The sequence below is a fragment of the Budorcas taxicolor genome, chromosome 13 (assembly GCF_023091745.1).
Source record: "Budorcas taxicolor isolate Tak-1 chromosome 13, Takin1.1, whole genome shotgun sequence".
Taxonomy (NCBI): Eukaryota; Metazoa; Chordata; class Mammalia; order Artiodactyla; family Bovidae; genus Budorcas; species Budorcas taxicolor.
In genome coordinates this window covers 72,446,091-72,569,469 of record NC_068922.1, presented here as the reverse complement: position 1 = coordinate 72,569,469, position 123,379 = coordinate 72,446,091, and the positions used below count along the sequence as shown (strand labels likewise).

The 123,379-nt window shown below is 47.3% G+C and overlaps 2 protein-coding genes across 3 annotated transcripts; both read left to right on the top strand.

Moving 5' to 3' along the window:
• Positions 1–30,500: 30,500 nt before the first annotated feature.
• OSER1 (oxidative stress responsive serine rich 1) lies at positions 30,501–40,747 on the top strand. Of its 2 annotated transcripts, XM_052650783.1 has the most exons (4): positions 30,501–30,659; positions 34,337–34,453; positions 37,316–37,429; positions 39,531–40,747. In XM_052650783.1, the coding sequence occupies exons 2-4, from the start codon at positions 34,377–34,379 to the stop codon at positions 40,213–40,215; spliced, it is 876 nt and encodes a 291-aa protein (XP_052506743.1). In that variant the 5' UTR covers positions 30,501–30,659; positions 34,337–34,376; the 3' UTR covers positions 40,216–40,747. The 2 variants fall into 2 exon arrangements, with proteins under 2 accessions (XP_052506743.1, XP_052506744.1); XM_052650784.1 differs by lacking the exon at positions 30,501–30,659 and having other exon boundaries at positions 34,362–34,497.
• An 8,651-nt stretch (positions 40,748–49,398) lies between these two features.
• JPH2 (junctophilin 2) lies at positions 49,399–122,822 on the top strand. The gene is given in 7 exon segments (XM_052650547.1): positions 49,399–50,249; positions 76,579–77,359; positions 116,470–116,588; positions 117,728–117,813; positions 117,815–118,456; positions 119,150–119,243; positions 121,037–122,822. Coding segments are annotated over 6 exon segments (2,088 nt in total). The 5' UTR covers positions 49,399–49,870; the 3' UTR covers positions 119,231–119,243; positions 121,037–122,822.
• Positions 122,823–123,379: the final 557 nt, after the last annotated feature.

Sequence of the window (123,379 nt, the reverse complement as noted above, 5' to 3'; positions counted from 1 at the left end):
ATAAACAGAGGGGGAAACTGAGGCACAGAGGGTCTAGGTGACCTTGGGCAAGGTCACCTAGCTAGTAAGCGGTGGAGCTGAGATCCAAACCCAGGCTTAGTACCTCCAGAGTCTCTGATTTTAGCTATAAGGTCATTATGTGACATTAATATAAAGGACAGCAGAACAAGCATTTATCAACCCAAGTAACATGCATCATCTCATTTCATCTGCACAGTAATCATTTTTCCCAGGTAAGGGAGGTGAGGCTCAGAAGCATCGAGTCACTGGTCCAAGGTCACATCTTCACTCCAGAAGACTGAAGCATAACTAGAGGAGCCCTGTATTGGCTTTGCTGTCACACGATTTACCCTAAACATTCATGGGTGTGTGCATACTAAGTTGCTTCAGTCGTGTCCAACTGTGTGACCCCATGGATGGTAGCCCATGGCTCTTCTGTCCATGGAATTCTCCAGGCAAGAATACTGGAGTAGGTTACCATGCCCTCCTCCAGGGGATCTTCCTGACCTGCACTTGAACCCACATCTCTTACATCTTCAGCATTGGCAGGCGGGTTCTTTACCACTAGTACCACCTGGGCTTCCCTGGTGGCTCAGTGGTTAAAGCATCTGCCTGGAATGCGGGAGACCCTGGGTCGGGAAGATCCCCTGGAGGAGGGCATGGTAACCCACTCCAGTACTCTTGCCTGGAGAATCCCATGGAGGGAGAAGCCTGGTAGGCTACAGTCCATGGGGTTGCAAAGAGTCGGACATGACTGAGCGACTTCACTCACTCACTCACCACCTGAGAGGCCCCAAATTCATGGAACTTTACATAAAGTTCCCTAATATATTCTTGCTTGCCTTGCTATATTTTATTTATCATTGACCAAATAGATGCAAATAGAAGCACTAGCTTCTCAGTTTGCCCTCTACTGCCCACCCCAGGTCAAGCTACCAAGGGCCCTTGAGCCCATCACCCCCCCAGATCAATTAGCATATCTCTCGTGGAACCAGTGTCCTTTCTTCTACCAGATAACAACAGTTCTGTGGTCCAAGAGTTCCCTTTTTGTGTTGGTTGCCAGGAACCTTGAAACCATGTCCTAGTCGCCACATCAACCTCCCCGGTTCAGCAAAATCTCTCTCTCTCTCTTTAAAAAATGTAATTAATCTATTTATTTTTGGCTGTGTGGGGTCCTTGTTTCTGCTCTTGGGATTTCTCTAGTTGTGGCAAGTTGGGGCTAACTCTCTAGTTGTGATGCTAGGACTTTTCATTGTGGTGGCTTCTCTTGTTGCTGAAGATGGGCTCTAGAGTGTACAGGCTTCAGTCATTGTAGTATGCAGGCTTAGCTGCCCCAAGTAGACATGTGAAATCTTCCCGGATCAGAGATCAAACACTTGTCCTCTTCTTTGGCAGGTGGATCCTTAACCACTGGCTAACTAGAGAAGTTCAGCAAATTTTCTTTTTATGAAAGTTTTATTTCTTCCTCAAAATGTCTTGTTCACAGTTTAATTTTACAAAGGACATGATGTGTCTTGGAAAATTCAAAAATCTATGAATACAGGAGAGTAAGACCTTAGGAATTTGATCAGTGTGGGAAATCTGGGCCCCTATCTGTATCTTTGACCTGAATGCATACAGAGAGCCTGACTCAGAGCAGTCACATTGAAATTTGTATTATTTATCTCAACAAACATTAATATCAATCATGTACTCATTATGTGCAAAGCACTTTTTGAGGCAAAGTAGTAAGACAGGCACTGGTTTGTTGTTTGCATTTTTCACTTAGCAATACATCTTGGAAAGAGTTTCCTACCAGCACAGGTATAACCCATACTTTATAACAGTCCACGCTGTGTGGATGCAACATAAATGGATGAATATACACTCTGTCTCCAGTCTTTTGTTATAAAAACAATGCCGCAGTAAATATCCTTATTCATATAAACTTATGCACGTGTTTGAAGATAATCTATATGATAAATTTTAGAATTGGAATTGTTGGATCAAAAGTATATCTTTGCCAAAGTTCCCTCTGAAGAGGCTGTACCCGTTTATGCATGTGTGCTAAACTGCTTCAGTCTCTTTGCAACCTCATGAACTGTAGCCCACCAGGCTCCTCTGTCCATGGGATTCTCCAGGCAAGAACACTGGAGTGGGCTGCCATTCCCTTCTCCAGGGGATCTTCCTGACCCAGGAATGGAACCCTCGTCTACTGCATTGCAGGCAGATTCTTTATTGTTTGAGCCATTAGGGAAGCCCATACCAATTTATACTCCCCCACTAATGATCTATGAAACTGCCCATTTCTCTACACCCTTGACAGCACAGCATACTTTTAAACTTTTTTTCTGTTTTCTATGGGTGAAAATGATATCTTGTAGTTTTTATTTGCTTTTCTTTTTTGACTTTTATTATAAAAAATTCTAACATATGAAACAACAAAGAAAATATTTCAATGAACATCCATGAATCAATCACTAAGACAGAATCATTGTTAAAATTTTACAACATTTGTTTAATTGGGTGGGGGGGGATGCAGTGAGGACTTGAAGTATTTTGAAATAAATTATATGATCTTTTGAAATAAATTGTATGATCTTTTGAAGTAAATTATATAATATTTCACTCATTAAATATTTCAGCATTACTTTGTATCTAACCTAGGTCATTTTTAAACATCATTTTCACATTTAAAAAGTTAAAAATAAGATCCTAATATCTAGCTTAGACAGTAAGTCCCTTACATATGAATGAGTTCCATTCCAAGAGCATGTTCATAGATCTAGTTTGTAAGTCTAACAAAGTTAGCCTAGGTACTCTGTTAACACAATCGGGCTGTATACTACTACACTGTAACAGGTTTATAGTATCTTTCACATATAAATAACATATAAACAAACAAAAAATGAAGAAAGTATTTTTAATCTTACAGTACAGTGCCTTGAAGAGTCGTAGTACAGTACTGTAGTACAGTACAGCATCTGGCATATGGGGCTGGCATCGAGGGTATGGGCAAGAGGCGTTACTGACCAGAGGAGAGAAAGGAGGTGGGAGATGGTAGAGCTGAAGGATCAAAACCATAGGGGACAGAGGGCAAGCTGCAGTTTCACTCAGGCCTGAGGTCAGTGACACAGGTTCTGGTTCTTCGCTGGGTTCAATTCTATCTACCTTTTTGAAAAAAGGACCCAGTGATGTCTGGGTAGTAGCTCTCTTTTTCTCATCAGAGATGACATGGTAGCACCGGATTGTGTTGTGAACAGCGGCTGCAACCTTCATGTCCCATTCTACATTCAGGTCCTATACCTCAAAAACTAACAATGCCTCCTCGAATAAAGAAAGCCCTCTTGCCACTTCCTGCATGGTGGATCTCTTTGACTCTTCAGGGACTTCTTCCTCTTGTCTCTCTGCATCCTTTCTTCAGGCCTCCAGTTCCATCAGGTCTTCAAGGGTAAGTTCCTCCTGTTGCACGGCAACGGGTTCAGTGCAGCTGTCCTCTTGCAAATGTCGTTTGAAATAAAGATACTGTACTACTGCACTCTACAATACTGTACAGTATATGCAAAAGCACAACCACTTGCAGAAGATTTACACGTGTGACAGTGTACACCAGACATATGAACTAGCTACCGTGATTGGACATGTCAATGCATGTTCAAATAAACATTGAAGGTTCACAGCTTGAAAGTTCGAATGTAGGGGACTCACTGTATTTGAATTTCTCCAGCTGAACCAGAATGTCTTTATAGCTGCTTTCAATCAAGGATCATGCAAAACAAGTTCTGTTCTAATTCTGTTACATCTCTTAAGTCTCTGAATCTAGAAGGGTTCTCACCCCTCTCCTCCAACATTGACTCGTGAAGAGCCTGGACGGGTTGTCTTGTACAATGTCCCACTTTGGGATTTGCCTAATTGCAGGATCCTTTAACTTGTGGTGCGACCCCACTTGCCCTGCCCCCTGTATTTCTTTAAACTAGTGAGCGAGTGAGTGAGTGAAGTCGCTCAGTCGTGTCCGACTCTTTGCGACCCCATGGACTGTAGCCTACCAAGCTTCTCCCTCCATGGGATTCTCCAGGCAAGAGTACTGGAGTGGGTTGCCATTTCCTTCTCCAGGGATCTTCCCGACCCAGGGATCGAACCTGGGTCTCCTGCATTCCAGGCAGACGCTTTAACTTCTGAGCCACCAGGGAAGCCCTTTAAACTAGTACTTAGGTCTAAAGGATAGATTAGACTCAGGTTAAACATTTTGACATCAAGAATTTAATCAACACGTCATGGGTGTTGCTGTTTGCTTCATCCTGTTTCACACCAGGAGGTCCATGATGTCTTGCTGTCCCATTATTAATGATGCCAAGTCTGATTCCAGGGTAAGGTGGTGATCATGTCTCTCCCCAAATGTCTATTTTTCTTCTTCCATCAGAATCTGGGGTATTCAGTTTCTCATCCATGGATGGTCCTTGACTGAGTCAATAATTGGAGGTTGAACCATGATTTTCTAATTTTGTCCTTTCAGTAGCATTTCTCAGCTGGCATTCTTCATTTGAATATCATTAATTATGAGTGGAGTTGACCATCCTCTCAAGTGTTTAAAAGCCATTTAGATTTCTCTCCCAGTGAATTACCTGTGTTTCCATGGGGACCTGGGCAATTATGGCACAGCATGATGACGGCTATGACCGAGATAGGAACATGGGGTTCAGATAAAGCTGGGAAGGGACCATGGGTCTGCCCCACCTAGATGCCGGACATGCCAGGGAAGGCTCTCAGGAGATGGAGGCTCCTGATATGGGTTCCTCCAAAGCAGACCTTGAGACAAGAATTGAAGGAGAAGCAATTGATTTGGGAAATGAAGGAAATCCTGGAGGCAAGGGGTGGGGGCAATGAGACAGGAAAAGCAGTCAAAGAAGGCGTGTTATCAAGCAAGTTAGTACGTGAATGTCTAGAGCTTAGTTTCCATGGGGAAATTCTAAGGCCATTGTAAAGTACCTTGGCATTATCTGCTAAAAGAAGAGAACTCTTGTAATTGTACACCAAGTCCAGTTCGTCATTGCTTAAACGTTTGTCCTTGGGGGAGTGTTAATTTCCCAGCATTTCAGACCTGCCTTGAAGTTGGCAGAGTGGGTTCTAGTGACCGCAAAAGCCCTCAGGCAACAAATGTCGGTGCTGCTAGCTGGGGTCAGCCAGCATGCACCGAAATGGTAAAAGTGAAGACATTAGGGCACCACCAGCATCTGCAGGGATCTCTAAGCAGAGACTTTAAGGATGCAGAGACATGAGCCTGTTGAAGAGAAGATGGGGAAAGGGATGCATGCTCCAGGCAGAAAGAGCAGCAGGTGCCAGAGCCCAGAGGTGAGAGTTAGGTGAGCCTGAGGGACCAGTGGACTTTCCTGTGGCTGGGGGCAGAGGTGAGAGGTGAGGCCATGTCAGACCTGTTCAGCCACCTTTAGGACCTGTCACCTCATGCCGTGGGCACTGGGGAGTCACTGGAGAGTTGGTTTTTACATTTATTTTTGGCTGCTCTGGGTTTCTGTTGCTGCACACAGGCTTCCTCTAGTTGGAGAGAGCAGGGCTGCTCTCTAGCTGCAGTTTGCTTCCCCCTGCGGTGACTTCGCTTGTTGGCAGAGCACAGGCTCCAGGGCCTGCAGGCCTTCCGTCGTTGTGGCACGTGGGCTCCAGAGCCCAGCTCAGTAGTTGCTGCACACGGGCTTATCTGCCTCATGGCATGTGGGATCTTCCCAGACCAGGGACTGAGCCCAAGTCTCCTGCATTGGCAGGTGGATTCTTAACCACTGGACCACCGGGGAAGCCCACCTGGAGAGTTGTAAGCAGGGAAGTAACATCGGTTTGGGTACCAGAAACGTGGAAAAGCTAAAAATGTGCATACTGTCATGCCAATGGATTAATTCACATTGGAGGCAAGATGTTCCTTCCTCACTAGTGATGGGACTCCTGTCCTTCTCCCATGACAACTAGGGATGGACTGGGCTTGAATGTGAGCTCAGGGCACAGTGAGATGGAGAGTCTTAGGGAAACATTTCCCTTGGCCCCACTACTGGCAGATTTTAATGTATAATATATGCTTTTGTACTAACAGCTCTGAGGGTTTCCCATGTGCCAGACATTGTGCTAAGCACTGTGCAGTCACTGTCTCAGTTGAGGTGACATTTTTATCATTCTGATAACACAGATGAGGAAACTGATGCTTAGGTGGATGGAGTTATTATTAGGTCAAAGCCCGAAGCAAACAAACACCCAAGTCCATAGAAAATGGAACTATGATTGTCTAGACAATTGAGGGTTAAATATATGAGTAAATCCTTACAAGGGGACAATTTGTATTCATTATATGAGGAAGGTTACAATTAACAATGAGTTACAATGATATGTTACTATAAATTTTCTATTTATCTTAGATTACTATAAATGTAAAAAGAAAAGAAAAAGCAGGTTACCAAAAAAGTAAGTGGAATTCAGTTTTAATTTTAAAAATATATGAATCATGGAAGGATAGTCAATAAAAGTGGTTTTGTGGTTAGACTGGGGTGGGTGGAGACAGAGGTGAGAGGAAATGATGAGTGATTTTTTTTCCTTCTTAATTGGATTTGCTGGTTTCCCTACCATTATTGTCTGAATTTTGCATCCCCACAAAATTCATATGTTGAAGCCCTAAGCCCCAGTGTGCCCGTATTTGGAGGTGGGGTCTTTATGGAAATAATCAAGATACCTAATAGGATTGGTGTCTTTTAAGAGGAAGAAACACCAGATCTCTCTCTCTCTCCTCTTTCGAGCACCATGGAAAGGCCATCTGGGGACACAGTGAGGAAGTGACCTTCGACAAGCCACAAGAGAGATCTCCCAGAAACCAACCCTGGCAGGACTTTGATCTTGGACTTTCAGCTCCCAGAACTGTGAGAAAGTACATTTCTGTTTTTTAAGCCACCAATTTGTGATGCTTTGTTAAGGCAGTCAGAGCAGATTAATACACCTACAACAGAAACGCATAATTTAAATATTTTCAAAAGAATTCAAAGTTGATTTTTTAAAAAAAGATACTGCTGGATTTCCCTTTACTCATGGAAGCAAAGCTGGTTTTGGTTCCCACACTACAGGCTTCAAAGAGGGAGGAATAAGCATGGTCTGTGTCTGACTCTTTGCACCCCTATGGACTGTAGCCTGCCAGGCTCCTCTGTCCATGTGATTTTTCTGGCAAAAATACTGGAGTGAGTTGGCATTTCATACTCCAGAGGATCCTGCCCACCCAGGGACCGAACCCAGGGATCAAACCTGCGTCTCCTGCATTGGCAGTCGGAGTCTGTACCACTGAGCCATCTGGAAGCCGCTCTGTGTCCTGTAGCCAGACCCTTTACAGAAATCCCACAAGAAGAGTACTAATGTCCACACTTGACAGAGGGGGAAACAGGCTCAGCAAATATGAAATGCCTGATCTCACATCACTATCTAGGGACCAGCCGAGCTCATGCTGGGCTCCAGGTCTACCTGATCCCCAGATACACCTGAGTTCTCCTCTCCTCCTACCACTGTCTGCATGGAGCAGGTGCTGAAATGGTCACAGACATGGGTGGAGTGGAGGTGGCCGACATCCTTCGGCCAGTAAGCAAAGCATCAGTCAGGAGATTTTCCTTCCAAGTTCTCGGCAGGATGAATGGTTCTCCTGAAAGTTATTAATAGACGTCACCTGAAGGAATTCACTGGGAAAAATCCTAACAGCAAATGCATCTAATGGCTACGTTTATTACATCAGGAGCCGCTGACTCGGGAAGCTACAGGGATCAGAGAAATGCCATAAATGCTGTAAATATGAGGTTAACCAGGTATGAACCCACAGGGCGGGGTGGAGGCTGTGGCAAGTCATAGACCACAAATCCCACCCTATGGGGCCAGATGCTTCCTATACTTGCTTTACGGGAATGCAAACCCGGTTGCCAGTTATTCTGGGTTTTCAAGAACTTGGAAATTCAGAGGTTTGTGGGAAAATTGTTCAATTAAATTTTTTTTTGTAGATTAAAAAAAAGCCACAGGGCAAGCATAGCAAAACGACTTGTGAGTCAGAGGTAAACTCTCTTGCAGTTAGTTTGAAGCCTCTATTTTTGATAATTTAATTTTTGCCACAATCCTGGAGGCAGTGTGTTAGTTAATGTAGCACTGCTGCTGCTGCTAAGTCGCTTCAGCCGTGTCCGACTCTGTGCGACCCCATAGACGGTAGCCCACTAGGCTCCTCTGTCTCTGGGATTCTCCAGGCAAGAATCCTGGAGTGGGTTACCATTTCCTTCTCCAATGCATGAAAGTGAAAAGCGAAAGTGAAGTCGCTCAGTCGTGCCCGACTCTTCGCGACCCCATGGACTGCAGCCCACCAGGCTCCTCCATCCATGGGCTTTTCCAGGCAAGAGTACTGGAGTGGGGGGCCACTGCCTTCTCCAATGTAGCACTAGCCAATGTAACAGCTAAACTGCCAAGTCATAGTGACTTTACGCAGTTGAAGTTTGTTTTTCACTCATATTGGTCCAGTTAACAGCAGGTGAGGAGAGAGGCAGGGCATGCAGTCAATCTGCCTTGTGGCTTCAAAGATCACCCAGGCATTGGCATCCAATGGGCACTGATCACTGACGGGCAGATAGTGAAGAGAGAACACTGAAGACCAGATGAGCGCTCCTTACTCTGCGCACCTTCTGTTGGACAGAACGCTGTGGCCACCTCGCTTAAACACAGACCAGAGTTGGGTATGTAAGTCCCTGGCCTGCGGCAGCCGCTTTCCAACAACTCTAGGCTGCAGACTCATCCACAGATCTTATCTATCCCTGCCTCAGGCAGTTATCATCTCTGGTTTATCAGTGGAGATCCAAATCCCAGAGAGGCAAATTGACCCATGAGAAGTCACATAGCCAGGAGCACTGTCTTTCTGACCCCAACCGAGGGATCATTTTTCCATTTTCAGTTCAGTTCGGTTCAGTTCAGTTGCTCAGTCATGTCCAGCTCTTTGTGACCCCATGAAACACAGCACGCCAGGCCTCCCTGTCCATCACCAACTCCCGGAATTCACACAAACTCATGTCCATCGAGTCGGTGATGCCATCCAGCCATCTCATCCTCTGTCACCCCTTCTCCTCCTGCCCCCAATCCCTCCCAACATCAGAGTCTTTTCCAATGAGTCAACTCTTCACATGAGGTGGCCAAAGTACTGGAGTTTCAGCTTTAGCATCATTTCTTCCAAAGAACACCCAGGGCTGATCTCATTTAGAATGGACTGGTTGGATCTCCTTGCAGTCCAAGGGACTCTCAAGAGTCTTCTCCAACACCGCAGTTCAAACACATCAATTCTTCAGTCCTCAGCTTTCTTCACATTCCAACTCTCGCATCCATACATGACCACTGGAAAAACCACCTTTGTTGGCAAAGTAATGTCTCTTGCTTTTCAATATGCTATCTAGGTTGGTCATAAATTTCCTTCCAAGGAGTAAGTGTCTTTTAATTTCCTGGCTGCAACCACCATCTGCAGTGATTTTGGAGCCCCCCAAAATAAAGTCTGACACTGTTTCCACTGTTTCCCCATCTATTTCCCATGAAGTGATGGGACCAGATACCATGATCTTCGTTTTCTGAATGTTGAGCTTTAAGCCAACTTTTTCGCTCTCCTCTTTCACTTTCATCAAGAGGCTTTTTAGCTCCTCTTCACTTTCTGCCATAAGGGTGGTGTCATCTGCATATCTGAGGTTATTGATCTTTCTCCCAGCAATCTTGATTCCAGCTTGTGTTTCTTCCAGCCCAGCATTTCTCATGATGTACTCTGCATATAAGTCAAATAAGCAGGGTGACAATATACAGCCTTGACATGCTCCTTTTCCTATTTGGAACCAGTCTGTTGTTCCATGTCCAGGTCTAACTGTTGCTTCCTGACCTGCATATAGGTTTCTCAAGAGGCAGGTCAGGTGGTCTGGTATTCCCATCTCTCTCAGAATTTTCCACAGTTTATTGTGATCCACATAGTCAAAGGCTTTGGTATAGTCAATAAAGCAGAAATAGATGTTTTTCTGGAACTCTCTTGCTTTTTCTATCTTAATCATTCCCAAACTTGCCATCTTGTGAGCAGATACAGATTGTTAATATACAGATTCCTAGCCCTCATCCCAGACCCTGAACTGAATGTTTCGGGGGCGAATGTGGTAACCTGTACTTTCACTGAGAATCCCAGGATGCACCCTGGAATTGCCTGGGGAACTTTGTGAAATGCTAATCTCTGGGTTCTAAGACCTAGAAATTCTCATTCAGTTGGTCCATAGGGAGGGTCCCTGACATGGGCCTGTTGTCAAGCTCTCAGGTGACTGTGATGTGCAGCCAAGACTCAGAAACACTGCCTCTGGTCCCCAATCTAATGGGGCTGAGGGAGATTTACAAACTAAAGCAGCAAGAGAGAGGAAGGAAGGAAGGGAAAAAATGAGGGAGGAAGAAAGGGAGGGATATCAGGTGATTCTCAATCTTCAGAATCAGCATTAAAAAAAACAGCAACAACAACTTCTGGCCACACCGCATGTGAGATCTTAGTTCCCCAAACAGGGGATCGAACCCATGCCCTGAGGTGGAAACATGGAGTCTTAACCACTGGACCACCAGGGAAGTCCCAGAATCAGCATTTTTAAAAAAACTCTTCAAATGATTCTAACATGCAATCCATGTTGAGACCTACTGAATAAATGGACCAGAAGATTCTGGTTCAGTAGGTTTGGGGTGAGCCAAACTTTCCGTATTTTTAAAGTGGAGACTGTGATTCCACTGCCCTACGGCTTTGCTACTCGAAGTCTGAGCTGAAGTATCAGTGCATCACTGGGAACTTGTAAGCAGACTCTCAGGCCCTACCCTCGACCTGCTAAATTGAAACCCATGGTTCAACAAGACCCCGAGGAGGTGAGCACATACATGAACGGGGGAGGCACTGCTCTCAGGCTCACGAGCTTTTTTCCGGGAGGACAGCAGTTTAGTCCTTCAATCAGGGCCGGTCCAGCTTCTCTCCCATCTCCACTCACTCCCTTTTGAGGCTGCAGAACCTTTTCTAGTGTTACCAGCATAGTCTCTCCTCAAAAGGTAGACTATTCTCGAAGGTCTGGGCCTTGCTGCCCCCATACCATGGCCATCTGTTCGTGTGGATACTTTGTTAGAAGGTCTGGACATGCGCACTGGTTGATGACTCAAGAGGGGGCTTGCAGGTCCCTCCTGCCAGGGCAAGACGTCACAGACGTGAGACATTGACTTGAGGACCAGATCGTGGTTGCTTCACAGGAAGATCTCTTTATGGACTCCCCTGGTCGTCCAGGGGCTGAGTCCATATTTCCAATGCAGGAAGCCTGAAGTTCGATCCCTGGTCAGGGAACTAGACCCCACCTGCCAAAACTAATAGTTCATATGCCACGGCTAAAGATCCTGAGTGCTGAAACTAAGACCTGGTGCATATAAATTAATTAAATAAATATTTTTTAGAAAGAGGAAGATGATCTCTTTAGATCTGCAGGTTGGAGCAGGCAGACTTGTTTTGTAAGGTTCTGGGGCCAATCAGAGGAAGTCATAGGGATGGAGGTAATAGAGTTCAATAGAAGGAAAAGTTTCAAACGAGCAAGAAGGGACTGAGTCAGGCGGAGAGAGCTTCTTGTTCCTGGAAGTTGAATGGCCTTCATTCAGAGGCATCTGGATGCAACTTCTGGATTGGATTTGAGCTCGGGGGAGACCCCTGCTTGAGGCTGAAACATATAATGCCCCGGAAGGCGGGGAGGCTTGGTCAGGAAGTGAGAAGACTAAGATAATTCAGCTGTGCCCGTCAATCATGAAGGCCGTTTGGCTAAATACAAACGATTGTTGGTGCATGAAATAATTTCCCTGTGGGTCTCCACTAGTTTGAAAGCTCAGTGAGGACAGTGGCTGGGCTGCTGGTGGAGTCCACGGCACCTGACATAGAGTCTGGCATGCGAGAGCATCTGCTCCAGTAAATGTTTGTTGATATAAATGTAAATGGCTGAAAGTGAAAAGTGAAAATGTTAAAATGGCTGAAAATAAGATTTAATCTTTTCTGTCTGCGAATGGTAATTTTTGTGCACTCCTTTTGTGTCCTTTAAAGCATTTTTTGTCAGGTGTTCAGATTGAGTTTTTCTTGTTTTCTCATTAAGTTCTAATTTTTTTTTCATCTAGCCTCTTTCTACATGGTATTCACTGTAACGGTAAAACAACTGAAATATCCTAAATTGCCCATGAGAGGGAGTTTGCTAAATCATTGATGGGGGGCAGGGATTGGGGAAGGAACTTCCTTATTGGTCCCAGGGTTAAAACTCCACATTGCTAATGCAGGGGGGTCTTGGGATTGATCCCTGGTCAGAGAACTAGATCCCATATACCGAAAGTAAATATCTGGCATGCTACAAAGAAGATTGAAGATCTCACATGCTGCAACTAAGACCCAGCACAGCTAAATAAATAAATATTAAGAAATATATATTCCTGAACTCTCTTCCCCCAAAGGCTATTCACCAATACACATTAAAAGCTTCCTAGCTAGAAGGATCCCAACAAGACGTCAACAGCATGGTCTCTGGATGTATGGTAGTATGTTCCCTAGGAATTCTGTATATGCTAGTTTTTGGTTGGCTCTATCTTCTGACTTTTTCTCTTCTGAGCATCTATTACTTTTGAGTAGGAAAAAATAGCCAACAGGAGCTGGACCTGTTCTAAACTTGTTTTTCAACCTCTTATTTATTTAGCCAGCTTTATCTAATTGACTGTATATTGTCACCTTGCTTATTTAACTTATATGCAGAGTACATCGTGAGCAATGCTGAACTGGATGAAGCACAAGCCGAAATCAAGATTGCCGGGAGAAAGATCAATAACCTCAGATATGCAGATGACACCACCCTTATGGCAGGAAGCAAACAAGAACTAAAGAACCTCTTGATGAAAGTAAAAGAGGAGAGTGAAAAAGTTGGCTTAAAGCTCAACATTCAGAAAACGAAGATCATGGCATCTGGTCCCACTACTTCATGAAAATAGATGGGGAAACAGTGGAAACAGTGACAGACTTTATTTTTTGGACTCCAAAATCACTGCAGATGGTGACTGCAGCCGTGAAATTAAAACATGCTTGCTCCTTGGGAGAAAAGCTATGACCAACCTAGACAGCATATTAAAAAGCAGAGACATTACTTTGCCAACAAAGGTCCGTCTAGTCAAAGCTATGGTTTTTCCAGTGTCATGTGTGGATGTGAGAGTTGGACTGTGAAGAAGGCTGAGCGCTGAAGAACTGATGCTTTTGAATTGTGGTGTTGGAGAAGACTCTTGCGAGTCCCTTGGACTGCAAGGAGATCCAACCAGTCCATCCTAAGGGAAATCAGTCCTGAATATTCATTGGAAGCTGAAACTCCAATACTTTGGCCACTTGGTGCGAAGAACTGACTCATTTGAAAAGACCCTGATGCTGGGAAAGATTGAAGGCAGGGGGAAGCCTGGCATGGTGCAGTATATGGGGTCCCAAAGAGTCTGACACGACTGAGTGACTGAACTGAACTGATCTAATTGACAATGTTTTTATTTGTGAAAATTGCACATTGGAAAAAATAAAAAAGTTAACGTTACCAATAACCAATGAGCAAGGAAGCTGATAGCCAAAGAAGTAAAGGGCTTTCTGTGTCCCAGAGAAACAGCCCGTCAGGGGCAGAATGCAGGCCCTGCCTTGCTGATGGGCACCCTTTCCCTCACCGTGCTCCTTTCCCTGTCCTCTGGGAGCCTCTGACAGCGCTCTCTCTCCTCTTGTCTTCCTCCTTCTCTCTTTCATTAAGTCACAATTCAGGGGTGCTTCAGACATCCATCATCCATGGCTTCACAGGCTGGCCGTTCTGCTGTGCGGGGTCTGTGTGGATTCCAGAGGCCAGACAGTCATTAGCCCAGGCAGCCTCTTTCATCTGCCCTTTGCTGTGCTGTGCCTAGTCGCTCAGTCGTGTCCGACTCTTTGTGACCCCATGGACTGTAGCCTGCCAGGCTCCTCTGTCCATGGGGATTCTCTAGGCGAGAATACTGTAATGGGTTGCCATGCTTTCCTCCAGGGGATCTTCCCAACCCAGGGACTGAACCGAGGTCCCCCACATAGCAGGCAAATTCTTTACCATCTGAGCCACTAGGGAAGCCCAAGAATACTTGGAATAAGTTGCCTATCCCTTCTCCGGGGCATCTCCCCAACCCAGAAATTGAACCAGGTTTCCTGCATTGCAGGCAGACTCTTCACCAGCCGAGCTACCGGGGAAGCCCTCATCTGCCCTTACTTCGTGTAAAACCACAGCGGGCTGCAGAGCAAATGCACCGAACTGCTGACGGAAGTCCTGCCCACCCACCCAGCCCCAGGACAGGAGCTGTCTGCCCACTTCATAAAGCTTTTTAAAAAGGTGTTTATTTTGGCCACTGTGCACAGCATGCAGGATCTCAGTTCCCAGACGAGGGATGGAACTGGAGCCCCTGCATGGGAAGCCAGATTCCTAACCACTGGACCACCTGTCTGCCCATGTTGAAAGTCTGCTTTTGGGAGGTCTGCGAAGGCTGAAGGCAGGCCTATGTATTTCTGCCATCTGGGACGTTACCTGGGAGGATCCAGGTAATACTGATAAGTCCTCCACAGGCCCTTCCTCTAGGCTGGCTGTGGCTTGCTCTGAGCCAAGTAAAAGGAGTGGGGCTCTTCTGTAAGTGTCCTTGGCATTTTGGGTTGGGCTTGGGTTGGGCTTGGGATGGGGCTCTAGCCCTTTTTTTATTTGGATAAGGCCCAGTGGAGGTCAAAGCTAGTCAAAGCTATGATTTTTCCAGTAGTCATGTATGGATGTGAGAGTAGGACCGTAAGGAGATCAAATCAGTCAATCCTAAAGGAGATCAACCCTGAATATTCATTGGAAGGACTGATACTGAAGCAGAAGGTCCAATACCTGATGTGAAGAGCTAACTTACTGGAAAAGACCCTGATGCTGGGAAAGATTGAAGGCAAAAGGAAAAGGGGGTGACAGAGGATGAGATAGTTAGATAGCATCACTGATTCAATGGACATGAGTTTGAGCAAATCTATGCCAAGTCTATGCCCCAACCAGTAACATTGAAGAAGCTGAAGTTGAACGGTTTTATGAAGACCTACAAGACCTTTTAGAACTAACACCCAAAAAAGATGTCCTTTTCATTATAGGGGACTGGAATGCAAAAGTAGGAAGTCAAGAAACACCTGGAGTAACAGGCAAATTTGGCCTTGGAATGCAGAATGAAGCAGGGCAAAGACTAATAGAGTTTTGCCAAGAAAATGCACTGGTCATAGCAAACACCCTCTTCCAACAACACAAGAGAAGACTCTACACATGGACATCACCAGATGGTCAACACTGAAATCAGATTGATTATATTCTTTGCAGCCAAAGATGGAGAAGCTCAACAAAACAAAACCAGGAAAGTCAACAAAAACAAGACCAGGAGCTGACTGTGGCTCAGATCATGAACTCCTTATTGCCAAATTCAGACTGAAATTGAAGAAAGTAGGGAAAACCACTAGACCATTCAGGTATGACCTAAGTCAAATCCCTTATGATTATACAGTGGAAGTGAGAAATAGATTTAAGGACCTAGATCTGAGAGATAGAGTGCCTGATGAACTATGGAATGAAGTTCGTGACATTGTACAGGAGACAGGGATCAAGACCATCCCCATGGAAAAGAAATGCAAAAAAGCAAAATGGCTGTCTGGGGAGGCCTTACAAATAGCTGTGAAAAGAAGAGAGGTGAAAAGCAAAGGAGAAAAGGAAAGATATAAGCATCTGAATGCAGAGTTCCAAAGAATAGCAAGAAGAGATAAGAAAGCCTTCTTCAGCGATCAGTGCAAAGAAATAGAGGAAAACAACAGAATGGGAAAGACTAGAGATTTCTTCAAGAAAATTAGAGACACCAAGGGAACATTTCATGCAAAGATGGGCTTGATAAAGGAGAGAAATGGTATGGACTTAAAAGAAGCAGAAGATATTAAGAAGAGGTGGCAAGAATACATAAAACTGTACAAAAAAGATCTTCACGACCCAGATAATCATGATGATGTGATCACTAATCTAGAGCCAGACATCTTGGAAAGTGAAGTCAAGTGGGCCTTAGAAAGCATCACTATGAACAAAGCTAGTGGAGGTGATGGAATTCCAGTTGAGCTGTTTTAAATCCTGAAAGATGATGCTGCGAAAGTGCTGCACTCAATATGCCAGCAACTTGGGAAAACTCAGCAGTGGCCACAGGACTGGAAAATGTCAGTTTTCATTCCAATCCCAAAGAAAGGCAATGCCAAAGAATGCTCAAACTACTGCACAGTTGCACTCATCTCACACGCTAATAAAGTAACACTCAAAATTCTCCAAGCCAGGCTTCAGCAATACGTGAACCGTGAACTCCCTGATGTTCAAGCTGGTTTTAGAAAAGGCAGAGGAACCAGGGATCAAATTGCCAACATCCGCTGGATCATGGAAAAAGCAAGAGAGTTCCAGAAAAACATCTATTTCTGCTTTGTTGACTATGCCAAAGCATTTGACTGTGTGGATCACAATAAACTGTGGAAAATTCTGAAAGAGATGGGAATACCAGACCACCTGACCTGCCTCTTGAGAAATCTGTATGCAGGTCAGGAAGCAACAGTTAGAACTGGACATGGAACAACAGACTGGTTCCAAATAGGAAAAGGAGTGCGTCAAGGCTGTATATTGTCACCCTGCTTATTTGACTTATATGCAGAGTACATCATGAGAAACGCTGGACTGGAAGAAACACAAGCTGGAATCAAGATTGCCAGGAGAAAGATCAATAACCTCAGATATGCAGATGACACCACCCTTATGGCAGAAAGTGAAGAGGAGCTAAAAAGCCTCTTGATGAAAGTGAAAGAGGAGAGCGAAAAAGTTGGCTTAAAGCTCAACATTCAGAAAACGAAGATCATGGTATCTGGTCCCATCACTTCATGGGAAATAGATGGGGAAACAGTGGAATCAGTGTCAGACTTTATTTTTGGGGCTCCAAAATCACTGCAGATGGTGACTGCAGCCATGAAATTAAAAGACGCTTACTCCTTGGAAGGAAAGTTATGTCCAACCTAGATAGGATATTCAAAAGCAGAGACATTACTTTGCCGACTAAGGTCCGTCTAGTCAAGGCTATGGTTTTTCCAGTAGTCATGTATGGATGTGAGAGTTGGACTGTGAAGAAGGCTGAGCGCTGAAAAATTGATGCTTTTGAACTGTGGTGTTGGAGAAGACTCTTGCGAGTCCCTTGGACTGCAAGGAGATCCAACCAGCCCATTCTGAAGGAGATCAACCCTGGGATTACTTTGGAAGGAATGATGCTAAAGCTGAAACTCCAGTACTTTGGCCACCTCATGTGAAGAGTTGACTCATTGGAAAAGACTCTGATGCTGGGAGGGATTGGGGGCAGGAGGAGAAGGGGACGACAGAGGATGAGATGACTGGATGGCATCACCAACTCGATGGACATGAGTCTGAGTGAACTTCAGGTGATGGTGTGAACAGGGAGGCCTGGCGTGCTGCGATTCATGGGGTCACGAAGAGTCGGACACGACTGAGCGACTGAACTGAACTGAACTGAACTGGGAGTTAGTGAAGGACAGGGAAGCCTAGTGTGCTGCAGCCCATGGGATCACAAATAGTCAGATATTACCTAGCAACTGGAAAACAACGACAGTGGAGGGAACGTGAGAGTGTCCCTGCTGCACCAGAGCCCATGCCAGCAGCCCCAGGCTCTGCAGAAGCCCAGTAAAGGCTGACCATGCTGCCTGGGAGATACATGAGTGAGTGGATCTCAGGTTTCACAGCTGAGAAAGGAGCCTGAGGATTTTTTTTTCTTTGTCCTGGCTTCTGGGCAGACGAGTGCATGGCAGGTGTTCCGGGGGCCCTAAGGTCAGCCTGGGATACATTTTGTCCTGGAGCCCTGGTCTGTGATGAGGCATGTCTCTGGGCTAAAATGATTCTTGGAGGCGGCTCCTGGGCCTGGGTGACTGCTGGGAGAAGGTGCTTTGGAAGAGCAATCAAGAAATTCTGAACGCAGAGGATGGAGGACTTGAACCTGAAATACTGGCAGCTTTTCTGTTCTGAGCATCTATTACTTTTGAATAAGAAAAACTAACCAATAGGCACTGGACCTGTTCTAAACTCGATTTTCAGTTTCTCATTTGTTTTAGCCTGCTTTATCTAATTGACCATGTTTTTATTTGAGAAAATTGTACCCATGGGAAAATGGACCAGGCAGGAAGCAAGTTAACACAGACATACAAACCCTATCTAGGGTTTGTGGGACACCTCAGTTAATTTATTAACGTTATAAAAGGTAATGTATGCGGAAGCACCTTGGGCAGGAAACCATCTCCCACCAACTCAGAGAAACGTGTTAAATAAAAGTGACCTTATAAAAGGAAGGGCAGCCACAACAGGCAGACACACTCATCTCACTGATGGAGAGGGTGTAGGGAGGTGGGCCTGTGTGTGTAAATGGGCGATAACCTTTCATTCAGGCAACTTATCAGTGTGTTACTGGAGACTTTAAACAGTTCATACCTTCTCACACAAGTGTTCCAGGTATAAAATTCTACTGTAAACAAATAATCATTCTTACATACTTATACACACACACACGTTTTTATGTGCATGCATGGGTGTGTGCCAAGTTTCTTCAGTCGTGACCAACTCTGTGCAGCCCTGTGGACTGTAGCCCACTGGGCTCCTCTGTCCATAGGATTCTCCAGGCAAGAATATTGGAGTGGGGTGCCATGCCCTCATCCAGGGGATCTTCCCAACCCAGGGACTGAACCCATGACTCTTATGTCTCCTGCAGTGCCATCTGGGAAGCTGTGTGTGTGTGTGTGTGTGTATGTTAGTAGCTCAGTCGTATCCGACTGTGCAACTGCATGGACCGTAGCCCACCAGGCTCCTCCATCCATGGAATTCTCCAGGCAAGAATACTGGAGAGGGTTGCCATTTCCTTTTCCAGGGGATCTTCCCAAAACAGGGATTGAACCCAGGTCTCCTGCATTGCAGGCAGACTCTACCATCTGAGTTACCAGGGAAGCCCCCTTTTATGTGTACATGCACACAAACAAGGGTTTTTCAGCTCAAAGTTCTTCTCATTTTTATTGTTGTTTTTATCGAAGTATAATATACATTAAAAAATGCACATGTCCTAAGAGTACAGTTTGATGAATTTTCACAACTAGGAGGACCCATGGACCCAGCACCCAGATCGAGAAACTGTATGTTATGAGCATCCCAGACAGCCCCTCTGCTCCACTCTTCCAATCACTTCTGCCCCCAACCCCCACCATGTAACCTTGACCCTGACTTTATTTTTCTGACTTTTGAGAGCATTGATTAGTTCTATTTTTTTTGCATTTTATATAAATGGAATATAAATAGTATGTGCTCTTTTTCAGAGTTCTTTGTTATGAAAACTCACACACATACAACTCACACATACAACTGTCCAAAAAATAAAGCAATGGTTAACTACACAAGAAATTATATTTAAGTAATGGACTAGAATTCAGTCATTAAAATTATGTTTTTGGGGATTATTTTGTGCCTTGGAAGATGCTTCCAATAGTTAACAGGAAAAAAAAGCAGAATATAAAACTGTATATAAGTTTATCGGCAATTAAAATATATATACTACTACTAATAATAATACCACCAGCTGACACTTGTTGGACACTCCCCAGGAACCAGGCAGTGTCCTATTACATCACTCACTCTGTTATCTCCAAGCCCTCTGAGGTGGAGCCGCTATCATTTGCCCCATTTTTCAGAGCAGTAAATGGAGGTACCAGGCTTGGGCAGCATGCCAAGGCCACACAGAGGGGTGGATGTGGTGAAGTCAGACTTCTAACAGGCCAGCCTGGCTCTTAGGCACGTCACAACGCTACGACAAAATGCAGACGGGGGTCATCCCTGGGTGCTGGCACTGGGGGAGAAAGTCTGCCGACAGCCACAGAGCCTCCCAGAGCGTCTCTCCTCAGAACCCAAATCCTGTGCAGAGGGGCACGGGGAGAGGGTGTCGCAAATGCATGGCATCTGATGACCGTGCCCTAGAGAGGCTGACTGCAAATTCCTGGCACCTGGGAAAGGCTCTGTCCCCAGCCTGATGAGGTTTGGCCGATTCAGCGTTTTCTTCTGTTGAGTGAGCTGACCACCTTGCAGTCAATTCCTTTTCCACTCAAGCAAATCAGAGTGGATTCCTCTATGCTCTGACACAGGTTCATCGGGGGGCAGGTGAAGGGGAGGTAAGAAGCGTGGTGCGGGGAGGCCCCGGCATGGCAAAAGGGCGGAAGAGGAGCCTGGGGAGGAGACAGAACAGGAGAAGCAGCGAGGATGGCCCTGGGTGCAGGGACCGTGGAAGCTGGGAGGGGAGCGAGTTAAGGAGGCCACGTCCAGTGCCGGATGGTGCACAGAACTCGAGCAACGTTGAGAACTGCGAAAGGGGCCGCTGGATTCAGCAGCAAGGAAGCCTCTCCTGCCCTTGGCCACAAGCACTTCAGTGCGGATGGAAGTCTGGTTGAAGAATGAGAATCAAAGAGGATGAGACATTGACTGTAGTTCTAAAGGGGAGATAAGGACAGGTGTTTAAGGGAAATCCAGGTAGAAAGGGGCTTTGTGGGTTTGGGTTTTGTGGGTTGTTTTTGTTTTCTTTTTTTTTTTAATATGGGAGAAGACACATGGTGCGTTTACACGTACAGAAAAAATACTGTGAGTTTCCCGAGAAGGTACGAGAGGCTGGCACCAAAGTGACACTATGCTGTGGGCTGGTCTCGGAGGGAAGACCCTCTGAGGAGGAGGAAGGGGAAGAGAATGGCTGCAGAGACAGACAAAGACGAAAGGATGAAGGACAAGATCTCCAGTGGCGTCTGAGGACACACCAAAACAAAAGGTGCACTTGTTTTTGTGTGAAACCTTTCCCTTTTCCCTCAAGCAGAATAAGATGCTCATGAATTATAGGTAAATGTCAACACTTGAGAGGGCAGACTGGGTTAGAGCACAGGCAGGGCAAGGAAAGAATTCTCAGGAGTCAAGGCTGAGCCAGGAAACCTTGACACAGCAGCTCAAATGTATCAACAGAGTAAGCTGAAGACTCTTTATCGAGACACAGCTTCACTCAAATTAAAAACAAAAACAAAAAAAAACCCCTGCCATTGTGAGGTTGGTAGCTAAGTATGAGAGCCTCGAGGCTTTAGCTCAACAGCTTCAGAGCAGGACTTTTTAAATCTGCTGCTCTTGTTTTGCGTAGGTAAGACAGGGACAGGATTAAAAATCCAGAACACAAGGTCCAAGCGAAGAAGTCTGGCTGCCCCCACCCCACCCTTCTCTGACCTGCTTCTCTTGCTGTCCTGAACGTATTTTCACTCTTTATTTAGACATGCGTAACACAAATAAATATTCTTAGCTTGCATCTTTTTCCCTTCCTTCCTCCCTCTTTCTCCATTTCTTTTTTTCCTTTCCTTCCTTCCTTCCTTTCCCTTTTTCTTTTTACTGCCTGTATCTGAGGGCTCTCCTAAGTCCACAGAGAGCTTCCCATTTCCAGCTACCTACACTCCTGCACGCGGCTGCACCACAGTTTGGGTGTCTAGTCTGTACAGATGGACACCTGGGTTGTTTCCATACTTTTGCTCTTACAACCAATGTAACCTTTACACAAGTCATCACATGGACGTACAGATGTCATCTGCAGGGTGGGGTTGCTAAACTTGTCACTTTAATACTGTCATCATGCAATCCCTCCAGCAATATCTGAGAGAGCCTGTTGCTTACTGACCCCGTGGCCTACCTCCAACCCCACCCGATGTGCAGTCAAACTTTGGGATCGCTGCCAACCAGAGGTTAAAATTGGTGTCTCTGTGCACTTTTAATAAGCATTCATCTTTTGCAAATTAAAACTGAGCATCTTTTGATTTTTGTCATTTGAATTTCTTTTTCTGTGACCTATCTGTTTTCATCCTTGGCTCCTTTTCTCCGTTTTGCTGCTGCAGAAGTTCTTAACCAGGGGTCTTTGTCAGAGGGTCTTGTGACTCAGATAAGGTTAAGAACTAAGGGATAAAAAGAACAGTCACCCTAATCCAATACATATCTTGTGTTAAACATAAGAGGATTTTTTTAAGTCTTAAAAACATTTATTGAAATTTAATACATATACAGAAAAATATAAACTGAACACACTCCTATAATCGACATGAGATCAAGAAACGGAATTACCAGCACACCAGGAAATAAGTAATCTTTCTCAATAAATAATCCCTGTGGTCCTCACCATTTATAGACTCTTTTTTTCTGTAGTTTCATTGCTTGATTCTATTTCTTGACCATAATACATTCCTGATGTCATCATTGAGTTTCCATGACAAAGCTGAACGAAATTTGAGCAAGAAGGCAAGTGATTCACAACTCTCAGTCTTCAACAGCTTTGAAAACCCACCCTTCAGTTCAGTTCAGTTGCTCAGTCGTGTCCGACTCTTTGTGACCCCATGAATCACAGCATGCCAGGCCTCCCTGTTCTCACCATCTCCCGGAGTTCACTCAGACTCACGTCCATCGAATCCGTGATGCCATCCAGCCATCTCATCCTCTGTTGTCCCCTTCTCCTCCTGCCCCCAATCCCTCCCAGCATCAGAGTCTTTTCCAATGAGTCAACTCTTCGCATGAGGTGGCCAAAGTACTGGAGTTTCAGCTGTAGCATCATTCCTTCCAAAGAAATCCCAGGGTTGATCTCCTTCAGAATGGACTGGTTGGATCTCCTTGCAGTCCAAGGGATTCTCAAGAGTCTTCTCTGTAAAACCTCTGTAAAAATGTTTTATCACAATTTTACAGAAGGGATGATCTTCGGGCTCCCCCTGCTGGTGACCGGTTCAATTCAGTTCAGTTCAGTTCAGTTCAGTCGCTCAGTCGTGTCCGACTCCTCGCGACCATGAATCACAGCATGCCAGGCCTCCCTGTCCATCACCAACTCCCAGAGTTCACCCAAACTCATGTGCATTGAGTCGGTGATGCCATCCAGCCATCTCATCCTCTGTCGTCCCCTTCTCCTCCTGCCCCCAATCCCTCCCAGCATCAGGGTCTTTTCCAATGAGTCAGCTCTTCGCATGAGGTGGCCAAAGTATTGGAGTTTCAGCTTCAGCATCAGTCCTTCCAGTGAACACCCAGGACTGGTCTCCTTTAGGATGGACTGGTTGGATCTCCTTGCAGTCCAAGGGACTCTCAAGAGTCTTCTCCAACACCACAGTTCAAAAGCATCAATTCTTCAGCGCTCAGCTTTCTTCACAGTCCAACTCTCACATCCATACATGACCACTGGAAAAACCATAGCTTTGACTAGACAGACCTTTGTTGGCAAAGTAATATCTTTGCTTTTGAATATGCTATCTAGGTTGGTCATAACTTTCCTTCCAAGGAGTAAGCATCTTTTAATTTCATGGCTGCAATCACCATCTGCAGTGATTTTGGAGCCCCCCAAAATAAAGTTTGACACTTTATCCACTGTTTCCGCATCTATTTCCCATGAAGTGATGGGACCAGATGCCATGATCTTCGTTTTCTGAATGTTGAGCTTTAAGTCAACTTTTTCACTCTCCTCTTTCACTTTCATCAAGAGGCTTTTTAGTTCCTCTTCACTTTCTGCCATAAAGGTGGTGTCATCTGCATAACTGAGGTTATTGATATTTCTCCCAGCAATCTTGATTCCACCTTGTGCTTCTTTCAGCCCATGATGTACTCTGCATATAAGTTAAATAAGCAGGGTGACAATATACAGCCTTGATGTACTCCTTTTCCTATTTGGAACCAGTCTGTTGTTCCATGTCCACTTCTAACTGTTGCTTCCTGACCTGCATATAGGTTTCTCAAGTGGCAGGTCAGGTGGTCTGGTATTCCCATCTCTTTCAGAATTTCCCACAGTTTATTGTGATCCACACAGTCAAAGGCTTTGGTATAGTCAATAAAGCAGAAATAGATGTTTTTCTGGAACTCTCTTGCTTTTTCGAAGATCCAGCTGGTGACCAGTAGTTACCAGGAAAACCTTCCCATCTCCTCTCCAGGCTCTTGAGGATGGAGTTCGGGACTCAAGTCACTGTAGACTTACTGTGAACCAGTGCACAGGGGTGTCAAGTACAAATTGCCACTTACCTCTACAAGGATTAAATCTGCTGCTGATTTTCAACACTCCCTGAAAGGAGTTCAGGATGGAGAGCAGAAATGAGGCACTCTTCTCTAGGAAAAACTGGCAGAACAGGTCTTCAGATAGTTGGACACTTTGAGGAGCCCACTTTATGAGCCCAATTCCTGTATCTCTTCAAATCTAGAATAGTACTAAAATCCTTCATGGTGACAACTACTCCTCATGATTAGCAGAATTTCTCAAAAAGTATGCGCTCGATTGCACGTATACCAAAATCACATATATACTAACCTTCCCCTTGCCTCTTTGAGCCCTTTCTCAGAGCTGTCTGAAATGCTGTCTCCTGGGCTGCAGTCCTCATTTTGCTCCAAATAAAACTTAACTCACAGCTCTCCTGTTGTGCATTTTCTAAGTCAGCAGAGGGATGCAGTGAGGTCACTTAGCAAGGCAACCAGAAGTCCCCTTTCCCTTCCTGTTCCCTCAGTCAACATCTGAGGAAGGCAACTATCAACTAATGGACTATAACAGCTTTGGGGGCTAAGAATAGAATGACAGGAAAGCACAGTTAATCTTTGCTTCCCCACCTCTTGCTTCAGCTCAGTTCAGTTCAGTCGCTCAGTCGTGTCCGACTCTTTGTGACCCCATGAACTGCAGCACGCCAGGCCTCCTTGTCCATCACCAACTCCTGGAGTCCACCCAAACCCATGTCCATTGAGTCGATGATGCCATCCAACCATCTCATCCTCTGTTGCCCCCTTCTCCTCCTGTCCTCAATCTTTCCCAGCATCAGGGTCTTTTTCAATGAGTCAGCTCTTTGCATCAGGTGGCCAAAGTATCGGAGTTTCAGCTTCAACATGGACACCCAGGACTGATCTCCCTTAGGATGGACTGGTTGGATCTCCTTGCAGTCCAAGGGACGCTCAAGAGTCTTCTCCAACACCACAGTTCAAAAGCATCAATTCTTCGGTGCTCAGCTTTCTTTATAGTTCAACTCTCACATCCATACATGACCACTGGAAAAACCATAGCCTTGACTAGATGGACCTTAGTCAGCAAAGTAATGTCTCTGCTTTTGAATATGCTATCTAGGTTGCTCATAATTTTCCTTCCAAGGAGTAAGCGTCTTCTAATTTCATGGCTGCAGTCACCATCTGGAGTGATTTTGGAGCCCCAAAAAATAAAGTCTGACACTGCTTCCACTGTTTCCCCATCTATCTGCTATGAAGTGATGGGACCAGATGCCATGATCTTCGTTTTCTGAATGTTGAGCTTGAAGACAACTTTTCCACTCTCCTCTTTCACTTTCATCAAGAGGCTTTTTAGTTCTTCTTCACTTTCTGCCATAAGAGTGGTGTTATCTGCATATCTGAGGTTATTGATATTTCTCCCAGCAATCTTGATTCCAGCTTGTGCTTCCTCCAGCCCAGCACTCTCAAGATGTACTCTACATATAAGTTAAATAAGCAGGGTGACCTCTTGCCTATTCTTCCCCAAACAAGGGACTGTTGTGAAGCGCCCTGCTGACTAATATTAACTTGTCAAAGGAGCCAACAGCCCCAGTTACAGGTCTCAAAAGGCAGCAGGCAAATAATTATTTACTGAGCAAGATGATGGACTGATCAATTGGCAGGCTCTCACGCAGTAGATTCTGTAGCATACTCTGTGCCAGGTACCCTGGTCACATGAGGCAATCCCACTGACGATGGGGAAGCGTTGAGGGTTAGGGGAGGAGCACTGGGTATAGGGACATTTAACCCATGCACCTGCAGGGGAAATAGAGGCTGTGGGGGGTGGGGTGGGGAATGTGGGAAAGCTGGAGGAGGAAATATGCTTTTTGGTCTCTGGAAGCTTAGAATCTAGTTAGAGACACAAGAAATGTATGAATAAAAGGCTAAAAAAAACTAACTTGAGGTGGTGCCTGGAGTTGAGAAATGTCACTTGGGACTCCAGGCACCTAATTTTGGAGCCCTGGAGATGGAGAGGGGCCCTGGGCTGACAAAGCTGAGAGGGGGTAGACAGAAGAGCTGGAAGCCCTTCAGTTGCTGTGAAGAACCAAAAAAAAAAAAAAAAAAGTCCAGGAAGTCAACAGGCCACTAAATGGGATCTCAGGGAAGAAAGAGCTGGGAGGGTCATCACCACCCAGGATGTCCTTAGGGCTGTGGGTCCAAGAACTTTGCCATGTCAGGGGCCCCAGAGCTGAACAAATTCAAGGACATGGACTCAACGAATATTGGCTGGTGACCTAGAGATCTGATGCCAGTTTATTCATGTACAAAGGAAAGATACCTTCCCCACAACTGGAATGCTTACTGCTTGCCTCCCAGGGTTCCCCCTACCTTTTAAAAAAAATATATGGCTATGAATGGCAACCCACTCCAGTGTTCTTGCCTGGAGAATCCCATGGACAAGGGAGCCTGGTGGGCTGCAGTCCATGGGTCACAAGAGTAGGACATGACTTAAGTGTCTAAACCACCACCACCATGAAATCTTAGCCAGAAACTCCAAGTAACCCCATGCCCCACTTGTTTCGTTCCTCCTGATAGTTCCCACCTCTCCAGTGAGGGGTGGGGGAGTGGGCTTGCCCTCCCTATGGCTCCACTGGCCACCTGCGTGCTGACTCCACAATCTCTTTCCAGTCCAAATCTCTCACTTGAACTTCAGACCCGTTTCTCTTTCTGTTCCTTGGACACCTCCATGTGGCTGCCCCTAAAATCTCTGAAGGTCAATGTGTCTAAACTGAGCTCATCATTTAGAAGTATTCTATCACAGGAAGGCACAGAGCATGTGAGAGCAGACTCTAGCCTGAGCACCTCCATTCAAATTCCAAATCCACCACTCACCAGCTATGTGACCTCAGGCACACAAGTTACTTAGCTTCTCTTGGCTTGTTTCCTCATCTGGAAAATGAAGATAAGGATAATCACATGGGACCATTGTGAGAAATTAAAATAAGTCTTTTGACACATAGGAAAAGCTAAACAAGTATTAGCTTTTATTGTGATCTTCCACTTAACTGTGGTTCTTCATCTGTCCTCTGTCAACTGGATTCGACAGTGACATTAGAAACAGGCAACAGGAACTTGCCAGGCAGTACAGTGGTTAAGACATCACACTTCCAATGCAGAGATGAGGGGATGTGGACTTGATCCCTGGTCACAGAACTAAGATCCCACATTCTATGCTGTGTGGTGTGGCCAAAAAAAAAAAAGAAAAAAAAGAGAGAGAGAAATAGGCAACAATACCCATTCAGTCGCTCAAACTAGAAAGCAAATTATTGTTGACGTCCTCTCCCTGCCCCTACTATTCACACACAACTTCTCTGATTTTTTGAAAATCAAAAGCTTTGATTTTAAAATTAAAAAAATTTTATTTTAAATCAAAAGTTATCTTCCTATATAAATTATTTCTGCAGTATAATTTGATGGAGTTAAGTCTCCTCTATTCAATCACTTTCCTGGAGAAGGAAATGGCAACCCACTCTATATACATGTCAGGATAATCCCATGGACAGAGGAGCCTGGTTGGCTAGAGTCCATGTGGTTGCAAAGAGTTGGACACACTGAGCAACTGAGCACACACGCATGCATTCAAGCACTTATAAGATTCATGTAACAAGGAAATACACTGTTGAAGGAATTTTACAGCTACCTTAGCTTTCTGATGGGCTTGCCTAGTGGCTCAAACAGTGAAGAATCTGCCCACAATGCAGGAGACATGGGTTCAATCCCTGGGTTGAGAAGATGCCCTGGAGAAGGAAATGGCTACCCACCCCAGTACTCTTGCCTGAAGAATTCCATGGACAGAGGAGCCAGGCACGATACACAGTCCATGGGGTTGCAGAGTTGGACACGACTGAGTGAATAACTTTCATTTCATAGATTCTGGTTAGACGGCATTACTATGTGCGTTAATACCAAGTCAATTTCCTGAACAGAAAGTCTCCACATAAGTTCAGGGCCTTCTCTATGGCTAGAAAGATCCTGTGTTGCTGATGTAAGCAGCACACTGGGATTCTGGTTCCCTCAGGTCACGTGGCTTGTGGCTTCTCCCTCATTCTAAGTCAGGAGGTACCAGTGAGTCAGGCCTGTATCTAATGATGTGAAGTTTCAGGAGACATCAATGAGGTATGAGTTAACAGACTTTATTTCCTAGAGGCTCTCATCTTTCGAATACTCCCCAAGAAGTGAGCTACGTTCTCAGAAAGCATCCAACTTTATGATGGAGACATGCTTACCTAAAACGAAGCATTTAAAACCATTTTTGTTTTAGTATTTTAATGCCATATGGGTATAAATAAGGTAAAATGAAGAATTCATCAAAACTGTATGGAGCACCTAGTAACCTCCAGGATCTGTCTTAGGCTTTGGGAATTCAACTCATCTAGATACAGTCCTTGCCCTCAAGAATGTGTGGTTTTATCTGAAGCAGTATTTTCAAACAGCTTAAGAACACATCTTTGGTCATGATGAAATTCACTTGGGAAATTCACTGAGGGAAAAAAATGCATCGTATTTTCCTGTTTCTTTTTTTTTAAAATAATTTTGGCCACGTGAGGCAACTAGAGGGATTACAGTTTCCTGACCAAGGACTAATCCCTAGCCATAGCAGTGAAAGTGCCAAATCCCAACCACTAGACCACCAGGGGGAGAAGGCAATGGCACCCCACTCCAGTACTCTTGCCTGGCGAATCCCATGGACGGAGAAGCCTGGTGGGCTGCCGTCTATGGGGTCACATAGAATCGGACACGACTGAAGCGACTTAGCAGCAGCAGCAGCAGCCCACCAGGAATACTTTCCTGTTTCTTACTCTTTTCTAAGAGATGTTGAGAGATGGGCAGCAATGGATGGCCAGGCTTCTGAGACTGTTTCAATCCTTATTTTGTCACTTTCTAGCACTGTATGACACAGGACAATGGGTGACAGAACAAGTTATCTGAGTCCCAGTTATCCTCTCTGTAAAATGTGCAAAAACCACAGGAATATTAAATGTGCAAACATGTGCATGGCTGTTGCATAGTGGAGGACAACCATTATTAGCATTATTAGGCTTGATGTTGGAAGTTCGCAATTAACAGGTTTTTTTCATCCGCTGTCAGTTACTGAGCCTCTCCTGCTAACAAGGAGATTTAGAATGTTTTACCCAGAGCCCATGGCATGCTTTAACAACCATGTCCAGTGACCTGTACATGGGTCAGGCCTTCCAAGATCTAGCTGTAGGTAGGTTAAATATACATTTTCAGCAGCCTATCTAGCTAGGTGATTATAGCTAAGGTCCTGGGGAGTGGGAGGGTCCTGTTTTGGTTCCGGTGACAACTTCACTTAAAGGCTGGGCCAGGACCAACTTTAGCCCATTCTATTGAGGAAAGCCATCTTTTCCCATACAGCCCTGATAGCTGATCTGAGGGCTGCAGACGGGAGCTTGGGTGCGGTGAGTGAGGAGAGAGGTACAGCGAACTCCGCAGAACCACTCCTCTTGTTGGAGGGAGTGGCAGCTGAAGGGAAGCCCACTCCTTCTCAGCCTGTCATGAGTCATACAAATAGACAAGATACCTAAAAACACCTACTTAGGTGACCTGCTCAAACCTTTTCGCAAAATTGAGTGTGCATGTGCGTCTCCCTGTCGAGATGGCCTACAGTTCTCCCCAGATTCTCAAAGGAGTCCACGCCTGGGAAAAAAAAACAACGAGATTCGCTGAAATAGTCCGAAAGGAGAAACTGAGGCCCAGAGACGAAAAAGCGAGTTGCCTCAAGTCAAACAACAGGGATATACTAAAGGCATTTCAGTTCCGATTCCGGTGTCACGTTCACGGTTCTGACCGTGTCGAATACCTCCTTGATTTCTCTGCAGCCCTGGAAGATCCTTGGGAGGGGAGGGCTCTCGCGGGAGCTCTGGAGATGTCGCAGCAAGTCCAATTCGGGCGTCGAGGGGACTCTCGCCAATCGCTCAGACGGGGTCCATTGCCGTGAAGATTCCCCCATCATGGCCTCACCCCGAGGAATCCCGCAGCCTTGTCAATTCCAGGTACAGCACCAAACACCAGGAGACCCGCAGAAGTGGAGGCGGCTGGCTGGTGAAGCACGCCCACTCACTCACCTGACCAAGGAGAAGAAGCGGGCAAGCCCCAAAATCCCATCCCCGGCGAACCCTTCGCGGAGGGAGGAGCCAGTGAAGAGAATAACAGGAAATGACGTCAGGCGCACGTGTTTCGCGAGGGGCTGGAGCCAGGCTTTTGAGACGCGCGGCCACGGCCTCGCGCCTGCGCAGCCGCTGCCCTCCCGCGTCGCCAAGTCCTCAAGATGGGAGGAGAATGAGAAGGGGGCGGGGCGCGTGCCTGGGTGACGCAGGCGCAGTGCGACTTCGGAGGCGCTGGTCGTCCCTCCGCGGGTTTGGATCCGGGTCAGTCAGGCGCTGTGATCGTGGAGAGCCGTTCTAAACTGACCGAACTGGCTTACCGGAGCGTCCCTGCTGTGAGCAGGTGAGTACCCTGACGTGACGCGGACGCGCCGCGTCACCGCGTCTGGGCCTCCTGGCCCGGCCTGGCCACCGGCGGCTTCCTCTGGCCCTCCCGCCTCACGTCGAGCCGCGTCGCCCGCCGGCGCTGGCCGCCTGGGCCGGGCCGTCCGGGCCGGGCCTGCGCCTTTCCGCGCCCCCTCGGCCACTGCGGCCTGGCCCTGCCAGAGGCTCTTCTCTCTCGCCCCTTCCCGCCTCCGCGGCCCCCGCGCCGTGCCTCCGCCCTCTCCCTCCCGTCCGCAGCTTCCCCTTTTCGTCCTCCTCGGCCGCCCTTTGCCCCTTCCCGCCCTTTCCCGCTGGTTCTCGAGCCCCAGTCTCGTTGGCTGCCTCTTCGGCTCTGTTCCCGCCTCCTTCTGGATCCCTCACTCCTTTGGCCCGACGCAGGCCTCTCATCCTGGCCGGGGGAGTATTCTTAAGGGGAAACTTTGCAGCGGGAGAGCCCGGGCGGATTCGGGCGCCGGACACATCCCCACTTCCCGAACCCCCCCAGGCCCTGAGCTTTCCCCACCCGATCGTGTTTAACCACGACCGACCCAGTTTCTGCGTGAAAAGAATTAACATTGTGTTGTATCTGGCACCGAGGGTGTAGAAGTTGAGTGGGTAGAGAGACGTGAACGTGTTTTGTCTCCGGGGCCGATTGTTGCAACTTCGTCTTGTTTGCGTCCTCCAGAGTTGCTGGACAGGATTTTCTTTTCCCGGACTCCATGCTTCCTGCTGGGCTGGGAAATTTTCTAAAAGCTTTATTTAACATTGTGATGACACGCTTACGCGCGGATCCTTTATTGATCGTTCTCAGGTCTTTTCAGGGTCCGGGAAATTTGGACCTAGGCTTGTGGTTGTTAAGTGGGCTTGGTTAAAATTGCAAGATATAAATAATATTGTGAGACTTACTCTTCGTTTAAAGTCAGAGAAAAGTCAGGAATTTGCCCTTTTGATGGAGGACCTTAGAAGAATTTTGTGGTTTTGTTTTGTTTTGTTTTGTTTTTTGAAAGGTTAAGGGAAACTCCAGATCCCCGTGTGATTTGACTCAAAGTAACTTTAAAAGTTTGACCTTTGCGAGGATTGTTCAATTTCAAGAAGATAGTGCAGTAAGAATCGGCAAGAACGTCTCCCACAAACTTAATGAAGATAAATCAAGTGTCAGATCCCCGGAGTTGGTTGTGCAGCTCTTGATTTGAGTGAATGGGAAGAGGGAGGAGCATGGTAAAGCCTTATAAAGTTACAAACACGCTACTATTTAGCTGTTAAGGTCATACCTGAGATTCACCTTTGCTCTGGGTTAATTTAACTGAGGGAAAAGATGAGTAATCAAAATGCTCGAAGTCTGAAAATAGTTTAGATGGAACTTTATTCCTAGAGTTTTAGTTGGTAGCCAGTCTTATTCTGGTCTGTTTTGGTTTGTAAATGATGGATCTTTTAGTGTGTCAGTAAGAATGTTAGTGGAGTTTGTATTAACATCTGGAGGTCATTTACAGTATGTTAAATTAGCCCTGTATAATTAAAAGTTCTATTTATCTGAGTGCAAAACATCTTAGCACAGTGTTAGGGTAGGAATGGGGTTCATAGACTGGGTTCACACTTATATGCCTAAGCATCCAGACTAGTGCTAAAAGCACATTGTAGGGATTCTGTCAATATTTGTGTAAGGAATGGATTTCTGCCTGTAGAATTCAGCAGTGCATATGTAGATGTGATGTGTGCTGATTTCTAGAGAGGCGGGAAGAGAGATTGTGTGGGGTCCAGAGGAGTGGGGAGACTGGCTCAGATGATGTTCCTCTGTGAGGGCCAGCGTTTGACTGGTCATTAAGTAATTGAGGAAAACTAATAAAAACTTTATTTTAGTTCTGCCAGCAGGAGGAATTTGTTTACAGCCTACGGATAGCACCGTTTTAGATGCTGTGGAGCTTCAAAAATAAGAGAATATCTGATCTTTGGTCACCCCTCTCCCCAGGTATAAATATACATATATATATATGATATCTGGGAGAGGATCCTCCTGTAAATCTAGAACTGAATTAGTAGCTGGTGAAATACGGAATTGATACCGTTTCTTCACAGTGACGTACTCGTTAAATAAACCAGCAAAATATATGTGGGGAGTGTATTTCAATATTTTGTTTTAAGAAGTTGAGGTGAAAACTGGATAAATTCTTTTGAGACTGTTTTCAGTGTTCTCAGAGAAGTCTGCCTAAAATACCTTCTACACATAAATAAAACTATTGATTCCTTGCTTCCTAATTCTGTCTCTGGTACTGCGTAGTTACATTATCAAACATATTATGACACTCTGACCTTTAGAATATTAGAGGTCTCACAATAACATCAAACCCACCCCTGAGAAATGAGCAGATATAGAATCAAAGAGGCTCCAAGGATCCAGGCACTGTTCACTGGGAGAGTGCCCAAGGCGGGGTGGGGGTGGGGGGTGGGGTAGCGGGGTAGAAATAGAGAAGGTGAAGTGAATGCTTTAAAAATTCCTCATTTTATTATTTTTTTGTTTTACTTTTTTCTTTCTGATTTCCAGTAATACGTTTATAGAAACTTTTTTCATTCTGGATTTGGTATCAGGAAATTTTTTACCCTAAAAGTAAAAAAAATGGAGCGATTAGAGTCACTGAATTGATTAACTTCTCTATTGTATCTCTTGTTGTTTTGGTTGGTCTGCCCCCCCCCCCTTTTGGTTTAAATATAAAAATCAGGGTAGGGGAAATGGAGAACTTTGGTTAATCAAGCTAGTTGATTAGGTAGAGATCATTTAAAGGTGTATCTGTAGAACAATTTCAGGTTTTTCCTTTACTTCCTCTTTAGCTACATTTAAGATTTTGAGTTACAAGTATAGTTCATCTATCTTTGTGAGAAAGTATTAGAAGCTAAAGAAAGCAAAGGTGTCAACCTTATAGATAGTGTGTGGAGTAGTCAGTATCATTGAAACATGTTTGTAATCCTGCCTTGACAGTGGTAACAGCGTGATATCTATCTGTGTGATTATTAATACGAGTATAAATATTGATATCTGCGTCAGGATTGCTTTAGAGAAACACTGTCATGTGTCATGTAGTTGTTATTATCTGAAATATTTAGCATTAGATGAGACAAATACCCAACAGCGGGTTTTTTTGTTGTTTAAAAATTTTTGCTGAAGTATATATAGTTGATTTACAATATTAGTTTCAAGTACACAGGAAAGTGAATGTTTGCATATACATATATACACTTTTTAAGAGTAGCGTTTTAAAGATCAGAGTCTTGGAGGCTAAGCTTTTCCCTTTTATTTCCAATGCAATGATCATTTTTTCTGTAGGTTTCTAGACTTCTACAACTGGAGGGATTTCCCTTCCTGTCAAAAAGTATACTGAAACACAGATTTTAGGTAATGTGATCTAATTTCCAAAACTGTGAAACAGGATGTTGGGATCAAGTATTTGGACGGTTTAAATACCATCATAATAAAAACATGTTTTCTGTATAATTTCATTTGTCTCCTCTTAAGAAATAATACCTGCGGTTTCCTAATCATTGAAACTTCCTTTTAGAAATAGAAATTTGCACTTTATCCCACTAAGAAGCAATGGTAGGATCAGGAATACAGATTTTAACCTGTTTTCACTTTGCTCATTTAATTTTTCTTCTTTTTTTTTTTAGTATTAACCGGAACATCCATAGTAGTGTAAAAAGTTTCACAATGAAATCGGAAGCCAAGGATGGAGAGGAGGAGAGTCTACAAACTGCTTTCAAGAAACTAAGAGTGGATGCATCAGGGTAATTAAATATGAAGTATATTATTGGGGAATTGTTTACTAGATGTAAGTAGACATTTCCTCAAGGGAGCTCTTTCTATTCTAAAGTTTCTTTTTATTTGTAGGAAGTATAAATGTTAATAGTGTGATATTTTACCAAATTCTGTATAACATTGTTATAAAAGAAGCTCTTCTGTTAAATTTTGAGAAGTAGCTGCTCATTTGTATTCCAAGGTTGGGAATTAACTTTGGTAGAGTACCGCTTTCCCTGTCCCCTGCCTCTTTTTAATCACACATTAGCAGTCAGTGTCCCATCAGAGAATTCCTCCTACACCTCTAGGGAATCACAGTATTTTTCACTGAAAGTGAGTTGGTTCAATAGGAATCTCTGCAGACATTGTGAATTTCATGGGCTCTGATCGCTGAGCCTATCACTATGGAAACCTCTATTCATTAGGGTTCTGTCACTGAGATCAATAGTCTTGGACCCTTTGGCCAAACTAATTAGAGCACCTGCAGACCAGCTGCTGTCTGAATGTTAATATTTCACCCTTTGCAAAATGTTCTATGCAGGACTCTTTTCATCCCCATTCTTTGCCTCAGGCCAGAAGATAATCTTAAATTTTAATGGATATAACAATATTTCATTTCATGAACGGAAACCCAACACTCAGCAAGGAGCAATAATGACTGTTAAAATTTTTCACTCATTTTACTGTGCCCTCAATACTGACTGAAGTACTTTGTACATACCATCTAATCCTCACTACCAACTCAGAATATAGACAGCACAGAGTCTACTATATAGTTTACCGAGGAGCTACAGATGAATTGTCTTGTAAAAGGTCACATTGGTTAGACGTGGTAGAGCCGGAATCTGAACCCAGATAATTTTTCCCCAGAACCTCTGCTCTTAACCATTCCTTTTTATGGTACCTTGAAGACAACATGAAGAAACACATTTAGTACCTGGTGCATAGTAAAATTAAATAGATGTTAGTTGTTACAGCTGCCTGCCTATTGCTAATACTGTTTTTGGCCTACCAAATGAGAAAATTTATACTCATAGATTTGCACAGTAGCTGTTACAGGTGCTGACATTGTTTCCATGATACAGCAAATAAGTATCTTCTCCTAGTGATTTTGCCAATATGGTCATCTTGCCATTAGAATTGATTAGTACTTGCTATTTTGGGAAGCAGAAACAAAGCAGAGAAACACATAGTTCCAGACTCTAGTCATAGTGTAATTTTCTGTGATTTCTGGTATAGACATGCAATTTTTTAATCAGGAAAATACTTACAAATGCACGGGTATATGTAAATCCCTTAGTGTATAAATTTACTTAACTCTTGATACACAGACTTCTTTCCTGGTATTTTTGTTGGAACTTAAAATTAAGCTATTTCTGTGCCCCTAAAAATTACTTGGAACATAAAATCTTTCAAAATACTCTACAGTTTATGGTCCGGTATTATGTATTTGTAGCTTGCAGTCTACTGTGTGTAAAATTGTAAAGAGACGGAGCAGTGGAGAACATTTCAGAAAACCAAGTAAGAGTACAGGAGTGAGTCATTACTGTGACTAAGCAGGATAAGACTTGTGTAGTGTATCATACAATTCTAGGTGGTGGTTTCGAATCGTTGCTGATTTACAAATGGAACATGTGAGGTAGTGACTCATAAACTAACCAAGCCTTGCCAAGGAATTTAGCATGATCCTGTTGAACGGGTTTTGGTTCCTAATGGTATTTGTTTTATCAGGACAGACTATATATTTAATTGCAAAACATGATAGTTCTTTTTTTCAGACTATATATGTATATAGCATAATACATGCTTATTTATAAATCATAAAATGGATACAAAAGTAAAAATCACAACTTACCATTACCATTGTTAGTATCTAAATCATCTGTAATATCACTGTTTTTACACAGTTGAAATCATAATATATGTACAGGTATTCATCCATGCTGTTTTCCCTTAATATTATAAGCATTCTCCCATGTCATTAAAAGTTCTTTGTACACTTAATTTTTAATAAATTCCTAATATCCCATTGTGTACCGAACAACACTAATTTTATACAGTATGGTATTTTCTGTTATTCGACATTTAGTTATTGCCAGCTTTTAAGTTATATTTCAGTGAGTGGGCATCTTGTCACTTACTAGACTGTCTCTTTCTATAGGTTAGTACAGTGCTGCAGCGTGTATAGTAGGAGCCCTGTGTACGTGCGTGTGTGTATATTGAAAAGGTCCAGAAGAATTTGATGTTAAATGTGAATGTTGACCTCTGGATTGTGAAATTAGAGTTGATTCTTTTCTCTTCTAAATTTTTTCATCTTCTTTACTGAGAACCCACGTTACTTGTGTAGTTTTAAACTGCAGAGATTTAACTGAGTAATATTTCAGGTTTATTGGTTGTAAAAATCAGAATATTTTGTGTAAGTTATATACTATTTGAAAAAGGATTCATTTAGCTTGAGTCTCCCAAAGTTAGATTGAGTCTCCTGAAGTTCATCCTCCTGCACTTGGTTTCCACAGTTCTGGTTTGCCCACATAAAATAAGTGCTCAGTGCCATTAGCACTCTCCCTGGACATAAGGCCTGATCTGCCCCAGATAAACAGTCTATTTTTATCACACTGCTGGTTATACTTAAGAATCATTCTTTAGCTTACGTTTTGGAACTGTGAGCTCTTAGGGATCCTCCAAGTTTGGTTTTGGAGGACAGTTTACAGTAAAAGCTGAGCAATTCTTGAGAAAAGCAAACTGAAAAGGCAATAAAGGTATTGACACAAGTTGCATTTGGGTTGGTGAGAGCAGTGTGTTCTTGCATGGTTTTCTAAGCAGGAAACTCGAAACTCTGTTCTTGTCTTCAGGTCCATAGTATCTCTGTCTGTTGGAGAAGGCACAAGTGTCAGAGCGTCAGTCAGAGCAGCAGCAGAGGATACCAAACCTAAGACCGCATGTGCATCTAAAGACAGTTGGCATGGGTAAGAACTTCTCACTGCAGGTGGTTTTTATCCCAACACCTCAACGTATTACTGGATTTTCTTTCCTGAGAATTCAAAAGAGAATGTCTAATGATACAGAGCCCAGGACGCACCAGTGAAAGAGGAGCCTTTCTTGTGAATTTGCTGAGACTTGCTGTCTGGCCTGGTTCGTTGTCAGTTTTTATGAATGTTCTATGTGTGTTTGAGAAGAATGGCTCTCCTCTGATCATTCTTAGGTTTTATAAATGTCCATTAAAGTAAGCTTTTAAATGTCTTATTTATAGGATCTTTTTTCAAATAATTTTGTTGTTGTTAGCTTGGGCTATTAATAATTGAGGGGTTTGTTGAAGTCTCCCCCAGTGGAGTACATTTGTTTATTTTCTCTGTAAGTTCTATATTTTTGCTTTATCGTTTTGAAGCTGTTTTGTTTATAGTCTAGGTTCATGCCAGTTTAGAATGTTTTCTTCCTGATAAATTGAGACTTTTGCTGTATTTAGTGACCTTCTTAATCCCCTATAATGGCTTTGTCATAAAGTCTGTTTTGTCTGGAATTAATAAAACTAATACAGTTGTCTTTTAGTATTTGCCTAGTGTATCTTTTTCTATTATATTTTCAACTATTTTGTGTTTCAGAATTTTTGGTGTGTCTGATATAAATATGTATGGCTTATTTCATTTTACTCAGTCAGTCTTTTTTTTAAACTTACATTTATTTTGATTATTGATATATTTGGATTTGTTCTGCTTTTTCATGCTGTTTGTCCTGCTTTTCCTTTTTTATTTCTTTCATTCCCACCTTCCCTTTCCTCCCCATTTAAAAAATTGTTTGGAATATGTTTGTTTTTCTCCATACCAGTTTTCCTTTCATTGGTTTGGAAATTCCATACCTTGTTTCTCTTCGCCTTCCTCCTCAGAACTGGTTTGCTCCAATCTCCTTCCACGATGTGATGGCCCGTCCTTCAGTTCTGTCACTTATTTTTTGTCTTACCAGTTCAGTTTTATTGACCCTACGTCATTTTATGTAAATTAGAGGGTATGTGTTTAGATTCGTCTCATGTATGCTTTCTTTACTCTCACCATTGTAGCATCAGAGCTTCCATCTAGGGTCACTCTCTTCCTAAAGAAGTCTGTTATGTGGTTTAAAAGCGGGGGGTGGTGGGGGGAGGCTCTCTGTTAGTTGTCCATATAGAATGTTTCTCTGAAAATGTCTTTATTTCATCCTTTTTCTTGAAAGGTATACCTGATTTAGTAGACCTGAAATCATGGTCCTAGTTAACAGTTATTTTCTTTTAGCACTTGAAGGTATTGTCTTCTGGCTTCCATGTTGTTGAAAAGCCTACTTTCAGACTTAATTTTTCTTCTTTCGGCAATAATCCATCTAGTCTCTAGCTGCTTTTAAGATGTTCCTGTTGTTTTTGGTATTCTCCAAGTAGTTGTCCTGCTTGTTTGCTGGTTTGTAGATTCTCTGTATCAATTCAGAAAATTGCTCGGCCATTATCTCTTTGAAATTTGCTTGGCAATTTTGAACCTTTTTCTCTTCGCACAATTCTTATTAAAGAGTTTTTATAAAAATTACATACTGTGCCTGATAATTCCCACTATCTGAAAACTTGAGAGTGTCTAAATCTATTTTTCAGCTGTTTCCAGTGATAGAAATGAATTCTTAATCTGTCATTCTGTTGAACGAGTGACTATTTATAGCATTAGCACCCCCCGCGGTGATACTGAAACTGCCTTGTTCAGAGCATGGAGCCCAGCATTGAGGTTTTTCTAAGTTGTCTGTGCAGGGTGCTTCCCCAAACCACTGGTCAGAAGTTCCTAAGCCAACAGTTGGGACAGGGCGGACAGGTCTACTGCACCAAATGTTTGGTCTGAGAAACATGACTTAAAACAACCTTTAACCTCTCCTGTAGTAAGGCGGTGTTGGAGTTTTTGAGATGCACAGACTCAGGCAGCTTGACAGTGGAGGTGGGCACACGTCTTTGGGGAGAACTTACTTCCACTCATTCACCAGAGAGGTGGCAATTTCCCAACCATTTTAAAAGATCTCTTTAGAAGAACTCTGTATCCCAACATCCTCTTGTGTGTTTTTTCCTCTTAGGTCTACAAGGAAATCTTCACGAGGAGCAGTGAGAACCCAGCGTCGCCGCCGTTCCAAGTCTCCTGTCCTTCATCCTCCAAAGTTCATACATTGCAGTACAATAGCTTCTTCCAGCAGCCAGCTCAAGCACAAAAGCCAGACTGACTCCCCTGATGGCAGCAGTGGGCTGGGAATTTCAACCCCTAAAGAGTTCAATGCAGGAGAATGCTCATCTTCTCTCGATACTAATCACACAGGGGCGGTTGCTGAGCCTTTGAGAACTTCGGTTCCAAGGCTCCCATCAGAGAGTAAGGAGGAAGATTCCTCTGATGCTCCCCAAGTCTCCCAAGCAAGTCTCCAGGCCAGTGATCTCTCTGACTTTCAATCGGTCTCCAAGCTAAACCTGGGCAAGCCATGTGCATGCATAGGCAAGGAGTGCCAGTGTAAGAGGTGGCATGACATGGAGGTATATTCCTTTTCAGGCCTGCAGAATGTCCCTCCCTTGGCCCCAGAACGAAGATCCACACTTGAGGACTACTCTCAGTCGCTTCACACGAGAACTCTGTCTGGCTCTCCCCGTTCCTGTTCTGAGCAGGCTCGCGTCTACGTGGATGACGTGACCATTGAGGACCTGTCGGGCTACATGGAATATTACTTGTATATCCCCAAGAAAATGTCCCACATGGCAGAAATGATGTACACCTGAGAGCAAGAAGCTCCTTGCTATGCTTTAACCAATGAAGGGTTGTCAGAGAGTTAGTTAACAGCAGACCTTGCAGCTACTTTGTGTGAGAAGACATCTCCTTCTGCTCACTGTGCTTGCAATAAAAACTTTTCTTGGCATCTCAGTCAGTTAATGTTCGTTCTTTAAACTTAACTTTCTGAGTTCTTACATACCCACCAAGGTGAGCAGATCATTTAGAAATGTCCCTGGGGGATGAACAAATGGTCATTGCTTGACTGGTAGGAGCGGGTTTATGGTGAAAGCCTTTGAAAAAACTGCATTTTTCAGATGTGTGTTAAGATTTGGGTGCCAAGGAAGATGAAATGTGGTTTTATAACTGGACCGAACGTTTGTCATGCTGTAGTTGCCAGCCCAGCGGTATTGGAAGTTACATGACAGGTTTAAACCATCTCTGATTTACGTAAGATTTATTGTGTCTTTAAAGGTTTGCTATGTTACTGTTAAGCCAGAGATCTAAGGTTTAGATTCAATATAAATAAACTGGCTGGCCTGCCCTGTATTGTTTGAGAGAATCATTAACCATCACCAAGCAAACCCCTGCTGGTGCTCTTCGCCTGAGACACGTCACATAAGGTTTCTTACGTGAGAAGCAGCTTGGAGTGGGCTGCTTCGTTGCGGGAAAGGGGTGTGATGTTGGACACTGCCGTGTATCTGCTCCATCTCTGGCATTCTGGTATATATGGCATGTTCGGTCACTTGCAGTGTAGATCTCATACCTCAGTTTCAAATGTTCTGAATAGATAATATCTCTTTCTACTGCCCTCCCACCCCAGCAGGCCCCAAAGATAATTTTACCCATGCTGTGTCCTGTAATAAAGGCCAACCAGGCCACAGCTCCCTCCAAAGTTTCATACAAAAGTCTGTCCACAGTTTCCACTGGAGGAAGAACCCTCTCTTTTCCGGGTGGTTCCAAAGTGAATTTGACATGCTGCCATATAAGGCAAGAATACTGGTTTGCCATTCTCTTCTCTAATTGGATCTATCCAATGAATATAGTATTCATTGGAAGGACTGATGCTGAAGCTGAAACTCCAATACTTTGGCTACCTGATAACAAAAAACTGACTCATTGGAAAAGACCCTGATGCTGGGAAAGATCAAAGGCAGGAGGAGAGAAGGGGACAACAGGATGACATGGTTGGATGGCATCACCAACTCGATGGACATAGTTTGAGCAAGCCCCAGGAGCTGGTGATGGGACAGGGAAGCCTGGCGTGCTGCAGTCCACGGGGTCGCAAACAGTTGGAGACGACTGAGCGACTGAACTGAACTGAACCTAGGCCGCTAGCGCTTACGGTTATAAAGGCACCTATGGCCCCTCCCCCACCCACTCCCTAAGTTACATAGCTAGTGTTTTGCTTTTCCTTTTTTACTAGAAAGAAGAGCAAATTGAGCTGAACATGTTACTTGAATTAAAATAATTCCTAAGTCTGTTAAGTCTTTAAGGTTTTAGTTTGCTTTTCAAAGCAGCAGTCCAATTATTAACTCAATTCTGTATATTAACAGAACAGTCACAGGAGAAGGGTAAGTGATGCCCGCTTTTTACTCAGAGTTGTTAGGAGGAGCGTCAGAACTGAAAAGGACCAAGTTCCAATGGCTGAGTAACCTGTTGGAGAAATCCACACTTGGACAAAAGCTTGGGAACTCTGGATTTGCAGGAATGAGTTGTAAGATTTACATCTTAGTCAGAATCTTCCTTTAAACCTGAATCTTGGAAGTCCAAGATCACGCCACCAAACCCAGTTGGGCCAGCTTTAATATGTGTCCCTAATTGGAACAGTCGACCATTTGTGAGTCCAACTTGTGGGACCAATGTTTGTCAGATGCATCCTGGAAAACAGATTCAAATTGTGGTTTGAGGGATTTTTACTCTGATGTTTTGAAAAGTAGCATCCTGACGTGTAACTTCATTGAACATTCATTCAACAAATCTTCACTAAGTGCTGTCAACACAGTCATGCTATACCAGATGCTGGGAATAGGGCATCATCATATCCTTGGAGAAAATGCTATGGAGAGAGGAGGATTAGGAGACAGCAAGGGCTAGGGCAGGGGGAGGAATTGCTGTTTCATTTGTAGTCAGAGAAGTTTCTGTGAGGAGGTGGCATTTGAGCTGAGACCTGAAGATAACGAGAGTGAGCCATGTGGATATTTGGGGGAAGAGCATTCCTGGCAGCATTCCTTGAAGCAGGCGAGGTCACAGAAGCATGGGTCACGGGCAGATCCTGGAGACCCTCCTGGGCCGTTTTAAAGGCGTTGGTTTGTGAGGAGACAGGGAGCCTTTGAGGGGGTCTGGAGGACAGGAGAGACATCAGACTTGTCTTTTATAAAGAGCACTGGCTGCTCTGTAGACTAAGAGGGGAGCTAGGCAAAGGGAAAGGAAGGAGGCAGTCAGGAGGCTACTGCAGTGAATCAGACAACGGTTTCAAGTGGCTCAGACCCTTAGCAGTGCAGGAGAGGAGACCTAGAATTATTCTGAAGGTCGAGCTAAAGGGATTTGCTGATGGATATAAGGTGTGATGGATTTAAGGATATGGGCTTCTCAGGGGGTGCTCGTGGTAAAGAGTGAGTGAGTGAAAGTCGCTCAGTCATGTCCGGCTCTTTGCGACCCCCTAGTCTGTAGCCCGCCAGGCTCCTCTGTCCACGGGGGTTCTGCAGGCAAGAACACTGGAGTGGGTTGCCGTTGCCTTCTCCAGGGGGATCTTCCTAACCCAGAATCTAACTCAGGTCTCCCGCATTGCAGGCGGATCCTTTACCATCTGAGCCACCAGGGAAGTTCAGTGGTAAGAAACCCACCTGCCAGTGCAGGAGACATAAGAGACATGGGTTTGATCCCTAAGTCAGGAAGATCCCCTGGAGGAGGGCATGGCAAGCCATTCCAGTATTCTTGTCTGGAGAGTTCCATGGACAGAAGCGCCTGGCAGACTTCAGTCCATAGGGCTTCAATGAGTCAGACATGACTGAAGCAATTTAGCATGTGTGCACATAAGGTGTGAGAGAAGGATTGAAATTAAGTTTGATTCCCAAGGTTTAATACAGTGGGAGTTGGCTGGAGGAGCAAATTTGGGAGGAGACTTTGGGAGTTTGGTTTTGATATCATGTAGAGATGCTGAGTCGGTGGTTGGATATGCAACTGAAGATCAGGAGCAGGACAGGCTGGAGATCCAAAGTTAGGAGCCATCAGGGTGTGGGTGTTACTGAAAACTCTGCTGCCAAAGGAGATCACCTAGAGAGTAAATGTAGATACTCGGTAAGAGGACCAAGCTCTGTGTCATTTTCAAAGTCTAGAGCTCCGGGCAATGAGGAGGAACCTGCAGAAGACTCGTGTGGGAGCAGCCAATGAGGCAGGACAGAACCGAGAGACAAGCCTTAGGAGTAGAGTGAAAAAGCATCTCAAGACGGGAGTTGTCAGCTGCCAAATAGGAAGGAAAGATGAGGGCACGTAGTTTGTGAGGGTGCTGGGCACAGAAAGATGAGCTGAAGTGCCAGGCAGGCACTTCGGAGGTATTCAGGCTTTTTTTTTTTTTTTTGAAAGGAAGATAATCTTTGCTTCAGACAGCTCATAGGTGGGGGAAGGAGTCAGCGTGAGCGTGTCGGAAGGCATATAACCCAGCCAGGTAACTTGTCTGGGGAGGTGAGGCTTCTTTAACTAAGTCTTCGGTGCTGAGAAGGAACGTGAGCCCCGAGTAGATTTCTGTGTGCGTTCCTCTCTGTTCTGGATTTTCAGTCCCTTCCTCCCCTGCCTCACTTGGAAGCAGTCACTCTAGAGATTGAAGAGACAAGGGAAGCAAGTGACTGCACCTTCTGACCGAAGAACAACACTGTGGAGTGAGAAAAACCTGCGAAAAAGAGAGAATGGGATAGCTACCTTTAGAAGCAATTTAAAATTCGTTCCAAGTTTCAAATGTAGAACTTGGTTTTTCTAAGAAAAATTTGTTGTAATGCACATGTGGCCACAAGGGGTCTCCCTTTCCCTGAAAGTCACTGGTTTAAAGGGCGAGGCAAAGAAGTGATGGCTGGTCAGGTAAGGCCGGTACCAAATTTGGCAAAAAAATTGACCGAAACTTCTGGCTGTGCTGCACGGCCTGTGGGATCTTAGTTTCCCGACCAGGGATTGATCTCGTGCCCGCTACGTTGGAAGCGCAGCATCTTAACTACTGGACCGCCAGAGAAATCCTCACTTAAACTGTCAAGAAATCATTGTCCCTTTGCCAATAATCTAACTTATCAGTTTGAAAAGGGGAAAATCACAGGGTAATGTTGAGTAAATACACATTGGGAAGAGTAAGGAGTGCTTCAGTGTTAAGGTACTTAATATTTAAGGGGTGATTCTTCCCTTAGGCTTCCCTGGTGGTTCAGAGGTTAAAGCATCTGGCTGCAATGCGAGAAACCCAGGTTCGATCCCCAGGTCAGGAAGATCCCCTGGAGAAGGAAATGGCAACCCACTCCAGTACTCTTGCTTGGAGAATCCCATGGAGGGAGGAGCCTGGTGGGCTACAGTCCATGGGGTCACAAAGAGTCGGACATGACTGAGCGACTTCACTTTCACTTTCTTCCCTTTGGTAATAATTTTATTAAGCATGATAGTGTGAAAAGCAACTTATTTTTTTAAATTTATTTTATTTTATTCAAGTATAGCTGATTTACAACACTGTTAATTTCTGCCATACAGCGCAGTGATTCAGTTATACGTACACATGCATTCTTTTTCATATTCTTTTCCATTATGGTCCACCACAGAATATTGAATATAGTTCCCTGTGCTACAGTAGGACCTTGTTGTTTATCCAATCTATATATAATAGTTTGCATCTGCTAATCTCAAACTCCCACCACATCCTTCCCTCATCCTGCCTGCTACCTTGACAACCATGAGTTTATTCTCTATGTCCATGAGTCTGTTTCTGTTTCGTAGATAACTTTATTTTTTGTCATATTTTAGATTCCACACATAAATGATATCATATGGTATTTGTCTCTCTCTTTCTGACTTACTTCAGCTCAGTTCAGTACAGTTCAGTCGCTCAGTTGTGTCCAGCTCTTTGCGACATCGTGAATCGTAGCATGCCAGGCCTCCCTGTCCATCACCAACTCCCGGAGTTCACTCAAACTCATGTCTATCGAATCGGTGATGCCATCCAGCCATCTCATCCTCTGTCGTCCCCTTCTCCTCCTGCCCCCAATCCCTCCCAGCATCAGGGTCTTTTCCAGTGAGTCAACTCTTTGCATTAGGTGGCCAAAGTATTGGAGTTTCAGCTTTAGCATTAGTCCTTCCAATGAACACTCAGGACTGATCTCCTTTAGAAAGGACTGGTTGGATCTCCTTGCAGTCCAAGGGACTCTCAAGAGTCTTCTCCAACACCACAGTTCAAAAGCATCAATCCTTCGGCGCTCAGCTTTCCTCACAGTCCAACTCTCACATCTATACATGACTACTGGAAAAACCATAGCTTTGACTAGACGGACCTTTGTTGGCAAAGTAATGTCTCTGATTTTGAATACGCTTTCTAGGTTGGTCATAACTTTCCTTCCAAGGAGTAAGTGTCTTTTAATTTCCTGGCTGCAATCACCATCTACAGTGATTTTGGAGCCCCCCAAAATAAAGTCTGACCCTGTTTCCACTGTTTCCCCATCTATTTCCCATGAAGTGATGGGACCAGATGCCACTTACTAAGTGATAATTTCTAGGTTCATCAATGTTGCCTCAAATGACATTTCATTCTTTTTATGGCTGAGTAGTAGTCCCTCGTCGGAGAAGGCAATGGCACCCCACTCCAGTACTCTTGCCTGGAAAATCCTATGGATGGAGGAGCCTGGTTGGCCGCAGTCCATGGGGTCGCTGAGTCAGATATGACTGAGCGAGTTCACTTTCACTGTTCGCTTTCATGCATTGGAGAAGGAAATGGCACCCCACTCCGATACTCTTGCCTGGAGAATCTCAGGGACAGGGGAGCCTGGTGGGCTGCCATCTATGGGGCCACACAGAGTTGGACACGACTGCAGTGACTCAGCAGCAGCAGCAGCAGTGTTCCCTCATGCGTATGTACCTCATCTTCTTGATCCATTCACTTGTCAATGGACATTTAGGTTGTGAAAAGCAATCTATCGTGTGAGGATAATATTAATAATAGCAAACATTTATTAGGTATTTAGTGTCTTCTGAGCCATTTTACAGGCTTCCCCAGGTGGCGCTAGTGGTTAAGAACATGCTTGCCAGTGCATGTAGAGGTAACAGACCCAATGCAGACTTCCCTCGGTTGAGAAGATCCCCTGGAGGAGGACATGGCAACCCGCTCCAGTGTTCTTGCCTGGAGAATCCCATGGACAGAGGAGGCTGGTGGGCTATTGTCCATAGGGTCACAAAGAGTCAGGCATGACTGAAGTGACTTAGCATGCATGCACAAGTGTTTTTACACCATTAGCTCACTTAATCCTCATCCAGCCATATAAAGTAGATACTATTATCCTTGAAACTGACAATTCTTGGGAGGGATATTCAAGAGGGAGGGGACATATGTATACCTATGGCTGACCCACATTGATATTTGGCAGAAAACAAAAAAACTTTGTAAATTATCCTTCAATTAAAAAATAAATAAATTAGAAAAAAAAACCCTAAGAATCCTTTGAGATAGGTGCTTTTACAGACAAAGAATTTGTGACTTAGAGAAATTAACAATTAGTCTAAAGCCACACAGTTTGTGAGGGCCAGAACTAGGATCTGAACACAAATCTAATTCCATAACTATCTACCCTACACAGTGAAGGCATGGATCTGTACATTATTAAGAAACTGTTTCTTAATTTGAAAACCTACAGTAGTTCTTTACTGGGAATGAGTCAGATTTGTCCAAGGAGATTTTAAAAAGGATGCAAGTGCTGGAGCCTCCTCCCAGGACAATCTGGTAGGTTGGGGAGGGGGTGGGATTCCGGAATCTGTTCCCATTTTTAAGTTCCACAGGTGACTTTTACGTGTACTAGCCGTTGGGAGGAACCACCGTAGGGAGGCGTATGGATGAACAGTTGCTACACTTGGAACAGCTCGCTAGGACACAGCAGCCAGCCGCCCAGCCTTAGGACAGGATTATGCCGATTTGCCGGGCATTTAAACTACAAAGGGTATTGAACTCAGAGTCCTCTGGCTTCCAGTTGGAGATGCTCTTTCCTGTCCCCTGGAGAGCAGAGGTGGAAAGAAATGCGTGGTTTTCCAGGGTTGGTCAGAAGTGGCAACAGCAGAGTTCTATAGGGGCAGCACTGAGATGGCCTCAGCAGTGAACTGGGCGACCAGGCTGTCAGGCAACCTGCGGGGCAGGGGGCTGGGGTGAGTCAAAACCCAGACGAGACAGTCTTTATCTGCTGCTTTTTGCTGCGTGTCTGCTTGGCAAAGAGCTCTGGGGCTGGGTGTTTCTATCTGGGGGTAAAATGTGGGCAGAGAAGGGTTCTTCAAGGCAGGGGACTGTGAAGAAGAAAGGAACCAAGTGGTAATAAGAACCAGGATCAGCTAAGGGTGAAGGGAGAGAGGCTTGTCTATCCATTTCTTAAACAAGGACACATCTTTGGTGGTGACTTGAAGTGGCTTAAGTCATCATGGGTTTCAGAGCATGACAGATTCGTTTGAAGTCAGATAATAATAGTTGAATGTTCTCAAGTGCCTTCTGGGCTTTTTTTTTTTTGGTGATTTCTATCCTCCTCACTGCCACACACACCCCCCCCAACACACACACAGACACACACACGGACACACACACACACACACACACACGCTTGCACAGCTTCCTGTGCTTGCTGGCTCCTCTCTTTCACAGAATTACTGTGCTCCTATTAACCCTGGGTTCAGTTGGGATTTCCATTTTTAAAAATAAAACCCTAAATCTGTTATTTGTTTATTAGTTTTGGCTGCACCGGGTCTTCGTCGCCGCCCGAGGGCTTTTCTCTAGTTGCGGTGAGCGGGCTTCTCATTGCGGTGGCTTCTCTTGTTGCGCAGCACCGGCTCCAGGCGCTCAGGCTCAGTAGCTGTGGCGCACGGGCTTAGCTGCTCCAGGGTATGTAGGATCTTCCAGAACCAGGGATCAAACCTGTGTCTCCTGCACTGGCAGGCGGATTCTTAACCACTGGACCACCAGGGAAGTCTGAAATTTCCACCCCTAGGTCTTGGCCACCGCCTCTCATCATGGAGATTTATTTGTCCCTTTTCCTGGAGTTCGGTGGGAACCTGAGGGCTGGTCAGTCTCTTTGCTGTTGACCTTGCCCTGGGAGCTTTCTGAAATCTGGCCTCCCAGGCTCTTAGGAGAGCACAGCAAAAGAGAGCTTGGAAAGAGAATTTAAAAAAACAAAAAACATGATCCTTGAGTATTTCTAAGACGATCTCCTGGCGGTACAGGAGATCGTCTTGGAACCAGAGAGCAGAGGGTGGGCTCCTTGCCCTTGAGAAGAGAGAAAGGGAGTGATCCAGATGATGCTTCTTGCACGGGGCTCTTCCCGGGGTTTTCCCAGGGTGCGGGGGCGGGGCGGGAATTGGGTTGTGTCAGACTTAGATTCACTTTATCTAACCGCACTGTTTCTAGAACTTCACCTTTCTTCCCGAGTTTCCTCCTCCGCTTTCAAAAGCATATGTGACCCCATGCCCATTCCTTTCTCTTTAAGTCACCAGATTCCTTTATGGGGTTGGCAGCGATGCTCTGATAGCCCCGGGTCCTGTCGGGGCATATGAGTGGCGCGAGTGCTGAGGTTCGCCAGCTTCTACACTCAGGGGGATTTCAAAGTGTTTCAGGACTGGGTCTTCCTCTCCCCTCCCTGCCGGACACTCAAGGGACCCGGGAGGTGGAAGGGAGCTCTTCTTTACCCAAGAGAAGAAAAGCCGCCTACCGCCTGCCCCGACTACCCACACTTGCTCTCAGCTTCCCTTCCTCATCCCTCCAGCCACTCCCCGAGTCTGAAGCACTAGCCCAGTTTGAAACACCCCTCCCGCTTTGAAGGAGGCTGGGCCGGCCGGGGGGTTATTTTGGGAGCAGCCTCTGAGATCCAATGGCCTTGTTAGGGCAACACTGACCTTTCCATCCCAGGAGGAGGGTAGGATTGGAGGGGGGCGGGGCAGGGCGCGGAATCACAGCCCGGCACACCCGGGGGGGGGGGGGGGCGGGTGGAGGAGAAGGGGGCCAGCCGGCTGCCGGGAATTCAGCCTCTGAGCTGGGGGCTGTCACCGAGGAAAAGTTCTCCTTTTTGAAGACAGACTGGGGACCCCTCCACCCCACCCCTCCCATTGCACTTCTTAAAGGGATCACAGCACTTTTTCCTTTGACTCCATGGAAGCCAGGTTGGGGACACTCTGTGGAAACTTCGAACCTTTCCTTCCCACTTCCTCCTCGGTTGGCAGCCTTCCTCTGGCCGACTGAGTGGGGGCCTCCCAGGCATGGCACTGACCGCCCGACTCAGTGCTGACTTGGCTCCTAGGTTCCTGCAGCCTCGGGTGGCATCTCGCTTCCCTCCTCCCGAGGCGCGGTGAGTCAGGGGGGCGCCCAGCCCTGAGCTGCTTGGAGAGAGTTGCTGGCACCCCCTCTCCCCATCACCTTCTCCCCCAAAGCTGGAGAACGGTGAAGAGGTCGGGGGCTACGATGAGATGAGCGGGGGTCGCTTTGACTTTGATGATGGTGGGGCGTACTGTGGGGGCTGGGAGGGGGGCAAGGCCCACGGGCACGGCCTGTGCACGGGCCCCAAGGGCCAGGGGGAATACTCGGGCTCCTGGAACTTTGGCTTTGAAGTGGCGGGTGTCTACACCTGGCCCAGCGGAAACACCTTCGAGGGATACTGGAGCCAGGGCAAACGGCACGGGCTGGGCATAGAGACCAAGGGACGCTGGCTCTACAAGGGCGAGTGGACACACGGCTTCAAGGGCCGCTACGGGACCCGGCAGAGCAGCAGCAGTGGTGCCAAGTATGAGGGCACTTGGAACAACGGCCTGCAGGACGGCTATGGCACCGAGACCTACGCGGATGGAGGTGAGCCCGGCCTGCAGCCTGCAGACCTGGGGAGGGGCCAGATGGGGTGAGGAAGGTGGTGGAGGGTGGGGCAGGAGGGGCCAGGATATGATTTGCTGTGTGGCATCGGGCAAGCAGCTCCACCTCTCTCTGCATCCATTTCATTGTCAGGAAAAGTGAGGTCAATAACGGAGCTGCCGAGAGAATTGGCAGACATGCTTGGTACAAGGCCTGTCATAAAAACACACATTCAAGACACATTCAATAAGACACCACTGCCACTGTGGCAGGCTAGGTGTACAGAGAGCTCTGGAATATACTCCAGAAGATCTGGTGTCTAATGTCAATTTTGCCATGAAAATTATTTTCAGCCAGTAGATCATGAAGTGTTCATTCATTCATTCATCTATCCACCCCCCATCCACTCATCCATTTACCCATCCATCCATCCACCCACTCATCCATCCATCCACCCACTCATCCATCCATCCATCTATCCATCCGTCCATCCATCCACTCATCTATCCATCCATCCACTCATCCATCCATCCATCTATCCACCCAAGCATACTTTCGTTCAGTGAATATTTCTGTAGTACCACTTATTCACCAGGCATTGTAAAAAGGGTTAGAGGTAGAGAGAAATAGGATAGAGTCCATGGGTTCAAAGATATGCTTGCAGACAAACAATTATATACAAGTATTTACAGTGTGCTGTGGCGGAAAAGGAAAGTTAGGTCTGAGGAGGTCAGGGGAGGCTTTAGAGGAGGTGGCATCGGAACTGCATCTTGATGGGAAGATTGTTTTTGTGAGGCTTGTAGACAGTGGTCTCAGGTATAGGGTGGGCTTCTGACTGGGTTACCTACTGCTGGCTATCTGGTGAGGGCTCAACCTCCAGCACACCTGGATGTTAACAGGTTGTTAACAGTTTTCGTGGCACAATGGCTGGCTGGAATTGGACTAAATCTGGCTCCACATTTTCTAATTTGGTAACCTTGAGCTGTTTGCAGAACCTCTGCAATTCAGTGCAGCTCAGGTGTTTATACTAGTCACTGCGCAGAGCACTGGGGATGAGCAGAGAGCAAACCTCACATGTTCCAGTTACCAAGTGGAGTTAGTCCCTGCAGGCTTGCTGGGCATCAGTGAACCAGGCAAAGTGATGCAAATATGCATGTGCAGAAAGTCCCTTCCCTTCCCTACCGTATTGCTCCTCCCCACACAGTGTGTGTGTGTGTGTGTGTGTGTGTGTGTGTGTGTGAGCATGGATGTGAGTCACAGGGATACAGCATTATTTCTGGGAAACTACAGGCTGATGTCCCAATATGTCTAAAACAGGGAAAACCCATTCATTCCTTCATAGAGCACAAGTGATGTGTCAGGCACCCTCCCAAAGCAAGTCCCAGGGTCCGAGGCAGTGAGCAAGCAAAGTCCTCAGGAAGCTCCCTGTCTAGTGAAGAAAACAGAAATAAACAGGAAAACAAACACAGATGCAATTTCCAAAAGTTACCTGTGTTACAGAAAAACTAGCAGAGAGGGAAGAGGGTAATTTTTTTTTTGGAGGGCGGGTGTCTGAGTACTCAAGTGGGGAGGATGGGAGAAGGAAGGAAGAGCCCAGGCAGAGGGAATGGCGATTGCAGAGGCTCTGAGATGGGACTGGGCTTGGCACGTATGTATGTACCTACGAGGAACAGCAAGAACACCTGGGGGCAGGGAGGAGTGGGAGAGGCGTGAACGAGGAGTGGGAGAGGCGTGAACGAGGGGTGCAGGCTGGGCTGCCGGGGCTGCCGCTGGAGATGTGGGCATGGGCTAGGACATGAAGGTTTGCAGCGCCCTGGGTTTTAGCCTAGGCATATCCAGGAGCCCTTCAGGCCAGGTCATTGCGAGGTCTGCCCCTCTGGTTTGTCAGAAGCCCAGATTCTCCTCTCGGATGAGACAGCCCCACATCCAGGGGGTCTGGAAACCTCAGAGATCCTCTCCCCCAAGCACAACCCTCCAAAATTAGATGTGGCCACTGCTTCGGAAAATCTCTTTAATCAACCTGTCATCAGTTTTCCCAGGGGTTGTTAAGGACCTGCCCTTTGCCCCATCCTGGGTAGCACTGAGGGGAATGTGGACAAATAAGATCCTGGGATTAGGGACGGCTGGGAGCCGGGCAGCCTTGGATCACCACTCTGCCCCTATCGTATTCTCTTGTCTCTTGGAGCTTCAGTTTCCTCATCCCTAAAATGAATTTATACTAACCTCTCTTAAGCTTTCTCATGGGATGAATGTGCAGTTGCCATTATTACTATTAACTATCACTAATTCATTCAGTAAATATTTATTGAGTGACTATTAGGAAGCCAGCACTGGGTGGATGGGGTGGGGGATGGGGAGAGTGTAGAACTGAACAGGATGGGAGAGGTCACCCTGACTTCCAGGGAATGTAACAAAAAATTGTATTGGGTGCCAAGCAGGGATATGCTGGGGGCTAAGTGAGCAAGAAGCGGGTGGCTAACCAGACTGAGGCAATCAGGGAGGCTTCCTGGAGGAAGTGACAAGTGGGGCTCTGAAGTACAGAGTGAGCCAGGTGACAACCTGGAGGATGCTTGCTCCAGGTGGTGAGAACAGTGTACAAAGACTGAAGTCCAAAGCTTGCTGTCCAGCGGAGATCAAGCTGAGATTTGCGTCTTATTCTGTTTTGAGAAGCCTTGATCCAAGTGATAACACATCTGCTTTCCTCCATTCCCTGGCTTACCTTGCAGTCTGATGTTACAGGTTTCTGCCTGCTCCAAACCAAAGAATAGCTTTCCAAACTGGAGGTGTCGACCCATTGGCCAAATCAACTTAGTGGGTCATGACTTCCATTTTGAAAGAAATAAAGAATAGAACAGAACAGAATAGAAAATATCAGAGTGTTTCATAGAGAATGAGATTAAAGTATTGATTCCTGAAATGTTTGTTCAGTTGGAAATTATATATCTATATTTTGTGTATCGAAACATCTGTTTATGTGTATATCATGATTCAGATGTATTTTTTGTTGCAGATCACGGTCAAAAAATAGGAATATTACTGTTGTAAAGTGACTTGACCTGACATCTTCATGGCTGCCCCAGTCATTCCTAAACCCACAGACCTTCCCTCTCCCCCTCTGCTTGTCGCTTTGGCTGGAAGTTCCAATTCTCTGGTCGGAAGGGGAAGATAGTCCACGCGGAGGAGTCTTCCAAACCCTGCCCTAAGCCTCCTGGCACCCCTCCCCCATCTATAGCCCCACATTCCTCCGCTGGCCATATATAGCAAAGCTAAAAATAGCTAGTGACTTAAAGCCCAAAACCAGCACACCCAGCCCTTAAGTAGTAATCCACAGCTGCATGGCTGCCTGGCGGTTCCCACCCGAGACCCAGAGACTAGAACGGCCACTAGTGATCTTGGTTTTCCTCTGATCTTGACCTGGGCCTGAGCCTAGGATTCCAAGGCCCACGAATGGCCTGAAACTGCAGGACTCTCTGTGTTTTTCTGGGAGGTATTTCCTGCAAGAGCCATCAAATTCTATAAGGAATCTGGTGCTCAAATAAATTCCAGGACCATGGATCTAATTCAATAATCCCCTCCCCAAAATGTGCAGCAGGAAAAAGCAAGCCCAAGGTTGACTTATTTTCCCCCTAAAGCTAATAATAGTTAACATTTTTGGAGTATGAACGATGTGCTTGGTGCTGATCTGGGCACATGGCAAGCATTGTGTTACTTAAGCTTTCACTCTAACCCTTACCGGGAAGTACTATTATTACCCCTATTTTATCGATAAGGACACTGAGATCGACAGTCCTCTAACTGGTAAGAGGCCGAGATGGAATTTGATCATCATAAGTGACAATTAAATATTTTATACTATAAATCAGCATTTTAATAAATGATAAACAACTACACAAAATAATCAAGACTGGCTACATACTTTAGGGACACGGTGCAGAACAAAAATGCGGGGCCCCTTCTTCAAAATTAAGAATTTCAAGATGGTGACATCAGAGCCTTAAACCAAATTCAGGGCCCTTCTGAGCTCAGAGTCTTGTGTGACTGTACAGGTTGAATGCCCATGAAGTTGGCCGTATCAAGACCAAATAGTAACAACTGTCTTCCCCACCATTTGTTGAATCTTCACCAGTTTTTATTTTTTGGCTCCACTGGATCTTAGTTGTGGCACTCGGGCTGAGTTGCCCCAAGGCTTGTGGATTCGTAGTTCCCCAACCAGGGGTAGAACCTGCGTCTCCTGCATTGGGAGGTGGATTCGTAACCACTGGACCACCAGGAAAGTCCCGAATCTTTATTAGTTTTTACCAGACTCTGTGACAGTAGTAATAACCATCTCTACCATTTACGGAGTCTTTACTAGTCTTTATCAGACTCTGTGCTAAGAATCATACATGCATTATATTATTGAGGCTTCTTAATTCTCTCTTCTACTACACTAGTGACTTTCAAATTTTTATGATTATAATCCACTTTAACATATGTATTTTCTATTATAGTTCCATGCATACAGATAAAAATGTAAAACTGCAACAAGTCATTGTGAAGTAATATTTCTCTCCCTATATGCTATGCTTGCTGTTTTCTTTTATGTGATCTCATTGATAGAATTGGGCTTCCCTGGTGACTCAGGTGGTAAAGAATCTGCCTGCGGATTCCTGGGTTCGAATCCCTGGGTTGGGAAGATCCCCTGGAGAAGGGAAAGGGTACCCACTTCAATACTCTGGCCTGGAGAATTCCATGGACTGTATAGTCCATGGGGTCACAAAGAGGTGGACACGACTGAGCAAATTTCAAGTGATAGAATTGTTATTTTCTCTTTCTGAGAGAATTAAATGAAGTATTGTTATACATTAAATACTTAGAATTAGGCATGTGGTTAGTGCTTTATTATTATTATTATTACATGCTGAAGTGATGGTATTTTTATGTGTAAGTATGACAACTGGGTCAAAAATGGAACCTTCTATGCTCTGGGTACAGCTTTCTTTGTTTTTCCCAACACTGATGGCTTCAGCTCATTTTAGCCTAACTGAACATGGGAGTTCAATGAATTTTCCAAGCTAGAGCCCTAAGTAGCTCAGCTGGTAAAGAAACCTCCTGCAATGCGGGAAACCTAGCTTCGATCCCTGGGGGGAGAAGATCCCCTGGAGGAGGGCATGCAACCCACTGCAGTATTCCTGCCTGTAGAATCCCCATGGACAGAGCAACCTGGTGGGTTACAGTCCACGGGGCACAGAGTCAGACACGGCTGAATGACTAAGCACAGCACAGAGCCCTGAATAATATCTGCTGTCACGTGACCTGGGTCTGTGCCGTGTATTCCCTGAAGAAACTTAACTTTCATATTTCTTTCTATATTCGCTCCCCAAAGGAATATCATTTCTGTTGATTTATGTGTCTGTCTTTGTGCCAAAATCATGATGTCTTGGTTACTGGAACTTTAAAATAAGTTTTTATTTATTTATGTTGTAAATTTTTATTGGGGTATAGTTGATTTACAATGTTGTGTTAATTTCAGGTGTACAGCAAAGTGAATCTGTTATACACCCACTCTCTTCTAGATTCTTTTCCCACACAGGCATTACAGAGTACTGAGCAGAGTTCCCTGTGCGATGCAGTAGGTCTTTCTTAGTTATCTGTTTTATATACAGTAGTGTGTTTGTGTCAATCCCAATCTTCCATAAAACAAGTTTTTCAATCAGAGTAAATCCTCCAACTTTTCTTGTTCAAGACTTTTCAGGTTATTCTAGATTATTTCCATTTCTGTATACATTATAAAATCAGCTTGTCAATTTCTACCAAAAAGGCCTGATGGAAATTTGATTGAAAACACATTTGATGGATCGTGAGGAAGTATATTCAGCACAACTTCACAAGAACCAAAGGCAGTTTGGAAAGAAGTGATTATGTTAACTCTTCACTAGAGAATTTGAGAGACTCATCCATACAGATCTGTGCAAACTGTCGATCTTGTTGCTTTTTTTAAAAAATATTTAATGTATTATTTTTGGCTATGCTGGGTTTTCGTTGCTGCGCATAGGCTTTCTCTAGTTGTGGCAAGTGGCGGCTACTCTTCGTTGCAGTGCCCTGGATTCTCAGGGCTTCTCATTGTGGTGGCTTCTCTTGCTGCATAGCACGGGCTTTGACGTGCAGGCTTCAGTAGTTGCAGCTCATGAGCCCTAAAGCATTGGCTCAGTAGTTGTGGCACCTGGGCTTAGATACTCCAAGGCAGCCGGGATCTTTCTGGACCAGGGATCACACCTGTGTTCCCTGCATTGGCAGGCAGACTCGTAACCGCTGGATCACCAGGGAAGTCTTCTGTTGCTTTTAAATTCTTTTTTTCTATTTTTTGGATCCTAGTTAGTTTTCTAACAATTGGATGCATTGTTCATACTGATGCATTCATTACATTCCTTTTACTCTGTCAGTTCAGTTCAGTTTATTCCCTCAGTCGTGTCTGAGTCTTTGCGACCCTGTGGACTGCAGCACGCCAGGCCTCCCTGTCCATCACCAGCTCCTGGAGTTTACTCAAACTCATGTCCGTTGAGTTGGTGATGCCATCCAACCATCTCATCCTCTGTCGGCCCCTTCTCCTCCCACCTTCAATCTTTACCAGCATCAGGGTGTTTGCAAATGAGTCAGCTCTTCGTATCAGGTGGCCAAAGTATTGGAATTTCAGCTTCAACATCAGTCCTTCCAATGAACACCCAGGACTGATCTCTTTTAGGATGGACTGGTTGGATCTCCTTGCAGTCCAAGGGACTCTCGAGAGTTATTATGAGTAAAATAGTTAAAGAAAAATGCATTTGATTTTTACATCAATTTGGAGGGAATGGACATCTAAACAGCAGTGAGCCTTCCAATCCATGGACATGGTATATATCCTTTCTTACTTACATCTTCTTTAATTTCACTCAGCAATGTTTTAGCATTTTCAGTGTCTTGCACTTTTTTAAAAAGTAATATTAACAAGTATTTTATTTCTTATGATATTATAAATGGCATTTAAAATTTCCTTTTTCCTATTGTTCATTGCTAGGTTATAGACATATAGTTATTTTTGTACATTAGCCTTCAGTCCTTTTATGTTACTAAATTAATTTCTTAGTTTTGGTGGGGTTTTTTTGGGCGGGGGTTTCTTCAGGTTTAAAAGGAACGTCTTTTAGTTTAAAAATTCTTGATCACTATTAAAGCTTAAGTGTAGAAGGCCTAAGAGAATCTAATGGGACTAAAGACATGTGTTACTTAAGCACTTGGGGCTTCAAGTGGCCAGATCTGAGTCCAAGTCCAGGTGGAGCCACCTCTTCATTTTACAAACATGGGCATATCATGTGGCCTCTTTTATCTTCCATTTCCTTTTTTTCCACTAAGGCTGTCAAAATCTCCCTCAAAATATGACTGAAACAATGAAATGAGATAATCCATGAAAAGGGCTTAGCCTGATGCCTGGCTCAGAGGAATGGCTGAAATGTACACCTTCTTTTCCGTGTTTTCTTCGCAGACCAAAGGGCGAACTAATTCAGGATGGTCTGAACCACAGCTGCCTCTGTTTGGGGAAAAATATTTCAGTACAAAACCTAGCTTTTGATTTGGGAGCACTTAAGAAGCCAAGCATTTGATTTGCTTAGTACTGTGTTGGGTCCTGCCAGTGCAGGCGGAAGCCACGTCAGGTGGATTCCATTGCAAATATAGAATCAGCATAATTGAACCTCATCTTGAAAATCTCACATCCCAGTTCATGGCCAGGGGTCAGCATGACAGGCAGCTGGGCTGCTGTGAAGGCAGCTTCTTGGCATTTATCTGGGCCCCCAGGGGAGCAGAGTGGACCCTGAGTAAGACAGGGAAGTGGACGTCATTCGTCCTCCTCTCTGCGGCTTTGTTCTCTGGGATGCATGTGTCCAGCTGGCCAAATCTCCCCAGACGTGCCCCTGTCCAAGGCCAGGCCCTTGGCATTCATCAACCTGGCATGTTTCCAGCGCCTGCTAATTCCATGTCCCCAGCAGCTGTTCCCTGGACCAGCCCTGGGTGCCGCACCTTTGTGGGGAATGTCCAGTCTCATTTTCTAAGGGCCCTGGTTGAGGGCAGAGTGTGGGGTGAGGGAGACAGGCTTGCTTCCTGCCCTAGACCTAGTTCTCTCCTATCCCTTCCCAAGCTGGAGCCCCAGAGTAGGTGGGTGTTAGGTCTGGTCATGACTGATTCCCCTACTTACTCCTGCATAGCTGAGAGTCGAAGGGCCCAGACTTGCCTGGCAGAATCCGCAGGGCGACCCAGGGACATAGGAACTCCAGAAGCCCCTCCCCTCTGGCAAGGAGTGAGCACCTCGTGCCTGGAAGCATTCAAGCATGTGCTGTGCTGCTGACCACTGTTTGAACTGTGTACAATGGGGGCGACACCCCAAGGCCGGAAGGTGGCCCAGTTCTGTGTTTCATGCACCATGCTTTTCTTCCTTTTATTTATAATACAACTTGAATCCTTTATGTATATCATCTTAACAAAGTGATCAAATTTCACATTGCTGATGACAGGACAACTTGGCAACAGGGGCCCTTGGTGGGATGTACAGAGAAGGCTGTCACTTCCCCTGTGTAATATTCCTGTGGGACAAGTGTGGAGAGAGGGCTGTTCATGCAGAGCCTAGGAGGCCGTGGTAAGAATCTGGCTGTGATCCTGAGGAAAATGGGGGCTATAAAAGTGACACGGTTTGGGATGGACTGGTACACACTGCTATATTTAAAATAGATAACCAGTAAGGTCTTACTGTATAGCAGAGAGAACTCTGCTTAATGTTATGTGGCAGCCTGGATGGGAGAAGAGTTTGGGGTAGAAGGGATAATTGTACATGTATGGCCAAGTCCTTCTGCTGTCCACTGAAAACTATCAGCACATGCTTAATTGGCTATGCTCCAATATAATATAAAAAGTTAAAAAAAATTTTTTTTTAAGTAATATGAGGGAATTTCCTGGTGGTCTAAAGGTTAGGACTCTGCAATTCCACTGCAGGGGGCACTGGTTCCATCTCTGATCAGGGAACTAACATTCCTGCATGCCTCATGACCAAAAAATAAAAAAAAGACTTGCTCTGACTTTGTTTAAATGCCCTTGTTTAAAGGGATTGCTTTGTGTTGGGAGACTGGGGGAGGAGACGGTGCAGAAAGGTGGAAGCGTGGAAATCGGTTAGAATCAGTTATTGCAATGATACAGCTCAGAAGCCACGACGCTTTGGATCAGCCTCCTGGGGCAGCAGAGGTGGGGAAAAGTGGTTGAACTCCATGTCCATTTTGAAGGTGGAGCCGATAGATTGGCCTCATGGGTTGCAGAGCAGGTGTGTGGAGAGAAAGAGGAGTCAGGGAAGGTTTCAAGGCCTGAACTGCAAAGGATGGCGTTGCCCTGAGCTGGGATGAGGATTCAAAGAGGTAAGATCAGGAGCTCAGTGTTGGATACTGAGGGTGAGGGATGCCTGTTACACAAGCCACGTGGACGTAAGGGTTGTGCGTAGGCCTGCACACAGACAGGGGCCTCGGAGCAGCCAGTGGGGCGTCTGAACCCAGACCCTATCCCCTTGATCCCTTTGCGCCCCCCACCCTCAATTATTCCTGGCTTCCTAGGCCTTCAGCATGGCCGAACTGACCCAGGACCTGGCAAAGTTGCTTTCCCCCAGGCTCCAGGATTGTCAGCATCCAGGCAATGTCACTCGATTAATCCCCTGCCTCCAATGCAAGCTAGGAGAGCAGCCTCTATGTGTGTGTGGGGGGTGGAACCCTGCAGGCTACCGGGGCTTGTTATATACCCACTGCAAACCAACCCCGATCCCAGGAGCTGGTCGCCCATGCTGTCAGCCCCTCCACTTTGGGTGCCCTGGTGGTAATCCTGGAAAGTGAAAGACCGCGGAGCTTTGATGGGAGGGAGCATTTGGGGGCCATGGGAAGAGACATTGGTGCCACCTTGCAGGCGAGCCAGAGAGCAAGGCCTTGGAATGGTTACAGCAAAAACAGAATGTCGTCTATACAGTCACCCAAAGGGACTGTTCAGTGAATCCATGAGACCACGCCAGGAAGGACTAAAACCGTTAAAATGACAGAGGTCCAGGGGTTAAGACTCCATGCGTCCACTGCAGGGGGTATAGGTTGGATCCCTGGTCCAGGGAACACAATCCCGCATGCCAAGTGGTGTAACCCTCTGAAACAAATAGAAGTGAAACTATACTTCAATAAAAACATTTTTTTTTTCAGAGAGAGGGGAGGAAAAAAGAGACAGATTCACCTATACTCATACAGAAAGGAATCTAAAGCGTTTTAATCAAACAAGAGCAACTGGACGAATATTTATTGAGTGCCTACTGTATGAGGGGCCGTGTTCTCATTGAGAGGGAGAGTGATAGTGTGGGGAACAGTTAATCTCTTAGTCCACTTGTGCTATGCACAGGCTTGTAAATAAGCAGAAGAAATCCTGGAAGGACCAAAATTGTTAACAGTGATTACTCCTAGGGAGACAGTACAGAGTTTTTTTTTTAATAATTAAAGAATACATATTTATCTATTTGGCTGTGCCAGGTCTTAGTTGCAGCATTTGAGATCTAGTTCCCTGACCAGGGATCAAACCTGGACCCTCTACATTGCGAGTGCAGAGTCTTAGCCACTGGACCACTGGGGAAATCCCAGTACACGATTTTTTAGTTTAAACACTCCTCGATTGTTTGAATTTTATGCAGTGAGCCTGTGCAACTTTGTGACTTTTTCAGAAGTGCCTTCCCTTAAACAGATGAACAACACTTATGTGCCGACATGCTAAGAAGCCTTCAGGTACAAAAAGACTTTGGGAGCTCTAAGCAGAGCCCCCCCGAATCTAGGCTCAGATCCTAGATAGTTTCCCTTTGTTCCACCCCACTCTGGGGTAGGCTGCTCTTCAAGGCAAGGCAGGAGTGAAAGGGCAAGCCAGGCAGGTGATCTGTTCTTTAGTCCCAGCTGAGCCACTGCCTGGCTGTGTGACCTTGGGCAGGTCCCTCTACCTCCCTGTGCCTGAGTTTCCTCTCCTGTATAATGAGGGGCTGAACCACACTTACTCCTAGAGGTAAGTCAATGTCTCTTATGTGCAGCATCAGCTACTTGACTGTGGCTGCTTGGAGACGCAGTGAAGGGAGCTGCATGGCCGTGTTAGGAGTCAGCGTCATGATCGATTAGCAGCGTCTGCTGTGGACACAGGATGGGTGGGAAAGAGGTAGCCCACATGATAGGTGACTTGTTGCCTTGGACTAGATGCTCTTCAAGGTCCACTCAAGCTGTGCCCTTTTTGGAGCTGAAATAATGCCACTTACCCCTGCATTGAGGTCATGTATGCCCACACTCTGCATGCGCAGATAGCAGGAATACGACTGTTAGTAGTGGCTACAGGGCTGCCACTGGCTCCTACTGATGCGTGACAGCCATTGTTAAGTTTTCAGGAATGTTGCAAACTGGCTGTTCAACTGTTGGTAGCTTGATTGGCCATGGGCAGGAATATTTAGATGATAGAAATTAGTCAACACTGGGAATGAGGGTAGGGCTTCCCAGGTGGAGCTAGCAGTAAAGAAACTGCCTGGCAGTGCAGGAGACGTAAAAGATGCAGGTTCGATCCCTGGGTTGGGAAGATGGAGCCTGGTGGGCTACAGTCCATAGGGTTGCAAAGAGTTGGACATGACTAAAGTGACTTAGCATGCATGCACACACGTGAATCAGAGTTGTTTTTCCATGGAGCTGTTTTACCAGCATGCCATGAACACTGTACTAATTAATATGAAATGCCCTTGTCTCCTTCTCACCCAGATTTAGGTGACCAACCCTCCTGATCTGCCTGGGAACTGTCCTGTCCTGGCTTTAGTACTGAAAGTAATAAAGTTTCTTGGGAAGCTTCTCAATCTCAGGCAAATGGGGAAGACTGGTCACCCTGAAATCTTTTCCTAAAAAGTGAAGGGAGCCAATGTTTGTTGAGAGACTGAGGTCTCCCCTAGATAACTCACACTTTTACTCACAGCAACCCTGAAAAGAAGCTGGCTCTGCCCTTGCTGGGTGGAGATACGTTCAAAGAGAACTTGTCCAAGGCCAAGTACTCATGCACTCAACTGACAGTATCTGCTGAATGCCTTCTATGGGCCAGTCATCACACTGAAGGTTGGAGATGCTGTGATGAGCAAGGCAGTCTTGGTCCCTGCCCTCAGAGCATACATTCTAACAGCAGAGACCAGCATCAGACAGTTATTTAATTACAACATGGTATTTATAATTTGAAGGGTAAGAAGAAAGGTTTATGAGCTGATGATGGGTGAACCTAATCTGGTTGGGTAATCAGAGAAGGCTTCCTGGAGGAAGTGATATCAGCCTTGAGGCTAAGATCTGAAGGATGAGTGACCGGAGGACCACACTGCTGTGCCAGGCCAAAGGAATATCGAGGACTTCCCTGGTGGTCCAGCGGTTAAGAATCCACCTGCCAATGCAGGGGACACGGGTTTGACTCCTGGTCTGGGAAGATTCCATGTGCCCTGGGGCAGCTAAGCCCAAGAGCCAAAACTACCAGGGCCCACGCTCTAGAGCCTGCATGCTACAGCTATTAAAGCCCATGTGCCCAGAGCAGCCACTGCAAGGAGAAGGCTGCACACCGCAACTGGAGAATGGCGGCCCCTGCCGCAACTAGAGAAAGCCCACACAACAGCAAAGACCCAGCTCAGCCAAAAAGGAATGCTGTTTTTATAAGAAAAGGAATATTGAGTGTAAAGTTTGGAGGTGGGAGCAGAGCATTTGTGTTCAAGAAAAGTGGGAGCACAGAGACTCAGAGGAAGAATGGTGTATATGAGACAAGGGTTGGCAGGACCCAGGCCATGAGGGTTTCCAGGGTCACAACGAGAAGTTTGAATTTCATTCTTACAGGGGAGGCTGTGGGACACCATCAGACATCCCTCAGGACCAGGGCTCTTATTCCCCTATTTGCCAGGAGTGTGGGTTGCTGATGGCTCATAGCTGGACACTGCCTTCTGTCAAAAGGCCTCCCTCTGGGGGTGACCCATAGTTAATGAGTTGATGCCAGAGTACAAAGCCTCCTTGTTTCAATTTCAAACTACTCTGAAGGGTCATACCAGCTCCAGTGACCCCATGGGATCTGTTCAGCTTCTTCCACTTATGGAAACCTGCTTCCTTCCTTACAGGTGTTTGTCCTGAGAGTCCCCCTCCCGCCAAAATCACCCACATGCAGTCTCAGCCTCAGAATCTGTTTCCTAGGGGACAATCCTTCCTCAAGGCACTGGGAAGCTGTCACAAACCAGGTTTTATGTGATCAGATCTGCATCTTAGAAGGGAGAGGACTCTGGTGGCAGCGAAGGGTGGATTGAAGTGGGTATCCAGGGAGGCAGAGACTAGGGAAGATGCTATTGTCTCTCCGGGAGAACTGGTGCAGCCAGACTAGGTGGATGGGGTGGAGATGAAGAGAAGGGTGTTTTGGGGTATTAAAGAAAGATTCAGCGTCAGGTTTGATTCTGAAGCCCAAGCAATTTCCATTATTCTTTGCTGCCCCTAGAGATGCCTCAGGCTTGCTTGACTTGCTCTCGCTGGGACACAGGGTCCGTGGTCATTACCAAGGTGGGTTAGAACTAAGCTGGGATGGGTCCCCTCTACTCAAGAGCATCTATGTGGGTGTCCATGGTGTGGGCACGTGTGTTCACCATAATGTGCATACCTGGTTTACCTGGTCTGATTTGGGGGTGCTTGGACAGGAGCTATGACCATTGGACTCCCTGGTCCTCACTCCCCTACCTGTCATGTACACGCATGCCAAGTTGCTTTAGTTGTGTCCGATTCTTTGCAACCCTAGGGACTGTAGACCCCTAGGCTCCTCTGTCCATGGAATTTCCCAGGCAAAAATACTGGAGTGGGTTGCCATTTCCTACTCCAGGGGATATTCACGACTCAGGGATTGAACCCGCATCTCTTATGTCTCCTGCATTGGCAGGCGGGTTCTTTACCACTTGCACCATCTGGGAAGCTGCAAGAGTTGTCTTCCTTTGAGCCTTAAGAAGAACTTGGTGTGTGTGTGCCAAGTCGCTTCCGTCATGTCTGACCCCGGTCTGGATCTGTTGATGAGGCTTCCACGGTCCTGCCCAAAGATCTTGAGCTAACTCCTAAATAGAGGACCTGGGGAAAAGGATCAGGGAAGGCTGTTGGACAAAACAGACAAGATATTGACAAGATAGCAGCTCTTAGTGGTATGAAGTGATGAGTGTTTGGAGGAAGGAGGTGGCCTGGGTAGTTTTCTGAAGCAGGTGGCTTTGAAAGTGGGCTTTAGTGGATTTTGGAAGACAAAACCGAGAAAGTGAGCTGGGACCAGGTCATGCAGACACTGGACTGTCAGTTGAGGACTTCCACGGACAGTGGGGACCCCCGGAGAGGAGCCTGTCCTGATTCCTTCCTCTCCATCTCTCCTCAGTCCATTAGGGACACTGACATTTGGATCTCAGACAGTTTCCTAGAAATAGGCAGGTGTCATTGGCCAGAGGGAATGGTTTTCTCAGTGTCTAGTCTGTATTTGAAGGCAGAATTCATGGTCTGATCCACATATCTCGTCTCTGTCGCAAAGTGGACTCTGTGTCTCCTAGACTCCCTGAGGGTTTCTCTCTCTCTTTTTTAAATCACACTTTTATTTCCTTTATATACTTTTAAAAAGTTAATTTATCTTTTATTGAGGGATAATTGCTTTACATCCCTGTGGGTTTCTGAATGGTTGTACTTCTTTAGGGCTGAGATTTTCTTCAGGGTGAAGGCTTCTGAACCTTTAACTTGTAAAGGGTGTTCTCAGGTTCTTAGAGGTGCCGAGAAGGCACTGGTCTGGATGCTCAGCTGTGATCTCCAACAACTGCCACATTGGTATGATCATGAGCAAGTCATTTACATTTTTCATTTCAATTTTCCTGGCTGTAAAATTAGAATGATTATACCTGTATCTCTTAGGATATTTTTTTCTGTCTGTAAGTAACAGAAAGCCCTAACTTCCAAATGACTTAAACCTAACACTTCCCAACAGAAATATAATGTGGGCTCCAAATGTAATTTAAAATTTTCTAGTAGCCACATTTTAAAATGTGAAATCAATTTTAATCGCATCTTTTTTTAAAATTGGTGGAAAATTGCTTTACAGTGTCACATCTTCTATTTAACTCGTTATCCAAAAAAAACTATCATTTCTACATGTAATCAATATTAGTTATTAGTGGGATATTTTACATTCTTTTCTGTACTGAATATTTTCAATCCAGTACTCAATAACCACATGCAGCTAGTAGCTACCATTATTGGACAGCACAGATCTTTTTTAATAAGGATATTTCTAATTGCACATAACAACACTCCAGAGGCAGGGAAGTCTCAGGATCAGTTAATTTGGAGGTGCAACAGCATCAGCAAGAACCCAGACTCCTGCTATCTTTTTGCTCTACCATCCACATAGTGTGAGTTTTGCTCTCAGCTAGTTACCCTCATGGTCCCAATATGGCTGCCACTGCTCCAGGAGTCATGTCCATATTCAACAACATCCAGCAGAAAAAGAGGGTATGTTTCTCCACATGTATCTCTTTATTAGGGCTATGAAACCTCTCTTGTCTCCCTTGCCCCAACCCGCTAGCCAACTTACCCTCGAGTCTTAAGGTCAGATTTCATCACACGCTCATGTCTAATCCAATCACTGGCAAGCTAGATAGACTTTAATGCTTGACTTAGAGCAATCAGGATTTGCCCCTGGATTAAGAACCTTTCTCAGAGTCACATGGGAGGAGTACTGGACACTTGGGCAAAAATTGAGGCTCTGTCACGCAAAGTGTTGGGTCAGCAATTGTAATGTCATTTCCCAAAATGGGTTCCATGGAACCCATTACTAATCCTGATAGATATTCTTCAGGATGGCCTTCTGAATAAATAGCAATACCACTTGGAGACTCATGGTCCCCAGGAGCACTTAAACTGTAAATCAGGATTTACCCCTGAATTGAGAATCTTTCTCAGAGTCACATGGGAGGAATAGTGAAGAATTAAGAAAAATTCTTGAAGAATAATTCTGGGGACTTCCCTGGTGGTCCAGTTGCTAAGACTCTGCGTTCCCAATGCAGGGGGCCCAGTTTGATCCCTGGTCAGGGCGCTAGAAGAGGAGGCAATGGCACCCCACTCCAGTACTCTTGCCTGGAAAATCTCATGCACAGAGGAGCCTGGTAGACTGCAGTCCATGGGGTCGTGAAGAGTCGGACACAACTGAGCAACTTCACTTTCACTTTTCCCTTTCATGCATTGGCAAAGGAAATGGCAACCCATTCCAGTGTTCTTGCTTGGAGGACCCCAGGGACGGGGGAGCCTGGTGGGCTGCCGTCTATGGGGTTGCACAGAGTCAGACATGACTGAAGCGACTTAGCAGCAGCAGCAGCAGCAGCAGGGCACTAGATCCCACATGTCCCAATTAAGACCCAGAGACCCAAGCACTGCCATATATAAAAAATACATTTTATAATATATATAGTTTATATAAAATATATAAAACAATATATAAAATAATTCTTCTGGCATAGTCTCACAGTCAGAAAAACTCATTTCATTTAACCTCCTCAAGTTGTCTTGACGTCAGAATTTTTTTCATGACAAACTATTGACACCAGTTTTGAGAAACACAATTTTTGAGAGCCTGCCTCAGTAGATCATTAGGTTGTATAGCTGGGAGAATCTTCTAGGCGACACATCTCTAGTTTGGCCTCTTGTGGTCTTAACAGAATGACCTGCACCTACCACGTTGGGAAAATTCCAATGGACCAGGTAGAAGACAGAATCCCCAGTGACTCAGGTCAGAAGCATCCTTTACTTGAGAAAGAAAAACAAAAGTGCAGTGTTGCCCTAAATAAACTCATCCAAACCTTGCATTCACACCTTATGGGAAAGTCACACATCAGGGTACTGGCATACACAGACTTTTATTCTCCTTGTCTTAGTTTCAATTACCCATCTGGTATCTTCTTTCCTGAGATGGACCCATCTCTTTGTCACAGCAGATGTATTCACACTGATGTTTAAAACCGAAGTAGAAGCCCTCTCATCTGCTGTCATCAATGCCAAATGCAACTTGGTTAATTGAATGTTAGTGAGAGCAGAGAAAGATTTTTAAATGATTTATAAACCTTAAGATATTCATTTTTTATTTATTTTCTCACTGCACCATGTGGCCATTGGCTTTTAGTTCTCCAACCAGGGATCGAACCTGTATACCCTGCATTGGGAGCTCAAAATCTTAACAATTGTACCGCCAGGGGAAGTCTCTTGTGATATTTAACTTATATCATGTTTAGGTATGTGCTGTGTTGATTCTGTGACCCCACGGACTGTGATTCCCCCTCCAGGGGATCTTGCCAACCCAGGGATCCAACCCAGGTCTCCTGCACTGCAGGCAGATTCTTCACCATCTGAGCCATGAGGGAAGCCCAAGAATACTGGAGTAGGTAGCCTATCCCTTCTCCAGGGATCTTCCTGACCCAGGAATTGAATCAGGGTCTCCTGCACTGCAGGCAGATTCTGTACCAGCTGAGCTACCAGGGAAGCCCTGTCACATTTATGTACAGAGTGTAGATATTCAGTGGAGTTTCTCATTGTCTGCCTTCCATTCCTGTAATGTATCATTTACAATTTCTGGTTTCTGTTGGTTTCTTTAAAATGGAGCAAAAAATGAAATTTAATTTATAAATTAAAAATTTATATTTTTTTCCAAGTCTTTTATAGTTAGCCCATTCATGCCAAGTTTGAGAGTGATTCTTAAGGAACTCTCTCCCTTGCTGCTGCAGCTGCTGCTAAGTCGCTTCAGTCGTGTTTGACTCTATGCGACCCCATAGACGGCAGCCCACCAGACTCCCCTGTCCCTGGGATTCTCCAGGCAAGAACACTGGAGTGGGTTGCCATTTCCTCTTCCAATGCATTAAAGTGAAAAGTGAAAGTAAAGTCGCACAGTCATGCCTGACTCTTAGCGACCCCATGGACTGCAGCCTACCAGGCTCCTCTGTCCATGGGATTTTCCAGGCAAGAGAACTGGAGTTGGGTGCCATCGCCTTCTCCTCTCTTCTGAACACCCAAAAACATTCATCTTGTTTTTGGAGAAGTTAGACTCTCTTCTTCTGTACACTCATCAGTCAGTCAGTCAGTTCAGTTGCTCTGTCGTGTCCAACCGTTTGCGACCCCATGAATTGCAGCACACCAGGCCTCCCTGTCCATCACCAATTCCTGGAGTTCACTCAAACTCACATCCATCAAGTTGGTGATGCCATCCAGCCATCTCATCCTCTGTCGTCCCCTTCTCCTCCTGCCCCCAATCCCTCCCAGCATCAGAGTCTTTTCCAATGGGTCAACTCTTCGCATGAGGTGGCCAAAGTACTGGAGTTTCAGCTTTAGCATCATTCCTTCCAATGAGCACTCAGGACTGATCTCCTTTAGAATGGACTGGTTGGATCTCCTTGCAGTCCAAAGGACTCTTAAGAGTCTTCTCCAATACCACAGCTCAAAAGCATCAATTCTTCGGTGCTCAGCTTTCCTCACAGTCCAACTCTCACATCCATACATGACTACTGGAAAAACCATAGCCTTGACTAGATGGACCTTTGTTGGCAAAGTAATGTCTCTGCTTTTGAATATGCTATCTAGGTTGGTCATAACTTTCCTTCCAAGGAGTAAGCGTCTTTTAATTTCATGGCTGTAATCAGCATCTGCAGTGATTTTGGAGCCCCCCAAAATAAAGTCTGATCCTGTTTCCACTGTTTCCCCATCTATCTGCCATGAAGTGATGGGACCAGATGCCATGATCTTCGTTTTCTGAATGTTGAGCTGTAAGCCAACTTTTTCACTCTCCTCTTTCACTTTCGTCAAGAAGCTTTTTAGTTCCTCTTCATTTTCTGCCATAAGGGTGGTGTCATCTGCATATCTGAGGTGATTGATATTTCTCCTGGCAATCTAGATTCCAGCTTGTGCTTCTTCCAGTCCAGCGTTTCTCATGATGTACTCTGCATATAAGTTAAATAAGCAGGGTGACGATATACAGCCTTGACGTACTCCTTTTCCTATTTGGAACCAGTCTGTTGTTCCATGTCCATTTCTAACTGTTGCTTCCTGACCTGCACATAGGTTTCTCAAGAGGCAGGTCAGGTGGTCTGGTATTCCCATCTCTTTCAGAATCTTCCACAGTTTATTGTGATCCACACAGTCAAAGGCTTTGGCATAGTCAATAAAGCAGAAATAGATGTTTTTCTGGAACTCTCTTGCTTTTTCGGTGACCCAGCGGATGCTGGCAATTGATCTCTGGTTTCTCTGCCTTTTCTAAAACAAGCTTGAACATCTGAAAGTTCACAGTTCACGTATTGCTGAAGCCTGGCTTGGAAAATTTTGAACATTACTTTACTAGCGTGTGAGATGAGTGCAGTTGTGCGGTAGTTTGAGTATTCTTTGGCATTGCTTTTCTTTGGAATTGGAATGAAAACTGACCTTTTCTAGTCCTGTGGCCACTGCTGAGTTTTCCAAATTTGCTGGCATATTGAGTGCAGCACTTTCACAGCATCATCTTTCAGGATTTGAAATAGCTCAACTAGAATTCCATCACCTCCACTAGCTTTGTTCATAGTGATGCTTTCTAAGGCCCACTTGATTTCACATTCCAGGATGTCTGGCTCTAGATGAGTGATCACACCATCATGATTATCTTGGTCGTGAAGCTCTTTTTTGTACAGTTCTTCCGTGTATTCTTGCCACCTCTTCTTAATATCTTCTGCTTCTGTTAGGTCCATACCATTTCTGTCCTTTATCGAGCCCATCTTTGCATGAAATGTTCCCTTGGTATCTCTAATTTTCTTGAAGAGATCTCTAGTCTTTCCCATTCTGTCGTTTTCCTCTATTTCTTAGTCCATTGGTTTAGAGAACAAATGTTAATAAAAAACAATATTTCAATAATGGGTCCAGGGCTTCCCTATTGATCCAGTGGTTAAGAAGCTACTTTGCAATGCAGGGGGATATGGTTTTGATCCCTGCACTGGGAAGATTCCACATGCCTTGGGGCAACTAAGCCCGTGGACTGCAACTTGCAGCCTGCACACCCAGAGCCTATGTTCCGCAATAAGAGAAACCACCTCAGTGAGAGGCCCACCCACTACAGCTAAAGACTAGCCTTGCTCACCACAGCTCGAGAAAGCCTGCACACAACAGCAAAGACCGCGTAGCCAAAGATAATTAAGACAAACAAATAAGTAATGCATACAGTAGAAGTGAATAGATTTAGGAACAGTTAAATAGACAGACAACTCTACATGTGGGAACAGGGGCATGGATCTGCTAGAGCACAGGCTGCCAAATGGGTACATCAAGGTGCTAAGGGTCTCAGTTAGCAGGCTTTACAACAGAGGGACAGAGCATGCTGGCTGATTGGAGGTCAGTGGAGAACATCGACAGAATGCATATTACAATCATCTGATATGCTTTCTAGTATCCAGGTCAATTAAGCCATAAACTCTGGCCCAAGGTGGGTGGATCTTATACGACAGATGTGGCTTCCAGAAACTCCTCCATTCTGTGTGTAGGGGACAAGTCTCACTGATGAACAGATCCCCCAAATGTTCTTCCTCCCAAGGACAGAAGCTCTGAGGCCTCCCTGACTCAGGAGTGTCCCCTAACCAGCAAAAGGTGGGCATCCCAGGACACAAGCCCGCCTTCTTACAATCACGCAGACCTAGGCAGAAAACCAGAGCTGGTCTCATTCTCTCCTCCCTGGCTCCTCTTCATCTTCCCAGTTAATCCTTTCTGGGCCAGCTTTTCTGAGCAAAGACTTCGACCTGCCAAAAAGCTAGCCTTTATTGAGCACTTGCTGTGTGCTAGCTGCCTCACATAGAGTTCACTTAATCTTTGGTCAACCAACCCTCCCCATCCCGCTGCCAACCAAGAACTGGACGGTCGTCTCTCTGGATCACACTGCTGGGGCTGCCTAATGTTTATTCCTATGATGATTAAATAAATCCAATCTATTGCTGGCACTAGACTCCAAGCCCCTTGAGGGCAGGGACCACATCTACTTATTTGCACTGCATCCCCAGCACCTAGGCCAGTTCATTGCAAACACTTGATTCACAGGAATGAGTGAAAAGCCACAGGAAGGAGGTATCATTACCTCTGTGTTATAGTTATAGACATAACTGAGACTTAACTGGCTTCAATAACTTATGCATGTTTTAGAACTACCCAGTGTCAAGAGTTATGATTAAAACTCAAGTTATTCTTTTTGATATAATTTTATGCATCTATTTAGTTTTGGCTGGGCTGGGTCTTCGTTGCTGTGCAGGCTTTTCTCCAGTTTTAGAGAGTGGGGGCTACTCTCTAGTTGCAGGTCTCACGCTTCTTGTTGCAGTGGTTTCTCTCGTTGCGGAGCAGGCTCTGGGTCACGTGGGCTTCAGTAGCTGTGGTGAGCAGGCTCTAGAGAACAGGCTCAATAGTTGTGGCACATGGGCTTTGTTGCCCCGTGGTCTGTGGGATCTTCCTTGATTAGGGATCGAACCCGTGTCTCCTGCACTGGTAGGCAGAGTCTTTACCACTGGGCCACCAGGGAAGCCCAGCCCAGATTATTCCATACTAAACCTGAATGAGAATTGCAAGGAAAAGGCACTATGTAGGTTTTATTAAACTGAGGAGTCTGGTCTGTATATTAGGATGGCATTTACTGTGGTTACAGCCATCATCAGTATTTTACAAATATCCTAGTAACTCCCAGAGTTAGTCGTGAATATTCGTGGCAGCCACTGCCAGGCCCAACTGAGCACTTACTATGCGCTGAGTTGTGAGGAAAAAGACACGATACAGTTCCTGACCGTGAAAGAACAGTGAGGTTCACTCAGGAGATGCTCCCAGGTTCCCCAGCTGTTCACTCAGGGCTTCCTTATGCCTGGGTACTGTGTAGATGCCGCTGCTGCTGCTAAGTCACTTCAGTCATGTCCGACTCTGTGTGACGGCATAGACGGCAGCCCACCAGGCTCCCCCGTCCCTGGGATGCTCCAGGCAAGAACACTGGAGTGGGTTGCCATTTCCTTCTCCAATGTATGAAAGTGAAAAGTGAAAGTGAAATCATGTCCGACTCTTAGCGACCCCATGGACTGCAGCCTACCAGGCTCCTCTGTCCATGGGATTTTCCAGGCAAGAGTACTGGAGTGGGGTGCCATTGCCTTCTCTGGTGTAGATGCTGAGATCATGGCAAATAAGCTAGATAGGATCCCATCCTTCTTGGAAGCCACAGTCTGGTAGGAAAGGCTTAAGGTGAATAAACGGTCATAATCATTGTTTGGTTGTGATTGCACACAATGCCCAGAAGTACTGACATCATGTGGCAGTATCTCGTGGGGGGTGGGGGAGGGCTCAAGAAATCATCCTAGGTAAAGTCAGATTTAAGCTGAAGCTTGAAATGTCACTAGAAGTTGACTAGGGGAGGAAAGAGGAGAAAAGCACACCAAGAAAAAGAGGGGAGGCATGTGCCAAGGCCCTGAGGTAGGAAAGCAAGTATTCCTGGAGAGCCATTCAGGATGAATCCGGAGAGGTGGGCAGGGGCAGCCCATGTCAGGCCTTGCAGGCTGCTGAGAATTTTGGTCCTTACCCTGCAGGCAAGCCCTGTAATGTCTACAAGTTCAAGTGAGGGGCCATCCCAAAGGGTATGAGGAAGCACTTCCTTACACAGAGGGCCCTTCTCAGCCAGATGGCTGTGGGTGGGTTCCCCTCTCCCTCTTTGGATGCATTCTGCTTGTCCCCAGAGAGAACTGTCCTGTCTTAGAGAGAGTCAGGCAGGGAATGACCCCAGCACTTGGCTCTTCCCCTTCCCAGGGCCCCGTCACTCCCAACCTCCCCTGGGTGTCTGCGCTTCTTGTCACTTGCTTGTAAGTTTCCTAATATAGCCTGGCCGTTTCCTCCCCAACTGGAGGCCAAGAGCCACTCTCCTATTGCAGTCTCAGTTTTTCTTGGGCTTAAAGGGGCCACTTCAGCCCATCTCATGCCAAATTTAAGCTAAAGGTAGATTGGTTGATTTGATTTCACAAACTTATTCAATCCAGAGATTAGCTTTTTTTCTTTCCATCTTCTCTGTCCTGTTCTTGTCTCATTGTCTGTCCAAAATGTCCTGTCTCTTGTCCGCTTCTCTGTCTCATTTTTTTTCTTTTTTCTTCTGAGACTTTTGGAAGGAGCACAGTCAGATATGGATGTGAGTTGTGACACTCTGCGTTTATTAACTGTGTCATGTTGGGTGAGTCTTATAGGAGCCATTATAAACATCTCTCTGGTCATTTTTGCAGATCCATTTTCAGCTGGCTAGAGCAGAAAGAAGAGAAAATAGTTATAAAATGCGTGCTATTCACTCACTCATTCCTTCAACAAATATGTATCGAATATTGTTATTCAACAATATTTATTGAATGATGTTATCATTTTAGGTCCTAAGGATACAACAGTGAACAAAAAAGAATGGAAATCCTGCATTTATGGAACTTACATTCTGCTAGGGAGACGTGCCGTGTATCTGTGTGTGTGTGTGTGTGTGCGCTCAGTCATGTCCAACTCTCTGCAACCCCATGTAGCCTGCCAGACTCCTGTCCATGGGATTTTTAAGGCAAGAATACTGGAGTGGGTTGCCATTTCCTTCTCCAGGGAATATTCCTGATCCAGGAATCAAACTCGCATCTTCCATGTCAGCAGGTGGATTCTTTACCACTGATCCACCAAGAAAACCCAGGAAAGATAGTCAAAAAACAAAAGAGAAAGCAAAATATATGTAATATTAGATATGCTATCAAGGGAAAAAAGCAAGGAAGGAAGGTGAAAGAAACCTGGGCGGGGGGTAGCATTTTACTTATTTTTACAAACATTTATTTAATAGTTAGTTGCATCGGGTCTTGATTGCAGCATGTGGACTTTTGTTGTGTCGCACAGGAGCTTTTGTTTTGGCGCAAGGACTCTCTAGTTGTGGTTGCAGGCTTTGTTGCTCTGCAGCATGTGGGATTTTAGTTCCCTGACCAGGACTCGAACCTGTGTCCCCTGCATTGCAAGGTGGATTCTTAACCACTGGACCACCAGGGAAGTCCCAGGCAGATTGTAATTTTAAATAGGGTGGTCAGGTAAGCCTCAGTGAGCAAACACTTCAAGGACATTGAGAGGGAAAAGAGTTCCAAGCAGAGGGAACAACCAGTGTGAAGGTCTGAATGGGAGCATGCCTGTTGGATTGACCTTAGGGGTCCCTTAGCAGCCATCCTGGGTATTTGTTGGGAAGCCATTTGGTTGTTTGGTTAACCAGGGCTGCATATCAGCTTGTGTTTAAAACAAAGGCTCTGAATTGCCCCCTCACTTCAGCGAACATGATGTGTCAGGCACTGTTCTGTCTATTCCAGGCACAAAGATGGAGGCAGAGAAATGGCTTTCAGGGGTGCTGCTGCGGGCAGGAAGATCAAGAAGGCAGAACAGGTGTTGGGGAGCTGCGAGGGGAAGTGACGAGTTGGAGATGTGTGTCACATCTGGGGGCACCTGACTTCAAGGTGGAACTGCAGAGGGGAAGAGGTCGGGGATATAGTCAGGATAACCAGCAGGGGATAGGTGGCAGTTATAAAAGCACCAGATGATGCAATCCCCCAGGGAGGACAGGGGAGGGGGGCGGTCTTGGATGGAGCCCCAGGGAGCATAGCCTGTTAGGTTGGGGGTGTAATTCATATGAAGCTATTTTGTAGCTTTGTATCAGCTTGTTCATGCAGCTAGGCGACCACACACACTAGCACAACTTTGCAGAATCACAAAATCACAGGCATATCTTTTCCTTCATAGTTCATCAGCAATATTAACTCATTTAAACCTCCAACAACCCTATGAGGTAAGAGGCAACTGTTAATCTGTTCTAACGGGTGAGACAGCTGAGACACGAGAGGTTAAGTCATTTGCCCAAGGTTACACAGCTAGCAAGGGCCAAGGCAGGATTCAGACCCAGCAGCCTGGCTCCGGAGTCTGTGCTTCTAACCACTACTCTCTTCTGCCCCTCTATGCATGTCACATTCACACGCACAGATTCTAGTTCCCAGGAGCTCATGTGTTCACACCCACGGACACTCAAGGCCTTCTGGCTACTAGCTCCCTGTACACGCCACGTCCTGCACACATGTAGTGTCACACGGTCTCAGTTTCGTTAATGCGCCCAACTTCACACCCTCACTCAGCATCGGGTGTCTCAATCTCAGATTACGTTGCACTTTAACACTCAGATGGCCTTGCATACTCAGACCTCACACATACCCGTAATGTCACCTGCGCTAGGCACTCACGCCATGTGTACACACTGCATCACACACATGAGCCTATACAGTCAAAAGACTGTGCCAAACAGAGCGAGGTCTTCTCTACACATGGCCTTGCACAAATACACACTTGCCCATGCCCTCCAACATTCATACCACCATGAAAACACCGCCTTAGCCATTCATGACCTTGGACCTTCACTTCACCTTGAACACCAGGATAACCATGCACAAACATTTAACCTCACATACAGAACCTTGCCTGCTCACAAGTTTGCACTTTTTGATCCTCTAACAGTCTTGCACCTTCACTCCTTTACCTGTCCTTGCACACTGAAGACTGCAAATGCTCTCATAACCTTACATACATCTCATGACGACCCGCTGGTGATCTCGGTCACCCTCTGTGCACACACTGCCTTGCACACTCATGCTTCCACATGCTCCCCTAGCTTGCACACTCACACAAATGCAATTTTCACACTACTGCACAAACTCACTGTCTTACCCACTCTAGCTCTGGCACTTCTCATTTCTCTTGTGCGATTCCATTTCTATGCACGCTCAGTTAACTTTACACTCACAGAGCCCCACCTGCTCACTCTTCACTTAAAAAGGCTCTCTCAGCCTCACTCTGTTCGGCACACTGAAGACTCTAGTTCGTTCCCACCAGCAGAAATATACACATTGTCTGCGCATGTCCTGGCACACTCGTGTAACTCCATGCATTCGAGGGGCCTCGCCTGCTGGCACAGCTTCACACACTGATGCTCTGCGTCACTCCACCTCACTCCGTCTGGCATGCTCGTGACCTTGCCTGGTTCCCACCAACGGGACTCTTCACACCACTGCATCAACGCCTGGCTTTCAGGCATGTGTTCTCACACAGGCAATCTCAACCCTCGGAGGCCTGCTGGCTCCGGTCACTCCAAATCCCCTGCCCCTCGACGGCCTGGCCCGTGGCATGGCCGGGCTCCCTGGCAGCCCTGGGGGCCCCACTGACCGTCTTCTCCTCGCCCGCAGGGACGTACCAAGGCCAGTTCACCAACGGCATGCGCCACGGCTACGGCGTGCGCCAGAGCGTGCCCTACGGGATGGCCGTGGTGGTGCGCTCGCCGCTGCGCACGTCGCTCTCGTCCCTGCGCAGCGAGCACAGCAACGGCACGCTGGCCCCGGACTCGCCCTCCTCGCCGGCCGCCGACGGCCCCGCGCTGCCCGGGCCGGCCATCCCGCGCGGCGGCTTCGCGCTCAGCCTCCTGGCCAACGCCGAGGCGGTGGCGCGGGCGGCCAAGGGCGGCGGCCTGTTCCAGCGGGGCGCGCTGCTGGGGAAGCTGCGCCGCGCCGAGTCGCGCACGTCCCTGGGCAGCCAGCGCAGCCGCGTCAGCTTCCTCAAGAGCGACCTCAGCTCGGGCGCCAGCGACGCCGCGTCCACCGGCAGCCTGGGCGAGGGCGCCGACGAGGCCGCGCCCTTCGAGGCCGACATCGACGCCACCACCACCGAGACCTACATGGGCGAGTGGAAGAACGACAAGCGCTCGGGCTTCGGCGTGAGCGAGCGCTCCAGCGGCCTCCGCTACGAGGGCGAGTGGCTGGACAACCTGCGCCACGGCTACGGCTGCACCACGCTGCCCGACGGCCGCCGCGAGGAGGGCAAGTACCGCCACAACGTGCTGGTCAAGGGCACCAAGCGCCGTGTGCTGCCGCTCAAGAGCAGCAAGGTCCGCCAGAAGGTGGACCACAGCGTGGAGGGCGCCCAGCGCGCCGCCGCCATCGCGCGCCAGAAGGCCGAGATCGCCGCCTCCAGGTAGGACCCCCGGGCGGGACGCGGATGGGCAGCGTCCCACCCCGGGAAGGGGTCCCGGGCCAGTGCAACCTCGGAGGCCCTGTTCCTGCTTCTTTCACCATCAGGGGTTTCCCCCCAAGCCTTTATATAGAGGGTTTATTGGCGGTGCTTCGGGATCTCATGTCACCTGTTCACCCATCCATTCATTGTCCATCCATCATCCGTCTATTTACATACTCTATTCTTCCCCCCCACCCAATCCCTCCCTTCACTTAAACCTTACGTTCACCCAACTTTTATAATATTGACCTAAACAACCATCTCTCTACCCAACTGTCCATCCCCCCCACCCAGCCACTTAATTTTCTGTTTACTCATACCACCCAGTTACCCATCCAACCACCCAACAGCCTATTCAACCACCTAGTCGCCCATCAACCACCCTGGCATTTATCCATTCATCCAACCCCTTCGCTCACCTAACTTCTCTACTACTCACCCTAGCAATCCCTCCATTCACCCAACTCCTCTATCCATCCATCCACTCAGCCCCTGTATAATATCCACTTTATCCACCCAACCATTTCTTCATCTATCCATTCAGCTTTCCATCTTTATACCCACTCAACCAAGCACTCACCCCCCCATCCATCCACAACCATTCTTCCAACCACCCAGACACCCGTTCAACCACCCACCCATCCATCCCTTCATCCCCAGCACCCACATTCACTCAGCTTCTCCCAGCCATCCCATTTACCCCACCACCTTCATTCATCTGATTTCCTCCATTTATTCAGTCACCCCTTTACCCAATCATGCTTCCTTCCACTGAAACAACATCCGCTTCTACCACCTGCCCAGTCATCCAGCCATCCACCCGTTATCCATCCATCCATCCACCTTCATCACCCAAACAGAGCCAGCAACCCATCCCCCTGTTCGTTCTCTCAGCCACCTCCACTGACCTGTCCGCCAGCCCTTCATCCATCCACTCTCCATCCCTTCAGTACCTACGCTTTCATCCATATTCGAGCCTCTCTATGTCTTCTCACTGTACTTCAGAAAAAGTTCCAATATTACCTTCAAACGTTTATAATACCTGCTGTGTGCATGGCATTATTTTAAGTGGTTTACAAATATCGACTCATTCAGTCTCCTTAATGACTTTGTACTATTTTTATCTCCATTTTACAGATTATATAAATGAGGCTCTGAAAGATAAAGTTGCAAATCACCCAGGTAGTGAGTGCCCAGGTAGTAAGTGGTTGCTGCCTTCCTATCCAGCCTCATTTTCTACCACCGTGTCCTAGGACCTGGATTTTTGGCTCTGTACTAGTCATACTGGCCTTTCATCATCCTTCTCTAGTTCTTTCTATCTGAAGGCTTTTGTTCCTGCTGATTCTTCTGCCTGGCCTACTCTTCCTTCCTCTTACTGCCCCTTAATTTCTATTCCTCCTTCAGAGATCGGGTCAAGTCTGACCCCCATATAGAGCTGATGAAGCCTCACCCCCTGTCACAGCCTGACTCTCACTCAGCTGCATAGATGTCTTCTTACAGCATTTGCAGTTGCAACTTTATGCTGCTTATATGATTTGTTTTTATTCTAACTCTTAAAATGGGCTTCCTGTGAGCCAGTCACCATTCTGATGTCTTCAAGTATGTGTATTAGTTGCTGAGTCGTGTCTGACTCTTTGTGACCCCATGGACTGTAGCTCACCAGGCTCCTCTGTCCATGGGATTCTCCAGGCAAAAATACTGGAGTGGGTTGCCAGTCCCTTCTCCAAGAGATCTTCCCGACCCAGGGATCAAACCCAGGTCTCCTGCATTGCAGGTGGATTGTCTACCATCTGAGCACCAGGGAAGCCATCAGGGATGTATAGTAACTCACTTAATTTTTACAAGGTCATGAGGAGGTAGGTACTGCTGTTAATCCCATTTTGCAGGTGTTGATGAACTGTGGGGGCAACAGAGGGTGCGGCAGGACAGCGGTGAGAGGTACCAGCCTGTCCTCTTGCTGAGAGCCCTCCTGTTGGCGGCTTGAAATGGCCTGGGATGGAGGCTTTCACAGTGTAGTCTTTAGGGTTAAGCAGGTGAAGGGCCGAGTCTTAGCTCTTTCATCTTTCAGCTCAGACCTGGGCAACTCAGTTTGCCCATCTGGACTTCCATTCCCAGTCTGCAATGCCACCATTTCTTAGTTGTATGTTCTTGGCTAAATCAACCTAGTTGTCTCATCTATAAAATTGGGGTGGGTCTGAGGGTTAAGAAACATAGTGCACGTCCAATGGTTCACAGTTCTGTCATGGGATCAGTTCTCTTGGAAGCCAACTTTGAGATGGAGATTAATATACAGGAAGTTTACAGGCACATTCTGAGGATCAATATCTGGGGAAGGAAAGGAGACAGGATTGGGCAGAGGGTCATGCGGGGCTGCAATGCAATCTCCACAATGCGTCAGTAGACCCCAAGGGGCGCCCTGCAGTGGAGAGGACCTTCAAAGTTCTCCCAAGTTGAACTGAGGGAGCTGGATCTTTGGAGCCTCTGCATTGAATCCAAGCTGACCTCCAGAAGGCGCATGACCTGGGGCTGTTCGGCTCTCTCTAGCTAGTGGCAGTCCCTGGACAGGACTGACAGTAGGCTGCACTCTGAGCAGCTGGGTTGAGGGCAGGAGGAGGGGAGAAATAAGTCCTGGGTTCTGAAGGGGAAAGTGGGTGGCACATCAGAGTACCCACCACCATGCTGGACACCTAGCCTAGGGCTCCACAGATACTGCTAGTCATCGTGTCCTTTCGTGAATCCGTTTTACAGATGTGGAAACTGAGACCCAGAGAAGGAAGACAGTACGCTTCAGGCCACCTGCAAGCAAGTGAGAGAACCAGGGCTTCAGCTCCTCGATTTCTGGTTCCAAAGCTTTAACGGGCACATTTGCCCACTCTAAACATTGTAAACTTTCAGTTGCTAGGAATGTGTGAATAGTTACTGTCATTAAGGCAGAAAGAAGGTGTGGGTAGTTTTCTTAAGATTTCTTGGTTAGGGGCAGAGCCAGATAGTCATATGATTTATTGGATGCTTTTATGAGCACTTTATAATATTTATTTGGCTGCGCAGAGTCTTAGTTTGCATCACACGGGATCTTCAATCTTTACAGCATGTGGAATGTAGTTCCCTGACTGGGGACTGAACCCAGGCCCCTTGCCTTGGGAGCTCTGAGTCTTACCCAGTAGATCACCAGTGAAGTCCCAAGGGGTCACTTTTTAAAAATAGTACTTTGATGTTTGAATCATTGTAGACTTAGTGAAGAGTTGCAAAGGTAGTACAGAGAGTTCCCATGTACTCTTAACCCAGATTCCTCTAATGTCAACTTCTTTCATTACAGTGACACATTCATCAAAGCCAACATTCATACCTTACAGTTAACTAAACTTCAGACTTTAAGGTGGTGTCTGCTGGGTTTCTCTGCTGTCAAATTACCATTTTCTCCTTCTCCTAATTTAATCTTTGGATCCCAGACATCCAGTTCAGCCCACACTCAGAAAGGGTCTGGGATTAACCTCTACCTTTTGGAGGGGAAAGTATCCATATACGTAACTAGAAATTCTTCTGTATGGAAGATTTGTCTCTTCTCTCCAAAGGAACATTTAAAGTTATTATGCCAAGTGTATATAGTTACGACAGGCATAAGCCAAGACTGTCCTGTGCCAGCCTGGGGCTCAAAAGAGCTTAAATGAGGTAAGAGCTTAAACTCTTGATTTAGAAGTCCACGAGTTGGAATTCTGGCTCTTGTATTGAATTGCTGTGTGACCTTGCCCAAGTTGCCTCACCACTCTGAACTCTGCTCTTCTTTCTTTCCTGGGTTTGTTTTGGGGAGTAGATGAGATAATACCTGAAAAAATGCCTGGCACAGAGCAGCCAACAGTCAAAGCAGTCTTTGCCATCATTTAACATGTTTGATTTTAAAGGTGATGAAATGGAAGCTTGCAGAGAAGGAAGGATTTCCCCAAGGTCTTCCCCTGCTGGGGACAAAAGCTTGCCCCTCTCCGCCCCCTAGCTTTCCCTACCTTCCCTGTCCTTCCTGCCAAGGCTGTGCCTTTGAACATGAAGACACTGAGCTCCCTCCAAGAAAGCTGCCAGGCCCACGGCTGGGCACTGAGTCTCAGGAGTGAGAAGGTGGTGCCAGCTTCCTTCACGCGGTGCCACCGGGAGGGGAGGTTAGGATTCCTTATCCTGGATGCCCACAGGGCTGGTGGTGCTGGGGTGGGGGTGGTAGCGTGGATAGCTGCTTGACTCGGTTTTAAGCTCAGATTGAATTTCCAATTAAGGGAATCTTTGGGTTAGGAGGAGCCTTGCTCCCGGGGGCCTTGTTGAGTAATCAGGCTGCAGAGAACAGAGAGCCTTCCTACCAGCCTCCTTGGCCCAGGCAGCCTGGGGTTTCTCTCCATTGTGGCCTCAGATTGTCTGCTCTGAGCTTGAAAGGAACTTCTCAGCTCAAAGTCTAGGACCAGGACCGCTTTCCCAGGGAGAAGGGAGAGAGCTGAGATGTCTCACTCCCTAAAATGGGCTCTAAACGAAGGCGACTCTAGCTCTGTGCTGTCCAATATGGTGGCCCCCGGCCATGTGCATCTGTTGAGGTCTTATAAGTGTGGCTGATATGAATTGAGATGCACTGTAAGTGTGAAGCAGACCCTGGCTCTCAAAGACTTCGTAAGAAAAATATGTAAAGGAACCTAGTAATAAATTTTTATATTGATTACAGTTTGAAATGTTTATATTTTTGGGCGGGGGGGATGTGGACCATTTTTAAAGGCTTTGTTGAATTCACTGCAATATTGCTTCTGTTGTTTATGTTCTGGTTTTTTTTGGGCCATGAGGCACATGGGATCTTAACTCCCCAACCAGGGGTTGAACCTGCAATCACCTACATTGGAAGGCGATGTCTCAACCTCTGGACTGCCGGGGAAGTCCTGAAATGATTATATGTTAGATATAATAGGTTAGAGAAAGCATATTATTGTAATAAATTTCACTTGTTTCTTTCAACATTTTTGAATGTGGCAACTAGAAAAGTAAAAAAAAAAAAAAAAAAAAAAATTTGCATGTGTGTCTCATGTTATACTTTTCTTGGGCAGTGTTGCTCCTAGACCCATTCAGGGCCCTAAGGAGATGGTCCAGCTCCTTCACTGACCAGATAAGGAAACTGAGGTATGGAAAGGGACAAAAAAAGGCTCATAGCCACTAGGTGATCAAGGGGGAATTCTCTTCAGGGTTTCTGATCTTGTGGCTACTCTTGCTTTTTGTAATGCCTTTTAAGGTCATGGATGCTGGGCCATGGAGGGAAGCTGGGATGTTTGAGGAGGCATCTAAACCCTTCTGGTTGTCATGCCAACACCCTGATAAATGGCTCCCTTCTGGACGGAGCACAGGGGGAGGTTCTGAGTGGAGCTTGCCCTCTGCTGCTGCTGGCCATGTCTTGTCTTCTCTCCAGACTGCAATGCTCTTATGTCTAAAAGGAGATGAATGTTGGCCTCGAAATGTTTTCACAAAAGTTAAACCAGATACTATATACACAGCATTCAGGACAAGGGCCAGAAGTGGGACGCACTCAATAAATATTAGGTGCTGTTGTCATTGTCTAGGATTCTTGTTGTTATTGTTGTCATTGTGCCACCGCGGCAGAGGCAGGGGCTGGTCTGCGGGAGTTCTCAGCCTCCCCGGGGTGTAACGTTTGCAACATCTCAGGTTCTGGACCATGGTGGCATTGGTGTGACCCTGAAGATAGGGTCCCCTGCATACATGTGTCCTCCACGTCCCCACCCCGATTCTCACCCACTCCCTGACTGACCCTGGAAGTTCCCAGGTTGAATGCAGGGTTAGAGATGGTGTTGTGAGTTTCTGGGAGGTGAATTTCTCAGATGAGCAGAAGCTAAGAGCTTGGCAAGCTTAGAGCCAAGAGCCTGGCTATGACATTCGACAGATCCCAGTTTGAATCTGAGTTCAGCTTCTTACAAACCGTGTGACCTTAAGCAAGTTCTCTATGCCTCACTTTCCATTTCAGTCAACTGGGAATCACATTAATTCTCTTTCAAAGTATTATTGCAGAGGATAAAAGAGATAGCCCATGTAAAGGGCCTTTGCTTTGAAGGCGTGCAAGGAGGTGTACACTGTTAACAATGAATTGTGTTATAACGAGTCATTCTGTACTGATCTGAGTCTCCCTTGAGAGTGATATTAATATCAGCTGGAGGGAAGCCTGTCATCTCTCACAGTCCCAAAAGCAATTTCCCAGGCTTGTATCTTCTGCAGGCCACAGTCCCAATTTTTGCTACATCCACATATTACCTCTGTTTTCCAGCCTCAGTCATTTCAGTCACTCAGTCATGTCTGACTCTTTGCGACCCCATGAACCGCAGCATGCCAGGCCTCCCTGTCCATCACCAACTCCTGGAGTCCACTCAAACCCATGTCCATCGAGTCGGTGATGCCATCCAACCCGTCTCACCCTCTGTCGTCCCTTCTCTCGTCTTCAATCTTTCCCAGCATCAGGGTCTTTTCTAATGAGTCAGTTCTTTGTATCAGGTGGCCAAAGTATTGGAGCTTCTGCATCAGTCCTTCCAATGAATATTCAGAATTGATTTCTTTTAGGATTGACTGGTTTGATCTCCTTACAGTCCGAGGGACTCTCAAGAGTCTCCTCCAACACCACAGTTCCAAAGCATCAATTTCGACTCTCAGCTTGCTTTATGGTCCAACTCTCATATCCATACATGACTATTGGAAAAACCATGCTTTGACTATATGGACCTTTCCAATTTAATCTCTATCTTTAAATCAACTTACTTTATGTACACTTACTGAAAAGGAAGACTTTGGAACACTGTTAAAAATAAGAGACCCATATCACGGTAGGTTCTGAAAACAGAATGCTATTCAAGTCTGAGGTCAACCTGAGGTCAACCTTAAGGCCAAAGATGCTAAGCCTTTTTGCTGAAAAGAGACATTGGCTAGAGATCGACAGATGTGAGAGACCTGTACACCTGACCAGGGTTGGTCCTTGACTAACAAAAAGAATGGGTCTGGTGCTGTTTCTTCCCTTTTTTTTTATGAAGAGTTTTTATTTATTGGTTTAGTTTTGGCTGCACTGGGTCATCGTTGCTGCTCACAGGCTTTCTCTGGTTGCAGTGAGTGGGCTTGATGTGGTGGTTTCTCTTGTTGCAGAGTGTGGCCTTAGTAGTTGTGGCTAACGGGGCTAGTTGTCTGGTGGCACGTAGGGTCTTCCCAGGCCAGGGGTGGAACCCATGTGCCCTGCCTTGGCTGGGGGATTCCTAACCACTGGACCCCCCAGGGAAGTCCTGGTGCTGTTTCAGGCTGTGATTTCACATCTGCCAGCGCTCATTTTCGGAGAAGGCACTGGCACCCCACTCCAGTACTCTTGCCTGGAAAATCCCATGGGCGGAGGAGCCTGGTAGGCTGCAGTCCATGGGGTCGCTAAGAGTCGGACACGACAGAGCGACTTCACTTTCACTTTTCACTTTCATGCATTGGAGAAGGAAATGGCAACCCACTCCAGTGTTCTTGCCTGGAGAATCCCAGGGATGGGGGAGCCTGGTGGGCTGCCGTCTATGGGGTCGCACAGAGTCGGACATGACCGAAGTGACTTTGCAGCAGCAGCACTCATTTCCAGCACCTCTTGGTTTTGCAGACCATCCTGGGAAGAGGGGCTGGCCTTGGGCTAAGTTTTCCCATGTTTGTGCCTGATTATTTAATTTTTATTTAACAAGAATCTATGTAGTTTTTAAGAGTCAGAAGGATTCTAAGTACCTTAGTTATATTAACTCAATCCTCAGAAAAACCCTATGAAGAAGGTACTATTATTCCCATTTTATGGATGAAGAAGCTGAGGCACAGACAGATTGAGTATCTCAAACAAGATCATTCCTCTGAGTAATGGCAGAGCTGGGAGTTGAGACCCCAGAGCCAAGAGATCTGGTTCTAGAATGGCCTTAACCGTGACCTAACCTTTATCTGGTTTTCTTTCAGAACTGTTGATTAGCACTTACTCTGGGCCAAGCTTGTACTGGGACACTGGACACCCAAAGGATCAGCATGGCTAGCAACTTCTGGGGACTCACAGCCTAGTAAGCAAGACAGGCTGGAATTTGACACGATCAGTGGTGTGTTAGAGGAGCAAAGAGTAACTACTTGCCCCAGAGGTGGTCTGGGAGATTCCCTGCAGGTTGTGGGTAAGTCTGCTTAGGAGTTTGCCAGGTGGAGAAGTGGGAGAGGAAGGTCATTCCAGGTAAAGCCACGGAGGTAGGAATGTGTGTGGTTTATTTTGGGAGCCATGAGTCATTGGCTGGGGTGCCATGGGTGGGGAAAGTGATTAGAGACGAGGCTGGGAAGGCAGCTGAGGGCCAGGTGAGGACGGCTTTGAACGCCAGGTTAAGGAGTTTGGAACTAACTATGCAGCAGGCACCGTTCTAAATGCTTAGCTAAATCCACTCATCGAATTCTAACTGTGGCACATAGAGACTGTTAGAACGTACTCCAGGTCGCATAGGTAGTAAGTGATAGATCTATAATTCTGGCCCCAGAGTCTGTGATCTTACCTGGGACAGTTTCTGCCACTTCAGATAGGTAATTTCTCTCTTTTCTCTTTTTCTGTTTTTTTTACATTGTTCAGAACAGCATACTTGCTGAAATGTGAGGAAATTCAGAGTGATAGATGATAAAAACTAATAAAACCTCATTTCTACTTCCATTTTGATTGTACCTTTAAAGTAGCCATTGTTAACACTTTACTCATAGCATCATTCCGTTTACCTATTCTGGTTTGTGACTTTTTGTTGTTATTTTCCACAACTGAACTACCTGCATAATGTTCTTCATTTTGCTTTTAAACTCAATATGCTTTGAGATCTCTTCATCTTATGTACATACGACCTTCGTCTTTTTCACAACTGCATAATATTCCGCAGTTTGGATGCAGCATGGTTTATTTAACCAGATCTCTCTTGACGGAGATTGAAAGCATTTCATGTTTTCACGATTACAAACAAGGCTGCAGTGAACATCCTTGGACCCATGTTCTTGCTCATGGATCTGGTTAAAGGGATGGCTCAGCCAGGTACCCTATCCTATCAGGGCTACTCAGGCATCATTTGAATGCATTGGAAATATAAGGCCATTAGCCCAGGTCTTTGCAAGGGACTGACTCTTGACATTCATGGTCAAAATGTAAATTCAGTGGTCTCTCCCCTGAAAAGGTCTATGGTACCCTTGAGTGGATTAACACAAACAAGAAAAAATCCAAATCCCCCCTATCTAAGGTCCCACTGCTCCCTCCCCATATATGTTCAATAGATATTTCAGAGTAATCATTGCAGGGCAGGCCAAGTTGTTAGCCTGCTGGGATGCTCCCATGTCTCTGCCTGTCATCCTTGCTTGCACAGATGTACTTTTACGGGTTAAATTCCTAGAAGTGGAATTGCTGAGTCAAAAAGAATGTGTGTTTTAATTATTATCAGAATCCCAGTTCATCTCCAAAAAGGGTTGCACCAAATTTATAACCCACCCCGACAATGTATAAGAGGGTATTTTCCTCACACCATCATCAACACCATGATTATCAGTCTTTTGCATCTTTGCCAAATTGTTTGAGGACAGTCGGGTGTTCCATGAACCCAGTGGTCCCTGTTAACTTGCCCAGGCCCACAGAAGCAGAAATTCTCCCTTGTTCTATTTCCAGCTGACCTCCAGAGATTCCTGGATATGGGGTTCCATCAGGGAGGATTAAATGCCCAGGGGGTGGCCTCGACATGTTGGAAGGGCCCCAAACCCCGGATTCCTGCCCCCCCATCCTATCCCTCTTCTGAGAAGTGCCAGATGGACAAAATCCCCTTGCTCCCAGAGACCAAAGCCCAGGATGAATGGAATTTCCTGAGTTGTCAGAGCTGGATTCTCATGATATACACGAGGCAGCTGTGACTCTAAGCCTCTGAGCCCAGTGGTCTAGGGAGAGAGAAGAGATTGCCTGGGTCCCTGGCAGCAGGGAGATGTTCAGACTGTAGGGCAGAGTGTTTGGAGGAGCCAGGCCTTTGGAGCTCGGAGAGTGGAGGTGCAGAGAAAACACTCAACATCACTCCCATCAGTCCTCAGACAAAGCTGGTCAGAGAATGCCGCCCAATGTGTTCATTTAGCAGATGGAGAAACTGAGGCCTCAAAAGGGGCAGTGACCCAAAGAGAGGAGCATGGCCAGAGGACAGAGTGTGGGGGGCTCTTGTGAAACCTCACTTGGTTTCTGGGTCACGTTTAATAGATCAACCAGGAAGAGGACAGGGATCTGGGAGGTGGAAAAGAGCATTTTATCTTCCCCATCCCTGGCCCTATAAACTGTGGCTCAGTCTGGCTCTGGAACTTTCCAGCTTGATATTTCAGCCTAAATAGCAGTCAGAGAACAGACAGGCCAACAGCCTGCACTTTGGGGAGAAAGATCACCTTTTTGTTCCAATGCCAGGGTTTCCCCATGTCCCAGTAGAAGGTCCAACCCTGCGAAGCCAGTGCTTGGCCCTGACTGTGGCACCTGAGCTGGGCCTCAGTGCAGCAGCTCCAGGGACTCAGGGGGCATCACTGGAAGGGCCTGGACACAGGGTGTTGGAATAACAGCAACGGTGGGAATAATAGAGGTGGCCATATGACCAAGTGCTCGAGGGCTCAGACTCGGGGCCAGGCTGCCTGGGTTCTAGTCCTGGACACTTGATAGATAGCCTTATGGGCGAGTACCTTCCCTCTAAAGTTTGTCTCTCCATTTCTGTTTTTTTTTTTTTTTAAGTTTTGCAGTTATAGTTTATTTTATTCATTTGGCCACAGCAGATCTTTAGTTGCAGCATGCAAGATCTTTAGTTGCAGCAGCGGGAATCTAGTTCCCTGACCAAGGAATGAGCCCAGGCCCCCTGCATTGGGAGTGTGGAGTCTTAGCCACTGGACCATCAGGGAAGTCCCTCTGTCCCTCCATTTCCTCATCTCTAAGATGGGGATCATGAGAGGACCAGCCTTGGGCACATGAGAGGATCAAGCCCTTAGGATGGGGCCAGGCACAGGTGAGGGCCACGTTCTGACCACTGGGTGCCGGACTCTGTGCTAATTCCCTTTTATACGCATCATTTCATTTAATCCTCATGAAAGTGTTCGTTGCTCAGTCGTGTCCGACTCTTTGTGGCCCCATGGACTGTAGCCCCCCCACAAGGTTCCTCTGTCCATGGAATTCTCTAGGCAAGAATACTGGAGTGGGTTGCCATTTCCTTCCCGACCCAGGGATTGAACCTGGGTCTCCCGCATTGCAGGCAGATTCTTTACTGTCTGAGCCACCAGGATGGAGCCAAATCCTCATGAGGGAAGTGCTATTTATTATAGTAACCCATTTCACAGATGAGGAAACTAGCCCAAAGTCCGCAAGTAACTGATACTACAAGGCTTCAGATTTTCTGATCCAGACTCTACCCTCCTAAGCACTGTTGGAAGAAAAAGTCTTTGAGTGCTAACATTTCAGGTTACTATCCTGCCAGTCTGATATTCCGTGCCTTGACCTTGGTGCCTGGCCAGCCATCCTTCTGTATGGCAGAGCAGTTGAAAGCCTGGGGAGGTGAAGAAATTGGGGTTCGAATCCCGCTCTGTTTCTTTTTTGTGGCTGTGCTGGGTTTTCATTGTGGTACAAGGGCTTAGTTGCCCCGCAGCATGTGGGTTCTTAATTCCCCAATGTGGGACCTTAGTTCCCCAACCAAGGATCGAACCAGCGTCCCCTGCATTGCAAGGCAGATTCTTAACCACTGGACCACCAGGGAAGTCCCCTACTCTGTTTCTTGCAGACATTATGTCCTTTGTCCTTCCTGAGCCTCACTTTCCTCATCTGCAGCATAGGAACAGTTAACAGCCTGGCCTCCCACGTTGTGATGAGGACTAAATGAGATGATGTGTGTAGAGGACTTGATGCAGTCTTGGTGTTTGGTAAGGAGAGGCCCCGGCCAGCTTTATCATCATCCTTCTTACCCAGAGAGTCAGGCGAGTGGAACTCAGAGAGGCAAGCTGGCATTTCCTCTAAGCTTCATCCTTCCCCAAGCGCAGGCTGTTTCACTCCCCTGGGTTTCCAAAGCCCAGTCCAACTTCCACTTGACTTCCTAAGTCCACACCAGTGGGTCCCTGCCATTGGGAGAGTAGTTAAAAATAAAACCCAGCCTTCAGATCCTTCAAGTAAACACCCAGCTCTCTAAAAATAGCATCTTTTTGCCACAGGTCTCCAGAGCCAGGGCAGGCCTGCAGGATGGAAATTGGCGAGCCTGGTTCTCACAGATAGGCAGGCTGGGGTCAAGTGTCCATCACCCTGCCTTGCTGCTGAGCTTCTCGGCCTGAGGGGCAGCCAAGGGCCCCTTGGAGTCTACAGCCTCAAACTGGCCACCAGTGCCTCTCACTGCGCCACTGTAAGGGCCCTTCATCAGCTCTTCAGTCTTCTTCCTGCCCTAGGCTCTGCTCAGTAGCTGGAGTGAGATTTTAAAATGTAGACCTGAGGACTTCCCTGGTGGTCCAGTGGTTAAAAACTCCAGGCTGTCACTGCAAGGTGTACAGGTTTGATCCCTGTTTGGGGAACTAAGATCTGGCATGCACTGTGGTTCCGCCAAAAAGTAAAAAAATAAATAAAATGTAAGCCTGACCATACGTATCACTCTCATGAGCAAAACTTTCATGGAGTCTTCAGTTTGGTTTCCCCTGAAAGCAGAGCCTGAAACTGGATTTGGGTGCAGGAAGTGGATTTGGGAAGTGATTCTAGGAAGGAGGAGGTGAGAGGAAGTGGGTGGGTAGAGAAAGACAGAGAAGAAGGAAAAGCGAATATAAATGTGTATCATGGAGGCATGGTGGCAGCCACAGGAACTGGGTTGGATGGGGACTTCAGACTGTGCCCCTGGAGAATGAGGGGGAGGGTAAGTGCGCAAAGCCTCATCCTCTGCCTCCAGTCTCCATTCATGGCAGATTTCTCTGGGGCATAAATCCCCTGTCCTTCTCGGGTGTGCTTGCATTTGGGGTGGGTAGACCGGGCCTCCCTCCTGCAGCATCAAGAGCAGGCTCTGGGCAGAAAGCCTGGATGGGACCCTGGCCATGCTAGAGGCATCCTCCTGTGTGTGGAGCTGTCCCGAAAAGCTGTTGATGAAACTGGGAGTTAGACTGAGGGGGTGTGATGTGGGCATCATGGGTGTCTGCCCTTTGGAGAAATTTCAGATTCCTTGCCTTGGCCCCCAAGACCCTTCCTGTCTGGCTCAAGCTCACCCCCACCAGCCCCATCTCACACCACTCTCCCCATCACTCACCTCCAGCCTCAGTTCCTCCAAAGGGCCATGCTCTTTCCTGCCCTTGGTCCTTTGCACATTCTGTTCCATGTACCTAAAATGCTTTTCCTTTACTCTTGGTCTTGCTAACACCTTCTCATGTATCAGACCTCACCCAGCTCAATTGTTTCTTCCTCAGGGGAGCCCTGAGCTCTTTCCTAGTCTGGGTTCCCTGTTAACATGTTTCCTGTGCGCTCTGGCCTCAGCTGCCACCCGGCCATTGTCCCAACTCATTCTGTCTTCCCTGCTGCTTTGTCCATTCTCAGAGCATGGGGACCCTCGTTGGCTGTGTTTACTGCCAGGTCCCAGCAAACGGCACAACACCCAGCACTTAGTGAGGCTCAGGAAGCCTTGTTGACTGACTGATAGGTGGGTCTCCACCAGCTCGTAAATGGAGGCATCCTCCATTTGACTCAGTTAAGCTTTCTATCAAATCCAACAAATCTGTATTGAAAAGCAGAGACATCAGTTTGCCAACAAAGGTCTGTATACTCAAAGCTATATATGGTTTTTCAAGTAGTCTTGTACAGATGTGAGAGTAGGACCTTAAAAAAGGCTGGGCACTGAAGAATTGATGCTTTTGAACTGTGGTGCTGGGGAAGACTCTTAAGAGTCCCTTGGACTTGAAGGAGATCAAGCCAGTCCATCCTAAAGGAAATCAGTTCTGAATATTCATTGGACTGATGCTGAAGCTGCAGCTCCAATACTTTGCCCACCTGATGCAAAGATCTGACTCACTGGAAGAGACCGTGATGCTAGGAAGCACTGAGGGGCGACAGAGGATGAGGTGGTTGGATGGCCTCACTGACTCAATGGATATGAGTTTGAGCAAACTCAGCGAGTTGGTGAAGGACAGGGAAGCCTGGTGTGCTGCAGTCCACAGGGTCTCAAAGAGTCGGATGTGACTTTAGTGACTGAACGACAACAACCTACTGTGTGCTAGGGAGTGTTGTAGATGCTTAGGGAGGAAAACCTCAAGATCCTGGCCTGCATGGAGTTACATTCTAGCTGGGGAGACAGCACAGCAGACAATAAATAAATTTTAGAGCGTGTGGGAAGGGGCAAGTTGCCTTGCTAAATATGTGACATGAAGGAGTTGAACCAGTTAGCCAATGGAGTACCTGAGAGGAGAGCATCCCGGCAGAGGACAGAGCTAGGAGGTGCCTGGAATGTTCTAAAAGCAGCAAGGAGACCAGCATGACTGATGTGGAGCTAGAGAAAACCATACATAGTATAAGAGGCTGGGGAGAGTGCAGGGGTGAGGTGAGGACAGGTCACTCGGCCAATGTGGGGGCCGCTAGCTGCGTGTGGCAATTTACTCATTTATTTTTAATTTGAGGATAATTGCTTTACAGTGTTGTGTTAGTTTCTGCTGTGCAACAGCATGAATCAGCTATGTGCTAAAGTCATATCAGTTGTGTCTGACTCTTTGTGACCCTATGGATCCACCAGTCTCCTCTGTCCATGGGATTCTCCAGGCAAGAATACTGGAGTGGGTAGACATTCCCTTCTCCAGGGGATCCTCTTGACCCAGGGATTGAACCCATGTTTCTTATGTCTCCTGTATTGGCAGGCAGGTTCTTTACCACTTGCGCCATCTGGGAAGCCTTGGATCAGCTATGCAGTGCTGTGCTTAGTTGCTCAGTCCTGTCTGACTCTTTGTGACCCCGTGGACTGCAGCCCGCCAGGCTCCTCTGTCCATGGGATTCTCCAGGCAAGAATACCGGAGTGGATGGCCATGCTGTCCTTCAGGAGATCTTCCCAAACCAGGGATCCGACCCAGGTCTCCCGCATTGCAGGCAAATTCTTTACTCTCTGAGCCACCAGGGAAGCCCAAGAATACTGGAGTGGGTAGCCTATCCCTTCACCAAGGGAATCTCCCCAACCCAGGAATTGAACCAGGGTCTCCTGCATTGCAGGCGGATTCTTTACCAGCTGAGCTACCAGGGATCAGCTATACATGCATGCTGATCTTGTATACATACATGCCCTCCCTCACACAACACACACACACACCCACTCCCTCTTGAGCCTCTGTTCCACCACCACCTGCATCCGTCCCTCTTAAGTGATCACAGAGCACGAAGCTGAGTTCCCTGTGTTATACAGCAACTTCCCACTAGCTCTCTATCTTACACATGCTAATGTGTGTATATATATATATATCTATATATATATATGGACTTCCTGGTGGCCCAGAGGGTAAAGAATCTGCCTGCAATGCAGGAGACCTGGGTTCGATCCCTGGGTTGGGAAGATCCCCTGGAGAAGGAAATGGCAACCCACTCCAGTGTTCTTGCCTGGAGAACCCCATGGACAGAGGAGCCTGGCGGGCTGCAGACCGTGGTCTCAGAGAGTCAGGCGTGACTGAGCACAGCAGTGTGTGTGCGTCACTGCTGCTCTCCCAGTTTGTGCTCCGCCTCCTCCCCCGCTGTGTGCACAAGCCTGTTCTCGATGTCTGTGTCCCTGTTCTTGCATGTGTGGCAATTCAAATGGCAATACATTGAAATGAAAGTGCCATTCCTCAGTCTCAGTAGCCGCATGTCAAGGGCCCCCTGGCTCCCGGGCAGGACAGCACAGATGTAGACGGTTGCCCTCATTGTTGAAAGTGTAGACACAGCCTGGGTGGGGCCTTTCAGGTCATCGCAGGGCAGCAACCTGGCCCACACATGGCTGGGCACACATCCTGGGGTCCTTTCTTCACCTCTCAAAGTGGGTATGATTAAAGCACGCAAGGCCATTTGGTCCAGCCCCAGGCAATGTCAGAATGCCTTGCCCATCATCCTTGCCAAACGGCCCTTCGGTCACTGCCTCTGTGTCTCCAGGTGGAGGAAACTCACTCCTCTTGAGCCAGTCCAGACCAACTTTGGACAGCCTTGGCTTTAAGATTGCCTCAAACCAGGAGAATGCTCTGCTTCTCTGTCACTTCAGTTCATGAGTCCCAGTCCTGCCCTTGGGGACTGTGTGGGTTAGAAATGTGTTCAGCTGCGGGTAGCAGTACTTGTCTTAAGCACTCGACTTATCTTCTCCCAGAAGACCAGAAAGACAGTGCAAGGCTGACGTGGCCTCTCCAAGACGCCCTGGGGGCCCACCTCCCTCTGTCTTTCCTTCCTGCTCTCCTTAGAAAGTGGTTTCTGGCCTTGTACTCAGAGGTGGCCACGGCACCCCTAGCTTCACCTTCGTATCCAGGGGCAGAATGCACCAGTGTCCCTTGATGGAGAAAGAAGCCCTCTGGGGACTCACACCTTCTTCTGCAGAGTGGGTCACATGGCCTTCCCTGAATGCAAGGGATCTGGGAAGGTGAATATTTTTAGCTGGACACATTGCTTCCCTGAGTAAGGTGACACTTCTGTTAGGAGGCAAGAAGGGGAAGAATGGATATTTGGTGAGCGATTAGCAGTGCCTTCCCCGGACGTCCCTGGGGAGATGGAAAGATTGTTATCTTAACACCTTTTCGAGAGTCTTCTCTGGTCTAAACATCTCCAGCCCCTTTCCTCAGCCCCTGTTTACAAGCCTTGTTGCTTTTTTTCCACTTTTCCAGGTGGAGAAACAGAGGCACAAGACATCCTTTAGTGATCAGGAGCACGGATTTTGGGGTCAGATGACACTGCTTCATTCAACAGGTCACTCTTCTTGAGCTTCAGTTTCCCCAGCCTTGTAGTATGGTGGCAACTTCCCAATGAGGGCGTTGTGAGGCTAAAATGAGATGGTTGATGTCAAGTACTAGCCACTAGTGGTAAAGAACCTGCCTGCGAGTGCAGGAGACATAAGAGATGCAGGTTGGATCCCTGCACTGGGAAGATCCCCTGGAGGAGGGCACGGCAACACACTCTAGTATTCTTGCCTGGAGAATCCCCATGGACTGAGGAGCCTGGCAGGCCACAGTCCATGGGGTCGCAAAGAGCTGGGCATGGCTGAGGAGACTGAGCACGCATGCACCCTGCCCCAGTGCCTGGCACACAGGTGTCACTCAGCAGCGGCACTTGTCGTTATTATTATAACTATGCTTCTTCTTCAGTGATTCCTTTGGGAGTTGTTGAATGAGGAACCAGAGAACAGCCCAGACTGGGGACAGCCATTCTCCTCCCATCTCCAGGAGCGGTGTGGAGTGGGACCACAGTCTGGGGAGGGGCTGCGTTGGGGATCCATCTCTCTAAAGCCATGTTTGGCTAAGCCGCATCCCTGGTAAGGGCAATCGCGTGACTGCCCCAGCGCTCTTCCCATCAGCCCTCGCTCCGTGCAACCCTATCTGGGAAGGGGGTATCACCCCAAGGTCACGGCAGCCTGCTGCCAACCCCGTGACCCCACAGGACTGGCGGCAGCCTTGCCAGAAGCCTGGCCAAGGCTGGGGGCCCCTGAGCTCTGACCCAGCAGGTAGGCTCAGAAATGTCACCGAGCAAGTCCTGTAGGTGGGAATTTGTCAGAGGCTCCCCTGGGACAGCCCCCACCCCCACTGGGTGTCAGATGTACATAGTTCTTCCCTGAGCATCCTCTCTGGCTTGGATATAGACACAAGCACTCCGTGCCAGAAAAGTTGGCTCTGGAGCCCTAATTATTTATTCTTTTATATTTTTAATCGGTTGTACATTCATGTGGTTCAAAACCTCATGTTTAGACAAAAATGTAAAGTCTATCTTCTTCCTTTGTCGTCCTCTGGTTGCTTGCTCCACACTCCCTGGTCAACTGTTATTTGCCGTTTTTTCTTTTCCTTCCAGAGTTACTCTATTAAGGCGGAACGTCATTTGACTTGCAAAATGGCAGTGTCCCGTTGTGCCATCTAATATGAGCAAACCCGTAGGTTTCTGTTTTGCTGTCTCTGCCCCCAAAGGCAGCATATTATACATACTTGTCTGAACCTTTTCTTCTGTTTAATATAATTTTATTTATTTATTCCTTTGTTTATTTTTGGTTGTGCTCGGTCCTCGATGTCACTCGGGTTTTTCTGTAGTTATGGCAAGTGGGGTCTACTCTCTGGTTGTGGGCGCAGGCTTCTCATCGAGGTGGCTTCTCCATTGCGGAGCACAGGCTTCAGGGTGTGGGGCTTCAGCAGTTGCAGCTCATGAGCTCAGTAGTTGCAGTTCCCGGGGCTCTAGAGCACAGGCTTGTTGGTTGCAGGTCACAGGCCCATGCTCCGTGGCACGTGGGATCTTCTTGGATCAGAGGTCGAACCTGTGTCTCCTGCATGGGCAGGTAGATTCTTTACCACTGAGCCACCAGGGAAGCCCTGAACCTTGCTTTTTCTCTTTGCTGTGTTTATATATCAGAGAGCTTTCCTGATCTTTCTAAATAAAGAACTTTATCCGCTTTAACTCCTGCATAGTATTTCATTGAATAGCTGAATCATCGTTTGTTGAATCAAGCCCCTGTTGTTGCAGGGATTGTTTAGGTAATTTCCAGAATTGTGCTCTGTGAGATAAAGCTGTACATTCATCACTTCACCCGTGGATCAGTATATGTCTAGAATAAATTTCTCCAAGTACAGTTACCGGCCAAAGTCTCTATAGTGGTGGTGCTATTCTGTCCTCCCATCCATATTGTGTGAGGGTGAGACGGCCTCTGCCCCAACCTGCTGAATGACCCTGGGCAACTCCCTTCTCCCCACTGGTCTCTGTGTCCTAGGTTGCTGAACTGTCCTTTCCTTGTTTTGGGGAAAAACAGCCGCCCAGATTTGCCTGTTTGGCTTGGCCTTTCCCATGCCCTACCACGTGCACATTGTTACCATAGCTTCTTTGGGAGATGACTTCAGCCCGGACCAAGGCCACGGGAGCCTAGCAAGGTCCTCATGGAAGAGCAGGCAGCGGGACCAGCATGAGCAAAGGCCCAGAGGTGTGACCCTGGCGGGTAAGCCGGAGTTTCCCAAATGTCGTTCACTGATGTACCTTCCCAAGCCGAACCATGGCCATATATACCCTTTGGGTTGCTATTTCTTTACTATTAAAAAAAAACACTTAACCTTCCTAAGCCTAAATTTGTTTATTTTTAATATTTTTGGACATGTGCACACTACTATTTATTTATCTATCTTCGGTTGGGCCAGATCTTTGTAGCCTCACGTGGGCTTTCTCTGGTTGTGACGCCTGGGGACTGTTCTTCACTGTCATGTGTGGGCTTCTCATTTCGGTGGCTTCTCTTGCTGTGGAGCATAGGCTCTAGGTGAATGGGCTTCGGGAGTTGCGGCACAGGGCCTCCTTAGCTGTGGCTCATGGACCCTAGAGCGTGCGGTTTCAGTAATTGCATCATGTGGCTCAGTAGTTGTGGCCCGCAGGCTCTAGAGCATGGGCTCAGTTGCTTGGTGGCATGTGGAATCTTTCCGGACCAGGCATCGAACCCATGCCCCCTGCATTGCCAGGTGGATTCTCATCCACTGCACCACCAGGGAAGTCTGAAACTTATTTTTATAAAGGATCTTTAGATCATTACCATAAATAGAAATCCAGTGTTACATAAAGAGGAGTTAGTGGGAAAAAACAAAAACAAATAATACCACAAGAACACCAGAAGAACACACAACACAAGAAAAAAAAAAATACAGTGAAGCAAAGCATCATTCAACTGTCCCCAGTAGGGTTGCCTACTAAGAGTTCAGATCAAGGCTACTTGCTGCTCTGGTCTCTCGCTGTTAAAAAAATGGAATATAAGACTCATTAAGAATATATAAGGGACTTCCCTGTGGTCCAGTGGCTAAGACTTCATGACCCAATGCAGGGGACCTAGGTTTGATCCCTAAGGGAACTTGATCCCACATGCTGTAACTAAAAAAAAGATCCTGTGTGCTACAACGAAAGATGGAAGATTCAGCAAGTAAGATCTGGTGCCTCCAAATAAATAAATATTTACCAAGGGGAAGAAAAAGATATATAAGCATGAAATGAGACTTTCTTATTGAAGAAGTCAGAATGGTTGACTTTGAATTTTAAAGGACCAGTATTATCCGATGAATGTCCTGGTACCACCTATCATTTTTGGTCCTGTCAGTAGTAAGCTTTTGAGTCATTGGCCTGAAAGATTTTTCCTCTCCCTCTTTCCAGAGCCTGAAAGGGAGGGAAAGCCAGTCTTTAGAAGGGCAACTGGACTCTGGAGTTGTGGACGGGAGGAGCCCAAGCTTAGGCATTATACACGGTAGACGTTCATTAAATGCTCGGCAGTGACCGACTCATTAATGAGCCTGTGGGGCTCTTTTGAAAGAGGGATGGACATTCATACTAACGGTGCATTCCTGAATCTTGTCCAAGAAGAGGAGGTGTCCTGCTCTCACTCCGGCCTCCAGTGGCGAACAGTTTACCTCCTGGCTGAGACTCGCTGCGGGAGCCTTGGAACAGAAGTCCCCTCTCCCCCAGGCTGGAGAGAAGATGCACAGGAGTCCCTTTGTCGTCTTTCCTCATCTGCTTCTATCCCTCCGTTTGTAGGGAACCAGCAAACACACAGACACAGAACACATCCAGCACAAGTTTATTTTTCACTCATGTAAAATCCGAAATGGGTACTCATCATTGGGCAGCTGTGTTCCACGCAATGATTCAAACACCCGGTCTCCTCCCATCTTGTGGCTCTGCTGTCTTCCACACGTGGCTTTCAAGATCATCATGCTCTCTGCGTCAAGCCAATGAAAAGGAAAAACGCATTGAAAGAGGCAGTGGAAGGTTCTTATTGGCCAGGAAGTAGGGCGCATCATGTCTTCTCACATTCCATTGGCCAGCTTCTGGTCCGTGGCCACACTTCCCTGCAAGGGAGGCGGGGAAATAGTCCAGGCTTGTGCTTAGGAAGCAGGCAGAGGAAAGCAGTTTAGTGAAATGACTTTGGCAGGTTACTTTTCTCAGTTTCATGAAAACTATGTGTGTGTTTCAAACACACCTTTCTTTGCCTTGACTCCTGCACGTCCCTCTATTTAGACCACCCTTTCTTCCCTTCTTTCTTTTCCATCTGACCAGCTCACATGGACACGGAAACAAGACTCAGAATTGAAAAGAAGACTTTGTTATTTTCCCAGGACTACACACAGGGAGAAGAAAGGATGCCTATATACAGCCTGGAGGGATCCCCTTCGCTTCCCCAGCTCACTCACAGAGCAAATTGCAGGTTTTATACGCTGACACCGCCTGAGACCCACTCAGAAATTGTCCTGTGATAAGTAGGGAGGGGAGATTTTGTGCTTGGAGATGGCAAATTTAAGTGCTTTTTGTCAAGAGAGCTAATAACGTGTTTTTCAAAAGGATCGGGGGCGGGGGGGGCGGGGGATTGTCCAGGTAGAAGGTAAGACATAATTTGAGTCTGCTGAGACTGTTAACTTTTTTCTAGTTCATGTCTATTTTGAGAAGTAGTGTGCTGATTAAGTAGCTCTTGGAGGGGCTGGCGAGTGGGGGACGGAGTAGGAGAACTCTGCTTCTTGGAGTTTGCCAGTTTCCATGGTGTAAAGATGGCTATGGCTGAACTCAGGCTACCAGTGTCCTGTCCAGAGCTTGCCTCGGTCACCTCCAGTACATGCTTAGTACCAGGCTTGATTTCTCCATCTCTTCTCTGTTTCAGGCTGTAGCTCAGAGCTCTCATCTGCAGGCAAGTTTACCATGTCTCTTCCTCTTCTGGGCTCCCTGTTTTCAAAAGCCTGAACTTGGAACTTCCTGGTGGTCCAGTGCTTAAGACTTTGCCTTTCAATACAGGGAGTGCAGGTTCCATCCCTGGTCAGGGAGCTAAAGGTCCTACATGCCTGGCAGCCAGAAAACCAAACATGAAACAAAAGCCATAATGTAACAATTCAATAAAGACTTAAAAGAAAATAGTCCATATGTTTTTTTAAAAAACTTAAAGAAAAGAAAAAACCCTGAATTTTCTCAACTAGATTATTTTCCTGTAGATTTTCTTTACAGGTCTATAAGATCCTTAAGGCCAGAATTCTGGTTTTAAGTTTTTTTTAATCCCCATTATGTTGTCAGATGCCTGCACTTAGTAGGCACCTAGGGAATGCTTATAGAAGACAGGAGAAAAATAGGCAGGCAAGGAGGACAGAGGAGTTGGGGTTGAAGACCCTGGCCGGGAACCCAGATCCTGCTCTGTGACTTACTAGGAGTATAACCTCAGGCAAATCCTTTCACCTGTCTCCGCCTGTTTCCTCATCTGTGAAAAAGCTCCTTTGTTTTCCTCTGCTCCAGCTCAGCCAGGCCTATTACTGCATAATAATTATGATAATAATATTTATAATGGCTGCAGTTTATTCAGTCAACAAATTTTTATTAAGCACCCACTGTGGGCCAGGTCCTGTTTTTGGTGCTGGGGATTCATCAGTGAACAAAACAGACAAAACCCCTTCCTTGTAGAGCACGTGTTCTCCGTTTGCAGCCTGCCTGTGAAGTGAACGGAATTTCACAGGCATCATCTCATTTGGTATTCGGGCAACCCTGAAGGGCGAAGGTATTGTTTGCTCCATTTTATTGCTGTGGAAAGTGAGGCAATGTAGATTGTGTGAGTTGTCAGGGGTGAGCCAGAGCGTTAGGGGTGGAGATGAAACTTGAACCCTCAATTCTGGTCCAAGACCTGGTTCTTAGCCATCACGACACGCCCTTCCCAAGCCTGAGGTCCCCTTCCTGCCCACCTCTCTGCCTTTACTCTGCATTTGATCTGTTCCCATGGTTACATCCTTGGCCCACCCTTGACCTGACCCCTCCCTGATGGTGTCTTTTCTGTCTTGAATCCTGTCCCCAAATCCTCTCTTATTATCTGACCAACTATGGCTGGTCACTGGGAATGGAATCCTTTACTTCTTTATTTTTCTTCTGACACTTCTTTCTCCTGCTCCTTCACCCCAGAGCCCAGGCATGGACCCACATAAAAAGCTCAATAGATATCTGTTAACTAATGCATTGAAATCCTTTATGTTTTTCTTTGACTCTAGCACAAATTTTGGTTTTACGTGTCTTCCTCCTGGGAAATCTGAAGGTCAGATCAGTGTGCTGGGTATGCTGTTCACCTCTTGCAAGGCTGGCTTACAAAGATGACATATAGTCGCTGTCGGTGACAGTTGGCACCTTAGTTGTGGTCAAGTCTGGGATGACCACACGGCCTCGTGTGCCCGAGATTGCCTTGGATCACGCAGGGTATACTTACAAACGCTCCCGCTTTCACCCTCAGGCACCCTGGTTTAAATGGTAGGCTCTCCAGTCCGTCATCCTGAACAGATCCTGAGGATACGACCTCCTCCTTGCTGCTCTGAGCACTTTGCAAAACCAGTGTACTTAGTCCTCCCAGCTCTGAGGTGGCTGCTGTTATTCTCCCATTTCACAGATGGGGAAATGAAAGCCCAGAGTGGTTAGGTAACTTGTTCAAGGTCACACAGCTAGGTAGAAGCAGGGCTAGTATGGGAGCTCCAGTCATCTGGTGCCAGAGTTCCCCTGATCAACCCCTGCCTCAGCAAGAACTTCTCGAAGACGTCGTCCCTGGCCCCATGCTCTGGACTAGCTGTGTCTGCCTTCCCCCACCCCACCAGGAGCAGGTGTGAGTGCTGGGGCCTGGTGTGGGGACGGGGAGACAGCAGCGTGGTCAGAATCTCCGCTGGAGCCCTCACACCTGACACAGTGCCTGAGGCCAAAGAATATCTCTGGAAATGCTTTTCGAACCAAGGGATGCAATTTTCCAGGGTTGGGGCTGGGTTGGCCCTTCCCTGCAGTTTCTTCTTCTCCGTGTGGCAGCCGGGATGCCAGCCCCCAGGAGCAGATGGAGCTGCCTGGAATTCCTCCGGAAGGCTCCTTAGCAGTTATCAGAGCGGCCTGGGCTGGGGGAGGGGGTGTTAGGGACTTCGGGGGCTGCTCTGGGAAAAACTGGAATGCCACACCTGGGGAGGGGCCGGAGGCGGGGGAGGGTGCCGGGCGGGCGGGCTCAGCTGTCACATTCCTCCGCTCGCAGAGAGCTCTCCTGGACGCCTTGTCCTTATTTAGGCAGGAGATGTCTGCTGACTCGAGCCTTGTGGGATGCCATTGCTGGCTGGCTCACCGGGGTTGGGGGTGGTGGTGATGGGGGTGGGGGTGGTGGGGGTGAGCCGAGGTGGTGCGGGGGGGTGAGTGAGGGAAGCAGAACACACCCAGACCCAGGTCACCAGTAGACCCAGGTGGGAAGACCAACCCTGGGGAAGAAGAACCACTCTAATAGTAGCAGCTACCATTTATGGGGTTCCACTGTGTGCATGCTGGGCTAGTCTGTAAGTCCTAGGAGGTAAATTTCTTCTGTTCATTGTTGTGCCCCTAGATCTAGCCCAGGACATGGCATGCAGTAGGCGCTTAGTAAATGCTTGTCATGATCAAATGAATACACACTTCACATGGCACAGTTCACTTGATCCTCGGGGTAGAGTTCTAGTGACAGCTAAGCGCAATTACTAACCTGAGTTGTTGTCCTTGTTCACTTGTTGTGTCTGACTCTTTGCCCCTCCGTGGACTGCATGCAGCACATGAGGCTCCCTGTCCTTTACCATCTCATAGAGTTAAATGGCAACCCACTCCAGTGTTCTTGCCTGGAGAATCCCAGGGACAGGGGAGCCTGGTGGGCTGCCGCTTATGGGGTCGCATAGAGTCAGACACAACTGAAGCGACTTAGCAGCAGCAACAGCAGAGTTTGCTCGGATTCTTGTCCACTGAGTCGATGATGCTGTCTTACCGTCTCATCCTCTGTCTCCCCCTTCTCCTATGGCCCTCAGTCTTTCCCAGGGGTCTTTTCCAGTGAGTTGGCTCTTCTCATCAGGTGGCCAGAGTACTGGAACTTCAGCTTCAGCATCAGTCCTTCCAATGAATATTCAGGGTTGTTTTCCTTTAGGATTGATTGATTTATCTCCTTACAGTCCAAGGGACTCTCAGGATTCTTCTCTAGCAGCACAGTTCAAAAGCATCAATTCTTTGGCACTCAGCCTTCTTTATGGTCCAACTCTCATATCTGTACATGACTACTGGGAAAACCATAGCTTTAACTTTAAAGACTCTTGTCAGCAAAGTGATTAACTTGAGTTACAGATGGCGAAACTGAGACTTGGAGAGGTTCCATGACTTGGCAAAAGTCATACAATTTGGATGTGAAGGAGCTGGGGTTTGAAACCAGGTTGTTTGACTCCAACACTAACACATGCTTTGTCTTATTTTGGTGTTAAACACACTGGAATTCTTGGCTTTCCTCCTTTATTGACTGTGTGAGTTGGACAGGTTACCTAACCCTGTCATCCTTAGTTTTCTTGCTTGTAAAATGGGAATTAATAGTGATGTCTACTTTAGAGAATATTATGAGGATTAAATGAAATAATACATGCAAACATCTAAGCACAGTATTGACACATAGTAAGTACTCAACAAGCATTGATTATACCTTAATGTAATCAACTAGTTCCCCTTTCTTGCTTTGGCTTCATTTCCAGTGTTCTGTTATTACAAACAGGATTGCAGTAAATACCCTTGTATGGGTGTCATTTTGCACAGTTTGAGTATGTCAGTTGGTCGGATTCCCAGAAGAGGAATCACTAGCACAAAAATACATGGATGTTGGGACTTCCCTGGTGGTCCAGTGGCTAAGGCTCTGTGCTGCCAATGCAGATTGGTGTCAGGTTCAACACCTGGTCAGGGGACTAGATCCTGCATGCTGCAACTAAGACCCGGTGCAGCCAAATGCTTAAGTAAATACATATTTTAAAAACAGGTAGATGTTAAATTTCTAAAGAAGAAAGGTTAAGGGGTCTGAAGTGATAAACATGAATATGTGGAAACATGAAAATTATGTAAGTAAGAAATGTATAATAGTGAAAACTAACACTTTCATACTAGTATAATATAACACTACTATAGTAAACACTGTATGCAAGGCACTGTTCTAAGCCCTTTCTGAATATTCAGTTCAGTTCAGTCACTCAGTCATGTCCGACTCTTTGCGACCCAATGAATCACAGCACACCAGGCCTCCCTGTCCATCACCAACTCCCGGAGTTCACTCGGATTCACTTCCATTGAGTCAGTGATGCCATCTAGCCATCTCATCCTCTGTCGTCCCCTTCTCCTCCTGCCCCCAATCCCTCCCAGCATCAAAATCTTTTCCAATGAGTCAACTCTTCGCATGAGGTGGCCAAAGTACTGGAGTTTCAGCTTTAGCATCATTCCTTCCAAAGAAATCCCAGGGCTGGCCTCCTTTGGAATGAAAACTGACCTTTTCCAGTCCTGTGGCCATTGCTGAGTTTTCCAAATTTCTTGGCATATTGAGTGCAGCACTTTCACAGCATCATCTTTCAGGATTTGAACTAGCTCAACTGGAATTCCATCACCTCCACTAGCTTTGTTCGTAGTGATGCTTTCTAAGGCCCACTTGACTTCACATTCTAGGATGTCTGGCTCTAGATGAGTGATCACACCATCATGATTATCTTGGTCGTGAAGATCTTTTTGTACAGTTCTTCTGTGTATTCTTGCCACCTCTTCTTAATATCTTCTGCTTCTGTTAGGTCCATACCATTTCTGTCCTTTATTGAGCCTGTTTTTGCATGAAATGTTCCCTTGGTATCTCTAATTTTCTTGAAGAGATCTCTAGTCTTTCCCATTCTGTTGTTTTCCTCTGTTTCTTTGCAAATTTTCATAACAACCCAATGAAGTAGGTATTATGATCCCAATTGTATTAGTTGTCTATCACTGGATAATAACTTATGCCCAAACATAGCAGCACGAAACAGCACACATTTCTTATCTCACAGTTTCTGTGGGTTTGATATCAGGCTCAGCTGGGCCCTTTGGCTCAGGGTCTCCCACGAGGCTGCTGTTGGTCAGGGCTGTAGTCCCATCTGAAGGCCCCAGTGGGGATGGATCCACTCCACCCTCATGCACTTGTTTGTAGGATGATGCAGTTTCCGGTGGGCGTTTGAACTGAGGCCCTTGGCTTCTCACTGATGTTGGTGGGAGGCTGTCTTCAGTTCCTTGCTATGAAAGCTTCCCCAGCATGGCAGCTTGCTTCATCAAGGCCAGCAAGAGTCTGTTATCAAAAGCAAAGTCGCCGTCTTTTGTAAACTAGTCATGGAAGTGATGTCACCGTTGTCATGGTCTTTTATTTAGAAGCCTGTCACAGAGTTCAGCCCATCCTCCGTGGTGGGAGGGGTGGGGGCTGAATCCCATAAAGGTGTGAACACCAGGAGCCATCTGAAAAATCTTCTTGCCATGTTCACTTTTCAGAAGAAGAAATGGAGGCACAGAGAGGTTAAGTGATTCGCCCAGGCCACACAGCTAATGTCTGACTCAGGGATTCAGACCTCGGTAGCGTGATTTCAGATTCCATGCTCTTAAATTGTGGGCTTTACAATTAACAGTTGTTCATAAAAGGCTCAAAAGAAGGCTCAAAAGCTAACAGAGCCATTGTTTTAGCACAGTGGGTTCACAGTGCTGTTTGCTTCGATATTACTGTTCTCATAATTCATAAAATGTAATTTTAAAATCTGGCATAGGCTTTTCATTTTTAAAATATTTGTTTATTTATTTGGCTGCCCAGGGTCGTAGTCGTGGCCCGTGGGATTTTCGATCTTTGTTGCGGCATGTGAACTTAGCTGCAGCATGTGGGGTCTAGTTCCCTGACCAGGGAGTGAATCTGGGCCCCCTGCATTGGGAGTGCAGGGTCTTAGCCACTGGACCACCAGGGAAGTCCCCAGCACAGAATTTTTAAAAAGGAAGCTTCTCTGTACAGCCAGCTCATGCAGAAAAGGCCTCACTGCTGAGAGCTGGGCTTCAGATTGGACTGTAGAGCCCAGTCCCATGTGGGGAGGGGGAGCAAGGCCTCATGTCCCCTCTCCATTCACTGGCTGCCATAGCATAACCAGACCTCAGTCATATGTAGTCAACCAGGCGATCCCAGTTTCCAATGGACTAGCCTTTCACTGGGGAACTTGACGGTGTCCCTGCTGGTAACCACTAGCTCTGGACTCTCAGGCAGGCAGGATGCATGCTAGGGATGCCCAGGCCCCTGGGGGAAGCAGCATAGTTGTGGCCAGTTCCAGCTGCTGGTCTCTTCTGGCATAACTGCAGTGTGCAGCAGATGCGTGGGTCAGCAAAGGCTCTGGTGCCAGACAGACCTGGAATCGTGTTCCAGCCGGCTCTGGATCTCACTAGCTATGTGTGAGTGATTGTGCTAGGTTGCTTCAGTCATGTCTGACTCTTTGTGCACCCTGTGGACTGTAGCCTACCAGGCTCCTTTGTCCATGGGATTCTCCAGGCAAGAATACTGGAGTGGGTTGCCATGCCCTCTTCCAGGGGATCTTCCCGACCCAGGGATCGAACCCATGTCTCTTACGTCTCCTGCATTGGCAGGCCAGTTCTTTACCACTAGTGCCACCTGGCAGCGAGCCATGGGCAAATAATTTCCTGAGCTTTCCTTTCTTCTGCACAGTGAGTTGCCTTGAGGATGGCATGAGATCACAGAGGTTGCTGCAGTTTCCGTTGCTTCTGTAGCAAATTACCATTAACTTGGGGGCTTAAAACAGCACAGACTTACTCTCTTACTGTTCTGGAAGTCAGAAGTCTGAGATTGGTCTCAGTGGGCTAAAGCCAAGGTGATGACAGGGCTGGTTCATTTCGAGGGTTCTGGCAGGAGAATCCAATTCCTTAATTTTTTTTGGCTTCTTAGTGTCCTTGGCTTGTGGCCCCATCCTGCATCTTCAACGGGCATCACTCTCATCTCAGTTTCCATCATCATATCATCTTCTCCTCCTCCTGTGGTCACATCTGCTCCTGCCTCCCTCTTATAAGGACATGCGTGGTTACATCTAGAGCCTGCTTGTCTAACCCAGGATAATTCTTGCATCTCAGGATCTTCCATTTAATCACATCTGCAAAGCTCCTTTTGCCATATAAGGTAACATTCACTGGTTCCAGGGATTTAGGACCTGGATATCCCTGGGGCCATTATTCAGCTGACCACATAGGTCAAGGGTCTGGCACATAGTTAGCACTTAGTAAACAGCAGCTTGTCACCCTGCCTCCTGCATAGAGACTGAAGGATGGGAAGGGGTGTCACGTACCCACTCACACATGGTGAAGATTTCCCAGCTGGGCTGGTGATTCTTTTTCAAGAAGAGGAGAAAGGTCTTTGTAAAACATAATCTGGAAGAGTTCACCTCCACAGCCTGGGGATTTCAGTCTGGGCTTCCAAGGTGGGGAGCTTCTGCTTAAGCTATTGGTGGGTGGCACAGCCCCCCAGACTCAAAAGCCATGCCCCTCCACTTCAGCTAAAACAAATCAACTTTTTCAAATTTTAAAACACTTGCATAGAGGTTTCTATGTGCCAGATTCTATTCTAAATACTTTATATACGGTAATTCGACAACTCTGTGAGGCAGGGGCTATTCATATCCCCACTTTACAGATGGAAAAAAAAATAAAGTACAGAGAATTTATGTCACCCACTGTGGAAAACTGCTCTTAACCACCTCAAATACCAAAATATTTAAAAAATCTGTTTATTTTTCATATTTTGTTGTGCTGATGGAGCCATATTATACTACATCTTTAAAAAAATTATTTATTTGGCTGCACCAGGTCTTCACTGAGGCATGTGGGATCCAGTTCCCTGACTGGAGATCGAACCCCAGGCCCCCTGCATTGGGAGCTCAGAGTTTTAGCTACTGGACCACAGGGAAGCCCTCTACTACATCTTTTTTATATTTATAATAAATAAATAAATAAATAGAAAATATAAAAATAAGGAAATGCACGTATGAACACGCAGCGCACCACATGGGCTTTCTCCTGCCCTGTAACCTTCTGTTTATGTTTGTTCTCAAAACTTTTCACCTTGTCTTGTCTTTCCTACCAGACTCTAGATCCTTCCAGAGCAGGGGCCACTTCTGGCATAATGTTCACAATAAAAATAATGGCCAAGTGACTTAACCTCACTGTGCCTCAGTTTCTTCATCTGTAAAATGGTTGTAGTGCCTGTCTCCTAGGGCAGTATGAACCCTTAGTTTATTTCCCATTTTTTTCTAATTAGAAGTAGTCTTCCGAGATCTAAGTGTAAAAACTGAACTATAAAACTCTGAGAAGAAAATATGGTAGTAAGTTTTTGTGACCTTGAGTTAGGCAAAAGCTTCTTAGATGTGATAGCATCAGTATATGCAACAAAAGGAAAAATAGATAAATTGGAAATCATTAAGTTTGAGAGCTTCTGTGCTTCAAAGGACACCATCAAGGAATTGAAAAGACAAAAGAATGGGAAAAATGTTTGCAAATCCTATATATGATAAGGGACTTGTATCTAGAATATATTGAGAACTTTTACAACTTAGAAAAATTGAAAACAGGCAAAGAATCTATATAAACATTTTTTTTCCTAAGAAGATAACATAAATGGTCATTAAACATTTAAAAACACGCTCAACATCATTAGCCACCAGGGAAGTGCAGATCAAAACTACAATGAAATGAACCTCACAGACCATTATGTGACTAAAATTTAAAAGTGGATAGTAGTAAGTGTTGACAAGGATGTAGAGAGATTGGAACCCTCGTGTTACTAGAAGAAAGTACAATGATGCACTCAATTCAGAAGTTCCTCAGTCTGGAAGTTCCTCAAAAGTTTAAAAAGAGTTACCACATGATCCAGCAATTCCATGCCTTAAGGTGTACATCCAGGAGAAATGAAAACCTACATCCATCCCCAAACTTGTACAGGAATATCCATAGTAGCATTATACGTAGTAACCAGACGGTGGAAACACTCCAAATGTCCTTCAGCTGAGGAGCAGATAAACTAAATGTGGTTTATCCACACACACAGTGGACCATTATTGGCAATGGAAAGGGATGAAGTACTATACATGCTACAACATGGGTGAACTTTGAAACAAAGTTTACATGACATGTCCTGCTACAAGAATACCTATTTAAACACCAATTTGTTGGCTGCTGCTGCTGCTGCTGCTAAGTTGCTTCAGTCGTGTTCAACTCTGTGCGACCCCATAGATGGCAGCCTACCAGACTCTCCCATCCCTGGGATTCTCCAGGCAAGAACACTGGAGTGGGTTGCCATTTCCTTCTCCAATGCATGAAAGTGGAAAGTGAAAGTGAAGTCGCTCAGTCGTGTCTGACTCTTCGTGACCCCATGGACTGCAGCCTACCAGGCTTCTCTGTCCATGGGATTTTCCAGGCAAGAGTACTGGAGTGGGGTGCCATTGCCTTCTCCAAATTTGTTGGCAGTCCTTAGATTTTTGGAAGGGAATGGCTGGTAAACTTTGTTACGTGCCCAGTCACTTCAGTCGTGTCCGACTCTTTGTGGACTGTAGCCTGCCAGGCTCCTCTGTCCATGGGGATTCTCCAGGTGAGAATATTGGAGTGGGTTGCCATGCCCTCCTCCAGCGGATCTTCCCAATCCAGGGATCAAACCTGAGTCTCCTGTGTATCCTGCATTGGCAGGCAAATTCTTTATCACTGAGCCACCTGGGAATCCCCAAACATTGTTATAACAATAACCAAAACTGTAACAATAATGAAAGCTAGTATTTGTTAAGTGCTGGGTTTATGCTAAGCACTCTTGTGCGATCTCATTTCAGACCCCCAGTAATTTTGTGAGGTAAATGTTATTAACCCCATTTCACAGTTGAGGAAACTGTGACCAGAGAGCAAAAGTCAGAATGTGATGGACTGGAGCTTGTACCCTTAACCCTTCTGATGAGTGTGTATTCATTTATACTCCTTATACCATTTCTCCAGGATAAGTGCTGTTATTATCCCCATTGTACAGATGAGGAGACTGGGGCTCAGGGGGCTCAGGCTTACCTGAGAGTATAAGGAGCAGAGCCAAGACCTACCAGAGGTGTCCCCTCTTAGCTGCACCGCCATGTGGCTTAGCGGCTTTGCTCTGCCCCCACCCCGTCATCCGCTGCTTTTCAGAGATGCTGCACAGTTGACTTGGTGGGGCTGCATTAGGCTGGGAGCTCTTCAGGTGCCTGCTGGATCTAATTTATCCCCATCCCTAGTACCAGCATGTGGAGGACCTGGTCCAGTTAGTACCAGGAAAGCACCAGCTCAGTGTAATGGGGAAGAGCTTGGGCAGATACTTTCTAGCTGTGTGACCTTGAGAAAGTGACTTCACCTCTCTGAAGTCATGTGTGTAAAGGTGACCACAGCACAGAGCTGGGTACAAAGAGCTCAACTAATAGTAGACTAATATTATTAGTTAGAATAGTAGGAGAGACCATTGTTGAGTGGATGCATTAGAACAGAGGTGGGCAAACTTCTCCTGTAAAGCACCAGATGGTAAATATTTTTGGCCTTGCAGGTCATGGACTTCTATGGCAACCGCTTAGCTCTAGACAATAGTAAACAAATACGTGTGACTCTGTTCCAATAAAACTTTATTTATATGGACACACATTTAAATTCTGTATAATTTTCATGTGTCATAAAATTACTATTTGGGTTTTTTTTTTTCATAGCTTTAAAAAATATAAAAAGCATTCTTAGCTCACAGGTGATAGAGAAACAGGCTGGATATGACCTGTTGCCCTAATTTGCTGACCTCTGCAACAGAATGTGAGTTCTACAAGGGATTTTTAAAAAATCTTTATTTATGTTCTTTGGGCTTCCCTGGTGGCTCAGTTGGTAAAGAATCCGCCTGCAATGTGGGAGACCTGGATTCCATCCCTGGGTTGGGAAGATCCCCTGGAGAAGGGAAAGGCTACCCATTCCAGTATTCTGGCCTGGAGAATTCCATGGACTGTATAGTCCACGGGGTCGAAAAGAGTCAGACACGACTGAGTGACTTTCACTTAATTACTTATCTACTTTGGCTGTGCCGGGTCTTAGTTGTGGCAGACAGGATCTTAGTTCCGGGACCAGGGATCAAACCCGGGCCCCCTGTACTGGGAGCATGGAGTTTTAGTCCTTGGACCACCAGGGAAGTCCCCTTACAAGGGATTTTTAGATACTTGGCTTGCTATCATAGCCACAGCACCCAGAAAAGTCCTAACATATAGTAGGCATTCCATAAAGTTGCATTAGCTGAATAAATCTGGAAGTCAAAGTGGGTCTGAAGCTGGCCCTTTAAGGCTGGGAGGTGGAAGGAGGGAAAGGAACATTCCAGATAGGGGAACAGCCAGAGCAGAGGAGTCAGGGGTACCTCCTGTGTGCCCCCGCTTTGGCGCAGTAAAGCCATCAGAGCTTGATGGAGACACCTGTGCAACGAGGCCAGCTATTCCGGGGTGGTAAGGGGTCCAAGGTGGGGAAGGGAGGCAGGAGTGAGGGTCAACACTCTCGGGATTGCTCCCACTGGGTTATGGCCCTGCCGCATCCCTGAGCCACCACCAGCCTTATTTTTAACCTGCTGACGAAAGAAAATCTGATGAAATCAAGAAGGGTGACTGATCCCTGCCCCACCCCCTGCCCCAGTTACTGCTCCTTCCCTTCTCTACAGAAGGGGCAGAGCCCTCCTTGGGACACCCTCCCCAAGAGCCCCTCCCCAAGTGGTCATAGGAAAAGAAATGGTGCCTGCATTTCCCTAGCAGGCCCTGGATTCAGGGAGGGAGCCTGGTGCTTGAAGGGAGACCCTCAAGGCTCCTAGATGGTTGAGCAGGCTGGGAACTGCCCAAGAGAGAGCTGGATGTTTCTATCTGTCCAGCACACACTTCTCAAATTTTAATGAGCAGTGGAAGCAGCTGGAAGGTTTATAAAACACAGATTCCTGGGCTCCTCCTGAGAAATTCTGATTCAGTGGATCTGGGGTGGAGCCCCCCCAATCTACATTTGCAACAAGTGCCTGGATGATGAGGGGCTGGGGTCTGCATGGACCACACTGTGAGTACCACTGGACTAGAAGATAGCCTCTGGACCGCAGCAGTTCAGCCTGCCCTTTACCTGGTAAGCTGCCAGCTACACCCCATCAGGGCCGCTTCAGGCTGAGAATCTGGGTAGCCTTGAAGGCCGTGCTAAGCACTTTGGACTTTACTTTCAGCAAGATAGGAAGCCTTGCAGAGACTGTCAGCAAGAGGTGAGGCAAGCAAGCTGCCTGTGACCAGTTGTAGGGAGTGAGTCTGGAAGCAGGAAGGTTACAGAGGGCAGTGGGGGACCTGGCAGGAGAAGCCACGGAAAGGTGAAGAATAGGCAGATCAAGAGCCTCGGGGGAGCAGGAGAGACAGGAGTTGGTGGTGCATGTTTGTGAATATTGAAAGATGAGGAAGGAGGGTGTGGGAGACACTGGGATTCCTGGCTTGAGGGCTAGGGAGCTGAGGGGCCATTTCTGAGATCAGAGACATTGGAGCGGGGGTGCTGGTAAGGTGTTCAATCAGTCATGGGTGCCTCTTTCAAACCCAGCAGCCTTTATTACCTTGGGCTGTGTGGCCATTCCCCTCTGACCCCTGTTCTGGTTGCCCTGGAGGGTCCATTGTTGATCCTCTAGAACCTTCCAGGGCTCAGTGTGAAGACTGCCATTCTGGCCTGAGGAGTCCGTGCTGCAACACAGCTTCCCAGGAAACAAGCCTCATCCAGCTCACACAACCAAAAAAGGACATTTTCTCAGTTTGAAGGTTTGCCCAGTCTTTTCCCTCCTCCCCCACCCAACCTGGGGTTTCAGGTTTCCCGGGAAGTGTCTCTGAAAATTTAGGTCTTTGAATTACACATACCCATGTGCAGGCAAATGTGTGTCTGGGGTTGTGCATGTACTATATTTTTTTTTCTTTCTTTTTTTTTTTGAAGTTTTTAATTGTATAGTTGATTTGCAATATCATGCACATTTCAGATGTGCAGCCCAGTGATTTGATTATACATATATGTGTGAGTGTGTGCACACTCTTTTTCAGATTCTTTCCACCTATAGGTTATTGCATAACATTGAGTATAGTTTCCTGTGATATACAGTAGGCCCTCGGTGGTTCCACACTTGGTTTCGGTGTAACAAATGTTATCTTTCTCCTTCTTCTTTTTCTCCTCCTCCTTCTTCTCTGCCACTGCCAACACCCTCATCAACACCATCACCATGACCACCACCACCATCACCATCCCTCAGCCCCATCCCGGGCTAAACATTTTCCTATGTTGCTTCTCAGCCGTTCACAGCAACTCTAAAAGGGGAGAATTATCATCCTACAGACGTAGAAACTGAGGCACGGAGAGGCAAAGCCATCTACCCAAGGTCCTAGGGTTCCTGTAGGGTTGGGACTGGGGGAGGTAAGTGAGGTGAGTCGTACAAGTACAGGGTCTGGATCTGGACTTTATTGACATTTTTTTCATAGGTTGTTCATCAAGGATTATTGCTGCATTAATTTTGACTTTAAAAAATACTGCATTCAAGTACTATTTATCTGGATTACTGAGTTTTCCTTTTTTTTTTTTTGTCAGCCCCCTAAATTTTGAGCCTGAGATGAATGCCTCATTTGCACACTAGCCCCAGCCATGGCCGAGCCAAACTTAGAATCCAGGGCTGCTTATTCCAAAAGCATGCTCTTTATTCTCTGTGCTGCCCCCTTGCCCATACAGATGTTCATGTACGTATGCGTGCATTCTTTTATGTATTCTTTCATTCAGTATAATCTTATTTTCTTCAGTAAACATTACTGTGGCAGTGGAGAGGACAGGGGCTTAGAAACCAGACAGTTCTGGGTGTGAACTCCACTACTTGGTATTATTTTGGCTGTGCTGGGTCTCTAGCTGTGGTGCACGGGCTTCGCCTTGAGGTGAGTGGGGCTTCTCTTGTAGACCACAGGCTCTAGAGCCCGCGGGGCTCAGTAGTTCCTGTGTGTGGGCTTAGTTGCCCAGCAGCATGTGGAATCTTGGTCCCCCGACCAGGGATAGAACCCATGTCCCCTGCACTGGAAGGCAGATTCCCAATCACTGGACCACCAGGGAAGTCCCCCACTACTTATTATTGAGTGGATGGACAAACCTGTGACAAAAGGCACAGACTCTAGACTCAAGAAAGCCTTTGTTTGAAACCTTGCTTTCACTTGCTGGTTGGATAAGTTGTAGGTGGGCTCCTTAAGCCTTCTTGTGCCTTTGATTTCTCCTCTGGAAAGAGGGATGATGGTGATAACGCGGGCCACAAAGAGCACCTGGGGAAATTAAATGGATTAATTTCTGTAAAGCTTTTGGCATGTTGTAAATGCTTTATAAATGTCAGTTATTGGCATCCTTGAGCAAGGTATTGCTCTGAGACTCAGTTTCCCCACCTGTGGAGTAGAGTCAGTAAAAGCTACCTCCCAGGCAGTTTTGAGGATTGTAAGGTGTAATGTAGGCAAAAGGCTTGGCACCTGGAGGGAGCTTGGTAAACTTCGTCTCTAGATGGGGCTCAGTTCCGTTCTGGAGACACATGCAGATCAAATCCCCGAGGAGGTGACTCATCTGCCGATGGGGACACTGATTGGACCTTTCAGTTCCCCAAAGACATGACGCTTGTACCCCCTTTCAGGACCTTTGCATGTGCTCTTCCCTGCCTGGCTCACTGTTCCTGCCTCTCTGCTGATGAGCCAATGGATGTGTCAGTTTCAGGTCTCAACTGGCACATCCTCAAGGAAACCTTGCCTGATCCCCGCCTCCACCACCGATCTACATCAAGCCTTCCTGCTGGACATCCTCATCACATTCTATACTCTTCCTTTGTGGCACTTCTCACAATTGCACTTAATTGTGCTGTGCTTAATCGCTCAGCCATGTCCCACTTTGCGACCCCACGGACTGAAGCCCTGCAGGCTCCTCTGTCGGTGGGATTCTCTAGGCAAGAATATTGCCATGCCCTCCTTCAGGGCATCTTCCCAACCCAGGGATCAAACCTAGGTCTCTTGCATTGCAGGCAGATTCTTTACCATCTGAGCTACTACGGAAGCCCAAGAATACTGCAGTGGGTGGCCCATCCTTTCTCCAGGGGAACTTCGTGACCCAGGAAGTGAACAGGGGTCTCTTGCATTGCATGCAGATTCTTTACCAGCTGAACTACCAGGGAAGCCCTTTTATTTGATTATATTATATTAAATAATTTTGGTTGCTTGCATCCAGCGCATCTCCTTCTTTGGAAAGGCACTTGTCTCGCCCCTGGCCCTGGAGTCTTGGCTCCTGACCAACCACGGCACACTCCAGAGTAGCACAGAGTCTGGAATCATCTTGCCTAGGTTCAAAATCCCAGTTCCTGCACTTAGGGACTCTGTGACCTTGGACAAGTTACCTACCCTGCCTATGCCTCAGTTTCCTTTTCTGTAAAATAGGGACAATAATAAGAGCACCAGCTTCCTAAGGCATCATGATGATTACATGAGATAATCTTTAATTTCTTTACATTGAAGCCCTTTGGTTAGTGGGGCTGTTAATCTTTTCGTAGGTGCTTTTCCTAGTTAGGTTAGATTAACAGCTGAAATAAACATCCCCCAAATCTTAGGCGCTTAATGCAGTAGACATTTAAGGCTTGCTGAGTTTAATGTTTCAATTTAATGCTCAAATGTTGCGTGTTTAATATGAAACTGTTGGGGAGGTGGGCTTTGCTCTATGCAATAATCATTTGTGGACCCAAGTTCCTCCCACCATGTTTCTTGACCCTGGGGGCCACAGGGGGTTCTGTGGATAGAATTCAGCGAGTCTGTGAATCTGGATGCTGCCTTAGGTTAGATTCCCTAGAAGCTGAGTCTGAGATGAGGATTCTTGCACTGGCAATTTATGGAGCAAGTGCTCTCAGAAGCAAGGGGGAGTGAGAGAGGCAGGATGGGGCATAGAAGTAGCTAAGCAGGGATGTGTTCTGGAGTCCTGCTTCAACCTCATCCCACGCTGGGGCTCTGGAGCCTGAGTGATACCTCAAGAGTTGCTTCCTCTTGGGGCAAAAAGGGGCTGGCTGGTGTCAGTAGTCATTGGTTATAGGCTCCTTGGACTGGGGAGGGGTATGGACCTTTGGAACAAGGTGGCTTCTTATTGGTTGGAATTCTCTGAGACAGCAGTGAGCCATCAGCAGTCAATTCAGCAGGCAAGGGTGGGTGCATTTGCCCAGTGAAGGGATCCGGACAGGAAAACCACATCTCTATTTTTACTGATGTGTAACTGAAATTTAGTATTTTCTTCAATTACAGAAGTCGGCAATAAATCACAGTAATATTAGCAGTATCTCTGACTTTGTCACTCATAGAAATCACATATATTTTCATGCCACATTCCTGTTGTTGCATGTATCCTTAAAATATCCTTTATGCTAATCTATGCTTTTAAATTATGGTGGTCAATAGGCCTGCTGAATATTTTGTTTAATGTATTAATAAAGAAGAATATACATTATTATATTACAGATTTGTCCCTTTAAATATTCTGGTAACAGTGTGTCAGTGTAATTGCATCTCTTTGTAATCCTGTGTAATTTATGCGTTTTAAAACAGTATACCAAGAAAGGGTCCAGAGGTGTCACCAGATTGAAAAGAGCTGTGACACAAATGAGGTTAAGTCCCTTGTTCTGGGGGCTTGGCTTCTGCATTTTATCAGCAACAGGGGAGAAGAGAGAGGACACTGTGGATTACAGGACAGGTTTTTGTGGACCATGCCTGGAAATGGCATCATCCTGTCTTCCCACAATGCTTTAGCCAGTCATCTGACCACACCTAACCCCAGGGAGGCTAGAAAATGTTGTCCATCTATGTGCCCTGAGAGAAGAGGAAATGGTCTGGGGAACACACAACAGCCTGGACCACAGGGCTTAATAAATATTCACTGACAGCCCAAGTGAACAAAGGTGTTGTCCAGGGTGTCTCTTTGTGGATGGGGAGAAAGGGCAGAGAGGGTTGGTTCTCTGGAGGGATCCTGAGACTCCACCATGTCATCTCCTTAGGACAAGCCACGCCAAGGCCAAAGCTGAGGCAGCAGAACAGGCTGCCCTGGCTGCCAACCAGGAGTCCAACATTGCCCGCACTTTGGCCAGGGAGCTGGCTCCAGACTTCTACCAGCCAGGTAGGGCCAGCCAGGGAGGGGACTGGCCCGGGTGGGGTGGGGGAAGTCCGCAGGGTGGGGGTGGGGAGGTGGACACCTTTTTCTTTGCTTGGTGGAAAGCTGAGATTCTCCAGTGGGTCCACACATGCCTGTGAGCATCCGTGGGGCGTGGTGCAGGCATGGGATGGGATGAGTCAAGGGGACTCAGGCTGAGATTGTGGTGGCAATAACAGAGGCTCCCCCAACTGGAGCCTGTCTCCTCTCTCTGGGAAGTGAGGCTGCAGAGTGAGGAGGACCTCCTAGCTCTGATCCAGACTTTGCCCTTGAATACAGTGGTGGGAGCCCATCAGGGTGGGCGACTGGTGCTCTCCACGTTGAAGGGTTTTTAAGGAGACCTAAGGGAGAAGGAAATGGCAACCCACTCCAGTGTTCTTGCCCGGAGAATCCCAGGGACGGGGGAGCCTGGTGGGCTGCCGTCTATGGGATCGCACAGAGTCAGACACGACTGAAGCGACTTAGCAGCAGCAGCAGCAAGGGAAGCTAGATGGGAGACCTCAGAGTGCAGATCTCTGCCCGGCAAGAGGAGTCGCGCGTCCCATCACAGTGCGCCCTCTGCTGGTCCCAGGAAGAGCGACGCTGGCTGGTAGCCTCCACCTTGGGTAGTCATAGCAACAGCTGTCACCACGTGCCAGGTTCTGCGCTCAGCATTTCACAGGCTTCCCCCCCACCACCTCGATTTCAGTTAGTATTTATGAAATAGATATCATTAGGCCTGTTTTTCAGATAAGAGAATGGAAATAGGCCGGTGTGACCATAAAGAGCATAAACTCTGGAGCCAGACTTAGCCTGTGTGCCAGCCCCGGCTCCGCTCTTGGTCAGCTGGGTGACTTTGGGTAAGGCATTTTACCTCTCTGAGCCTCCTTTTCTTCTTATGTGCAGTGGAGGCTAAATAATAGCATCCACCTCATAGGGTTATTCAAAGGAGTAAATGAGTTAGTATTGGGGAATGGCTTAAAAACAGTGTTCTTGGCGCCTGGTGGCTGCAGGTCAGTGCTGGCTGAGTAAGTTGACAAGACAGCGGAGTTGGAGCGGCTTGCCCAGGGTCACCCGGTGCGGGGACCCGGCCTCGAATCCCGTCTCTCCTTGTGGTCCCCCCGCAGGTCCGGAGTATCAGAAGCGCCGGCTGCTCCAGGAGATCCTGGAGAACTCGGAGAGCCTGCTGGATTCCCCCGACCGGGGCCCCCGGCGCCGCGGGCCTCCCGGAGCGGCTCCGCGAGAGCCCGGAGCTGCACGAGCGGGAGACCCCGGCGCCCGAGGGTGGCCCCCCGTCGCCGGCCGGGACGCCCCCGCAGCCCAAGCGGCCCCGTCCGGCCGCGGCGTCCAAAGACGGCCTGCTGAGCCCGGGCGCCTGGAACGGTGAACCCGGCGGCGGCGGCGGCGAGGGCAGCCGGCCGGTCACGCCGTCCGACGGCGCGGGCCGCCGCAGCCCCGCCCGGCCGGCCAGCGAACGCATGGCCATCGAGGCGCTGCAGGCGCCGCCCGCGCGGCCGGAGGAGCCGGAGGTGGCGCTGTACCAGGGCTACCACAGCTACGCCGTGCGCACCGCGCCGCCCGCGCCGCCGCCCTTCGAGGACGAGCCCGAGGCCCCAGCCGCCGACTCCGCGCCCCCCTCCCCGGCCGCCGCCGCCGCGCCCGGGACGGCGCCCCCGCCCCGAAGCCCCGCGCCGGCGCCAGAGAGCCCCGCCAAGCTGGAACCCAAGCCCATCGTGCCCAAAGCCGAACCCAAGCTCAAGGCCCGCAAGACGGAGGCCCGAGGGCTGACCAAGGCTGGGGCCAAGAAGAAGGCTCGGAAGGAGGCCGCGGCGGCGGCAGAGGTCGAGGTGGAGGAGGTGAGGCTGCTGGTGGAAGTAGGGGCGGGGGGAGAGGGGCGGGGAGCTGGAGGTGGGATTCTGGGGGCAGATGACGGGGGCGGGGGAGCCCAGGGTGATGGCACAGGACAGGGCAGGGGGGAAACCCCTGCCGGGATGTGGGCTTAGTTAGCCCTGACCCAGGGTTACAGGGCAGAGTGCCCCCACCTTGGGCGGGGGCTGGCGTCTGTACAGTTGTCTGGGCGCTCCTTTGGAGGAGGTGACTAGGAGTCCCAAGCAGCTAGGCTGTGGGCTGCTCCTGTTTATGAGAGATCTAAGCTGGGCTCCAACAGCCTCCAGTACGCGGTGTAGCAGGGAGAGCTTGGGGGGATGAACCCATTAGGGGGGTGGGTCCTGGCCCTCTGGCCTTGTTAGGGGAGCAGGAAGCTACAGTGCCAAAGACTGGAGCTGGGCCCAGAGGGACTGAGAGACGCAGCCCCAGAGGGACTAGCAGTGGGCACGGCCATGCTCTTGGATTCCAGTCCCAGCTCTGCCTGCTGTGTGCCCTGGGATACGTTCTCAATCCTCTCTGGACCCTGAGCAGTTTGGTTGATTATTTCCTCTAAGAATCCTTCCAACTCGGATGGTCTGTCCAGGCGCTGGACACTGCCGAGGGTCGGGGTGGGGGAGTGTGCTCTCCTGGGGACTCAGGCAGCCTGTCTCTGCTGTTCCCAGGTCCCCAACACCGTCCTCATCTGCATGGTGATCCTGCTGAACATCGGTCTGGCCATCCTCTTCGTTCACCTCCTGACCTGACCTCATCCCCCAGGTGCGGCCGGGAGGAGCATGGCAGTCTCTGGGGAGGAAAGGCCCTGCTGGGCCCTGCTGGGCCGCCATCCTGTGGTTAACTGAGGCCCATCCCCCAGCAGGGGCAGGGACCTAGAGTGTGGATTTGAGAGATCATCTCTCCCCAGTGCGCGCGCGCACACACACGCACCCTTGTTGGCTCAACATGCACAGAACACTGCCTGTCTGTCAGGTGAACCCTGGGGGCTTCATTCATTCACTCACTAACGCATCATTCATTTGTTGTGGTTGTTTAGTCCCTAAGTCTTGTCCAACTCTTTTGCGACACCACAGACTGTAGCCCTCCAGGCTCCTCTGTCCATGGGATTCTCCAGGCAAGAATACTGAAGTGGGTTGCCATTTCCTTCTCCAGGGGATCTTCCCCACCCAGGGATGGAACCCGCATCTCCTGCATTGGCAGTTGGATTCTTTACCCCTGAACCACGAGGGAAGCCCATTTAACCACCCTTTACTGAGTGCCTGCTCTGCTGGGAATAGGGAGACAGCAGGGACACATTCCTGCCCTAAGAAATGAGGCGAACATGAGAGTAAACCTTTAACTTATAGCTCATTATGTAAAAGTCTTGCAGTTTAAACATTAAGCAAAATAGTTCCTGACCTCCTCCCCACAGGCCCCCAAAAATCTAGACTGAGGTCGCCGGGGATGGCCAGATCCTCTTTCCCTGTCCTCCGGTTCTCTCTTGCTTACACTCTCCACCCCCCTCCCTCAGTCCTCTTCCTGAACCCTGCTGTCAGTCGGTTCCATCAGTTGGTTTTCTCCCCGTGATAGAGCTCAGGAGCTGGGTAAGGTCCAGTGAAAAGGAAGTGGGCAGGGCTGGGGTGAAGGAAAGTGGCCCTTGCTGGTCTCAGGGTGAAGTAGCAGCCACGTGCGTGCATGCTAAGTCGCTTCAGTCGTGTCTGACTCTTTGTGACCCTGTGACCAAAGCCCACCAGGCTCCTCTGTTCATGGGATTCTCCAGGCAAGAATACTGGAGTGGGTTACCGTGCCCTCCTCCAGGGCATCTTCCCGACCTAGGGATCCAACCCATGGTCTCTTAGGTCTCCTGCATTGGCAGGCGGGTTCTCTACCATCACCACCTGGGAAGCCCAAAGTAGCCACAAGGCAAATCAAATCTTTCTCCCACTAGGACCAGCCTTTACACTGTAAATCCTATGTTTGGTGCTGCTAACAAGAGTTGCTGCCTCTTGCCTTGCTCCCCTCAAAGATCCCCTCCCTTGACTCTAGCTTAGTGTGGGCTAGAGGTTCCTACTCAGTCCCAGAGGAGAAGGAGAAGGGTAAATAGCCAGTGACAGGATTAGCCTGGTAGGTGCTGCCCGGAGAGTGGATGCTGGCCCCAGCGGGGTCTGTGTTTCCTGGGGGATATGGGAATGGTTGCAGCGGGGACTGCCGACTTCCTGACCTGAAGGATGGCGAGGGGTGAGGCAGGTGGCAGTGAGGGAGGGGAGGAGAGGAGGGCAGCGTGTACCAGACAAAGGGACAGGCAGAGGCAGCCTCCAGCAGGGCCTTGCATGGACAAAGGAGGGGCCTCTGGGACTTGTCTCTGGTCCCACTGAGTCAGAGCCCGGGCCAAGGCTGCTCTGGGGGCTTGCAGAGGCGGGGATGGTGCTGGTGACAGAGATCTTGCCCCAGAGAGGATCAGGCCTGCTTCTTGAATCCTGCCTGGAGCCTGGCTCAGCCTTGCCCCCACCCCCCGCCCCTGCCTTCCTCCCTCCTCCATCCTTCCCTCACCTAGACCTCTTTTCTTCTCTTTGCAGAGCCAGGAGTTCCTGCTGAGGACGCATGGAGCCATCTTTTGCAGTGCCAGGCAGGGCGGCTGAGGAGGACTGGACCTGGATGCTGGGGGTCCACTCGCATCCACACCACGAACGTTTAAGGAGGCTTCCTGTGGCCATCTGCGCCCAGATGCAGGCCGTGCCGAGAGGAAGAGAAAAGCTCTCTGCCCAGCAGCAGGGAAAGCCCTGAAAGAAGAGCCCTGGTCTTGAACTTCCCGATCTGCTTCAGCCCCCATCCCATCCACTCCCCCGCCTCCACCCCTACCCTAGGTCACCCCCTCCCCAGGCTTTTTGTGTTTTGGGAGAAGTCACCAAATCAGGATGTTAAATCCCAGTCTCCTCCTTCCTACCCTCTTTGGCTTTATTTTAAACTTCTGAGGCCTCCCAGGAAGTGGAGGAAGTGACGAGATTCCTGTGGTGGGTAATGGAGGGTGATGCTCTCAGCCCACCAGCCCTTCTTGTCTCAGTCCTGACCCCTCCCACCCTCTGTCCCTTGCTTCCAGATGCTCAGGATGACAATAGAGGAAATGGACGTCTTCTGTTTGAATATCCCAGAATACAGTGCTTCCGTCTCCTCCCACCGGTCCAGTTAGCTTCCCTCTGGACCAGCAGGAGAGGGGGAGACGTGAGGGTTTGGGACCTTGGGCTGGGAAGCCGCTGAGCAGGTGGCCGGGGGTGGGGGTGTGTGGGGAGAAGGGCTGAGGGGCAGTTAGGATGGCTCTGTTTCTGAGGGCGCCTGAGCCTGGGGCTGGCATTACACATGGGGGCTTCGAGGATGCTGAGGGTGAGGAGAGGTCGCCCTGCAGGAGCTGTGGGGCCTGTGAGATTAAGCCCTAGGGATGCCCCATGAACTGGTTGGTCCGCTTCCGCTCCCAGGGGCCACAGCAGGCTTGGTTGGAGGTGGGGGTGTGCTGAGCATGCAAGCCCAGGCAGCTTTCGCTGGGGCAGACACTCAGGCTGATGCTGAAGACAGGCTGCTTGTCAGCCAGCGTGTCCCAGGGAGAGGGGAGCAGGTGTGGGGTTCCCGCTGGGCGCCGTCTGTGATAAGCTCCTCGGCTTGCTTGGCAGGAGCCGGTCTTTGCATGTAGCCCCTTTCTGATGTGCTGTGTACCATGCTGGTTTCTCCTGTCCTTGGTGCTGGCTGGGGGTGGGTGGAGGCTAAGGGCTGTGGCCTCGGCCCTGGGGAAGGATGGAGGGCCAGTGGCCCAGGCCCCTTTGAGCTGGGGAAGGACGTGACCAGGACATTTAAACTGAGTTGGAGGGAGCAGCTGCTTTCCTGTCTTTGTTTCTCTGCTCCTTGGGGGCTGGGGTGGGGGTAGTCTGGCCTCCCCACCGGGGTTGCTCTTTGACCTGAAGTTTGTTTCTAACAGGGTCAGCTTTCCCTTCCTCCCTCAATACTTGAGAACCTTCCCTCCAGCTCCACACTTACTGTTTCAAGCACCGCTGGGGCCTCGAGGTCGTTGGATTGCATTTCTGCGGAGAGGAGCCTGTGGGTTCTGCCGTCCTCCAGGGGCTCCACCATCGTGTGTGGGCTTTTCTGGACAAGTAGGGCAAGAGGAGGGTGGGCTGGGGTTGCTGCTCAGGGGAGACAGGCTCCAGGCCTGGGCTCTGTGGTCACTGTCCGGGGTTTTTGGTCTGGCTCAAGGTTGGGGATAAGCCTCTGGCTGCCAGGGCTCCTGGGTGGGGCCTTGTTTGGGGGTTGGTATTTGGGGTGAAGGTTCAGGAGGCTGCCGTCTATGCAATAATAAACTTGCATCTGCTCACAGGCTCTGCCTGGGCTGCGGGGTCTGCTTGTGGGCTCAGGACGGGGGACTGGTCTGAGGAGGAGGAGGGAAGCTGAGGACCCTGGGTCATGCTGGGTCAGGCCCTGCCTCTCTTACAGTTTCCATACTACCGCCCGTGTGTGCACCTGCTCAGTTGTGTCCGACTCTCCGCAACCCCGTGGACTGTAGCCCACAAGGCTCCTCTGTCCATGGGATCAGCTCAGCAGGAATACCGGAGTGGTTTGCCATTTCCTCCTCCAGGGGATCTTCGCAACCCAGGGATCGAACCCATGTCTCCTGCAGCTCCTGCATTGGCAGGCAGGTTCTTTACCACTGCACCACCTGGGAATACCTCCTGAGGGGTGGCTGAAAGGCTTCAGTCCTGACAGGGGCTCCCCAAAGGCCACAGACCTTCTAGGGAAGACCCTGGGTTTGTAAGGCCAACTTCTAAAAGATTCCCTGAGCAGCATATAACAAAAGAAAGAGCCTGCCTTTAGGAAAAACTCTTTGGCCACCTACCCCGCAGGATCTTAGTTCCCCAGTCAGGGATGGAACTTGTGCC

Excerpts from the sequence above, each read along its gene's own strand:
- OSER1 (XM_052650783.1), top strand. The coding sequence starts at position 34,377 with ATGAAATCGGAAGCCAAGGATGGAGAGGAGGAGAGTCTACAAACTGCT. Across the intron at positions 34,454-37,315 it reads CTAAGAGTGGATGCATCAGG|GTCCATAGTATCTCTGTCTG; the intron begins GTAATTAAATAT and ends TCTTGTCTTCAG. Across the intron at positions 37,430-39,530 it reads TCTAAAGACAGTTGGCATGG|GTCTACAAGGAAATCTTCAC; the intron begins GTAAGAACTTCT and ends TTTTCCTCTTAG.